Source organism: Ammospiza nelsoni, chromosome 6 (assembly GCF_027579445.1).
Source record: "Ammospiza nelsoni isolate bAmmNel1 chromosome 6, bAmmNel1.pri, whole genome shotgun sequence".
NCBI classification, from domain to species: domain Eukaryota; kingdom Metazoa; phylum Chordata; class Aves; order Passeriformes; family Passerellidae; genus Ammospiza; species Ammospiza nelsoni.
This window is the reverse complement of record NC_080638.1, coordinates 7,614,705-7,747,099: the sequence shown is the minus strand read 5'-3', so window position 1 is coordinate 7,747,099 and position 132,395 is coordinate 7,614,705. Positions and strand designations below refer to the sequence as shown.

The 132,395-nt window shown below is 38.3% G+C and overlaps 2 protein-coding genes across 2 annotated transcripts; both read right to left on the bottom strand.

Moving 5' to 3' along the window:
* Positions 1–4,356: 4,356 nt before the first annotated feature.
* SVIP (small VCP interacting protein) lies at positions 4,357–9,438 on the bottom strand. Its single transcript, XM_059474363.1, has 4 exons — positions 9,283–9,438; positions 8,139–8,189; positions 5,920–6,033; positions 4,357–5,110 (listed from the first exon to the last, which is right to left on the bottom strand). Exons 1-4 carry the CDS (start codon positions 9,343–9,345, stop codon positions 5,096–5,098), a joined length of 243 nt encoding a protein of 80 aa, XP_059330346.1. The 5' UTR covers positions 9,346–9,438; the 3' UTR covers positions 4,357–5,095.
* Positions 9,439–21,759: 12,321 nt separating this feature from the next.
* LUZP2 (leucine zipper protein 2) lies at positions 21,760–110,702 on the bottom strand. Its single transcript, XM_059474298.1, has 13 exons — positions 110,617–110,702; positions 104,530–104,929; positions 68,723–68,840; positions 66,606–66,676; positions 63,593–63,671; positions 56,710–56,772; positions 48,061–48,123; positions 44,531–44,593; positions 39,390–39,464; positions 38,189–38,356; positions 26,479–26,571; positions 22,929–23,006; positions 21,760–22,392 (listed from the first exon to the last, which is right to left on the bottom strand). Exons 2-13 carry the CDS (start codon positions 104,589–104,591, stop codon positions 22,288–22,290), a joined length of 1,038 nt encoding a protein of 345 aa, XP_059330281.1. The 5' UTR covers positions 104,592–104,929; positions 110,617–110,702; the 3' UTR covers positions 21,760–22,287.
* Between the last annotated feature and the right edge of the window lie 21,693 nt (positions 110,703–132,395).

The window sequence follows — 132,395 nt, the reverse complement described above, 5'->3', positions numbered from 1 at the left end:
AGAAATCCTTGGGAAGGTTTGTGCCTTGCTTTTCTCTATGAGGAGAAATGTGGCAGCACTTTGCTGCTACTGGCTGGATGCCTCCAATGCACAGCATTGCTTGCTGCCCTAGTAATGAGCTGCACAAAGGAGCAAACAGATAACACAAAAATACCCATATTTTTTTGAAAACTGATTTTTCTTCACAGAGAAAAAAATTCAAAAGCATCCTGTAAATATTTTTTTTTAGTCCTGACTAGTATTTTTCTCTATTTTCTGATGTTATTTTTTTTTAATGATCTGTTCCTGTGGTCTTTAACAGAAAAATGTCTGTGGGCTAGGAAGGATCAAGCCCATCTTTCATGTTCCATGCCTTATTAAGATCAGCACATTGTATCTCACTTCTGTGAAAAAGGCTTACCTCACCATCTAAAAATACCTGCTGAATACAAACAGCTCACAATTGCTTGGTGCAGCAGACAGAGCAGCACGACATCATTCCAAAGTTACAGCCTTTTATTCTTATTTTAAACGACTTTCTAGGGAGATTAAACACATATGCAGCAATAGATCTTTTGAAAAGCCATAGGAAGTCTCAGTTGTCATAGCAGTTGTCATATGTCCTCCTTAAGGGGGCAGAAAGCAGAACACAAGCAACATAATTTTATAAAAAATGTAGTATAGCAGGAAAAAAAATCATTATCTTAATATAAGCACTGAGAGATCTGTTTTCAAGTGGAAAGGGAAGGAAAAAAATCACTCGTGAAAATGTGAGATGTTTGTTTAGAAATAATGGCTAGGTTCTTAAACATAATTACCTAGATTTCACGGAATCATTGAGGTTGAAATGAGTTCCAAGATCTTCAAGTTCAATGTTTATTTCCATCATCCAATACTAAGTTTGTGTTGTTATTATGATGTTGGTTTTTTAAATATTGGAAGTTGCTTACATATTAATAAATCAGAGCAGATAATTACAAAAAAAGTTATTTGTAAATTTATTTTAATAGTAAACTTCAACAGTAAGTAAATCCAAACAGAGATTTTTAACTAAACATGAATCCCTTTATGTGCTTGGACTGTACCTGTCAAAATAGTCTCTTTTTTTTTTTTTTTTTTTTTTTTTTGTTTTGCGGTACTCAAATGTCTTTAAAAAATCATATTAAAACACTTCCTGAATTTAACTTTGCCAGTTCTGGAATGGGAGACTATAGGATTTTATTTTAAAGTATTGCCAGCGCCACCTGATGTAAAACCATGCAGGTGGGACTTGCTGCTTTTGACTGCATTTATGTGGGTGTGAATAACAGAGGAGGAAACAAAAGCATCAATAAAATAAACAACCAAAGAAATGCTGTAAGCTGGTTAGTCTGGAAGGGGGGGTTGGAGGTAAGTGTTACTAATCTGGTAATTATATTTTCATTGTGAATTAGGTCCTGTAGCAATGTAGGAATTGGAAAATTTGTTAGGAACCTATGGCTCAATTTATAAAGCTAAAGCTGAGCAGCAGAATCTTGCTCAAAGGCATACAGCCCTTGTTGCAGTGACAGGGGCAGAACAAATGGAGGTCATTTTCCATGATGTAGTGATTTTAACTGTCTTGCTGAGTAAATTGGCTGAATGTGAATATTGGGGAGGCTGAAGTCCTAGAAACTTCCAGGGATAGGAGCCTTTTCTCAAAGTCCTTGCAGACCAAACCCCACGGGAGATGCCTGTGCATAAACTGTGCCTAATCTTAAAATGGATAAATGATGTAAAATTATTTACAAAACAAATTACTATTGTATAATGTCAAATATGACTCATCATGCTGGAAGCCATTCAGAACTAGTTTGGAAATGTAACTGTGATATCTGTTATTGCTCTTTATAGACAGTGCATCCTGTCCCCTTGCTATTCATACATTACCTGGAGATTTTTTAAGCAGGATTATTTACATCACTGATTGAGGATAGGGGTTTTCACATCTTTATTACAGGGATAATTGCTTCTTCCTTTTCAGTACCACCTTTTTGTCCAACAGCAATTTAGAGACAATATGGAAAATCTCTGGCAGCTATTTAAAGGATTGTTGGTGTGGATGAGTGAAATGACAAGGCAGTATATATGTGGGAAGGTACAGCAAGTTTCTTGTAACTGAAGACTCAATCCTGAATTTATTACACACATTTATTACATCACTTTAGATCTGGAAGATGAGCTGTTTGCCCCACCACAGAGTTACAGAAGTGTTTCCTAGAGATGCTGACAAGGGTTGGGTTCTTTTTGGGCTGACACGTTGTACTGCCTCGTTGGCAGCAGCCTGAGAGTACCTGACAAGGGAAGGAGGCACAGGGCTGCTGCTTTGCTCTGCCTCCTCCTTTCTGAGCCTGTGGTGTGTCAGCTGAGGTAAGGTGGAACACGGGTGGGAACACACTGCATTTTGGAGAGCCCCTGGAGTCCCCCACATCCCTCATTCAGGCTCTTAGTGACTGACCAGAGTCCAAGCCAGCTGACTGTGGTTGGCCATTAATTACAAACAACCCCATGAGACCAATCACAGATGCACCTGTTGCATTCCACAGCAGCAGATAACCATTGTTTGCATTGTGTTCCTGAGGCCTCTCAGCTTCTCGGGAGAAAAAGATCCTAGCAAAAGGATTTTTCATACAATTATGTCTGTGACACCAGACTCTGGAAAAACTGCTGGCACCGCTTGTGCCTGATGAGCTGCCTCTCAAGTACTTTGTCTTGTCACTGTGCCAAATCCACACGCTGAAGTCATCTGTGCTCCTCAGGGCCCACTGATGCTGCCCATCCTTGTGCACACACAGCTTCTGCATCTTCCCAAATCTCAGGAATTTCCTGCTACAAGCATGCGAGCATAACCTTGTATTTTAACCATATGGAGTGGCAAATTGTTTCACTTTGTTACTGCAACAAAGATGATGCTGTCACAGTCATGGAGAGTCAGCATTTCAAGTCCAGTTTACCAGCACTGGGCTTTGGCCTGCCAGTTTTTGAAATATAAGACTGTGCTTTGAGAAGATGAAGGGAAAAAAAGAGTTGTACTGATGTAAACAAAATACCAACCATCTAGATAATCTATGTGAAAAGGTGCATTTTAACAGCCTCTGAGGTGAAGTAAACATGCAGGATTGAGGGAAATAAGGACAAAACTCTTTTTGTGGTCCACATAAACCTACTGCTGCACTAAGCAATAAGAAAGACAGGAAAGACATCTACAAGGAGAGAGAAGCTCTCATCTAACGTGGCTCCCAGCCCTGCTGTTCAGTGGCACATGGCAGGTTGCTATCAGCTGTACACTACTGATCTGCAGTAGTTTCTGCTTTCTCTGTGAACTGAAACAAAACTTAAACCAACAATTATTTACTCAAATAATTCCCACTCAGCTAAGCCTGGCCATTTGGGCAATTGGATATGTATGGTATAAGAACATCCTTTGAAACAGCTTTGTGGGTGATTTATAATCTAGAACCACACACTCCCACATCCTCTGATGTGGTTCCTTAGCCATAGAATAAATCCAACATTCAAAACCAGGTCTCTTAAGAAGCACAGACAGCTCTGGCTTTCACATAAAGGATGTAGAGAGAGAAGAATGTGATGGTTTCTCTAGGTTCTTTCAATGCCTTTAAATGAAAGTGTTCATGGCACTAATGCAAGCAGAGGCTTGGATGACAAGAGACATGGTTGCAGTTTCAAAGGAACATATGACAGAAAATGAAGAGAAAAATGTTTGAAGTTTTAAATACCCCAAGTGACCAACAAAGTGCTGCTTAAGTGTCTTGTAGGACACCTACTCTGGTGCTAGACTGAAATTCTCATTTCAAATTAATGTCTGAGATACCTTTTTATAATCTGCATTTTCACTAGACTTTAAAAGAATTATTATGAACAGTTAATACACTGAAGAGAGCAATTGCAAAGGAAACTGAAGGCAGGCTTTAGCCAAGGATACAGCTTTTTTTCAGCCCAAACACCATTATGTTAATATCCAAATTCTCCCTTCTCACCTCAATTTGAAGGCTAAGCCAGGAAACCGTGTCAAGACTGCACTCTCAGGACAGCACTGGGCAGTACTGAGATGTGAAAGACAAAATACATAGTTCAAGGGGTGGTGAAAAGCCTCTCTATCTTGAGTAGGTCAGAAATGCAGCAATTGCAGTACTGAGCCCATGCACGATGTGCATAATGCTCTCTGGGGAAAAGAAAATGTTTTTGCACTCTAAGTAGCCCACCTAAATAGATAACACAAACTTTTGGAAATGAACTGGCAAAGTGATGACATAGTAACTGTTTTCCTGTTCGTTTTTCAAAATCCTGAGGTTAGCACTGCCCTCTTGTGGAAAGAAGTGAATACAACTACTAACAGGATTTTTAATGTTTTAACTCTCAGTATTCATTATAAATACTTACAGACTCAAAAGAAACCCACATGAGAAAACAAGAACAATTATTATATGCATAATAAAATGGCATTTTTGATCTAAGTACAGAGGATTTATAAAGGTTTCTGTTTCTTCTTTTACTAGTGACAAAATTATCCCATTTGTACGGACCTGCCATGACTCTACTTTTTCTCTTTTCAAAAAGGCACTAAATTCCTAAGCAGTGCAAGTCATTAGGAAACAGAAAAATGCTGTCATCCACATGTTCAAATACATACATAGGTGAAAAAACTTTCTACATGAGGACTTGGAGAAAAGCTTAACTGTGGAGCTTGAAATAAGCATCAAAACCAACAGGTGGGCACCTGAGCTTGCTCAGGTCAGTCATACACAGACAGACAGACAGACATCAACTGACCAGACAGTACACACATTTTGGCTGACTACACATGAGGCCACTTCCAGCTGACAGGAAGTCTTGGCACGGAAGCAATAAAACATGCACGGAAAACAAACAAACGAAACTGGCAAAACCATAGTGTTCAGAATTAGTTCTTAAGTTTCTTTGTGACTGCTTCCACATCCATTGTCCCACAATGGCAAGGTACTGCTGAGTCTTCAGAGGTAAACAGCAAAAGCCACATGATGAGTAAGTGCCACCGGGCTGCAGAAACTGACAGTTACTGGCAGTAAACATCAAACATCTTCTCCTCACAAGTCCTGTGTTATCCAACCTGCCACTAAAGAAACAAACAAAACACACCACAGGTTTGTATGAAGATAAGGAAACCAAAGGAAAAAATCCCAAAGCAAACAAACACTGTAAAGTTGTCAAACTACCATAAATTCTCCATTCACCTTTAAATTCTCAATGAATCTTTTATCCCAGCAAGTGATGGCCATGCAGTGTATCAGTGGCAAATTACACAAACTCCTGCCTCCTGAATCATGTATGGTACTGAGGGCAAAGATGAAGGCTTATGAAGGCTGGGTTTCAATGATCAGACACATCTATTGTTTTGGAGAGGCTGTAATTCTTCACTAACTCTCTGCCTGTCCCTCTGAGGTAAAGTTCCCATTAGAATAGCAACATTAGTAATTTTATGCCAACACTGGATGTTTCTTTTGTAATGAGAGACACACAACCCCCAGACCACTGCCCTACTTAGTTTAGTGCAAATGTTTTCTGTAAGCTCTGAAGGAAGAGAGACAATCTCAGCTGGCACTGAAAGGGACACTGGGTACAGGGCAGCACAGTGATGAGGGCCCCAGTGCTGAAACCTGTACAACTGATGCATCATTCGTGTAGAAACTGGGAAGAGGGGAGGGGGGAAAGCAGCTCTGCCATGGCTGCTGTGCTGCTGTCTTTCTGTCCTAGTGATAAAGTCTCACTAAGAACACTGCATGGCAATGACACATCCTTCCATTTCTATTCCATCTCCCGTCCTCTTGGTTTTTCCTCAAGTTATTCATTTTTCTACATGACAAAACAGATTTTCACAGTGAACATATGGCTAGTTGAATCACATTGTTTCTTTTTTAAACTTACTCTCAGTCCTCCTTCTCCTCCAGGACGTGAAGCTGCCATTCTTCTTTCTATTTCCTCCTGTTTCTTTTTCTTCTGCTCTACAGACTGCACATTCTTAATACCTCGAGAGGAAGCCTGGGAGAAAACACATTTGAGTAAGACCAAGTTAGTGATTTTTCTGGAGAGAAACCAAACTACAAGTGTTGCCAACACTGTTTTATGAACTGTGGTTTGCATGAAAAGCCTGAAGCACTTAGTGATGCTACTATTGCATCAAGGCTGCCCTTCCAGGAAATTTCCTCATTCTGAGAACTCTTGGTCCCACAGGTAAGTGAGGGTGGTTTTGTTTCCCTTTGTTATTACATCCAGGTGAAGATATTTAATCCTCAGATGCAGAACCAGAAGTCCACAAATTTTTAGTCTGTTTTTTTCACTATCAGAGCCTACTTTTACCCTCATGAACAGGGGAGGGAAAGACCTGTGTTAGTAGTGCTAGCCCAGGCTGTGAAGAAGTTAAACTTTTCAGCTGTGATCTCTGAGAAATACCCTGCATGACAGTCCACCCTTCACAGGGTGTGTGGGCAGCAGAATGAAAAATCTGTCCTGAACTGCATGCTCCATATCCTTGTGGAACTGTTCAATGACAATCTAGACTAGATGGCAGGAGCATCAGAATTACAGTTAACACCATGAACTAGAAAAAAATAAATTTTAAAAACTGATTCTTATCTAAGTTTAGGGTTATAATAACATTGCAGAACTCATACAGAAGATGCTAAAATCTATCAAGGCAAGCCAGCAACGTTCTCACCTGAATTTCAAGGTCCTGACAACAAGCTCAATTCTCAGTGGGGTACCAAGACAAATCTTACCAGCAAATAACAACATAACAACCCACTTAGCCCATATGTTCTCTGCCTCGTAGGAAACTGGCTTTCCAAGTGAGCCAGGTCCCCAAAGTGCCTGCAGCACCCCAAAAGGAAGCACAGCTCACATGATGTCAGGAGGGATAATGAGCAGCTGAGAAGCAGAGAAGGAAGGACATCTGATCTACTCTCTTGTCCCTTCATAAGGGTGAAACTAAGTATGGCTGCTTGCAAAACATCTCCATTATCCAACATTCAGAGACTAAAATAACCTCAAAGATAGTCCTGAAAAATCCTTTATCTCTTTGTCTTCCAGGAAAATAAAAAGCAACAGAGTGATATTTGCATTTTTCTTTGTCAGCATAATGGGTCCCACAAAGCTTCAAGGACATCCACAACCCTAATTGCTTCACTTCTCACTCCTCTCAGGAAAGCTTTTCAGCCAGTTAAGAGCTTGCTATTTCCTACAGTTATGCTTAAAAACCCATTTGTGGTTGAAAACAACATGTGGGTTGCTTTTAGTACATAGAATGACACAAAATCAAGGATTTCAGGGGTCTCATGCATCACTCAGCTGTTGCTCCAATTATTTACTAAACTCCCTTCAAACCAGGTCAACATTGTCCATGCACAATGGCCAATTCATAATTCAGTATGTAATGTCACTGACATTCACACAGATAGCAATCCTTTCTCTTCACAGTTCAGCTGTGCTCTCCAAGACACACCATCCCAAATCTACAATAACAGTATATGCTGTAAGTCTTTTTAGAGCTATGTAAGGAATATAAACCAGGCTGGCTGTTCTGCTAGAACATTTGTATCCTACCTCTTCTAACTTTAAAGATATCTAAGCTTGGCAATCTTAAAAAGACAAAAGACTGAGTTAAGACTACATCTTTGCTGGAATGTGAGCTTACAAACATGTTCAAACTGTTGCCTTCTTGACAAAGAAGAATCTGCAAGTGCATGCAACTTGCAGTTTTAAGAAAAGTACAAGTGCAGTACCACTTGAAATTGCCACTGCAATTGTTTGAATACTTCTCTATCTCTTGTTTTCAAGTCTTAGAGCAAGGAAAAAATAATGTTGAAGTTGCTGTTCCAGTTCTTAGGTTGTTTTATAAACTACTGTAAAATATCTCCCGTCCAAACAAGCTCAGTTAATTTCCAATGGTCTTAGAGCACCTTCCTGTGAAATTCCTAACAGATACAAAAAAGGTACAAATGTACATTAATAATACCAGGAAAGTACTTAACAACAATTCCCACAAGCCAAACATAATACCCAGTGTCACCAGAGAAGCCACAGCCATTGTTCCCATAAACCAGTTATCTAAAAATAATTTCAACAAATGACATTTTATCAGATATTACCTCCATCTGCCTCTTTTCAGCAGCTTCTGCTAGTTGTCTTCTTTTTATTTCCTAGATAAAAATGTTAAAGACAGTGAAATTCTACTTCAATATAGTTTTTGCATTCTTTTTAAAGTCTTAATTTTTCAGTATGACTCAAATCCTGTGATACTAACTCCCACAAAATGACAACTTCAAGATAATTAGCATCATCTTTCCCTGCACTGCCAGCCTGCAAGAACAAAGTGTTTTTAGTGACTAATATGCCAGAAGAGCTGACATATATACAGTCAAACCCCACCAGAAATCACTATTCAGCTCTTCTGCACCTTCACTCAAAAAACCCAGCCTGGGGTGAAATGGCACGGAGTGTATGAAACATCCTTTTAGAGTCTGGAAAGGGGAATGCTTGCTCTCCCAACAAAGGGGGCTCCCTTCCTTCTCTCCCGCTTTTCCTAGCCCGCACAGACACGGGCTAGGAAAAATGTCATGCAGTGGAGGGCAGTTAGAAGCGAGCATCGCTATCCACCGGGAAAAAAAAGCACAGCTTTTCCTATTTCTTTTAAAAGTGGGGCTCAGTTGGCCACAGTTACGCACTAACACGCCCCACGGGAACCCCCGGTCTGCTCAGAACCACGGTGCCCACGGGTGACCGTGGGGCAGGGCAGGGCAGCAGGAGGAGGTTCCGCCCGGTCCCCACAGAACCACAGTGCCCAGCATTGTGACCGTGGGGCAGGGCAGGGCAGCAGGAGGAGGTTCCGCCCGGTCCCCACAGAACCACAGTGCCCAGCATTGTGACCGTGGGGCAGGGCAGGGCAGCAGGAGGAGGTTCCGCCCGGTCCCCACAGAACCACGGTGCCCACGGGTGACCGTGGCGCAGAGCAGCACCAGGAGGAGGTTTCGGGGCCCAGGCCCGAGCTGCGGGGTGCCCCGGGTGTCCCGGCCCCAGAGCTCTCCGCAGCCCGGCCCGGGGGCCGAGGACCGGCTCCCTTTGCCAGGCACAGCCTCCCGGGGCACCGCAGCGGCCCCGCGGCCCGGCCTCCATGTCGGGGAGGGAGGGAAGGAATGAAGGAAGGTCACCGCCCCCGCGCTCCCCGCACCGCGGCCGCCCAGGCGGTGACAAACAGCGGGGAAGGACAGGGCAGCTCCGCCGCCCCTCACTCACCGGGTCCGGCGTCTCCACCACGTCCTTGACGGGGTCCCCCATGCAGGGCAGGCACTGCCCCATGGCGAGCCCCGGCAGGCAGCGGCCCCGCGGAGGAAGCGGCGGCAGGGCCCGCCCCGGCCTGGGACCGGCGGGGGCGGAGGCTGGAACGGGGACGCGGGAGTGCCCCCGGTAGTGAATTCCGTGGAAGGTGTTCCATGGTGAATCCTGCCTGTGACGGCACGGGAGGACGGTGCCATGGGTATCGGGGCCCGCGGGCAGGCAGCGTTGCCGTGCCGGGCCCGCCCGGGCTGCCCCAGCTCAGCTGTGAGGCCCGGACCTGTCTCGGCCGGGTGATCGAAGGTGGCGCTTTCTGGCTCTTCTGCTGTTTCTTCCAGTTTTTCTTAAGAGAAAAGGAAGAAACCTTCTCTTCCAGTTATTTATAGTAGACTCCGGCATTACCGTATTTCCTGAAATTGAGTGTTTCAATTTCCTGAAATTGAGTGAACTTGATTGATGTGTTTGGTGTGTACATCAATCCCCAAGTTATGCGAGGCGCATAAAATGTGTGAAAAACGCAAACCACTTGTTTTTAAAGTTTTAAAAGTTAAATAGTAATAAAATGGTTATAAAAATAATAATACAATTAGAGTGATAATAATTTGGACAATTTGGATTAGGACAATATGAGACAATAAAAACAAAGAGTTATGGACAGTCCGGGTAACTTTTTCTGGGCAAAATAAGCCCAAAAAAGGCCCCACGTTAGCAGAGGATTAACCCTTAAAAGCAACAGCCTGTTGCATATTCATACACCTCATACACGATGCATAAATTCCATTCCAACACAGGATTCTGTCTGGGCAGTGTCAGCTTCTTCCCCTGAATCCTGATGGCATCTTCAGGGCTCAGCAAGGTGGGAAGAAGTTCATTTCTTCTGATAATGGAGCAGTAAATTCTCTTTCTCTGAAATATTCAGGTGTCCTGTGGCTGCTATCTCAGTGCAAGTCCTTTCTTTAGAAAAAGGTATCTTACATAGCACAGTTTCTATTTTAACATTTTTTATAACCTAAAACTATATTTAACACAATACTTAAGAAAATTAATACAGCATCACTTTCTAACACAACATATATAATATTCATTTTAATATTTGCAAAAAGCCAATCATAAAATATGCATTTTTTCACAAATGTATTCTTAATAAAGGATCATGCAACATCTGCCAAGATTCTTGTCTACCTCAGTAATTTTGAACAAGGTTTATCTTTTTTGTTTTCTCCTAGCATTTATTTCATGAGCTTGTGATGCCATACTTTGTTGTGAAGTACGAATTGAAGTTTTTGTATTTGTTCCATCCATCTGTAATCAGGCATAAAATCATGTGATGGTAGAATCATAGAGTGGGGTGGGTTGGAAGGGATCTTAATGATCCTTGTCTTGGTTTGAAAAGACAGATGTCCACTAAGGAAGGCAAGAATGTCTCTTAATGTAAAGGTAAAGTCCCTCCCTTCAAATTATTGTAATTTTGAAATGAGGGGCTTTCAGGCAAAGATAATTATGTTTAATGAGTTTTGAATACCTGATTTAAGAAAAAATATGTATTGAAAATGTCTGTGACCTCTCTGCAGGGTTTTGGGAGTGCGTTAGGAGATCTGAAAATTTGTTACCGATTAATTTTAACAGTTTAGTGATGCTGACATTTGTGCAAGACTACTACTGAGTTGTGCCATATTCTGACTTTTTAAAATGTTGTTTACTATCTGCCTCTTATCTTCTTGATATCCAGCAGGTGGTACTGTTGACACAAAAATATCCTGTATTTTCCAAATCGATAATCACACCTTCAATTTCTTGTTTTGGTTTGATATTACCAGCAGTTGTATTATTGCTATTGCATGTAAATCTGGAGAGAGAAGCCAGTTCTGGCTGATAGTTTATACCAGCGCTGGTGTTCAGGGCCCCGTGGCCCGGAGTGGCCGGCTGGGTGCTGAAATTCCACATTGTGCAGGATGCCTCCCAGACCCAAGCTGGCACCAGTGACAACTCAGGCAGGTTTGGCAGTGCCAAGTGGCTCCTGCACTCTGCCATCAGGAACCTGGCTCAGTTGTGTTAGCCAGGGAAAAGGGGTGGCGTTGGTGTTCAGCGCCTGTGGCCCGGAGTGGCCGGCTGGCTCCTGAAATTCTGCAATACGCAGGATGCCTCCCAGACCCAAGCTGGCACCAGCCTTAAAAAGAAAGAAAAAACCGGTTAATACAAGAAGGGAAAGCAGACTCCTCCCACAGTAACTGGTAAGAAGAGCACGGTAGTAAGGAAGAAGGAGGGGCAAGAGCAGATGAGGTTCCCCTCTTGCCACAATGAGTCGCTGATCCTCTGTGGAGGGGAGGCATGGCTGGGAGAGTGGCCTGTGCCGGACCCCCATTTGTATTGATCCTCCTGCTTATCAATACCAGGGAGGGGGGCTCTCCGCCGTGTGAGAAATGTTACTGTCCTCCACACGCAGGAGACTCTTGGACTGCCGTCCTCAGAACCCACACTAATCCCAGCCCCAGTTGTATTCAACTTTTTGTCATTAACAACCTGTATTTGGTGTCATTTTTGAATAGCCAATATGTTTTGTCAATGTTCTTTGCAAGTTCTACAGGGATATAGCAGAGGCATGATCCAAAGGAGCAGAATAACATCCAGAAACAGAGTCAGCACAATAAAACCAGCTCCATGGAAGCAGACTGGATGAAAGACCAAACCAATCATTCGACGCCTCAAGGAAATGATTGGTCGGGAATGAACGACAATAAAGACCATTAGGAACACCAGAAACAAGCCAATCACCCCGTGGATCTAAAACCATCAATACTGGACCCGAAGGGGGGTTATAAAAATGGGAGTTCAGTTGAGTTTGGGGTTCTTTTGAGGAACTCGCTTCCTGGAGAACCCAGTGTGTGTGTGAGGTAGACACATTTTATTTTCTTTTTGACTTGTTGCGTGGGGGGTCTGAGCCTATCTCAGGCCATGCATCTCCTGTACGTCTTTTTAAATAAACAAGAGCCTTTTTCTCTGAAGAAAGTCTGCCCTCATTCATCCATAACACCAGTACCTTCAAAACCATTTTCCCCAGGGACCTTGCTTAGCAGTTCCCTGCGCAGCTTGGGGTCTGCTCTCTTTATGCTCCGAGCTGAGGCTTTGCTGGCCCTTTTCCTCTTGTCAGAGGTTTGAGCCTCCATTCATTTGTGGCGGCTGTGGCCAAGAGGGCCCCAGTCCCCGCTTGGCCCAGGGCACGTGGGGCTCAGACGGCGGCCTGGCTCTAGGGGGGCTGAGCTGGAGAGTCCTGGGCTGTGGGGGCTCCTCCCTTACTGGGAGGAGGCTTCCTGGGGAGGAAGAAGGCTCCGGCATGAGCCACGAGGCCTGGTGTGCATTGCCTGCTGCCGATGGGAGGGAAAGGAAGAGGAAGAGTTCATCGGGGCTCAACCTGAAATGACCTTCTGCTGTTTCTGGTTCTTCTCAGAGCTTTGGAGAGGAGACATCTCTGTCCCTGACACCCGCCGGCCCTCGCAATGCACACAGGGACCCGTGTGTCACTTCAGGAGACATGCCAAGAAGCCCCAGTCACTTTCAAAGGGCAGCTGTTGTTTCACTGTTGCATTTCCTGGCTGTGTCAAGCTCCTCCTACCCGCACTACAGCCTGTGCTTGAAGACACAAAAGGAGCATCCTGGAGGAAAGGCATGGAAAGCTTGACAAAGGATGAAGGGAGCACTCAGATGTCCCCTTTTCCCAAGAGGTTTCTTTAGCTGAAGTTCCTGACAAGGACCAGGCTTGACTCGCCGCAATGGGCTTGTTGTTGTTTTATTTCTCGAGCCCTCAGTCCTGCGTGGGATTCTGGAAGTGGGTGCTGCAGAGGCTCCAGCAAGGCGTCAAAAACGCCTGCCCCGCACCCAAGGGTGGCACAAGATCTCCTCCAAGTGCGGCCTGTAAGCGGGGTGCTTGGCCAAGCACCAGCGGATCAGGTGCTGGCACTCTGCGGAGAGAAGGCAGACAGCGCCGGTCACTGGCAGAAGGCTCCTGCCCGGCTGCCCCCGGCGCCCGCGGGGCCCGGGCCGCGCTGCGTGAGCTCGGGGCTGCGCCGGCCTCCCGAGCGACCGTGCCCCGCGGGCAGAGAGCGGCACGGCGGGACACGGCCGCCTCCTTCGGCCGCGGGGCCGCGCTGATCCCGTGGGCACGGGCACCTCCTGCGGCCGGCCCTGGGGGCAGATGGACGGTGCCCGGAGCCGCGTGAGGGCCGCGCCGGGCCGCGCGCCGCCGGCTGCCAAAGCCGCCCGCTCGGGGCCGGACACCAACCTCGAGAGACCTGCTGCCAGAAGAAGGGCTGCCCCAGCACGATGGCACGGTCGTCCTCGAAGGGGAGGCTGCCGCAGACCATGACGTACAGCAGCACGCCCAGGGACCAGACCGTGGCCTCGTGGCCATCGTAGCAGCCAAGGCAGACCCACTCAGGCGGGCTGTAGGCGTGCGTTCCTAGGGGAGACGGGCGGCGCTGTCCAGGCGCGGGCTGCTGCCTTCCAGAGCCCAGCGCCAGGCTCCTGGCTGAGGCAGGGGCTGCACCCGCGGCCACAGCTTCCCCCCCGAGGCCACCCCGCGTCCCCCAGCCAGCTGGCCAAAGCCAAGGAACCATGCTGCCAGGCAAAGGAGGCCAGCGGAGCGGCCCAGGCCCTTGTGGGCCGGCCGAGCCGGGAGGCCCGGAGCCGGCTTTGGCCGCCCCCTCTGCGGGCAGGGCCGGCAGCCGGGTCCCGGGGCACGGCGTCTGCCCCGGGCCAAAGGGCAGCCGGCTGAAGGCCGCAGCCCGCAGCCCAGGAGGGAGCGGGGCCCTGCAGTGCCTGGCACCGGGAGCGGGGCCCGGGCCCTGGGCTCACCGGCAAACTGCGTGTAGGCCCGCTCCTGGAGGAAGGTGCCGCAACCGAAGTCGATGAGCTTCAGGTCGCCGCTCTCCGGGTCCACGAGGAGGTTCTCCGGCTTGATGTCCCGGTGCAGGACGCCGCAGGCGGTGCAGTGCCGCACGGCCTCCAGCACCTGGACGAAAAGCCAGCGTGCCATCTCCTCGCACAGGAACCCCTGCTCCCGCAGGAACTGCAGGAGATCCTGCCATGCCTCCGGACGCTCCAGCACCAGCACGAAGCTGTCAGGCAGCTCGAACCAGTCGAGAAGCTGGATGATGTTGCAGCAGCCGGAGCCCACCTTCTCCATCAGCACGACCTCCATGGGCACGCGGGTGCCGTCGGGCTGCGAGCAGGAGAAAATCAGTGCCTGCGGCAGGCCTGATGCTGCCCTGGGGCTGCTGCGCTGCGCCCTGCCTGCGATGCCCCCGTGCCCCCTGGCGCAGCCTCCCCGGTGCTGGGGCCTCCTCCCGCCCAGGGGATGCTTGGGGGGCGCCCCTGCCCGGCCCCGCCGCCGCTGTTTGGCACGGCCGGGCCCGCGATGCTGCGGCTGCACGCTGAGCCCGCGCCCGCCGCCCCCGCCGTCCCCCGGCTCCCGCTGCCAGTCGGCGCCCCGGGATTCTCCCTGCCCGCCCCGGCCCGCTCTGTCCCGCCGGCCCCGCTCCCTCACCAGCTCGTCCCACTGCAGGACGCTCTCCCGGGCCACGCGTTTGATGGCCACCTGCAAGCCACGGAGAGAGGAGGGCTGAGCTCCGGCCCTGCCCCTCCCCAGCGCTGCCCCTCGTCCCACGGCCGGCCGTCGCGGCCACTCACCGAGCTCCCGTCGGAGAGGCGGATGCCCGAGAAAACGGTGCCGAAGCCACCGCTGCCCAGCCGCGGGCCCAGCTGGTACAGCTGCTGCAGCTCCTTCCTTTGCCCTGCAAAAGGCCGAGAGCAGCCATCAGCCCTGCGCCCAGGAGCCCCCCAGTGCCCGCGGGTGCAGCGGGCCGGGCCCCGCGGGCCGCGCCGCTCTCACCTGCTCCCTGCTGCGCGCCGGGCAGCGGCCCCTGCCCCGCAGCCGCCGGGCTGGCGAGCGGCAGAGCCGGGCCCGGGCAGCGCGCACCGGCGGCTGCAGGAGCCCCGGGGCAGCGGGGCACGGCGGCACCGTCGCTGGCCCCGGCCTCGTGGGCTGGACTCTGCCATTGACCGCGGCCGGGGCTGCAGCCCGAGGCTTCTTCTCCCAGGGAGGTGCCAGGAGCAGCTGCAAAGCAAGCGGGGCTTTCTGAAGCCGTGCCGTCACAGGCACTGGAAAGAGCCAGCGACCAGGCTGCTCCCAGGGGCCCTGGCCTGGCCTGACTGTGCCCCTTAAGAGCCCTGGGGGAGCCTCAGACAGCTCCTCAGGAGATCTCACCTGCTCTTAGAGAGCCTTTTGTGGCCTTCGAGGGCTGTCTTGGGACAGCTTCCTGGAGATGGAGGAGCCTCCTTGGTGTCTCCAGGCTGGTCTCCACCACCAGGCTCGGGCTGGCACCGGCTGGCACAAGCGGCACAGCGTCCTGGGAGCTGTGGGATGACCACTGCTGGCTCCAGGACGCTTGCTGCTCGGCCAGCTTCTCCCGAGAAGGCTCCTCTGGGTCAGACTGGGCTCCCATTTGGACTTCTGGGCATTCCCCGGCCACGTCAGGGGTCAGGGTTGCGCCCATGTTGTTGAAGCCCGTGAGTCCAAGGGAGCTGTGAGACCTGTCCATGGGCTCTGCATCTTCTGCAGGCTGACAGGTCTCACTGAGCCTCTGCCAGGGATGGAGGCTGCCAGAGATAGCAGAGGCTCCTGGCAGGATGCAGGGTCTCTGACAGCCTGAAGTTCCTGCACAGATGGCTCTCCCCTGCTGTGCCATCCTTGCAGGCCTTGAGGCTCTCCCAGGGATGGAGAATCTTGCTGGGAGCAGCCTCTTGAAGGGATGGAGGCTTCGGGAGGAGCTGGAGGGGCCACAGCAGGGCAGGTGGCCTCGCTTCACCAGCTCCTCCAGCTGTTTCCACAGCGCCTGCCACATCCCCGAGTAGAGCGGCGCACGCGTCCCGCTGGGATCCCAGAGCAGCCGCATCAGCTCCTGCAGCTCCCGGGCCAGAGCCACGCAGGGGCCGCAGCTGCAGGGCCCGCCCGGGGGGCTGCCGGGAGCACGTGGCCGCTTGCGCCGAGCCGCCCGAGGCCTGGGGGCCCTGGGAGCCACAGGGGCTCCTCGGTTCCTCCGTGGGCCTCGGGGCCGCACCCCGGGGCGCTCGCTCCTCTTTGCTGTCCGTGCCCGCCGGCCCGGTGGCTGCCGGTGGCCAAGGGCCCACCAGACAGCCCCAGCGGCCAGCAGCAGGACAAGCACCGTCACCAGGACGCCGCCGTCACTCGTGGCTCCGGCACGTCCCATCGTGACTGCACTGGCGGCCGCGGGCGCTGGCCCGGCTTATCCAGCGGCAGCGCGGTGATGTCACAGTGCTGCGGCCAGCACAGCCCGGGGACATCACCGCCCTGGACATCACAGCCTTGGGGACATCACAGCCTGGGGACATCACAGCCCTGGACATTACAGCCCTGGGACATCACTGCCCAGGGACATCACAGCCCTGGACATCACAGCCCTGGGGACATCACAGCCCTGGACATCACAGCCCTGGGACATCACAGCCCCGGGACATCACAGCCCCGGGACATCACAGCCCCGGGACATCACAGCCCGGGGACATCACAGCCCCGGGACATCACAGCCCCGGGACATCACAGCCCGGGGACATCACAGCCCAGGGACATCACAGCCCAGGGACATCACAGCCCTGCCCCACGGCAGCGCTCAGCCCCTCTGTGCCCTCAGAGCCCAGCCCGCCCCGGGGGCAGCAGAACCGGCTCGTGGCTGGAGATGGACATGGCCAGAGAAAGCTGCTGGCAGGGAGAACGGGAGCTCAGCCTGTGGCCAGGTGTCGTTCCCTGGAGCCATGGGCGCACCTGGAAGGGCGCTGGTGCCAGCAGCGCCCAGCCCACGGCTCCCAGGACGTTTGTTCCCAGCTGGAATCACCCACTACTGTGTGCCTGAGAAGAGAGATCCTCCAGAGACAAAGGGAGTTGAAGTTCCTCTGTCTCTGGGGAGCTCTCCTGAACTGGCTGTGGAGGGCAGGAACAGTTTCTTGTTAGCAGCTCACTGACTTCTGCTGTGCCTCTGCTCTAAATAAACCGGGGTTTGCCAAGGAGTGCTCATTGTGCTCCCACTGCTCTAGCTTGGACTGGGATTCAGTTTCTTTCTTCCCAGTAGCTGGCAAGTGTTGGGTTTGGTCTGGGAGCCCTCCTGCACCATTCAGAATTTTAGGAGCCAGAAAGCCACTCAGGGTCACAGCCCCTGGGTGGGGCGCAAGTCCCTGGACACGAACGCTGGCCCTTTTCCATGGGAAAGAAGACTCACCCCCAGTTTCTTGATGTCAGTTTGCAGGAGGCATTTGGCACTCTCAGGGCTGCCTGAGTTGTACATGGTGGCAGGTCCAGTCTGGGAGAAATCCTGTGCCGTTGGGGATTTCAGGATGTGACAGCCCACTCAGGGCCACCTGCTCCTGGACATGAACACCAGCCCTTTTCCAAACATGTCTCACCCCCCCAATGTTTTGATGTCATTTCGGAGAAGGCCTTTGGCACTCCAAGGGCAGCCTGAGTTCTTGGTTGTGGCAGCTTTGGTCTGGGAGAAATCCTGCCCCATGGAACTTTAGGAGGCAGACACATAGGTAAAAAAAGAATTGAATGTCATCTTTAATTGCTTTAATACTTTAAATCCTGACTTAATTTTGACAAGATTTTAATCTTGCTGAAATTCCCTTAAGGAAGACTTGTGTTTAGTGCAGTTTACAGGAAAGCTGCCAGAGTCATTTGTTTTGTGTGTTAGAAAGTATGTGGTAGTACACATGGTAGGAGAGGAAAGCTCAAAACCCTGGCAGCCTGCTGTTGTTGATGTTCTTTGATGTATGTTAAACCCAAAAACTGTTTTGTCCCTGTCACCGTTTGTGGCCAGATTAAAATTACAGGGCTGGGCTCAGAGAGAGAGAAAAAAAATATAAGAGTGCACACAGCTGAAAGTAAAAAGCATAGCAACAATGTGTGTTGTGCAGTTTAAGACTGTAGGGGAAAAAGTGATGCCCAGCACTCTTTTTTGTTCTAGGACTTTTTTAATGGTGGCAGTAGTTACTGAACTGAGAAGGAATTTGCACAAACTCTTCACTGTCCATTTGAAATGCTTAATTCACACAATATTCAAGGGGCAACATGAATTCCTCTCCAATTGTATGTAATATCAACTTATTTCACTTTTGAAGACACTAGCTACAAAATTTAAAATATCACACAAAAGCCTTGTACACAAAAAGGGCAAGAGGAGAAAGCTGTTGCTGGATTCACCTTTCCCTACTCCCCTTGAACTGCACCACACACAGTGGTGTTGTGCGCTTTTCTTCTCAGCAGCATATTCTATCTTGTAGAAATTATATTTAAAATTTAAACCATCCAGCATGTGCTCCCAAAAATAAGATCCTGGAACAAAATGCCATTTGTAGGCATCTCCTTCCTTTCCCAGTCCCTAAAGTGCTCACATAACACGGCGTTATTCACTTTCAGGTTTATATACACCCACATTTCTTCTCTCTCACCAATGCAGGATCTGAAAATGAACCACCTCCTTTACTGGTCCCACACTAAGGGTGCCAGAACTTGATGGCTTTTACCTTCCCGATGCCACTGTCCGGGAGTGGCTGATCACGGAGTGAGCCGAGCTACGGCCCACGAGGGGGAGCTTCTCACCTCTTGTGACCTGCCGGAGGGTTTATTGTTTAATATCGTTCAATTTTTGTGCTGGTGAATGCTTTGCCTGTTAAATAAACAGATTTTTTTCCACTTTTCTCCAAGGAAATCTTTTCCCAAATCAGCTGGGGGAGGAGCCACTTGGATTTGCTTTCTAGAGCAATTCAGAAGTTTCCTCCAAAATGTGCCCCAAACCAGGACAGTTGCCTTTCAATAGCTCCGCTAGATGGCAGGGTGCACTTACCAAAGAAGTAAATGTATCGTGGTATTTTTAAACCACAAAATATGCAGATCCAACGTGGAAAAAGTCTTGTCACTGCTCTCAATGTTCGAGGATGGAAAGATTTCACTGACATTACTTTTATTTTCAAACATGTATTCAAACATGAAGTGGCACACACCTTTACTTCTGTCCTTCTCTCTCTTGTGTGAGAGCAATCCTTGAATACATAGTTGTAATCCAAAACCTAATTTTCGGCAGGCCTTCGAAAAATTCACAAAGTTTTTTCCCATGGGAAGGAAAGCATGCAATGCCACCTTCAGGTGGAGGTTACAGGCTGCCCAGGGAGCTGATATCAGGAGACTTTCTGTCCTACCACCTTCCATGTGGGGTCTATTTCTTTGTGAGATCTTTATTGCTAGCAGTATCTAAATGTTGGTGGTGAGCTCTTGCCAGAAAAAAGGAAGGAAGGAAAGCACTTCTCTTCAGTGTTTCTGGTGCAAGGTGCAATCTCCCAATCAAAGAAAGGCAAAACAGGGCAAGGTCAGGGTAGGCAAGGCAATGAGAGTCATGGAAGAAAGCAAGGCAAGGCAAAGACAGGAAAAAAAAGACAGGAAAGCCAAGGTGAAGTGTGACTGACTATGGCAAAGCAAGAAAATGGAGCGGTGGGAAGGGCAAGGGAAGGACATGGAGGTGTAAGTAAGGAAAGGCAAGGTTCAGATGGGAAAGGCAAGGGAAAGGAAGGGCAGACAAAGCTGAGCAAGGCCAGGGACAAAAGTTGCAAGCAAGTCAAGGCAGGAGATGGGCATGCAAGGGAGTGCAAGGGAGAGGTAAGAGGCCAAGGCAGTTCTAGGGATGGCTTTGTCAGGAAAGGAAAGGTAATAAAAGCTGACAGGGAAAACACCAGAAAATTATGTCAAAGGAGGAAAAGGGGTGTTCCTCTGGGAGGGTGACATGGCTGACAGGCAGGCTGAGGTGCCTTCAAATCAACACACGCAGCATGGGCAACAAACAGGAGGAGCTGGAAGCCACTGTGCTGCAAGAAAGTTATCACCTTGCTGCATTGCTGGAACTTGGTGGGATGGACCCCATGACTGGAGTGTCACCACTGATAGCCACAGCCTGCTCAGCAGATAAGGGGAGGAAGGAGAGGTGGAGGATTGCCCTCTACATCAAGAAGTGGATTCCATGTGAGGAGCTGTCTTTGAGGAACAGCCATGAGCAAGGCAAAGGCCTGTAGGTAACAATCAGTGCCCAAGGCAGCAAAGGAACCTTGTGGTTGGTATCTACTACAGGCTGCCTGATGAAGGGGATCCCACTGACAAAGGCTTCTTTCTAAAGCCACAGGAAGCATTGTGCTCTCAGGCTTTTGTCCTGCTGGAGAGCTGCAACCACTGTGCAGTGGAGATCCTTTCTTCACAGATGACTGGAACAGAGTTTCAGTGACCTTTGCAGTTAAGGTGTGTCATATGCAAAGAAATGTTGCTTTTGGCATCACTAGAAATTAATGCCAGCTGTAGATATGAGAAGATCACAAGACTCTTGCTCACTGAATATTCTGAAAGACAGCAGACTGTCTTCAGCAAGATTTAGGACGAGATGCAAAGAGCCACATCTCTTTTCTGGTTAATTTTGTGGCCACAATTTCACTTCTTTTGACTCTTAACATGGATATTCTTAAACCCTACTTGGTCATCCTTTGGTCAGCTCATGAGGTTTTTTTCTTTTTAAAATTGTATTTTCTCAAGGCAGAGAAAATTGCAACTATTTACCTTTGAGTAGAGGAGCATACACAGAGTGCCAGGGTGAAAGATTATTCATACCAACAAGGAAAAGGCAGGCATTGAAGGAGACTGTTGAAGGAGAGGTAAAATCTTAAATGCTAAAATTGAAGACAGAGCACCACTAAGTCAAACAAAAGATTTGTCTATTTGCTTTTAAACTGATACAAACAAGAAAAAGTAAATTATTATAACTACTTTAAATCCAGTAAAAAATGTGCTGAGCTGTGCATTAAGACAAAGGTGGAAGTTTACAAGTTACAAATGCTTAAAACACTTCTTGCTAGGGATAGCATAGCATTGCATCAGGCAGTTTACTAGTCCAACTGTTCTTGAAAGATTTGCATCTCAAAAAGATGAATTCTTAAATTTGACCTATAACGACATACACACAAACAAGCAAAACATTGTCTCCTCTCCTCCCTTTCTCTCTGCTTTCTTGTCATGGACTGTGTGACTAAGGAGAAGCTGAAAGAATCCATGAGTGACAGAGCTCACTCCCATCAATCCTCCCGGATGGAGTGATCAAACTGTAATGGAAAAAACAGGGCTTCACCCTTTAAAGTATATTTTATCCTGCTGAGATCAGCACAAATCTAGGGGATGAAACTGACTTCCCACGGCTGCCATCCAAGCTAGGAAACTGTGACTCAGTACTACCTGCAAATTTTTTGCCTTGAATCCCCAAAGTAATGATGCTCTCTATCTCCATCCCTTAAACTCCTATTCTGTCAGCTTTTCAGTGCTCAGAAATGGACTAGTCAAGATAGCAGTCAGGAAAAAAAGAACAAAATAAACATATTTTATTGTGTAAGTAAGTAGATTTGAGATGGAAATACTAAAAGGTAAGTATATATGGAGCCCCACGCACACAGTTCTCTTTTTACAGTTGCACTTAAGGATTGTACTTCAATTATGGTTACACAGCTATCTTCCCCCCACACACACTGACTGCCCCTTAATATTAGAACCTAATCTGCCACAAAATTACATGAAATAAAACAATCTGAGAAGTATACTTGAGATGACTGTTGTTTACAAAGAAGGTAATTTATAGTATACAATTACTGATAAGGTAGAACAAGAATTCAAAAACTGGACTGCATTACAAAGCATTTCTTCAAACATCCATTTTGGATTATTGCTGTAAGGTACTAATTGGTCTGTTCTAGACTAATTTACAGACATTCATAAAATAGTGAAAAATCCATGCTTTAGAAACCTGGGACATTTCATGCCTTTGTGCTAACAGAACATGAGGATGGAAGTGATTGGCAGTTTTCAATGTAGATTAGTAGCATTTAGAGTTTTTTTTCTGGTTTACTAACTGATTCTTCGTATTTTTTCTCCTTTTTCTCAGGTGATTTTTTATCTTCAGGTGTAGTCCATGGAGGGCTGTGAAACTTCTGTAGAGGTAAAAACCATGGCGTATAGAATACATATATACATAAGCAGAAATAAAAAAAAGTGTGTTAAAATTCCATGGCAATGGAATTGTCCCTAGAAAAGGGTTCTGATCGCTATTAAAGAAAGCATAATTAACAACCTTCACAGTGCAAAACCATACGAGTCTACTGCATACAGCTTCATATCACTGCATATTATATATATATACCAATCGTATATGTATTTAATATTTAATTATTTTGGAAATCTCTCCTACTCCTGCTTCCAGGGCTATAGACATCACACTATCAAATTAAGTGATTTGACTACTAATTCATTTGACTACCAGCTCTTAAAATATTTAATAGTTTGCAAATTGTTACCAGCCAGAAGACATTTGGAACAGATGAACTGCAATCAGATGCAGTCAAAGTCTGAACTAAGTAGTCTTCTCTTTTGAGGCAGAACTTGGTGAAGAATGTGTAAGTATACTTCAAGTAACTGCATTTCACAAGAGCTTTTAGTAAAACCCCACAATTGCTCTGAAAGGGAATACCTGGAAGCTTGTCCCTGTTTCTGCCGCCTTCAAACGAGATGTTGAATCATCACGATTCCCCAAACATGTCTTGGCAACCTGTCAACAGAAATGGCAGAGATAACTACTTCGTATTTTGTCCAAAAACATTCAGTTTTCCAAAAAAAAAAACCCAAAATCACCGGGTCTTCTTTTAAGCCTAGCTGATGCAATGGAACAAAGTTTTCATAGCTGAGCTTATCCCAGCCTCCCATCATCCCTGTCATAGTCTTCAACAATATTGCTGAAGTCTTGTGACAGCCAGTTTGACAGCTTGAAACTAGATACTCATCCAGCTTCTTTACTTCATGCTTAAATCTCATCACCAATAGTGCAGTTTACTTCTACAAGTGGTCCTAGGGAACAGAAAATTAACTACAAGCGTGTTTTATGGGTGAGGAAATAGTAACAAACAGTAGAAAATCAGCATTACAGTTACAACTTCTCTATTACTATTCTCTTGTCTAAACTCTAGATCTCAAAGGTATAATAATCCCTGAATAGAAATATAGAAGTCACTGAATAGAAATATAAAGTCACTGAATAGGGAAATTAGATGACTCTCAAGGTGAAAAATCTTGGTGCTTTAATTGCTGTCATTTTATTCAAGGAATAATGTTATGTTCTTTGCCAATATGCTTTTTAGTATCTGGGAAAACAGAGTTGCACAGCATAAATAAAATTAATTACAAAGTAGATTTTTGAACCAGGGAGATCTCCAGATATGAAATCAGAGATTTACTCAACACTGAAAATTCTACTGTACTTAAATCAAAGTCCCTTCAGGAGTAGGATTAAGGATGTCATAAGAAAAGGAGTTGAAACATGAAATATAGTCAAATATTCATAATACTTGTTCATTACTCTAAAAGGAGTTCATATTACAATTTCTCTACTTTTTTTTTTTTTTGCTCTTAAAAGTGATACATTTAAATGGAGTGAAAATGACAGGGTTTTTATAAAGTTTTAAGTCATCAAGACTCTTTCCAATGCAACAGTGGGGGGGTTTAGTAATGTTTAAGCTACTGAAGTCAGCCTCTGAAATGATGCAGACGGATTTGATGTGGGGAACTCTTTTTCAGATTTTCCCACTCTAGACAGTAGCAAATAAAATTTGGATTCATACAGGGAATAATCAAGGCAGTATTGATTAAAATAAAGTATATTGATAAAGCACCTACTCCTTTTATGACAAAAAAATCAAATAAAACATGTGGTTTATGTCTTAGATAAAGACTAAAAAGTCAGATGACAGAGTAGCAATTTTTAGTAGACTTTTAATACTTTAAAACTATAAGTGTGGTCCTGTCAAAAATTCCATTTAAATTATTTACTCTTAATCTAGATTCAAAAAAGATATTTCATGCTGAATCATCTTCAGAAAAAATGAGGATTTAGGTGACTTCTGGTTGTGCACCTTGAGGACAGAAGATAGTATAGGTCAAACAATCAATAGTATTGCAAAATGTGTAATGAAGAGGATAGAAATAAATACGATAATTTACATATCCAGAATTTTCTCTGACTGTACATACTAGAACATGAAATCAGGTAACCTATTTCACCAAGACAGTTTATAGGAGATAGGAAGCAAAAAATATGAATTGCATTAATAAAGCTAAAGGTCAACTTCTTGAGACATATGCAAAGGAAGAAAAAAAAAAATCAGGTCTGCTTTAGAGGAAATAACAGCAAATGATAAAACAATGCTTTTTGAGTGAGTAGTCTTGCATACTCTTTTCACAGACCAGGTAAAAAAGGCTATCTTGATAGGAAAAGAGCAATAAAGACTTATGTCTGTAGTATTTCATATTTGTTCACTCAGAGATCTTTTCTTTTTAGTAGCACACCATATGTTGGGGAAAGACGGTAGGGACTTTTTCTTAACAATGTCTTTATGATGTTAAAGCACAACATATTAATTACTGACTCCTTGTCACTGGGAATCATTGTGTATCACTACCAAACAAATTACAGACTGAAGAACAACAGCTCAACAGCCAGGATTGTAACCAGTGCCCATGGATGAGGTGTTAAACAGACAGACAGACACAGGACTGGGTTTAACAGAACCCAAACTGAATGCCATCCACATAAGACCTCAGGCTTATATATAAACACATACATACACACACCCCCATGTGTGTATCTATGTGCTTTTATGTGTATATATAAATGCATATATAAACAACATACAAATAAACACATGTATCTTTGTGTCCCTCAGCTAAAGATCAGCCTCTACTAAAAGTACTCTACATTTCATCAAGCCTTACACAACTTTTCTGAGGAATAACTAACCTCTAGTCATAATCTAAACAGAGTTCACTCCAATTTCATAATTTTACATGCTTTTCTTCCCCTCCTTCAAATTTTATTAACAACTGAAGTTTCCTTTACCTTTAGATATTAAGAAATGTGCAACAGCAAAGTAAGCACTCTTATGGTTATGTAATTTCTCCTTGTTCTGTGGAGGATGTGGCAGAAGGGAGGTAACCTATAACTGAACAAACTTTTAACACCTTTGTGATAAATGGATACTGTATAATTTTAAAAAATATATATTGTATACCAAATTATGTAAGCTTTTTTTCCCAGAATTTTCTTCACACTGTCATGATCACTTAACAGCAAATTACTCAGTTACCTCCACAGGATTTTGTTTTATCTCAATATCTAACAATATATTCAATATATATTGAATATTTTTATATATATATATATATATTTATATATTTATATATTTATATATTTCACCTGCAAATTAGTCAGAGTATCACTATACTTTTTGAACTATTGAGCAGAAAATCCTCAGCAGTCAGAGTAGACTCTCACAACAAAATTTGTCTCGCTCATTTTTTCTGGGTTTTTTTTTTTCCTGTTCTATTTGTATCTTTATAATTACAGCCACAATCCATGCATTTGAGATTTCTGTGAAGAGCTGTTTGACTGAGTGTATTGTCTCAGTAAAAGCACCAGATTTAGTTTTCTGTCAGAACTATCACAAGAAAAACACAGCTTACAGCTTTTCTAGACTGGCAGTGAACGATATCACAGCCTTTCAATTACTATGCTGTCATGTCTTGCATCTCCCCAAAGGCTTTGCCTTGTTAAACAAAGCATCTGTGAAGGCTGTGCCTGATTATTAGAAATAAATAAATTAGTATTAAAAATAATGATATGTAAACAAGGGGTTTGGATCTCACTATAATGCAGGCAACACTTCACCCAGGAACAAATAAAGTTTTGAAATGGTGAAACATCAAATGGCACCACTTTCCACCACTGCTCTTCCTGCAACAGCTCTACCAGTTCCATTAGGCAGTTTTGAACAGAAACCTTGATAATATATACGCACAGATTGGCAGCAAAGAGCATTTGCTCCTCAGCACTTTGATACAGAACACAGTGGGTGTATAAATTAATATATCTGCCATCCTGAGTAGGAAAAGTGCCACTGACAGTCACCTAAAGCATTCATGCTTTCATCCAACCTAGATTAGGCCTTATTTTTGAGGTGAGCTAATCTTACGTCTTGAGAATCGCACTCCTGGGTGCTTTGATTTTCTTCCTTTTTTGAGGCCACATGGAAATTCTCTTTCTCTGCTGAGACATTTTGCCAGACCTGAAAAATATAAAATAATAATTTAAAAAATTATTATAATTGTGATAAAATTTCAAATAAGCTAGATCTGAAAATTCAGGATAACAATGAAAAACCAAGAGGTCCGTCAAATTTAAGAATCTTATGGCAAAATATAGAAATAATTTCATCTCCAAACAAACAAGTCTTATTCAGGCCTTGAACATGAAAAATGAATGAATAAATCTTTGGCTTCCTGAGACTTTACACATCTAGAATAAAATAAAAAATGGAATAAATAACAATCAAGATGGCAAGTAAACTGTGGTTTACATTCTGCATAGGAATAGAAAAACTTTAGAAATACACTGTAATAAAATTTAAGAAATGAATAAATATCCAACTGCAAAACACAGGTTGCACATCATTTGTACAATACAAACTGTATAGCAGCAGGATAAACCTAGACAACCTGGACTTTCATTTGTATTATGTTTGCATCATAAGCTATGATATCTATCCCATTAGTATTTTACATTTCTCTAGACCTCCTTCCATTTGGGAAAAAAAAAAAGAGTTGAGAAAAAAAAAATAAACCAAGCACCAAAACTTCTTCAATAAATAATAAATACATTTTAATCTCTAAATGATGTATCTGGACACAGGCTAGATCCAAGATTAGCATGGTGATACAGTACACTAAATATACTGCAAATATCTAGGCACAGTATAATTGTCTGCAGCTGAAGGGTCACCTTGGCCAAGTTAAATTGCTGCTGGTATTTATGTAATGCTTTTACTGCCTTTCAACAGGATTTTATGCAAGTCAATACCTATTTAAAAAAGCTAGGCAATGTGCTTCTGCTATTTTTGCCTCTAAATTCACACAGAAACAATTTTATGCAACTCTACAGAGGCTAGTTTAATCTTAAAAATCATGCGTTTGTGACAATTTTTCACTTTTTCCTTCCACTTGATCTGCAGTGGGAGTTAGACTTTAAACTTTTCTGTCTACCCTTGTGATTTTCTAGGGGATGTTCTGCCATAGCCTGACAGAAATATGAAGGAAGATAAAGCATGGAAGCACAAAAATCACACTTTTTTCCTCCCAAATGTCTCATGATTCAGAGATACAACTATTGCTATTGTGACAGTCCAAACTATTGTGTTACATTCACAACTGGAAATGGTGAGGAATGTCTGTCTGTCTATCTATCTATTTATCTATCTATTTCTCTCTCTCTCTCTCTATATATATATACACATATACAATATGTTTATTTGAAAACACATTTTTCTGCTTTTCTCTGTTGGATTCAATGAGCAGCTAAGAAAATTCTGACCCAGGGAAGAGGCATCTCTAATCTAACATTCATTGCTTAAAACAGTTTCAAAATATTGGTGTTAGTGAAATGACTGAATAACTTTCCTCTTATTAATTTTTCTTCCTAAAATTAATAGCTGTGTCCAAAAATTCATGACAGGTTTGTTGTTGGTAGAGGGACAGATTTTCTTCATGCTGTGTGAGAGTCATTGCTGTTTGCTGTACAAGCACAGAGAAACTGCTATATAGAAGCAAAGCAAAACAGATTGTTGTGAAATTTCAGTGCTAATTCAAAGCCAGACTATTTGATCAGAAAGAAAATAATACAAAAATCAGTACAGATATGTAAAGATAGTAAGAATCCTAAAAACATACAGGTAACCATTGGTATTTCTCATTCTAATTGCACTTAACTGGTCATAGATCTGGGAAACAATGAATAATAATAAAAAATACCTTTCATTTAGACCAGGAGTAAAGATCTTGCAATTAAAATGCAGAATAAGCATCCTATTTGAAGCCAGAATAATTTTAATTTCACCTGGTGACTGAAATTTCAGTTACAGACATTCCTACATGACAAAATTTATGCCAAGGAGTTGAAGAAGAAATTTTGTGTTTTCAAGAAGAAACAGAATGTATATATTTAAACACATATAGACTTCACATCAGGAGCTAAAATATGGGAGAGGTGACACATAAAAATTCTAAGTCTTAAATGAACATATCATGAACTAAATGTAGCTTCACTGTAAAAGGAAGTAAAGAAACTGAAGGTATTTAGGCAAAAATCTTTTAGGTACTTCACAGATGTTTAAAGATGGGTGCAGAAATTTTAGATCCTATTATAAAACCTCAAAATCTATATTTGTATTCCCATAAATACTATTTTTTAAAAGCCATTCAACAAAATATATATATAGGCATAGTACTCCTAGGACCCCTTAAGTGATTAGTGAAATATTAAGCAAGTAGTTGTCATTATAAAATCTTAAATGAATGAGGAAAATGAAATAAAAATGTAGGACTATAATCAGAATACCTCAAGTTTTAATATCTCTAGCTTTCAAACCCTTCCCTTGTTCTTGATTCTGTGCTTAATGATTCCTCTGGTAAATATGAAAAGTGAAAGGCAGTCTAAACTCAGATTTCATTAAGATAGTGACAATTTTCATTATAAACAGCTGGCAGGGTTTACAAGAGAAAGAGGCAGCTGTTGGACATAGTGTTTACTAAGGTGTTTATTTCAACACTGTTTCTTTAATCCCATTTTTCCTAGTAACTCTGGCTGTGTTTTTTGGCTTGACACTTGATGTGTCCTTTTTCTTCAATGTTTTTGGCTGTTGCCTGGATTACATGCCAGTGCGTAATTTGCCAGGGCTGCACTGAATTCAGTGGTGATATATTGGCTTGACAGGGAAAGAAATTTCTATGCAGGCTGTAAAACATAAAAACTGCATCATTCCATGTGTTTGGAAAGAGCTTGACTCACCTGTTTAAATAATAGATAGTAATGGGGTGGACAGCAAAGTCAGGCGGCACTAAGAGTAGTCAGCAATGATGATACAGTATCAGATGATAAATTATTCCCTAAGGAAATTTACTGTCCTGTAAAATTTTATCTGTTCAGCTCTTTAATATCTAAAATCCAAAATATGCTTAAGGTTAATAGTGAATAAGGGATGGTTAGAATTCTGTCTAGCTGACTGGATTTCAGTTACCTAGTCATTTTTCTTCCATTTGTTTCTTTTTCCATAATGAATGTCCATGTACTAACAGGCAAAATCTGGACTTCTGTTACACTGGGTATCAGCATGGAAAATAGGAAAGGTCTGCACATTTATAGCTCCTTTTTTGCTGAATTTCTGCCACTGAGGTCGTGAAAGCATTATCTAGGAGTTTTTATACAAGTGGTAAAATGGTAGAATAAACTTTCAAGGTGCATACATCAAAAATTGTATAGATAATTTTTGTGGCAAATATTATGCCGGGTGAGACAAGATGTCCACAGGGGTTTCTTTTGTCCTTAATGTGTATGATGACATTAAAAATCCAGAGCATAAAACAACTATCAGGGATTCCAAATTCTGGCATCAGAGAGTGAAGGTAGAAAGCAAACCTTTTTTTAGTGGCTTGCCTATGAACACTTATGTCTAATGCCAGAATAAAGTTAGCTCATTTTATATGGATCATTTCAGATTTCTTCTAATAATCATTTGCTTAGCAGTAACTCTAGATGTCTTTTTAAAATTTATCTGTAGCTAAAACACAAAGAAAATAGAATTAGGTTTGAAATAGAATCAGGTTTGAAAACATACCATTTTGTTGAATACTCAAGCATATAATAAATATTATTACTAGATTAAAAAAAACTTGTTATTAAGTTTTTATAAGTCAATTACTTAGATTATATTTAATCCTGTAATTTCAAATTCCCTTATTAATAGCTACATTTTTAGATCATTTTTAGTTTTAGAGTGGGCAAGTTCAAATACCTAGTACTTTTTAGAGGCAAAGCTCAAGGATTGCTAGAGATATGGGTATATGCTCTTGCAAATATATGTATATATAAACTACATGTATAAATACACATATTGCTTCATTTTTCCACCACTCCTGAAGTGTTAAAAGAGGCACCCTTCATGTAGGGAAAGGAACTTTCTTTTCTATAACTATTAAGATACTTGGCATCTTCAGCTGCGTGTGGGAGGTTGATGTTATAATACTTAAGAAACTGAAACCACCAAATAAACACATTCACTCAACAACACTCTTCATTTCCTACAGCCATCATAACGGAAAAATCAATTATCCACGGGGTAATGAACACTGTGTTACATTACTGACACTCAGAGCAGCAATAATACCCACCACACCAGAATATATTCACAGGCAATTACAGCCTTCCCAAATGAATGAAACAGCTATTCAAGTTACAGACATGAACATCTCTGTTTCCAGGAAGACAAAGCCAAAGATGCTCAATCCTGGACGAGGTACAGACCCCAGGAAGAGCAGCTTGGTGAATCTGGAACCCTTCTGAACCATGACCTGAACTCCATAAATGGGGTCACTTGGAAAAGGGCTTTTCCTTTTGAGGATTGACTTTTCTTCCACAATTCTGCTTGAAAAGAGGCTTTTTATTGATTTAAGTCTGGTAAAGGAAACTTTTAAAAAAAATCCTTCTACTTGCCTGTGTGAAAAATGCCTATTTTATGATTGGCTTTTGGCAAATATTGAAATGAATATTATATGTGTTGTGTTAGAAAGTGATGCTGTACTAATTCTCTTAAGTAGTGTGTTAAATATAGTTTTAGGTTATAAAAATGTTAAAATAGAAACTGTGCTATGTAAGATACTTTTTTTAAAGAAAGGACTCGCAGTGAGACAGCAGCCACAGGACACCTGAATCTTTCAGAGAAAGAGAATTTATTGCTCCATTATCAGAAGAAATGAACTTCTTCCTGCCTTGCTCAGCCCTGAAGATGCCATCAGGATTCAGAGGAAGAAGCTGACACTGCCCAGACAGAATCCTGTGTTTGAATGGAATTTATGCATCATGGATGAGGTGTATGAATATGCAACAGGCTGTTGCTTTTAAGGGTTAATCCTCTGTTAATGTGGGTCCTTTTTCAGGCTTATTTTGCCCGAAAAGGTACCTGGACTGTCCATAACTCTTCGTTTTTATTGTCTCATATTGTCCTAATCCAAATTGTCCAAATTATTATTACTCTAACTATATTGCTATTTTTATAACCACTTTATTATTATTAAACTTTTAAAATTTTAAGAACAAGTGATTGGCGTTTTTCAGACCTGTTTATTTAAGTCCCTTCTAAACAGTTGCACTTATAAAAAATTACCTGGCAATATAATAACATGACAACAGTTCCACCAACAGAGATATGGACTATTGTCTTTCAAAAGATATGAGAGAAAAAGGCTCTCTTTTGACTTTCAAGGATTTGAACCAAAATACACTTAATGTTAGAAGTTTTTTGTTGCAAATGAATGTCTGCTTTTCTATTATATGAGAGCAAATTCCTTCATACTAAATGACATTTAATTTATTATTTTTTATGTTGTATTTTATCTATTATTGTTCTAGCATAAAATAATAAATGTAGAAAAAGGGGGAGATTTACCATTTTGGAAGATGATGGGATTCCAGGTGTAAGGCAGTAAGTAGTATTTTACATTGCTCAGGGCTAAACTGAACTTAAATGGCTTGGAGTTAATCACTAGTTCATTCCTCAATTCTTATGCCTTATGATTCAATGCAATACTTCTAATCAACTTACTAGAAAATTCCTAATAATGGCCAAAATGCTCAATGAATAGTTTCTTTACAAATATTTTCCAAACCACATCTTTGCTCAAGTCAAAGAAAAGGATCTTAACTGCTTTAACATGAAACAATTTTAACTTTCTCCAATGTTTCCCACTTGGCTGCCTATACACATATCAAGGCAAACTTTGTAAGATTAATAATATATATTTTATAAAGGATACATGCATTAATAATTTTCAAATAAATCTTCAATATATCTGTGGTTAGCAAAATTCCCTTGGGAGTACTTTCAAAATTACATTCTATTTTGTAAACCACTTAAAAATGATCTGTTAGCTCCTCTGCACATTTTCTGTGTTCATTTACGCAGAATATCCATAGAAAAAATTGCTAATATTAAACACAAAAAAAGGAAATGGGGTTACTAATGTGCAATTGCAAAGACACATAAATTCAGTCTTACTGTCATTGCTCACATGCACATATTTTTTAACAGAACATGTAACAAACACATCACCTAGGAAAGTCACAAGATGAAAAATAAATTACTATTTTTCTGCTAAATGCAACTTCAACTAAAATTAGAAATAGTGCACATTTTATCCATCATCCCCGCTGTCACCCGGCAAAAGAAAAAAAAACCCAGAAACTTTAAAAAAAATCACTTGATGTGAGTAGGTGAGGAAAGATCTATCTAAAATAATAACATCTGAAAAGTAATTAAGGGCAAGATCTTGTCTGTTCCTGATAGAGCAAAAGCTTGTCCAGAAATGTGCTGAGCATCACAGCAAGCTTGAGGCTGCTCCAGTCTGGGGTCCTGGCTTTAGACTGAAGCAAAATTAGGTAAACTGGATGGATGTATGCTGTAAATGCTAATCCACAGCTCCATGTGAGACCATTCACCATCCCTAACAATCTGGATATTGATGTTATGTAAAACATTTCTTGAGAAATTTAAATTTTGTATATACGTATACCTTTTCAACCACTATCAAGCAGTAATCCACAGTATTTTGAGACATATGTAACAGATTATGGGAGACTTTATTGAAACATCTGTGAGGTAAATAGTTAATTAAAAAAGGATATTTGGAGTGAGAATATAGAATAATTTTCATTTACAGGCAAACAGATCTGCAGTTAACAGCCACAGAACGCGCAGCAATAAACAATTAACAGTTACCTCTTTAACCCATTAGCACATTGCTAATTTCAGAGTTGAACCCTGGGGTAATGGGCTACACTTACACTCTGCAACAAAGAGGAGTGAGGTCGAATAGTTAATGAAATTAAGATAAAGATCATGCCACTAAAACTTGAAGGAAATGGAAATTGTGTGTATGTGTGTGTTGGGGTGGGCTTTTACAGACTAAATAAGAGATACCAGGTACTTATTTCCATTTCCCTTGATTGTATTCAGCTGAAGAAAAAAAAAGCCCTCTAAAGCTAATTTACTATCAATATAATGTACAAATAATGAAGACTTCTGTAGAGTAAGTAATAAACCCAAAGAGCTTTAGGTTTCAATTTCATGGTCTCTGATGTTAAACATTTTTCCAGCATGTATTAAAATTTTATTAAAAATTAGGAACAGAAGAAAAAGGGCTGTAGGAAAAGTTCTGTGCAATAAGGCAACAGCAAAAACATAATCTAATGTAAATTTCAGAAATAAAAGATATGAGCAGGAGTTGCCATAACCTAGTGAACCACCATTAACATTAATACAGGATTATAGCTGCCATCTAGATGATCATAATGAGAATAAAACTCCATTAGCCCAAAGGCAGCTATGAAAACTAGAATAGGAGAGACTTACATAAATAAATAAGTCACGCTATGCATGCATTTGGAATTAAATCAACTTCTATCCATTTAAAAACAAAATTCTTTCTCCATTAGCCTTACAGACACTCCCAGTACCTGACATTTTTGAGGTAAGTATCATAGGAGACATGTAATCCTTTCTCTTGGAAATTAAATCCTAAAACAATCGATGGCATCATTTTTCAATGCCATTTTAGTCTTCTAATGTATATGCATTAGGAAAGGCTTCTATGATTGCATGTCATTACTGCACAGTATAGAACGTGTCTGACTCTACATTCACTTATTGCCTTTTCGTTCTTTTTAATTACAGATTTCTAATCCCCTGGTCAAACACAATGATCTACAGGTCACTGAAACTGCAGGCTTTGGGGATATCATTAACTGAGGCAGAAGTAAAGTTGGAGGCAACAGAAGTTGGTAAGTTCTGAGGAACCAGCAGCTGACTCCAAATGGAGCACAAACCCACACACTGCCCTCAATGCTCCAGCTGGTCACTTACAGCTGGCCACAGACAGAAACACAGGAAAACTGAGTAGGAAAGGACCTCTAAGATCAAGTCAAACCACCACCAAACCATATCTAGATGTTTTTTATATTATATATCTAATATAAAACCACATATATAATATTTTGTGCCAGTTAGATTTTCCTTCTGATAAAGTTATGAGGTCACATGTTATTTTTACCCCCAACTGTGAGCATACAACTATTTTCAAATAATAACCCGAATTACAGAATTACTGAATCACAGAATTAACTAGGTTGGAAAAGACCTTTGGAATCATCAAGCCCCATTGCATTCAGCCTGTATTTTCTCCATTGATACAAGGAATCTGATGTGGCATCACAGGTTGTCTTTCAACCTATGCTATGTACAATATGGGAATGGGTGCTATTGTTTGCTGTTTGAAATTCAAGTGCATTTTCACTCTTAGAATAGTGCAGCTCACAAAATACACAAAGCCTGCAGTGTATTTTGGGTGTTTATAAACAAGAAATTAATTTGGGGAATACATGGAACAATGTTTTTGCATTAGGAAAATATAAAAACACAGAAAGATAAAACTCTCATGGTTAAGGATTAATGATCTGCCTTCTGGTTATGCTTGATTTTAGTTGTGTCACTGAGCTTGTATGCACAGAGCCCTAAATCCATTTGTCACTGTGTACTTTTGGCACCAGTGTTGTGTTGTGACAGGTACATGACAGGCAAAATGGCTTGGAACTGAAATATTAGTGCCAATTAACATGGTAAATTCTGTGTTTTATATTCTTATTCTGCAAATATTCGTTTATTGAAGACAGGTCAAAAAGCAGACCTCAGACTTATACTGCTTTTGATCACTTTAAGATGACTTTTCCTTGATTTAAGTGTAATAATTTCTCATTACTACACAATTTTCCAGATTAATGAACTATCTAGAACAACAACTTTATTTTGCACCAATCCAGGCACTTAATAATGCCCTGCTTTGCACACGTTTTTAAACCTAATTTATTCTTTTGCATATCATATTCTCTAGAAAAAACAAAATGCCCAAGTACTTTCTTTTCAAGAAATGTGGCAACTTTCTTTCCTAGTTATCCTTTCTACACCAGGTTCTTTTGCTTAATATCTGTAACAAACTCTCAGGTGTCACAATTACCAATGATGAATACAAATATACAACCTACTTATTTGGAACTTTTTTTTTAAATGAGGAAGCAACCCCATCCCAGGGATAAATGCCCCCACATGGTACAGCTATCATACACTCTATGATTTATCCTTCCATGGGTTTAAACTAAGTTTGCCATTTTAGAAAGTAATTTTTAGGCTGGAAGACAACAATTTTAAGATATTTACCAGAAAAATTATCATTTGTTGCCTGAAGGTGAAAGTGCTGCTTCTCAGACATGACAAGATGTGTAAGTGCTGCCCATCTTAAGTTCCCACTTTTATGTATGATAACACATTTAATTAATCACACACATTTATATTCTTCCCAAATACTAGCCTGCTGTACCAAAATATTTATGCAAATCTAATAACAAGGAAATAGAGAGCTATGCATCTTTATTTAAGAGTTAATTTGTGTTTGTCAAAGGGAAAAAAAAGCCAAGGAGAAGATATATAAGAAAGGGTGTCATAATAAAAAAACACCTATACAGCTCAACTGCAGAGGGTGACTATGATTCTTTAACAACTTTTTTCATAGTAGCAGATTTCATTATTTTTATAATCACAGATAATACACAGATCTTTAATAATGAGGTGTCAATGTGTGGAAGAAGAGGTCTGCAGACCATTATTCTTTCAGACATTTTCATGGCACATGCCAAGTGCAGAGAAATATGAGAACTGCCCATTAGGAGGCAGATTAACTTATTCAAGCACTTCTGGATACAGAGGACTAGAGGCTGGTTTCTCAAAGGCTACAGCACAGAAGTAGTGACACATTTTTCCAAGTACATTAAACACAAAATATATTATGATAATTGAAAAAAAAAAAAAAGAAGGAAGAGTTTGTCTCTATAGGACACAAAACAACACAACGCAGACTCACTGCTCTTTCCAAGGTAAAAAGGGACTTTTCATTTTCTGATTCCAACATTTATAATTTCCAAAAGTGGATTGGAGGGTGACAGTGGCACCTCTCCAATGACACTGGACAAACCAACAGTCCATTAAATTTCTCCTCCTCCATAATAGAATGCAAAACAATGAGTTATTTACATAAAGTGCACGAGAAAGTTCGTTACAAGAATGTAAACATCAGAAGGCTTAGAAAATCTTAAAAAAATCGGGGCGACAGGAGTTCTCTGTATTTCAGTCAAATATCAAAAATCTAATTCTAATCTTTATTCTGTATTCTCATGTCCCTATGTGTAACACCAAGGAGACCCCAAATTCTCCAAAGGCTCTGACCCTAGACCAATATTAAACAGATACAAATTCTCTAGCTGGCCCTTATCCTTCAGCACTTCTCTCATGACAGAGGCATGAACACTTCCAGCCTGAAGAAAAGGACAGTAACAGCAAGATAAACAATTCTACAGCCACATTAATGAGGAACAACAGGCTCCTGAGATCCCAGAGTGCTGCTCAGCTTGCACCACCTACAAAAGAAAAGTCTGCCATCCTGCAGAACACAGACCCAGGGAGCTTAATCTAAATGGACACTATCATACCCACGTGCTGCTGCTAATAATTCATACAGTGCTTTTTTCCCCACAGGTAATAATTTTTGGGAATGATGGTTTCTTCCTGCAAACCAGTTATTAATAAACCAGCAATCATAATTTTAAGCGTAGTGATGTGATATCCAGTTTTATAATTATATTCTGCTTTCTGAAATTGTACTTTAATTACACATAGAAAGATTACTAATTTTGGCTTTAGCCTATGCACTAACAGTAAATACCAACAGCTGCCATATATAAATTGCAAATGGCTCTGAGTTAGCAATTCCTATTTTTATTCCAGTTTTGTACTGAAAGGAGGACATTGAAGTGTCCTTCAGTCATTCTTCTGTACAACTTCCTTTTCACTGAAATGACAGACTTCTTCTAGATCTATCTATTCAATCAGTTGAATTCAGGAGCAAAATGCAACACTGGAGATGAAAATTACCAGGACAGTTGTTAATCAGTGTGAATCCTGACTGTACTATAATGTTTGAATTTATTGAGTCAAACCAGTTTTCATCTTTTTCTTTCCTCATGCTTTCTCTGAAACTGCCCTTTTCATCTTGCAAGACTGGAATATTCCCTATTGTCAAGTTCATTGATCCATTTCGGCAATTTTGATTTGGGTGTCCCAGATTATTTTATGGTTTTGATATAATGTTTTTTTCCACTGAAAGAAGCCATGATAAGCAATCCCATATTACTGCTTAGTGCTGTATTACCACAAACTCACTTTCAGGGCTGACAGTAAAGGATCCTATGAATCAGCACCCTCATTTATTTTAAATGCAAATCCATCTTCAGTGTAGATTTGTCATGCAGACATTATCTATTTACCAAGTGACAGAACTTTGTTACTCATTAAAATGTATCTGCTTCCCAACTACAGAACCAACTTATTGACATCAGAAACAGTCCTAGAATGATCCTCAAAATTTGTCGTTATCTTCCAATGAATTTGAAACCCTCCTTGGTTTCAGTTTGATGGTCCTACAGGACAAACTTTCAAAGATGTTCAAATAACACCCCAGCCAAGAGTGAGATCATACCTTGGTGCCTGTCACCTGAGAGGGGATTTTGGAGCCCTTTGTGCTGGAGGAAGCAGTCAGCTTCCCAGCTGGCTTGGGAGGGATCAGGCTCACGGTGGGAGGCTGGTGGCGCAGAACAGAGGACAGGCAGAGCTGCACAGTCTCCTTCAGGGCCTTCAGCTGGGACTCCTGGGCAAAACAGGAAACCATCACGTCTCTAGGATGTGCTGTGATGAACACAATGGCTTACTTTCTCCACCTCTATTAAAACAAACAGGAGTAGCTGCTGCTTTTTCTTACTGATGGAAGGAATTAAGACTGCTCAAAGCAGGATTTTTATGTGATTAGGTTAAATTAGACACATTTGACTCAGGGACCCTTTAATTTCTAACTGGCAGCAGAAGATACTAGCATGCTTCTTTTCAATGTCACATGTCTTTAATTCTAACTTTTCAAGTCAGTGACTGCACAGCCAACATAAATCCCCATTTGTTATGGATAAATGGGCAGAGGTAGCAGACTGCCTAATTTTGCATGATGATATGGACTCAGTCAATCTAGTCTGATATGCCCTTAGTGCTTCCCGCAGATTGCACCCATCTGAAATCACTCTCCTCTCATCCAGAAATTTTTCTGGATCATTTCTCATCCTCTCATTCCTTAATCCTGCCATCCAGTGGACATTCTGCCTTGGCCACAGCCATTCCAATTTTGCCAATCCAAAGGTAAAAGAAGAACAAGTAAATCTGTTTCCATCCTGTGCATAGCATAATTCAATATTGACTTTGCTGATAGGAGATCTATAAATGAACATCATGAAAGCACAGGTGAAGGAAACACTATTGGAACCAGGGATGTAATTTGACAAAGTTCTCTATAATCTTGCACAGATTACAGGTAAATAAACCTATGACAGACACTAAGTCCACTGTCAGCACAAACTATAGTTCAATAAATATCTAAATCTACTAAAAATCAGTGCAAAATATTTTTGGGCCACATTTTTTTTTCCTAATTTGACCATCCTCTTCTTAAATAACTTTGCAGATGTACTTCACTTCATGCATCATAATTAGTTCCACTGATTTCAGTAGCACCACTCTCAGGTACAATTAGTATGCATCTAAACAACTGCATGGCTTTCATTTGTTTTTGTCAAATTACATGAAAACATCCCCAGCTGACACAGGTAAACACTCTTACATTACATGACATTTCTTACTTTGTCAAGGGCTGCGTTTTCCAATTTGTCTTTTGCAACTGATAGCTTTTGCTCCAGATCTGTTAGCTGTTGTGCCTGTGGGAATCAAGAACAAGAAACTGATGCAATCTCCAATGCATTTTTTCATGTGAGAGAGCAAAGAACAGAAATTTTACAAGTAATATATGTGGGTTGGGTCAGATTTGTTTCTCCTGAGGGAAAAAAAAAAAAAAATATGGTCAAATGTGCTCCATTGATGTGAATGCAAGTTTATAATAATTCAATGTCAATAGCAAAATTAATTCCATACTATAAAAAATTTAATATTATGCCATAATATCCTTCTGGAAAGGTATTAAAATGTCTTTTAATAATTTTGTTCATTTTTCTGACTTCTGAGTGCAATTTGAACATTATTTTGTAGTTTTAAACATTGAGATGCCAACATTAAGCTACTTGGACATCAACAGACAAATCAGAAAACACCCAAGCATTCTTGCTTGCAGACACCTTATGAAATTATACTATCTACTAGTATATAGGGAGGTAACTCCATATTTTTTTTCTCCATGTCTTTTCCTGGAAATGTAAAAGGAAAATTCACAAGAATAGCTAACTGTGCAGCTACATAGCAGGAAAGCATTTTGGGAGACTTGTGTTTGAAGTCAGGATCAGGCTCCATATAATGTATATGTCATACATGGAGTGCAGGGGTTCAGAAGATGCTTTTAAATGTTCAGTAAATAAAGACAAATATTTTCTCTCTCTTTCCTTAGGAGGTGTGTAAACCCAGCCTGTTCACTTGAAGGAAATACATTCTCTGCAAGAATTTTCTGTTTCAGGGAAGCAGATGCCTGCAGTTCTCAGCCTTGTCATTAATAACACATTACTATGCAACCAAAAGGACTAAGGATTCTTTTCCTGTTGTACCTGCAGAAAAACCCAGCCTAGTCATTGTTTTCCCTGTTTGAAAAGGCAGCCATAGAGAAGGACAATGGAGTAGCCATTTATCTTTTCTCTCTGAAATTCTGATTAGGTGAGTATACATTTTGTACATGCAGAATAATTGGATAAAATTCCCATTTCAGTTTGCAAAATTACTAAGATATGATAAATTGCTAGAATTCAGTAATTTCTTGGATTTTTTCCTAAATATGGGATTCAATATCACTCACAATAAACATGGCCACAGACAATGTCTGAAAGACTGAACATTGACTCTGTGTGATGTACAGACACTTCTCATAGAGCTAGACCAAGAAATTTCTTGCATCATTAACATTTTTATATTGTTACTTATTAAATTTTTCACTACAGCTATACAAATTAATACATTCTCAATCAAAGAGAATCAAGATTTGAAACACTATGATTTCAATTGCCACTAAAAAGGGAATGACACAAAACAACAAATGACAAACGTGAGGCTAGGCTGGCACCTGTGACAGTGAGCACTGCTGAGGAGTTAGAGTCAGATGGAAGATGGTGAGGCTCACACAACAAGGCAACTCCTTCCTTCAGCACCATCAGTGTTACAGCTTCAATCACTGGAAAACCAGAGCTGCAGTTATGAATTAGGGGGTGTCTGGCTCCCTTCAATAAATGCATTAATTACACAGGCATCTGAAAGCCTGGGTAGGTGACAGAAATCAGGCAGTGCTGGCTAGAAGTGACTCTGTCTTCTTCCTTTCAGGGAATGTCTGGTGCTATAAACACATGGAACTCAATGAAACTGCTTCCACATCAAAAATCAAGTTGGAGGAACAGTACTTAAGTTCTTTAATAGATATTTTCTGTGACAAAGAATAGCTCTAGTTCACATACAGGAAAAGATTTGTGGTTTATGGTGAAAAGTTACTCATCCAAAGAACAGGTTTCAAATATATTAATGAATGTTTTCTGAATGCTTCATTTACCAAGACTTAATCTCATTTTTCATATAACTGTCCTATGGTTGATGGACTAAAATTTTCTGTAACATTCATGTATATTTATTTCATTTCACAGAATACTGAGCAAAAGGCTCAGTGATATCAACTCAACTGATACCAGGTAAGAATAACATTCTGGCATTAAAAACGCGTTTTGATGAACTATTCACTTGAAAGTAGTGACAGTTATTTACATCTCAGTACCAAATCTGCAGAATAATCTGATTTTTTTTTTTCCTGAAAGCTTTTTTCTCTCAAGGCTAAATTCATATTTCAACAGTTCCACTGCTGCTGCAATCTAGGATTTTGTTAGGGAGCCTAAATGAACTACCATGGAACTAAGATTAAATACATTGTTAGGCCAGGTGCTGTTAGTTGCTACTCACATTTGAACTTTTTCTTGTTTTTCTAGAACTGCCTATCAAGATATTTTGTCTTAGAATTTGAACAAAAGGGAAAAGAGATGAAGTGGTAGATCAAGTATGTCTGAATCTGTAGCACAAGCCTTAGAAAAAAACAAAGAAAGATACACTCAAACCATACCAATGAAGCATGGTCACCTTTCACACTTACAAGAGGAATTTCAGTAACACAAGGTACTTGTACAAACTGACATTGGAAATCATAGTTGGATTTATTTTTATTCATATCTTACTACCATCATATATACACATTTGGATTTCATGGACAAAAACTCAAACTATTTTTAATTCTTTCCTATTTTAGTAAAACATGAGACTTCTTCCAGGAAAATATAGCCTAAAAATGGGAAGACAGTTAATGAAGGAGAAGTAAGAAATAAAAGAAGTCTGAAGAAGAAGAGAAGTAAGAAATAAAAGAAATAAGAAGAAGTCTGAAATAAATTCAGACCTCAATCTAGAAGAGCACTTAAACTTAGAAGTACTTCACTGAATCAGGGGTTTAAGGATGATAATTTAAATTATCGCAACTCAGTAGTGTCATTCAGAACTATTAAGTATCTACTTACAGAGGCAGAGATAAAATTAAGAACATTCAGTGGCAATTTATTAATAACTTCTTGGTTTTCTCATTATAATACAAAGCAAATTTCAACTTGGGTCAGTTCTTTAAGGATAACGTGCTGCATGCTTTAAGGGACTAAAATGTGAAAAAGAGATAGAAACTCAAATTATATTCTCTGTAGAGATACTGACAAGCTCTATAACCTTGGGTGCATGATTTAATTTTTGTGATGCTCATTACTTATCTGTTCCATGGCTTTAGATCACATAAAGAGAGTTTAAAAATATAAACATACACAAATATATGCTCCCTAATTAATCAGGTGGATTTTAAAACACTTTGAAAACATAAGAAGTGTCAGTAAGATTTGATAAAGAAGATATCATCTACCAATTCATTGTAATGTTAAGGAGAAAACTGCCTTTTTCCCATTCCTTTTCCTCTCCCACTTAATCCCCAGAGGTCTAGCTCAGACCAGAGCCATTGACAGTAATAGGTACCAGAATTTAAGAAATAGCTTCTTGATAAGAAGTCTATTATGTAAAATAAAAATCAAGCAATCCCTCCCTATTAATTTCACACATATCTTCAGAATTGATACCTTCAGAGAAAGCATTCTTTAGATGGACATGAACTGCAGCTTTCCCTCATGCCCTTTAGAAATGGAATAGCCTGCAGATTCATCCTTGTGGTGAACTGCTCCAAGGACCTTGCAATGCTCAGATCTCTATGGAGAGCAGACTTCCCTGAAACCCTCAGTAAGCCACACAGAAAATAAAGTTTAGTGGGACGGGAAGGGAGTGGAAGGGGAAAAGGTAAAAGTCCAGCAATGTGAAAGAAGCTAGCAGCCAGGATTTTATCCCAAACATTCGTGCTGTGCCGACAGGAGGACTATCCATCCCATTTATGAGAGAGAGTAACAGCGTCATAAAACAGCCACAACAGCAGTGCTAACATTAAATCTGTTATGTTCCCAGTATCAAAGCAATTAGAAATGAAACATCAGCTGTTCTTGCCCCAACCTAGCAGCCTCTCTCTGATCTGGCAGGGTCCTGGGTTACAATATGGGCTGTAACAAGTAGGTAATAGCGCTGAGCAATCCTGTGCTTCAGCCAAAGAAAACAAACTTTCACAGCAAGGCAAGATTAGAATTTTCGATCTTTACCTCTGCTCAAGCTCTCCATTATACTGAATTTGAAGAAAGATCTGTAACTAACTTTTGTTAATGCCAGGTGGTGTTAAAATTTAAACACCTAGATCTATAACATACCTAATCTTTGTCTCTAAATCTGTTTCCCTGGTTTTGGTCTTTTGGAGACCAGAAATAAATGTCCCTGAAGAACTTTGGACTAAACCTATGCATAAAAAAAAAAAAAAAGAAAAAAAAAGCAAAAAAACCCACAGAAATCACACTGTCTTTTAAATGGCCTACATTACTCTGTATTCACCTATTTACAGCACTGTGTATATACAATAGACACACAGCAGAGGGAGTTAAACACTTCCAGGAGACAATATGGAACTCATATTAACAAGAATGACTTTGTAAGTAATTCTAGGTGAAGATGACTGCTTCATCTCCATCTTTATGCTGGGAATATATAAAAGGACCATTAAGAGCCTTCAGCCAGGTGACCTGCATCTCTCTCCTCTTCCTTTTAACAGGGATTAACTTCTCCCTGTGTTAACAAGGACTCGATGCCCTTCAGCAGTGTCTTTATGTCTTGTCTTCCCCTCCTTCATTCTAAAATGTTTTATTCATTTTTAAAATGTGCAAGCTAGAACAGACTATTCTTTTAGATTGTTTAAGCAACAGATTTTTCTTAAATCTTCAGACCTAAGGAACATTACATTGCTCAAGCTTATCATAAACACAGAGATTTGCTTTAAATGTTAACAATATTTGACTTTGCCATGGAGGAGTGCTAATTAAAGGAAAAACAAGAAGCATCTGTAGAATATTTTTACATCATTCAGTTAAAAGATTAAAGACATGTTACAGAATGTATGGAATAGGGAAACAGGTTTTATTCACCACCAGTAACCTAGAATTTTGCTTTTTGTGAGCACAAACCCATAGATATATTTCTGAAAATGCATTATGGTGTTAAGTCTGTCTTGGTATTTTGAGCTCTTTTCAGAACAAACTTAGAACTGTAATAATAAAGGCAGCTATCATATTCCTACCTCACTCCAATGCTATATTAACCCTAATACTTTAGCTAGCTATAGTGAAATACAACTTACCTTAAAAATCAAATCCTTTTTCCCATAACGAAGCTCTTTCAGCTGGGCTTGAATCTTTTTTGACTGAAAGTGAGGATAATCAAATCAGGTTTTGTTTTTTTTTTTTTAATTTTAAATATTAAACAAACATTGTAAACTGTGAGAACAGCAGAACCTAGATCAGATTTAAATAGCACTGTCCTCTGACCTGGACAATACAATTAATTGAGCTATGGAATATATTCCACATCACCTAAAAACCAATGAGAAAATGTTCACCAATTTGAATTATTCTGAGAGCTGTGTTTGATAAAATACACAGTTTCTGTGATATACAAGGTATCCAAACAGGCTGCAGAGGAATCTGAGAGTTACAATTAAGGTGTAACTCATTTGCTAAATATGAAGCCTGTGATGAAATTAAGAGTCATAAAAATACAAAATACATTCAGTGCAGGTCAAAAGCATGTGCATGACCTGCAACTCTCTGTGATAAAATCTGGTTATTTTGTGGATTTTCTGTGCTTCAAGGGAGAGGGAGGATCTCTTAGTAAAGAGTCATATAGATAAAATTACCATTAAACACAGGTTTAATGGTAAAATTACTCTTAGTAGAGTCAGACAGATAAAATTACCATTAAACACAGGTGTCTAAAATACAGTCTGGTAGTATTGCCCTGGCATGTGTCCTGGAAACCCCAACATTTGCCCCCCTCTGCCTTCCTCTTTCCAAGGCTTCTTGGAGAAGGAAATCCAGCCATGCCAGAGCTGTGCAGGATCACAAGCACGCTCCCACTGATGCAAGCAGGCAACAAGGAACCCCTCACTGTCCGTCTGCATGCAGCCTGAGCACAGCAGGAGCCTCCTGGGAGGCAATCCTTCCCACAAAGGGTATTGGATACAACACCTGAAAGGACGCTGAGTTCACACAGCTGTTATGCTTGGAGAGCCTAGTACTTAAATTAAAAACAGAAAACACACTGTGTGTTCTTCTGGCTGGCACAACTTAACTGGCAAAATGAGCACAAAAAAAGGGTGCTCCAGTAGCACCCTTCTGCTTGTTCCAATGGTAACGTGGAATAGCTGCAAATTTGCCAGGATGATTCATAAAGTAGGAGATTCTCACACTTTGAAATACACTCACAATCTGCTGTCTTGACTACTGCTTAATTTTTTTTAATTTTTCAAAGAACTCTGACTGCCAGGGCTTCTCACACTGTAATAAAATTAAATTATCCTTAGGCTTCATTCTTAGATGCAAATATTAAAAGAGATACAATCAGAGAAAACATCTTCAAGTTAATTACCAAAGGTTCAAATATTCTGCAGCTAGGTGTGGTGGTTTGACCCTGTCTGGATGCCAGGTGCCCACCAAAGCCACTCCATCACTTCCCTCCTCAACTGGCCAGGGAACAGAAAATATTTATTCATATTAATTTAGTCTGGGTTTTTTGCACACATAATTTCTTTTAAGGTCATTGCACCTTGCCAGAATGAAACCAAAGCATAAAAAATTAATCTGTACTAAAATTTTCCTAATGATTATTAAATGCATTTTCTTCGTTAGAGCCTCTACCTTTTAGCAAAAGGTTCATGAGGATAGAGAGAGGTTGCTCACCAGTTACCATCACAGGCAAAAGAGAGTTGACTTGGGGAAACTACCTGAATTTATTACCAATCAAAATCAGAGCAGGATAATAAGAAGTAATAGAACTCCTAAAAACAGCTTCCTCGCTCTACTTCCCAGCTTCTACCTCCTCCTCCTTCAGCAGCACAGGAGGCAATGAAGGTTATTCCCCCAGTTAATCACATTTCTGTTGCTGCTTCCTCCTCGGGGACGGGATTTCCCCTGCTCCATCATGGGGAAATGTATTTGCACAGGAAACAGTCCCCTAAAACTTGTTCAATGTGAGTCCCTCCCAGGGGCTGCGTTTCTGTACAAACTGCTCCAGCACCATCCTTTCCATGGGGTGCAGCCCTTCAGGAACAGGTTGCTCCAGGATGGGGTGCCAAGTCCCACCAGGAGATCTGCTCTGGGCTCCTCTCCCCATGGACCCACAGCTCCCTGCTCCAGAACTGGTGTCCCACAAGGTCACAACCCCCTTCAGGGGCATCCACTTGCTGCGACACGGGGTCCTCCACAGGCTGCAGGTGCATCTCAGCTCCTCTCCTTCCTTCTGCACTGACCTTGCTGTCTGCAGAGACGATTCTTCCACATCTTCTCACTCCCCTCTTCTCTGTCAACAATCACTACTGCGCAGCAACCCCTTTCTTTTTTAAATATATTATCACAAAGGGGCTGCTGCCATCTCTGATTGTCTCAGCCCAGGCCAGTGGCAGGTGCATAGTGGAGCTGGCTGACATTGGCAGTTCTGGAAGCTTCCCAGAATAAGCCACGCCAGTAGCTCTCCCCACTAACAAAACCTTCCCTGCAAACCCAATACACTAAGAAAAAGAAGGGTATTTGGACACACTGCTGGTTTTTAAGCAGTAAAGAAGGGAAGAAAATAACATCTGTATTCCTACTCTGTGACACGTTTGAGACCAACAATGGGAATAAAGGAAGACAACAGATTTTGAAAGACTTAAAAAAAATACTCCTAACCCTATTATTTCCTACCTTTGAGAATTTATCAGAAACTTGACCTCCTAAGTACTGTTCTCTAACTTAAAAGGCAGAGACTCTAATGAAGGAAATGCATTCAATAATCATTAGGAAAATTTTAGTACAGAGGAAACTTTTTACGCTTTGGTTTCATTCTGGCAAGGTGCAATGACCTCAAAAGAAATTATATTTGCAAAAAACCCAGACTAAAGTAATGTGAGCAAACCAGATTCACATGTAATGGATTTTTTTTTTTTTAATGTAAAGAAAAATAAAGGGAATGCTCACATGAGTGCAGGTATTGAGGAATTTGTCAAAAATATGGCTTTTGTATCACTGAATATCTACCTCACTCTTCAGTAGAGGGGAGATTTCTCTCCTTCAGTTTCACAGTGACCCTTTCTCCCTTGAAATAATGAAACATTCTGGGAATCAATAATAATAGATCTTTGCTGTCTCAATGTTAATTTCAAAACAGGCCTTTGGCAATTCCCGGCTTAGTGCAGACATGGAGTTCATGTAAATGAAATCAGTTTTATGTATGTTACAGATGTATATATCTCTAGTTATATCATAGGCACACCCAGATGATTTCATTTGTCTAAAACTTGAGTTTGCAACTTGCTTTCTAAAACATTTGAGTTGCTTCTTGTGAAGTCACAAAAATTAGTTGGAACAACAGCACTTCAGCACTCACCATGTAAACATGGCATATATTCTGTATTCTGGTCTATATACACATACATACATATATATAGATATTCTGTATTCTGGTGTGGGTATATATATACATACATACACACACACACATATATATATATAATATATATATATATATATTCATATTCTTGTGTACATGTATAATACACCAGAACCGCAGTACAAAACACTTTGATGCAAACTTTTTGGGTACATTAGATTTAGAATAGACAGGGATCTTCCTTACCTCTTCTGCATGCATCCCACAAAGCTTGTTTCCTGACAAGAGCTTGTTTTTGAGGCTTTTGTTCTGAGAGTGGGACAAAAAACCCAAAATAGTTTATTAGTAAGTGTTACTAAAATATTAAGGGACTCTTTAACTATTTGACCATACTGACTTTATTTTTTAATTGGATAACATCTTCAAGTCACCAACAAAGATATAAAGAAAACAAGAGAGATTAATCAAGGCACAGTATTCTCTTACAGAATTCTTAAAGGCATTTGCATTAGAATTTGCTTCAACAGGAACAGGACTGCCCACAGAGACCTTCCCAGAACACTGGCAACCAAAAGCAATTTAGGTTTAATAAGCTGAGGTACAAAAGGGCAGGAAAAAGCCTCTAATCCTTGCTTGGTGTCAACTCCACAGCTCAGTATCATTTTCTGCAAATCATTTTAACAAGTGAGTAATAGGGCCAAGGTCTCATCACTTGACCTTGGCGATCAAAATCAAGGGGTGTTTCTGCTAAATTTTATAATTTAAAACTGCAAGTAATAAAACCAGTAGAAAGTTAGTTACCTGACAGCATTCTGCCAACTCAATATGGTTTTTCATGCAGGAGTTTTAAATGTATTTCTTCTCATTTTCAGGGAAAATAAACCCTGAAAAATTAATTCTTCATAGTAATTATTTTTCCACTACTCACTCATATTATCCCATAACTGACAGTCAGGGGTGAAGATTTCTGTGCAGTGTGAACATCTTTTAAACTGCTCAAACCCATAAGTATTCAATAAACAGATCCACAAGTGCTGAACATAACACACTTAACATTAAAAAAATATTAAAAGAACACAAAACCCAACTATTCCCGTGTTAATGGACTGTAAATATACAAACAGAAACAAAACCCACCACATTTCAGGAATGTGTGTTTATTACTGAACAGCAATAGCTTTCCTGTACAGTGTGCACAAGAACAAGCTGTCTTTAGAGGAAAAAACATAATTCCATCCAGTTCAAATTTAGGTCCACATCCCACTGAAACATTGGATGCTTTAATTCCAGAATTGGAAGCTTTGAATTTCTCTTAAAAAAACCCAAAAAACCAAAAAAACAACAAATCGTTTTTTTTAAAACAAATGCAAAGAAACTAAAATTTCATTTGAACTCTCATTTTCACAACTCCAAAATAGTTTGACATGGATGCCCACAGTTCTCTGATACCACAGAAAGGAACTAGGATGTTATTTTGAATGAGACAATCCAACAATACAGATTCTGTCTTTCAAAATATGATGTGCAAAGAGCTGGATATTGCTCTAGTAAGTGTCACAGTCAATTACCAATTTTGGTTCTTTGTCTGAAAATTTATGTTGTAACTCACCAAAGAGCAACAGCCTATTGTACTAACCGCTACAGAAATACAGAATAAGAAAAAACTGGCTCTGAAAACTGAAAAAATGGAACTGTATAGCAGATAGAAGATGAACAATGGTAAACAAAATAAAAATCAAAGACATGAAGCACACCTGACTCATCTATTGCTCACCAGAGGTGCACCTAAAGAACCAGGCTGTACCTGTGAACACAGAGTGAATGTGTTTCACACATATCTTAATGCTTTCATATAAAGATCAGCATCATCTTTTGGGATAGTAAAACAGATGTGCCAAAGCCACTGCTTCATGAGGGACTTGCACTTAATTAACCCAGAATATCAAGCCATCCCTAACTCATTATCCTCCAGTCCCTCTACACACTGGTGATGGTTGGTTCAGTGGCGCTCTCTCCATCTTTCAGAAGCAAAGAAAGAATGAATTGTAGTCATTACGTTTTTGTTCATTTATCTTCCTTTTGCCCAGTATAAACGTTGTTGTAAGAAATAACTTCTGCTAACACATTAGTCTTTTTTAAGCAATTTCCACAGAGGCTATTTTTGAGAATACCATGCAGTAACCCAGAATGTGAGAAACTGTGTGGCAACAGGACACACAACGTACTAGACAGCTGTCACAATTTCCATATTTTGTGCTAAATAAACCTGGCAAAAGTATATAGTTATATATACACGCAGAATTTGTCCAAAAGCAAAACTTGATGAAAATATTCAAAGTTAGGAGACGGACTCAGTTTTTGAGATTTAGCTAGGTTTAACATGATTTCCCAATTCTGTCTCATTATCCACTCAGTTTGCAACAAAAACACCCAGCAGGGTTATCAGAATACAAGAAAACAGTCCTGATTTGATCTGAACTTAATAATGTTTTTACAAATGAGAGCATGCATTAAAACTTATTATCCGGAGCATAATAAGTAAGAGCTTGTTAGAAGTAGATGACAGCTTCTTGGCTACAATTTGCGTGATGTTATGTTACTTCACAAATCACATATCACAGTTGAAAATAACTCTGCATCCTGATTAATAATACTAATTTTTATAGCAGAATATGAAGCCTACCAGTAAAAACATTTGAAGTATAACAGAACTTTTTTTTTTTTTAAATTCTGAATAAAATCTTTCTTCTTTTGAAAGAAGTCTAATCAGGGACATATTCTGGAAGAATATGTCCCTTTTGCTAGAAAGAGGCTTTTCAAAGCCCCTTTCTAGCAAAATGGACATTGATTAATTAATCAATGAAATTTTAAATTTACAAAGGCCTATTGATTCAGAACAGAAGTTCTGACTTCTAAGACATACAAGGATTAAAGATTATGCTATTTTCTTATTAAACATCCCTCAAAGAGCAAGAACAAATATACTAATCAGAATTTTATGCAGTTTTAATTTCAAATGCATAATTTGTAACTAAGTACGTCAATGGAGATGATCTTGGACATTTCAATCTGTAAAATAAGGAATGAAATATCTGTAAATATATCTTTAGAAATCAATTCAAAAATTATATGGAAAAATTATTTTAATTAGCAGTGGCCTTCTTGGAGTTAAAACATCATTATATCCCTGCTGCCCACTGGGACAGACTGATTGCCATGGCTAATGGCTTAACCACTGTCAGGAAGGACTTGCTGTCCATTATGCTAAAACTGCACAAAGAATCTGCTAATACCAAAGCCCAACCCTTCCTGAACGTGCCTCCTGACTGGAACTTTGGCCTGGGAGTGAAGCTGCCTAAGGGAACCCGAGACAGGATGAAGGTGACGCTGTTTTCCAATTATCTCAGGTCTAGGTAGGAGAAAACAAGGCTGAGGGAGATCACATCCACAAGAAAGCCAGACCCAGGAGCTCTCCTGACAGTCAGCTCTGGCAGGTTCAGGGTGGGGGAGGCCACAGCCCCCAGGCTCCTCTGTGAAGTCAGGAGTAGGACCCAATTTAGAGGACCAGCTGACTTTTTTTGAGCCATCAACACTATGTCTTAATGAATCATTGACCTATCCAGGATACTGAACTTACATTTTATGCCTGAATCCCTTGTCTCGGGAAAAGGGTAAGAAAGCAGAATATTCTAATTTAAAATTAGCTATTTTTCCTTGCTTTTGAAAAGTCTTTCCCCCTATTAAAGCTCGGCACAGCAATATCAGATAAGATACTTCATATCAGGCTTCTAAGTATTATGAAAAAATAAAAAGAAGGCTCTGAGTACAGCTTAAACTTCTTTGGTTTTTGAGAGTAAATAGCATGTATTTTCAAACTAAAAATTTTCAGAAAAAAAAAAACTCAAACCAAACACACTAAGCAATATTTCAGCGGAAAACTGAGGAAGGTAAAGACTAGCATAAAAGAGAGCTGGAGACAACATTTCTTAGTACTTATAAACCAGCCTAATCTATTAAGGGACACCTAGCCCCTAAGAACATCTGGCACCTCAGGTGATCTGTTTGATCATCTCCTAATCAGTTACTAGCTCTGACATGAATATCATCCTCTCATTAATCCTGCCATGAATATGGGCTTGAATGAATATCACAAAGTCAAGGAAGCGTTCCAGTGACGTTGGGGTCATGCCTGAAAATGGTAACAGTTGCATATTGAGAAATAAACAATTTCTTAGTAATTTTTAGATGTATTTTATGTGATGTGATAATCCAAAGTTCTTTAAAATTATTCCCACAAAACCTATCCTGTTGATGTCTTGATTCACTACTTATGGTCTGCAAAGAAAAAAGGTAATTTGTTGATCATTATCTCAGACAATATATTATTAAACAACAGAGGCTGTACTATGTAACACTAAAATTAGACAGGACACCATTCTGAATTATATTAAAAAGGACAAAGCCCCAAATATCCAAAGAAAATGTGTTGGTTTCCATTCTGAGTTTCTGCCCCAATACACTGTAGCATTTGGCAAAGATACACCTCCAAAGTTTGGCAGTGAACTGTGCATAGACATGAAAAGCACAGGCTTCCATTTTCAGAAAAACGCATTACTAGTATTTTCCTCTATCTTTTAGTAACCAGGAACTGTCAAAGAAGTCCCTTCCTCTCTAACCAGACTATTAGTCTTTATTGTTATCTCCCAGCATCCTGCTTTTTGTGCTCATTCTAAATGTCACCTATTATTGATAACAATCTCTAACAGCTGCATTGATGCAAAAGCTGCAAAAAGAAATTTGGGTCCATGTACTGGAGCTATTTACTGTAGTTTAATGTAAAAAACCTAATTCTGTAATCACTGAAGGACTTAAATTTTTTCCTGCATTTTTTTTCTGCAAAAAGCAAGATTGAGACTGCTTGATACCAACATTTCCTCTAAATCTATTTTCATAAATTAGATAATAATCTCTTCAGTTCAAGTTACTGATTTATGTCAGTATGTCAGACTTTGTATGTCAGAAGCTCAGCACTGAGTCCATCTAGTTTGCAATGTGATTTGTCTGTCTGGTTATTTAAGATGACTATGCACCAGGTCCATCATTCCTGTGTAGGGCCTTGAATTAAACACTGTAATTTTAATGCAGACAGGTTGGAACTAGATGATACTTAAGGTGCCTTCCAACCCAAACCATTCTATGTATCTAAGAAATACACACACATTAAGAAAACCCACGTGCACATAGATGTGAGTGATGCCTCGTCTGCAAAAGGCACGGGGAGGCAAATGATGCAGAACAGCCCAGCTGATGCTCACTGGCTCTGTAAGAGGAAAAGGCTTACACAGAAAGCAAAAGACCAAGCATGTCAACAATGCCCTTTAGGTGCAGGTTCTGGGGTGACATGCAAACAGTAAAATTAGATAGTAAGGACGCGAAAGAACAATAAGCAAAAAACCAAAAAAAAACCCTAAAGCAATGCAAAAAAAAAAATCTTCAATATTGATCTGAATAATTGTTGTACAGTCAGGTAGCTTAGCTGAAAATAGTTAACTGAATTTCAGCAATTTAAGGCTAAGCAAGTGTTGGACAACAGGTCTTACTGGAGTTGTGTTTTTCAAAATTATATAAAATCCAAACAAGTCACACCCAACAAGTTGTAACCACTCTCAGAGATGCTTTAAATACACACATTCTAGTTCATCTTCTCTCCTCCTCTCTCTCTCTCTGTTCCCAGTCCTTCGACTGCCAGTATTTACACCCCAAATTACTAACAAGGTGCCTCTGGGCAGGTCATGCCTCAGCAGCATTCAGCAGCTCACAGGCTCCCAGAACGAGAGCTGGCATCTGGCATGACAATGAGCTTGTGCCAGATCCAAGCTTGGCTTCTTAATGAGTGCAGATTCAATACCTGCACATCTCTTTTCCAAAAGATGCTCTAGTCCTGAATTTTTTTTGTATTTCAGGGTCATGAAAGAAAAAGCACTGAGATTTTAATCCCCTCTTCCGAAGTTTTTGCCATCTTGTACAAAACAAAAGAATCATTGAAGACAATCAGTCTAACAGAATACACACAAAAATCTGTGGATTCATTTTCACCTTTTTTCATTCAACCAAATTATCTATTTCAATAGATACATTTCAACACCTATTAGATTTTTTATTTGAAATTATTCATTAATAGGTCTGGACAAGAAAGCAAATTTGACTGCCAGTAGATTTCACATTAATACTTCCTTGGAAAAGAAGGGATATAAAAATGCAATTTATCCAATCCAATTATATGAAATTGAATATTGTTCTGCCGGTCGTAGGCAGACAATCTAAGTAATGCATCTAGCTAGGAAATCTCATAACTTTCATGCTTATGTACTTTTCAGAGCCATTGTAAAGGTCTGGGTCTAGGTCATAGCAAGTGTACTTCTCATGAATGTTTCTTTAAGCTACAGCTGACTATGCATATTTAAAAGTGGTATATTTTTATCTATATTTCAAGATTTCTGAAGGCAGCTGAATTTTCAGAGAAGCAATCTTTTAATGAACTTACTGCTCAACAGCTGCATGTCTCATTATCCATAATTATTTCTCAAAATCCAAAACTCCCATTGATAATAAAGCTGTGTAATTCCAAAATCCCAGCAGTTTAAGATTTAAATAGAAACATTTACAGGCTTATATTCCTGGCAAATATGAGCAACTATCAGACCCAATACAGGCACAATTTCCCACAAACCACATGATATGCTAGAAGTGAGCTGCTCACTCCATAACAGGCCATCTACACAAGTGAAAAATCTGAAGTATCTCTTTTTATACATATTCTATTTTAGTCTACATTTTTGCAAGCTTAGTTCTACTGGTGCTTCTGCATTTCCAAACTTCTGGGTTTCTTTGTCAATAACAGAAATTGCTTGAAATAAGAGCATATCTGTTTACATGCCTATCCTTTAAGGCTAAATTAACACAATCCACATGATGTTACAGCTGGAAATCTGACACCTATTTTGTGGTATTTGCAGGAAGCACTTAAAGACCCAGATGATTTTGAGACATCTAATCCCTTTGTGCTCTACCTGGCACATTTTTGTCCTCGATAGCACAGACATTTTTTTCTGTTTATTTTTCCCCCCAAAGCCTTGAATAGGCTAAAAATTGCCTTTCTGTGCAATGTCCTCTCCTCACACACTACATGGCAGCTGCTGCATTCAGCTGGAAGGCTGCTACCATCTATTTGCATCTCCAAAAGGCAAAGCTGAATGGCACCTGGGTATGTGCTGAAAGGGCAGAACTAAAGAGGAAATTATTTTTACAGTCACAGAAGAGCCTAAGATTGCAAAATCCACAATTTGGCAAAATAAAAAGAGAGTGAATGCAATATTTGAAAGAAGAAGAGCAGCTATGAAGGAAGTATTTTCATTATCTATCTGTATATAGCTGTATGCAGATTATTGTTTCAAAACCTACACATAAAATGCTATCAATTATTTCAATATATAGCACATCCAAATTTATGAGATTTTTAAAAGCAATGTGTTCAGTGTTCAAAATCATATAATTTAAATTCAGCCAAGTTTCCAAAAAACTGATATAAGTAGCTACTTTCAGGGAACTAACAAACATTGTATAAAAATTTAATAGAAGGCCATTAGGCAGGTATAGCCTTTGGTTTCTTTTCCACACAGTAGCTGCTATTTGGTGCCAAAAGAAAAATTCCTTTCAAAGTAGATTTTCTAAAATTTGCTATAAATACAGTAAATATTGGAAAAGTCTACTGACCTACCTAAGCAAATCATTAACAGTAAGACAGTTTGAATGCTGATTAATGATGTATTTGTGTTCAGTAAGAGAACAGATTTTTTAATGACTGCTCAGTAGGATGAGACTGATATGATTTATTAGAGTTTAAAGGCTCCCAGGTCAGTCAGTACTCCAGTACCTTTGTGAGATGGTATCCAATAACATTATGGTCTGGCCATGCCCCCCTCCTGACTACTGTAAAAAAATTAATCCAAAACTAGGATAAATTTATGATTTAAAAAGCAATGTAGACATTTTTCAGATTGACCATGTATATACAATCTCATAGACCAAAGAAATCAGAGATTCCCATTTAAATTGGCAGCTTTAAAAAGATCAAGTTGTCATACACAGACTCAGAGGAGTTTAGAAAAGCAAAATAATTGAACAAAGCAGATAAAGACAAGAAGCCTGGTTGGCAAGAGAACAAGGCATCATAAGAAGAAAATATTTGCAAGTGCAATGTTCTTTGCAAAATGAAGGAATGGAAAGAGAAGCTATATCCTGATTTAGGCAAACTGTGTGCAGAGAAAGGGATAAGGGGGAAAAGAAATATAATGCTGCTCAAATATTTCATGTTTCCATTTCAAGACCAAATTTCAAAGTAAATTCAGTTTAATACCAATAAACATTATTTAAAACATGTTACATATTTCATTTGGAATTTTGGGATCAATCTAGGATTGATATTCATGGCACACAAAGCTTAAAAAAAACAATGTAGGAGCTTAAGTTTTAAAAATTTTATTAAGAATTTCAGTTCTGATGTTGCATTTCCCTTCTCCTCCTCTTGCTAAAACAAGCAATAAGAACAAAGTTTCACTGTGTGTCAACAACCTACAGAACTTCCTTTCTCAAAAAGCAGCAAAAGTAACAGAAGCGTGCTATCAAACTAAGCACCACTAGCATGGAGTCAACCACTGCATTCAATAAAAGACTATTTCTAAATGAACACAGCCATTTTTGTCTGCTTTTCTGTTCAGAGAATTTCACTAGTGCCTTTTTTGCCTACTACAGTAACATGCTTTACATATGAAGCCAAACCAGACTCTCTTCCAACATGAAACCTGAATTGAGATGACAATGAAATGTTCCCCTTACCTCGTTTTGGAGGTCTCGTATCATTTTGCTCTTCCTTTCCATTTCAGTCTTCAAAAAGTTAATCTACAATTTTAAAGAAATCTTGAGTGGGAGTTGTTGAGATGTAATTGTAAACACTAATATCTTTTTATGCTTTTAAAAGTTTTGGAAAAAAAAACAACCACCAAATCAAAAAACTTTGCTCACATACCCAACTGGTATAGGCCACAGTCAAGTATTTGATAAATCTACAAACATTTGGCATATTACCTAGAAAACTTAAAATCAAAACAAGAAAATTGCTGTATGTAAATAGGTTTACTTTTGTTCTGTACCAGTAGACAAGTAGTGCCTATCTTTCACAATAGTAGTTCAATTTGATCATCAGAGAGCTGAAGATTTTTAAAACAATATTAACTGATTTTCTAACAAAAACATTTTCCCCTCTAAGAACCTATCTATCAGAGCAGGTTTCTAACACAGTTATTTTATTTGAATGATACAGTGCTGGTCCTAATTAGATAAAGATTTTTCTTCTAGTCAGAGCCACCCGTGGAATAAAGTGTGTTATAATGAAAGCATTCAAACATGGTCTTTAGATCCTACTTAAGTCAAAGACTTGATTTGGAAAGTAGAAATTCCAGTTACGAGGCTTGAGACTGAATTTAATCAAAAACAGTTTAAAAAATTATTTCTGCAAAAGAGTTTTTTGAGGACTGAGCTTTAATCACAGCTTATGGAATACAATGGGGGAAGGAGGACATCATTATAAACAACTAGGATTAAAGGAACACATTTCTGTATTGTTTATTTAGCAAAACACTCATCCCCATTTACCCTATGTGCCATGCTGTTGATACAAAACTCTACCCAGGGTCAAGGGAAACTACAGCAGTTCTGACATTGCATCATAAAAACAAAATCCTGTAAGAAAACAGATTCAGATTATAGAGACATTGACCAAAAGGTTAATGGTTTGGGTGTCAAGGACATAAACAAATGAATACTGAATCTACATGATATGACAGCTGCTCTTGTAATCATGTCCACACTCAAGCAGACATGCCAGTTGTTTAAAAAACATCACTGAACTGACAGCACTCTCACCTGTATCAAAAGCCAAGTCAGACAATGCTATCATCACTGCACACAGAAATGCAGGCAGGGGGTCCATGAAACTAGAAATCTGGCATACAGAAGCAGAACTTCTTTTACAAAGTCTGCCAAAGTTCTGTCTAAGTGCTTTGATCGTGGAAATTTTCATTTCACATCCACCTACTGGCAGAGAATGATGCCTTATTCAGCACCTGCCTAGTAATGACATCCACAAATACTGAAATTTAGAACGCGTCTAGATAATAAATATGAACATTTTTCAGAACAAAAAAATAAAGGTCATAATCAAAATATCAGATCAAGATGAATGGGGAGGAGCAATACACAGCTATTTATTGTGGTTACTTTTGTTTTTCAGCTGTTCAAAGGAATTGCAAGCTACCTACCCTTAAATACTGGGAAAAAAAAAAATAAATATACTGACCTCCATTAAAGAGTGCTCCCTTTCTTACATCTATCTCTCAGTAACAGTAATATTCCTTCAAGGCACTTCACTTCTAGCTATGAATATATATGAAATAATTAAAGAGATGCGATACCAAAATTATTACCTCTTCATAGCTTGGATCTTCTAGGGAAGAGGCATTTAAGACAGTCCAGTACTATAAATGTATCCAGTAATCTATGTTGGTTAATTTTTGTTATTACTATTCACATCCACATGCATCCATATATCACTGATATGGACACCTTACATAGTGCAAACCTACCCTTTTAGCTTAGCTAAAAAAACAAAAATTAAAATTAACTAATTAAAACATTAAAAATATTTTTGCATCACGTCCTTTTTCAAAAATAAGAGAAGTATTATTTAGGAAATCATTAATTTTTGCCTTTAAATTCTAAAAGCATTTTAAGGGTCTTCTACTAAATCTCTAACAAATGAAGAGCCACTGAGTCACAAAGTATAGATATGGAGAGTTACATACATACATTTATATGACTTGTCTACCAGAGGCATTAAAGGGATAATTTTACTCCCCATTTAAGTGTACCCATGTATATATAGCTTCATGCTTTAAGGCAGATCAATCTGTGTCAGACCATCCGCATGATGCTTTTAGTAAATCTCAAGGACAGGACATAATACAATTTTCCAGAAGAGATGTAAAAATACTCCTTTCAGTCATCAAATCCTGATAGTATAATAAACAACAATAGACATTTATACCCAGCCCTAAATTAACAGCAAAAAAAACCAACATTCACCTCGTTCCACATGTTGTCTGCCTTTAATTGCTATCTGGCTGCAATTATGAGAGTATGTAATGAAAACAGATTGTTCTAAGGCTGAACTTTTCAGTACTAAGCAAGGACACAGCTTCCATATCCTGGAGAGAGTCATCCAAGGTACTCAGAGCTTTGTGTGTTCCAGAGCTCATTATGTTTATTAAAAACAACAGTTTCCATCCAGTGGCCTTTACTCACAGCAGTTGGTGACCTTGAAATGTTTAAATTAAATTTTCCCCCATCAAAATAGAGAATGCTTTAGCAGATGGTAGTGATCTAATTATAAGAGTCAGACAATAGTAGTTATTCATGACAGGATAGTAAAATCCCAATATAACATCATTACTGCACAGCCAAGACTCAGCTGTAATTAAATTTGCTTACTTCCAGACTTCTTGTATCTTGCTCAGGATTAAAATGAGCAGTTAAGGTTTAGCTGAAATTCATTCATTAACACCTGACTATTTTGGCCATATCTGGAAACCTTAACATATTCAGTGTTCATTTTCCTTGTCTACTTTTCAAGATATATTGTAAAAATTGACTTCAAAGCCAGAGAGAACTGTCTAGGCTATTATGTAAAACATAGAAATTATTCTTTCCTTTGGGCAAAAAAGTGTTCTACAGAGCGCTAAATACTTTTAAAAGCAAAGCTAAATAGATCTCACCTATTAGTCTTTCTAAGATGAGTGTAACTTTTAAGCTGCAAGTTATAGTTTGATTAGTAAATGAAATTTTTAACAAAGGAACATTTAGTACTTTATGAATAGTCATAAAGGCTTTTATCAGAAAAAACAAGTATGTTTTGAAGGGAAAAGAACATCACATCTTTTTACTAAAAATCTTCCATGTATGGGGATAATGCTGAATCAAATTCCCCATATTCTGTTAACATTTTTTTACTAGAAAAACCCTACTGATTTAAAAATGCCCATATTGTTTATGGTTCCTTTATGTAAGTCATAAATAAAGTGTTACCTAATTCTAATTTCTCATAATGAACACTGAGCAAAAAAGGAAATTACACAGACAAATTTTCTCCTTTATTTTGACAGACAGTACTGTAACTGTACTGCCAAACAATCCATTAGCATATCTTCTTTAAAATTGCTAGCATGATATAAAACACAAACAGAATAAAATAGAAATCATAGATTAAACTTATTCTACTTAGCCTAACTTTTTTTGAGTGTTTCCGTATTTCTTTATCTTCTCCCTCATCCAGAGCCAGCCAGCTCTTTATATAAACTTTAGCTGCAGTTAATGGGAACTAAGTTTTCAAACTTGCTAAAAATGTAAATATTTCTTCACATGCATACATTGCATGAAGTACAGCCAAGCAAAGAGTCAGTCTCCCAAAAGCCCTGAGAGCCTGTTAACCTAATGAAGACATACAGAATCAATACTTTATTTATTCAAATTCATTGAAAAACCCCAAACAAACAAAACCAGACTCAAGTTACACGTGCCACTTGCTCTGTGCCTTTTTATTAACAAAAGTGAAAATCAGTCCATGATCTCCAACTGTTTCTGGAACAAGTGGCTCCACTTCACATTTAGAGATAATAGCTTGACATTACAAATACTTTTTTCACTGCATGAAAACTTAATACAAATTGCTTAGGCATTTGATGCTAAATACAGAACAAAAAACTTTTTCGACCTTTAATGATTGTTAAAGAGGACATCAGTTATTTGGAATGATGTCATACATATTTTATATGCATATTGTATAACTGAACCCAGTATGGTCCTTCTGAAATGTTTTTAGATATAAAAGTAATTTACAGTCATAGAGTGAGATGATCTGTAGAGAAGCCTTGCCACACATTGCACAAGAAGATATGAATGTAAAGTCTAATGTAGAGCTGTTGTGACTCCTTTTTTCTTCTGCTTTGGTCAAAGTCCTTGAGTAATTTCCCAGTTATTTTTCATTCAATTTGACTTAATTCTTGTGAATTCTTACTTACACTTTTACACTGACATAACAAAGAACACCTTCAGGCAGGTGTTAGGTGTTAAATTTACACAGCCATACATACAGCAAGCATTGTATTATGCCTCCTGCACAAATGCAGAAAAATGTATTTCCACCTTTCCCTCTCCCACCAGTGCTTTATCAGTCTTTGCAAAATGTAACTCTACTTTCACTAACTCTGATGAAAATCAAGATTTATTTCACCAAGTCCTGTAATATAAATTGTGCTTAAATTGGACTAGAAACAAGTTTCACAATTAAATTAAAATTAAATTCAAGCTCCTATTCTCTCACTAGTCTTGCATTAAAGTACTTGAACCTTCTTTCACAGATTTCACATTGTTTTCAGAGAAACCAGGTATAAAATAACCTTGTGTGTCAGGAATAATATCTGTCTCCATTTCTATTGCAATTTTCATCTGAGGATCCTGAGGTACTTTTTGAATATTCATTCAGTCTCACTGTACTGCTGAGCTTCACTGTGTACATTTTACTCTGAGGCACAGAGAAGTAAATCACAAACCAAGGACACAGTTCTGATTTCCTTAGAATTATTAACAAGTTTAATATGCTGTTAGTGTCAAGTATTGCAATGCAGCTCGAGAATTCAGATTCTTTAAGCCATGACTCCAAGCCAGATTCTGTTATACACTCAGAGGAGCTTTTCCTGGTTTCTACACCAGGTGATATTTTGCTCACAGTTAATGGCAGATACTGTTTTGTGCAGAACAAATCTTGTGCTCTTCGAAGTGCTAGAGTGGGACTGAATGTACACAAGGCATTGTTGCTCAAATAAATAAAGAAAAACAACAAAACACTATATAACAAACACCAGCAAATCCATTCACTATATCTGAGGTTTATGTAATCCACACCTGAATTAGTCTTGAGTATCAAAATCTAATCAAGAGATTAGATAACAAATAACAAAATGTTTTCCACCTTCCATTTGTAGGACTAGAATTCATTGTGCTGATAAAAGTCAATAGGAACACAATCAATGCACCTGAAAAAATGTCACCTTTCAACTGATATGTTCTGAAATTGCTATACATTAGATTTTACATTCATGTCTTCTTGTGCAATGTGTGGCAAGGCTTTTCACTAGTGCTGCATGAGTGATTCATCAGAAACAGATATCAGTGTCATTATGCTCGCATATCCATTTTTTTAACTTATCAGAGATGACCAGATACTCTTTTTTTTCCTTATTTCAGAACTATATTGAAGGAGGTGATTCTGCCCCCCAGTCTGCCCTTGTGAAACCCCTCCTGGGGTACTGTGTACAGTTGTGATGTCCCCAGGTAAGAACTGCATGGAACTGTCAGAGCAAGCTCAGAGGAGAGCAACACAGCTGAGGAGAGGGCTGGAGCACATCCCCTGTGAAGACAGGCTGAAAGAGCTGTAGCTGCTCAGCCTGCAGAAAAGAAGGTTGAATGGAAATCTCACAGCAACCTTCCCTACAGGGAAGCCAATGAGAGACCCTTCATCAAGAACTGCAGTGACAGTACAAGAAGTAAATAAAGGGTGGCACCATGGAATTTTCTGAAAAATCCCTACAATAGGAACAGTTTGGTCTACAATCAAAGCTCTTTCTACTTAGAAGGTAGGAAAACATAAACTCACACATTTTGCTCACCAAGGGAACAAAGCCACATACAAATCATAATCATACGCAATAAGGCGCTGTAAATATTTGTTGAATTTAACAATTACATTTAACCCTCTGTCTTGGACAAACCCTTGCTTTGTGACCCTGGAACACAGCAAAATCTTAGTAAATAAATCAGTAGTTATCCAATTTGAAATAGAAAATAGATCTATAAACACTTCAAGCAGGTTGTTTTCAAATCCAGAGTTCAAATCATAAAACACTTAAGGTTTGAAGGAACCTCTGGAGATTATCTAGTCAACTTATGTTCAGTTGTGTCCATGTTACAGGAATATTAATAACCAACATATGAAAAATTTCCTTCTTTCATCTTAGTAAACATGATTCTACTTTTTTTTCCCCCTACAATAGCAAAATGTGTCTATTTATGCTCCAAAACATTACACTGCTACATGAAAGTCAAAACAATTGTGCAGTTTGTCCAGAAACAGAACTTCAATAAAGCATGAAATCTTAATGGGACTTAATAATACCTTCCAGACTGATAATTAGTTCTACTATGGTCAAAATTAGACACTCTACTATCCATTTTGTTGCTGAAAATCCATCGTAAGTCCTAAAAAGTCAATAGATGTATGACAGTCTATATTAGTATAGATGAGACATGAGGGTCCATAAAGGTCATCTCACCAGGGAGTGGACTTAGGCCTAAATTTCCTGTCTAAAGTCTCCAAAAGTGTATAAACATCCCTAATTCCACAGAAATAAGGGAAGACAGAAATCCTAATATTTCAGAACATTAGAACTTTTCCCAGGTCCTTTTTTCTGAAGCTTGCAGAGTACTAACACGTATGTGAAATCCATTCTTTTTTTTACAAAGTTTTTTGAGCTAATAAATTCTCAAGGCAAGATTAAGATAAAACAGGAAAGAAAACCAAAAAAAAAAGGAAAGAAAGAGAACCACTCACGGTAGCCTGCTGCTTCTCTGCTTTCTCAGCTGCCTCATTAAGCTGCTTTTGAAAAGCTTCTTGGAGAGATTTCATTTCCCTAGGTTATTGAAAACACAGAACACAAACTTCAACACAAGTGACCATTAGGAAACACTTATTCAGCTTCAAAAATGGACCTTTAATTACTCAGAGTAGCAAACAGATGTACTTGTCTAGGAGTCTCACAAATTAAATCTTAAGGATTCCATGAAGTATTGTGCCAGTGCAAAACATAAAAATTATCTATGATGCAAAGTAGCCACTCTTTATATCTGCTGAATGGCCTGCTGGGCAAAACATCTGCCAGTGCATAATTTCTAATCAAAATGACTGGCACCAAAAAAGTGAGGAAAGCAGACAAGTGAAAATCCCCTGACATCCAGACATACTATTATTAATAAGAACTAGTTTATACCTGCTTTAAAATAAACAAATAAATCATGCTCTGATAAAATTCAACCTCATATGGCACTTCCTAGGGACAAACAACAAAAACTCCTGTAGAAGATTCTGGCATAAAAAGAAAGAACAAGATAATCGCTTTATTTGAATCAAGTGGAAACCCTTTGCATTACTGATTCAGTCAGAGACTTCTCCAAACTGTGTGAGTTTTCTACCCACAGCATGTGGCACACTTTGGAGATGGAGCAAAGAGGTAAAATGACATATTTCGTGACAGCTGTAGAGCTTTTGGAGGATTGCTGCTTGCACGGATGAACTCTCAATGAAGATCAGGCCAAAACTGGATTTCCAGACAGTAACGTGTAATATTTTAGCCCTGTGAAAACTAAACTGAATGGGAACCGCATAATTTTAAAAGAACTTGCTACCTGCTGGATCATCTCTTTTTTTAGCTGATAACCCCTACTACTTTCAGCAATTTTGGCAACACTAGTACAGAACAGATTTAGCTGAAAAAGTGATTGAGCAGCATGAAAACAATATACCATCAGCACTAACACATGCCATCATTTCACAGTGTCGGTGATACACAGATAGAATAAAACTGGGGGCATCATAGTCAGTGATCAAGTTTTACTTGCAACTTGGGAATTATTGAAGAATTTGCACAAAATGAATTTTAAAAAAAATATTTTGAAGTCAGCAGAACATTTACTTACAAAAGCTGAAATTCTAGTACTCTAAACTTTACTGCATCATCCAGCATTGTAGAATATAATCAAATTCACACTCATACCAAGTTTGCAGCTCATGTTCGTTCAAAGAAAGATCATAACATTAATACTGGGATATATTTTGAATTTTGGCTTTAATGAAACACATTTAAGCATAATTCTTATCTCTTTTCTTCATTTACTGCAGATAAAAGGAAGCCTGAGGAGCCTGGCAAATAAACTGTGAATTTTCTCTAGTGAAATTCTATGAGGAAGATTCCCTGGCACATTTTTAATACCTCTTTCATACGTTGAACTTTTACACCTCTCTGGAAATTAAATCTAGTAAATCTGTAAACTGCTGGCAACAGTAGTAGCCCCAAAGCATTTCCTTGTAGTATACTGTAAAAACATTTCATTTCCTGAATGATGGAGTGGGCTGCTCAGCAGTAGATTGCACTGATCCACATTTATTTCTGGGAACTGCTCTTGTGCAGAACACTCAGTGTCTGGATGCCTCAGAAGCAAAAGTCAACATGTATTTTTGGGTGGAACTTGAGAGACTGCAAGTGGTGATTTACAGAGGAGATTAGAAAGAATATTTGAAATATGTAATAAAATTTTCTTTTAGCAGACTCAATTTTCCCACCTGCAACTAAGATCTATTTACTAAACAGTCCATTAATACTTTTAATCAATTCATGTCTCAATTTCATAAAAGAAAGCTGCACAACAATCAAACTACCACAAAACTGCATTCATGCATGATGAAGGATTTTTTCTGTGCTGAGATGTACACCTTCAGTCACATCAAAACCACATCAGTATTTAACTAGGACAGTAGCTAAAGTCTTTCCTTTATGATTTAATATATTTGTCTGGAACGCCTGAAAGATTGCTATGTATCACAGCAAAATTAAGAAATTCTACTGGTACTGTATTGCAGAGCTTATATATTGGGTATTTAAGAGATGAAGGTAATTTTCTCACAAGGTTTCTTTGTAGCAATGCAATTCCATATGTACTTCCATGGGTACTTCTACAGTGAATGTAGAGGTAAGACAGCCATGGAATTTAATTATTGCATTTTTAACAATAAAGGAAGTATGAACTTAATAATTTTTCTTACTAAACATTTTTCCTAGGGAGAAATATGAAGTATAGATGCACTCATTATATACTGTTTTTCCAGCAAAAGTGGTCACTCTATTAGTTATGTTTTCTAGTTACTGAAATTGCATTGATGTTGCTCTTTGCTGGGCTGAATTTCAAGAACTAAGAGACACAGAATGATGAGACTTAGTTGCAATGAAGCACTGGGGAAACTGAGACTAAGGACTAGGCTGGGAACTTGCATTCCCCCTGATGGGAACTAATTATTCAGGTGCTCAATGAATTTGAAATCATTAATACTTCTTTCTCTTTCTAACTCCATTCATCACAAATATCCAGTGGAAGTACTCCTGTTTGCCCATGGACTAGTGATTTTGAGTGTCTACACACAAACATTCAATTAAGATGTTTGAATAAATGTCATCATCGTCAAACTTAGGGATTTCGACACTTTAGTTATTTAATTTTCTAAAAAGCCTGAATTTATTTTTTAAGGACTACTTCATGACTAAGTCTTCCTTTAAAATTCAAAATGCCTTTCTTCACAGATATTTCACCATACATTTTCCTACTATATGTCCAATATCAGCAAATCCCTCATTTGTTTCAAAAAGAGTATTTCCTGCCCTTACTGTACTGTTACAATTAGCCAACTCTGGAATACAGCAGTGTTTATCAATCTAGTACAAGGAAAGATGGAATTTACTAGTCTGACAGCTTTTAGTCAGGAAATGGAAAGAGAAGGAAGGGAGGGAGGGTCTTACCTTTGGTTTTGGCCCAGTTCCAGAAGTTTCTGTACATCACTTTTGGTTGATGCTTCATCATTTTTTAAAGACTGATAGCAACAAAAAAACCCAAAACTGTATTAAAGAGATCCTTTTTATTAACAATCTGTGAAAATATTTAGCACTCATTCATAAAATAGTGCTGGTGAATTGCAGACATTACCCCACTTAAGAAAATTGAAAGAATACTCTGATTTTTCTTTACTGTAGCTCAAACACAGTTAACTGTACACAGCTGTGTATTTTTCAAATACTAAATGAGAGATAAATACAATAAGCAGATTTAGAAACAGACCAAAAGCATTAGAATTTTATGACCAAGTAAGTGTGTATATACAGAAGATAATACCACAGCTTTTTGCCCATTTCAAGATCTCTGTAGTGTTGAGTCTAAAATATTTCACAGTGTAATTTTGCTGAATACTACCTTCAACTGTGCTATATTCTAAAATAAATTTCCTACAAGGAGAGCATATTTCTCTAAAAAGTAGGAAAAAAGCCTACAATAATGGTGATAAAGCACTCAAAAAAAACCCCCAAATTAAACTCAAACCAAAAATCCCAAAGATCAAAGGGTTGAATAATCAAAACCAGAGAAGTCTGGAACATAAGAAAATATAACATAATACAATGATACAGCACAGCAGTGGTGCACAGACACCACTAGTATTCTCCTGTGAACAGACAGAGTGCTTCTTCTCCTTTTATTTTTCCCAGCTAGCTTACATCAATGAAGACAGATGTATTGTCAGAAAAATAATTCCCTTTAAAATGGCATGAAATACAGAGACCCATTTCAACTGATAATAGTCTAAGTGTTTTCACCAGGCCAACAGACTCTATTGGGAAAAGACAGGTGCTCCCTCAGCTGAGTATCTGGACCTCCAATCCAGGGAAGCATTTTCAATCTAGTTTTTCCTCTGAGGAGCTGATGTGAGTTCAGCATTATTTTACTGCCCTTTCAGCCTAACCACGGCATCCAGAAGTAAAAAATGGAGAAAAGCCTCAGCTCTCCCCACAGGCTCATCTAGCACAGTTTGTCAGCTGAACTTGTAAAGCAATGCCCTACAGCAAGCCCAACCAGACTTTGGAGATGGCATGTCACAAAGGTAAACTGAGCAGCTAAATTAAGTTGAGTGCATAGAATTCAGCAGCAAAGATCCAACCTGCAACAGCAAAGGCCATCGTTTGCAGCAGCTGCCAGTACAAATGTGTGTCAAGAGGCCAGCTGGAAATATAATTGGGATAGCAGAAGATTACATATTTTAGTTAAGATATTAAAATTAATTAAGAAACTAAGTTAGCTGGCAAAGATCACATAGCTTAGTTAAAGAGTAACAAATATGTTGAGAAAGAGGAGCTAGAGGTGACAAGGATAGATGAAGCAACTGTGAAGAAGCAGAGACCATAGAAATACCTTGCCTCAAGAATAATCCAACAGTTCAGAGAGGCTTGGACCATGACCAGCAAAAGGTCCTGCTAACTGGCCAAGGGTGAAGAGCTCACCATGAGGAAGATGGCTTTCTTCCTCCCATATATCCCCACTCCCCTGCTTCAAAAACCCAGTTAAGGGAGCACCACTGAGCAGCCACGATGGATTTTCAGCTGATTCCAATACGAAGTGGGCAGGTAATGACTATGTGTTAGGCCTCCTTAGAAAGCACTTGGATAGGTAAAACCTCTTCTGTATAAATAGAGGGCAGGAGTCTGGAACTCCTTGCACATGTATTTGGAAATTATTCCACATCTGTCCACTGCAATAAAATACCCTTCTTTTAAACTTCAATTAGTTGAAGGGTTGTCTGTCTGTGCTTCGAATGTGTGTCAGCTCCATTAGTACTGCATATTTCTTGTCATTCCCTTCCTTTTCCTATGTTCTATTTTCATATTTTCATTATTTTTATTGAGTTGACAAAGGCCCCAAAACATTAGTATGAAATTTTCCATGAAGCCATCAGGTTTATGCTAAGTGAAAGATCAGCAAAACAAACAATTATAATTATACACATATTTAATATTTTTTAAAAAGAAGCACACCAATAAAAAAAAGGATGAGGTAAATAAGTAATCTTCTAGGAACTGAGACAGAGTCTAACCTGGAGGTTTACTTTAATTCCCTGAAGTTCTTTAGAAGTCTTTAACAGTTGATGAAGTATGTTGCTCCTCTCCTTAAAGACTTCTTTCAGCTGTCTTTCCAGTTCTTCATAGCCCTGTCTAACACAAAGAATAAAAGCATGAGAAGATTTCAAAACATTTCTCAATGCAACTTTAAACATATCTTTCCTCATCCAAATTTAATTTATACCAAAACCCTGTAAAGATTTCAAGGGGACTATGTCCCCTTGCTCACCTGTAGAACTTATTTTTTCCTAATACAGATGAATAGAGGTTTTATGCATTGAAATGATGTCCTCATTCTGAGTGAGCAAGAACATTTACTAGCTGCCATTTTTATGAATAATAGAAGAGCTGCCACAAACCACAGAAAAGTGTAATAAAAGAATAGGAACATAATTATTACACAATATCAGATGGAGTATAGCTGATATAGCAATAAAATGTGTAATAATAAAAGCAAGCATTAGCAAAATAGGTGTGATTAATGTATTGATAAGAACAGTGTGCCATGTTTCTAACCTAAGAAAACCAAAGCAGTTAAAAAAGCTATTTTTTGTTTGTTGTTTGGTTTTCACCTATCATTTCAGTATCTGAGTTCAGCAGCTGCAATTTTTACTGATCTGCAGGCCATACCAGTGCTTATCACATTTGGTTCCTTGTTTAAATCATGATGTTTGCCAGGGCTCACTACACCCAGTCACTCAACTCTTGATCAAGACAAGGTCATGACGTTCTTGTGACATGGACAAAGGACAAACTAAAAGAAAAACAACAGTTGTATGCCATACCTGCATTTGGACGCTGATTCCATAGCTACTTCATCATTAAATGACTTGGAATAATAAATAAACATCACTGCCTTCACAAGTTCACCCTTTTCTGAGACCTTATGGGAACTACAGATAGAGGAGTTATTTTTCAAAGATCCCCAAGTAATATATAACGGAAAGCATTACCAAGTGCAAATATTAATGTTTCTGCCTCTTCCCACTATAATATTTCAAATAAATTTAAAAACATCTATTTTCTGACTATATCAGGATGCAAATTACATTGGGAGGGAAGAAACAGCTAAATTTATAACACAGCAAATGCAAATGAAGTGCTAAGCTTATCACATTTCAGTCAAATTTGTGTTTGCTGTTGAGAAAATCCTTCTGAACTGCTGAAATGCAGCTAAGCTAACAAGCAGATATAAAAAGCAAATACTGACAACAAATGCCCAGCTCACTTCCTCCAGACTTCCCTTTTTCAGACATTAACTCTTCCTGCAGCAGATGGCTCCATTGGCAGCCACATCTGCTATGTTTTCTGGATGGAGCTAAATGGAACTTCACTCCTCAGTTCTTATTTTTATCAGGTTCCCAGTGACATAAATGCTTCTTGAGCAGCACTAAGAACTATGTGAATTAAACCTGCTCAGAGAATATGTAACTTACAGAACAGCTGTGTCCATGTATTTATTTGGGTTTTTTGTCTTCTCCTTCCACATCTCCTTGGAATGACATTTCCATTGCTAGTTCAATGAAAGAAAATGCTACATAACTAAATTCTTCAGCAAGACAGCGAGATGAAGTTTCTTTGAAGGAATGGTACATGAACATGGCTGAAATTTACAATATATGTAAAGGTCATGGTTCAAGATATTATTTCTCCAGAAAAATCTCTTCCTTCACTCTGTATTCATCACATTTTTACTAGACTAATACTGAACCATCCATAACTTCATTAAATTGTCTACATGTACACTTTTTCTTAGCATGACTGTCACACATTTTTCTACACTTTGCATTGGCTTTTGTGATCTTCACTTAAGTGATCTCCAAAATAACCAAATGAAAACTGAAAAGGATGAAATGTGACATTACTGTAACAATGCCGAAGTACTCTAAATTCACTCTGAAGAAATTTCCCACATTATCAGCATTTAAGTTGTCCAACACCAGTCTGCAAGTGTTACTGTAGAATTTAAACTTTTCTAAATGCCCCAGATATCAGATTCCATAATTCTAAACTTATGATTAATTTTCATACATGAAATTAATATATAATTTAAAAGAAAAAATTCAATTCAAAAGATGTTCAGGAATTGAACTGAAATTTGAGCAACTCTAGGTATAACTTAAAAATCCTCCTAATTCCCCAAAATAAAAACAAAGATTCTGGAAATATTTACAGCAGCTAGTTTGCATATATTCTCATCTCTGCTAAAGCTGTGCTCCTGTGCAGTAAATGTAGAGATTTTCCTACACCAGGAAGAAAGGTAATGGTCAAACTGCATTTAAATATATTTAATGTAAGCAACTTATTTAAATAGCTTACATCATTTATTTTGAACCTATATTTAACTTCCCTCTGATAATGGCTTAGTCTTGAGGGAGATAAAAATGTTAATTTAAACAAAAAAACTTTGGACAACTGAGCTTTTTTTGCTGATGCTGTGTTGCAGGGTATCACATACCAAGCCCCAGGATTGACGGACAGATCTCTTATGAAGCTTGCAGGAGGCTGTAAAATACACACTCCTGTTCACTGCCACACATTCCAAGAAAGTTAGAGAACAAGTTTAACCTGTATAACTCAACAGCAATTTTAAGGGTTTATTGATTTAGCTCCCACCTGAGCTTTAGAATGCTTTTCTCAGGGGCAGCTGCAGTGTGAGATCACTCACCAAGGACAACGCCACTCTTTTTCAGTGATGTGTTTTGCCTTGTAGCATCTATACTCAGATAGATAACTGCTGTGGTTGGACACTGGCCAAATGCCAGGCACCCACAAAAGTCATTCACTGGCTCTCTGCTGCTAGAGCTGGGCAGAGGTAAGAGGAAAACAAAAACCAATAAAGAGCCCATGAGTTGAGATAAGGAGCAGGAGAAAACACTCTAAGGGGAAAACAGGTTCACATTTAATGGTATAAGGTAAATTAATTATTAAGAGAGTCAGAGGAGGAGTGTGGGAGAGAGTTTTATTTTCAACAGGACAGCTGTAAGTGGTTGATTTGTATATAAACTTTATGTGCATGCAGCCTTTGCTTTAGTGCTGTATTCAGAAATCTTTTATTTCCTTGAGAGATCTTTGAATAGTTCCCTACTCCTGGTTTCCAAAGATATAGTCAATTATCATCCATTATCAGTCACACTGGAATCTGTTTTTTGAAGTCCAGTATTAGTTTCATATAGTTAAAGTGTTTTAATGCTCCTGCTTTTAATGTAGCCCAAAACTAAAGCAATTATCATCAGGGAACCCTGGGTGTTCAAAAACTGATGTTCAGAACATCATTCATGGTTCATTTTCTACTGCACAATCTGAAACACTTCGTGAAGTTAAGACATTTCAGCACACATGATTCAGAGGGGGGAAAAAAGGCAAGAAAAGGAAACACTGCTGGTTTGTGTTTGCATTTTTTTGTTTGTTTTAGCAGAGGGAGGTGTGGAGCTACATTTTTAATTGCTTCCAGCAAAGAACAATCTACTCATCTAATGAACTGGAACTCCTCCTGATAAATGCACTATTCTCATCTATGTATTTAAGCTTGGCCCTGTAAATCCCATTTACGATTTGCACTTTAAAAAGTCTTTGGCAAAGCTATCTGTTTATGTAGTGTAGATTTTTAATTAGAACAGCATTAAAAATATTTACATTAACAGACAAAATTGAGTGGAGAAGGAGAAAATTCTGGATCTGATGGCTTCAAAGATGAATCTTAGAACAGAACATCCTTCACAGACATTATTTTTGTCCAGTGACAAACTCAAGGAGGAAGCTTTCTTTACTCTGTAGTATTTAGGTATTAAAAGCAAGACAGAACCTACCCCTGGTGCTATAATCTCTTGTTAAGATTACAATATTTTTTCCTATAAAATTTAACTTGCAGGATTTCCATTGCAATCCAAATCCAGAAGCAGCTTGTGCCAATTAAGTCCACCCACAGTGTTCCTCAGCCTCTTTTTTCCAAATGCTTTCTCTGAAAGTTGAAAACCGGAAAACAGTTGGAACAGCATCATATTTAAAATATTTGTGAGGATGACAGGTACAGGGAGCAGAACTCCACAGCCTGGAGGGCTTTTTGCAACCCCTCTTTTATCTACCAGTGGAGCAGAATTGCAAGGACATCATGGAAGAAACAGGAAAATGAAGCCTTATTTAAGAAATAAAAAAACCCCATGTCTGGCTCTCTTTTAGCAAGTATTGTCCATTTTATTTTTATGATCCCGAGCACAATACTGTTGCCAGTTAAAAAGATATTTTTAAAGACTAACAGATGATCTAGTGTTGTGTTAAGCAGGTTTTCTGCAGTTTCTTTTTGTGGCTCTCAGTTCACAAAATTCATATGCGCTGCCTACAGCCTGCCCAATTAGGCACATCACACTATCAAGGAATACATTAAAAAATTAACTGTCCTTCAGAAAATAAAAATGCACTCTATTCAGGAGCTAAGAATTTATTGTTAATTTTAAACTAAAAGGTGCAAAGGCTAATTTTTTTTAATCTGTTAAATAATGATTAAGATCCTGGTTGTCAAATAATTTGTACATAAACTCGCCTGTTCTCACCCTGTAGGTTCCAGAGGTACAGACTATTTTTATTACTGTTATAGTTAGCATTCCAGGTACACCGGACAACCATGAATTGACATCGAATATGAATTGTATGAGCAATTTACACCTCAAGGAACTGAATTTTCTGTTATATATGGCTGTTAGCTTGAAAACAGAGTACATCATGATTTCCGTGGCAGTGAAGGACACCTTCAGAGAACTATCAAACACAATGAAGGAGGCAAATATGATACCATGCAAAATATGAATCTATAAGCTTGTTTTACGTTCAAGCAATTATGGTGTGGAAAACGTAGGAAATGTAAATCAAATTCTCTCTCTTTTTTTTCAGTTAAAAAACCATGGATTGAAAACAGGACAAAATATAGGCTGTATTATTTCATTCCCTAAAAATAATTTTTATAAACAGTTTTAAGTTTAAAAAAGAAGCAAAATCCATGATAGGAAAGCAGAAGCACCACTAAGATGACAATCATATTTTGCACCTACACTGACGAAGGAAAACACAAAAGTTTCTGACATATCGATTTAAAAGGTGTACCTAAACTCTGAACTTAGGAGAGAGCAGGTTTGTCAATTACTTTGTTCTAGATCGCTAACCTGTAACAAAAAACCAGCTTCATCCCAACACTGACCTAGAAGCATTTATTTAAAATATTACTGATCTACCAATCTAATCTTTATTTTCTGTTCTGTGCTTAATACACACAGTACTAACTTGAAAGAGAAAAGAGGATCAGCATCTATCAGGTTACCAAATTAAAAAAGGCAAACTAAAAGAATGCAGAATCATAGAATCATCTGAGTTTCAAGGGATCCATAAGGACCAGTGAGTCCCCAAGAGTCACCCTCAGCTCCTGTCACTGCAGAATAAGGAGTTCAACACAAAGTTAACAGGGAAAGTGTTTCACTGCCGCCCCAAAATGTTCCAATTTATTTTGAAGTCTCCAGCTACACGATATTTTTCAAATATGCCATTATTTCTACTACTGTTCATCCTTGTATTTGAGAGAGAGAGACAGAGGAAATTCTCATTTATTTAAATACCTAAGGAGTCCCCTCTCCTTTCATAGGAAACTGTTCATTCTGCTGCCTGCTATCAGGCTTTCCTTGAACACCCTACAGTCAGTAATGAGACACTAAAATTAATATGGCAGGAATTCACATGGAGAAGAAAGAAAAGAAAATCTAAAATAAAAACAGACTGAAGGAAAAGAAACCAGCACCGAACCCCACAACATAAAGTACACAGAGGTTTAATTACTTAGCTCAAGAAATTTACTTGAATTAGATGAAGAAACCTAACTCATCAATCTTTTCAGAGCTTTGCCAGTACCACATTAAGTAGTTGCCATAAAAAACACAAGATTTCATCCATTTCTTTGAAGTAATGCCTACCATTTTTATCATTAATGAGCTGACCTGTTTATTAATGATAAGATAAACCTTGAGGAGCATCACAGGACGTATATTGATTTTGACATTCAACACCACCTTTTGCCCTGTGTGCCAACCCTCAGGAACTGCACAAGAACCATTAGAACAAAACAACAGATTTTTTGCTAGTTTCTAAATTCAATAGGTTCAGAAATTATACAGAACAGACATCTATAAACTTTGAGAATTCAAACTGAAATCCTGTTAATTTACCTCTCCCATTATCATATTTTCCCCTTTCACCTACTGATGATTTTGCTCATAAATTCTCCCCAAAACACACTAACAACTTAACATAATACTAGGATTATGCTAATTGGATCCTTATAGTACCCCAGAATTAAACTTATGCCTTGGATAATCAGAACTAGACCATGTACAAGACTAGCATCTAAATACTTTTTCTAAATACAGTAATCAAGCTGACCAAATCACCACAGGTAACCCTAAAGATATGTAAACTGGTCGATGTTTGCTCTGACAGCTAAAGCTGCTTTAAAAAAAAAGTTATATATAATATATATTACTCATCTTGTAACACCCTTCCCTACCTTTTATATTAAGAACCAGAGATATCCCAGTAATATTTCATCATCAGTAAATCACTGTATCCTCTCCTTCCATTCCCTTTGTTGAGATGTGGAATTCACTGTTAGATGTACATGAACAAAAGCTTTTTCCTACACAACCATGCTCCCAGATTTCTGCAACAGAGAGGAGGTCAGGGGTTGAACATAAGTTCAGAAGCAATTCCTTTACTGAAAAAGCTCTAAGTTTGACATGAACTTATTTTATAGGTTATTAGAGAATCCAGCTTAGAAAAAAAAAAGCAAACTGATTTTCATGCAGCACTCAGCCATTGAAAATTCAAGTATCTTTAGCTGATTCAAGAACATACTGAAGCAGAGATGTTCTCAAATTTAATAATTAAAACATCTTCAGAAGTACTTCAATTAACTGACGTTGATTCTCACCCATGAATATAACATTTGGATGGGCATTAAACACTTGAAGACCTCTGTTAATCAAATCAACAGGATATTCTACTTCTGCACATTCTGAATTTGCACAGAAGAATCTTGTTTCAAGCCCTTTGTCCTTCATTCATTTTCCTTTCTTAGAATATGCTGACATTTTAAATTCGACATGATCATCTTCTGCCAGTGTCCGGGAGTTCTGCACTATGGGAATGTTGGTATTCTGCAGCATTCAAAGAGAGAAATGCACATGATAATAAATAATTTCATAATATTTCACATAGACTCTTCATCAGAACCAGTTTTTACTATACTTGCTAACATTTTTTCGCACTGGGGGAACACAATTACTTTGTATGTATGTGTATATATACACACTCAAATACAACCACACCAATAACTACATTTATGTCAACAATTTATGGCTACAAAATAACACATTTATGTCAAAGGATTTTTATGTATTTTGGAAGTGCTGACACTGCTATCACACACTTCCCATCAACCTGCTAAATATTTTTCTTGTTTATGCAGCGATTTTCCGGTACATCACAGAATCCCTCAAAGTTGTTTTCTTCTGTTTTCATTAAATTAGTTTTTATAAAGGTGCCCATTACTACTCCTGGTACCTGTCTTGAGTGTTCTCAATTCATATTTTGCTGACAGGAATAAAAGACTTGGCTTTTAAATAGTTATTCCACATTTAGAAAAGGAGAAAAAACACTGCAATATTTGAGAAAGCGCATCATAGTCTTTAAAACAGAACCAAGTCAAAGTAGAAGTATTTTAGCTATGTGACTGCACATAACAATTAGTTTCTCTCCCCTTTTTCAGTCCTTTAAAAGTATGAATTCAAGTTAAAAAACCATTTGCCCCAAAGACATATAGAGATGGAAAAAAGGAAAATAAAGGGTCTGAAACAAGCCCAGCAAATAAACTGAGAGCACCCAAAAGGTGCTGGTGGTGATTTTGAAAGGCAAGTGGCGTGGTTTGAGAGAAAGTGGGTTTTTTGGGATGCTGTGGTCAGAACATATATATCCCTAAATATTTTTTTCCTAGGGACAGCAGTCTACATCCTCATGCACGTTTCAAAATGGCTGTCACACCTAACACCTTCCAGAAGTCACAAAAGACAGGCGATACAGGGGCACTTTTACATTATTCCAGTAATTTTTTCTGTCATTTTGGCCAGTGACAACCTTTAACAGACGAAGCCTTACAGCCCAAAACCAACAAGACAACATGATGCGGCCACTACTCCCTGCTCCTAGGGAAGCAGAGATATGCTAATTATATCTGGGGCTAAATATAAACTGTGATCCTTTCCTAGAATGCTCATCAAGCTCTGAGCCAAGGCTATCTTTAAACTGGTTGGTGTCACTTACCGTGTAAACAACCCAAGTCAATCAGAACATCCTGACATCCTGTTACAAATCAGGAAAGGATACATCTTAATATTAAAAAAAATTAAAATCTCAATATTTAGGAAGCAAAGTGAGGCATTGAGAATTTAACTCAAAAATAATCTGATTATGTTAGAGCTTGTAAATACCTAAACACACACATTCCCACATACCGGTCCCAATGCTAGGAAGCTTGTTTCTAGTTTCTAAGTCCTTTCCCTCTCCCTCTGAAAAACAGACTCTCTCTAAAATATGATTCAGATAATTCCTCAAGAAGATTTTTTTTTTTTTTTAATGATGGATGGCTCTCAATGACTTAATGACATTGCTTTCACAACTATGTCCTCCACAGTATCAAACATGCTTTTTTGCTTTTTTAACATTCTACTGAAATGCAAGAGATAAACAGTAGGACACAACTTTAGAATGGAAGTTTAATAGATTTCCTTTCCTTTCAATTTTCAGTTTGGGCTTTTTTCTTGGTTTTAAACAAATATTTCCAAATATCCTTACTCCTAAATGCTGTGATCTTCAGAGCTTCTCAAGTCCCTGTAGTTTCCACAGTTACTATGACTGCTAACATGAACTTAAACCATTGCTACTGCTCCATTTATAAAGCATTATTTTATAAATATTTAAATTTTATAAATATAAATATTTATAAAATATAATAATAAACACACTTCAGACAATGATGATGGTTGCATATTTTCATGATATTTTAAAAAGGAAATAAAATAGCATCATCAAGGAGCTTGTGCAATAGAAAGGAGCACAGTGGAGTTCAAACACTTCAATACATTTTATGAACAACTAAAGTCAAAATATCTCTGGATATACCAAACAAATAAAATTGAAACATAATGCTGTCCTGTCTTTTCCATATTGCCAATATTATTACACTTAAGACATGTAACCCTCTCTCACCAAACCAAACCAAACTCCCAATGAATCAAAGAAAGAAACCACAAAAAAAAAAAAAACTTCCCACATTGCTCTATTTTTAATTATGCATTTAACTTTTTAATTGTAACCTGAAAACTTCTTCAGAATATTTATTAAGCTCCTGTTGTAATTAATATGCACATATAGGAAAATATGAAATCACTGTCAAGTTATCACCTGGCAAAACAGAAGGGATGAAGAGATTTTTGCCATTCTTTATCCCTCAGATAAGATCTTCAATACACCAGTTGTTGTTCCATAACAAACAACAACAATATATAGGAAATTCCATTTTTTCTAGTACCACAAAATTAGAAAACTGGCAATATTTTAATATTTAACCATGCACACGCGTGAGCAGCATAATTTGCAATTAATTCACGCAAAACAAAATGCACCAACAATTAGGTGACCCAGTATCAAAAAACGTAGATCAGAAGGGTAAAGCAGCAAATGTGTGACACAAATACAAGTTAAATACTCTATAGTTAAAAAGAAAATTACAAAGGACATCGAGTCTATCAATAAAATCCTCCACCGTACAGCAAGGCAAAGAGTTCTGGAGGAGAGTAAAATCACAGATATTGTGCTCCATTTCAGAGAAAAAAATTGAGAGGGGCTGAGAACTATTTTCCTATGCAAGCCCACACGTCTCATCAGTGCAGAAACTGGAGTGTAATGCCTCATGAAACAAATATTTCCTTTGCCACCATTTGTCTCGCTCATCAGCACTTCCAGAAATTTGCAGTAGAGATGAGAACCCATAACAGATCAACCAGAGAGGGGACTTGCAAGTCCCTTTAACAGATTTCAATCATTAAATACTACAGAACTCATAAGGGATGGTTGTATAAGTACAAAACAGAGTTCAGCTCAAAAATAACTGTCTTCAAGGTTTAGCCATTCCAGAAAATACACAAGAGAGAAAGGTAGGATACATCAAGAAAGCAAATTTCCTGATTCAAGTTGAAAGACTGGAAACTATTCAATAGTGCTGTATTTTTATTTCTACTACCAGTGAACAACCTGCATCCCTGAGCTTGCTGCTGAGAAACTTTTCCCCAGAAGAGGATTAAAAAAAAAAAGCCCACTGTAAAAAAACACTAATAAAAAAATCATTTGCACACATCACTGAAAATTAGTAGATATTTTCAGTTTGTTTACAAGCTTCAGGAAAAGTGTTTTGGTTTGTAATAATTTTCTCCCACTCTGAAGGGATATGGCCAAAATGTGAACTTTAACAGAGATATACTGGCTCATACTTCTCAAAGCTTAGCAGTAGGAATTACAGAGGGCTATGCATTTTATCTCCTGAGGAGACTCAGGAAAAGTACCCTGGGAATGGGTCCAAAACTGCTTGTGTGTCTTCTGCAGACAGATCTTTCTCCTGCAGAACTGTGATGCTATAGTGGGAACAGAAAAGGTTACTAGAAAGGTCTCAGTAAATCACTAATAAATAAATAAACAAGCAGGAAAACAACCTCTACCATTCCCTCGTTTGTGCACTGTACAAGGAGATTTTCCATGCTTTTTTAGTCAGCCTGGACTTACACTTATTTGTGTTGACATACAACCCAAGAGCTGTACCTAATATTGCTATGTAAAAGCCCCATTAGTCACAGACACAAAGAAGACTTTCCCTCTTCCAAATGGTCACTTTGTCTTGAATTCTTCCTTCATTTTAATGAAGGCACTACATTGCAGCATAAAATTGAAGATTCCAGTTTTGTAAGTAACTCAGAATACAGATGTTCTGTCTCCATGGAATTCTCACCTCATGGCACCGCTAAGTCTCTTTCCTGGAGTACTGCATCTTTTTCTATAGAACTTATCTCTTACTCCTTCCACTGCTCAGCAGAAAAAAGAGAGGTGATAAGAAGTTTATTACTGAGTATGATCTTTACCTTGAATTTCTTATCTGAGCAGCTCACATCTACTGTTTTATCACAGATTAGAAACATTAAAAAAGTAATATCTGTCCAAGCATAGCAGCATTGCCTTTCTTCCAATATATGAGCTATCAACCTTACATATGACCTACAGAATTGATTTTGCTTTCTCTCTTTTTTAAAAATTCTTTTTGCATCTCAGAGGTAATAACAATACATATATTATATATATATACATATATATATATGGAATAATATTAAGAAATACACACATCAGAAACAGTGCTACTGTTTTTATGAGATAATATATTAAGGAACATGTTTTCTTAATGAGCCCTTTTCTGCTAATAAATATGCAAGAAATAGTACAATTTAGTATGGGAAAGCTAACTAAAATCTATAAATGTTACACACAACTAGACCTGAATAATTCATTAACTATTTAACACATTTCCTAAAACAGCAATGCAAATTACTGTTACCGCAGACCTAACCCTAATTTTTTGTTTTGTAAAGGGATTCCTTTTTTCCTCCCAGAATCTGAAAGTTTAATTGCCAAGTGATCAACATGGAGCTTTGGTAGCTAAATTCAGCTGAAGGATATTTAGGCTGATACCATGCTAGGGGCTCAGATGATGAAATAGTTCCATGGCACCAGATACAACACATTGTAGCAGCTGGAACAGCTGCTAATAAAGTCCAGGGTAAGGAAGCAAAAAGGGCCTTTGCAGGATACCCACAGATGTTTAATTCAGCCTGTGGTGAGATGTTCAGGGTCCAAGGGCACTCATGGGGACAGCTTTACAGTTCCCTGAACAATTAGAAGGGGTTTTAATAATGTTGGTTTTAGTTTGAGATGAAAAACATAATACTCCTCACTAGTATTTTACCTGCATGACCATGTAATTACCAAGGATGTGCATCTGTTCCTCTGCTGACAGACTGCTAGGAAGTAAGAAATCTTAGAAAAATCCATTTAAGTTTAGAAATTTTGACTACACAGCTTTAATAAAACTGGTGGTAAACTATCTAAATTAAACTTTAAATTATAATCTGGGCATTATCATCTAGATGGCGGTACTCAGTTAATGAAAAGTGCAGAATCTTTGTCTACACAGCTCCAAGTTCATTTAGCCTTCACAGTTTCTTGATACTGCTGAATGCCCACATCATTCTGCTTTCAAAGTAATCAATAAGAAGAATTATCAAGTCAGTTAATAGTACAGGTCTAGAAAGTGGACTTGGAATTCTCCAGTGGAGCTCCAAAACCCAGGAAAGGAAAAATGCTTTACCAGTACAGACTACAAAGCCCTTTACCATAACTGAGCAGAGCCACCAGAGCAGTGCATGAAATTCCTGCCATCTGAAAACCACCACAACCACAAAGGTTAGTTCTGGTGCTGTGCAAGCTGCAGCCAAGAGCCCAGAGCTGGCTCCAGACAAAGTCACCTGGGCACAGGTACACAGGGTAACTGCGAGGCCCTGCCAGCAGCAGCCACAACGCTGCTGTGCACAGAGACCCAGCTGTGAGCAAAGGAGCCTGTACAGACAGGAGACACAGCACACTTAAGTTTTCTGGCTCTCAGTCCAGCTAAAACCACAGCAGATAACACTAGAAATGTATTTGGAATTGGTTTGCCAAGTCCATACGTGGACCTTAATGTCAGAATGGTTAATGTAGCAAATGAAAGACAACATCCAGGAGCATCTTTCCCTTTCTTTTGTCCCTGTATTAAGACAGACTGTTACCAGCTGATCCCCTCTCCTTTTTCATGTCAACACCAGTGAGTATGTATAACCATCCAGAGAGAGAGAGAGGAGCAGGGTTTGGATAAAATTGCAGTAAGATTGTTCCTTGATATTCCCCGTACACAAACACATACAAAAGGAAATGTCTGCCAACAAAGAAGCATGACACTGTTTTCCTGTAAGATTTAAGTGCTGACTGCTCATGAAATTGCTGACACCAAAGAGCAGAACTCTTCCTATTTAAGTAATTTCAATCATTATAGCTGTCCTTTCACTCGAGATATCAACCTGTCCTGTCATCAAAGAAAAAAACCGGATCAGATAAAACAAGGTCAGTCAGTTTAGAGTATATAAAAAAGCTCCAATTTTGTAAATTAAAATCCGTGATCTCCTCACTTTTCTTCCAAATGACTGAAAGAAAAATACAAGCAAAGGCTAATAGTAAATATTAGTATGGATACTAATATCATACAATTAAGACTAAAAATTATTTAAGAATCTGTAGCAGAAATGAGTTGAGATACAGATACAGTATTTTCCAAGATATGTCTCATGATTAAAATCAAAAATACATTGATATGTTAAACTTCAGAGTTCATGCTTCATGAAACTTCAAGGGATGAACTGCTGCTTGCCTAGTTTTCAGGTTTAGAAATACCTACAACTATTATCCTGGTTGACTGATTTACCTTGCAATAATTAATCATTATTGTTGCTGTGCACTGGACAAGACTAAAGCCCTTCTAACTAATGAAAATATCTTCCAACCAGATCAGTCCTTCATTCCTTTCAAAGTAAACTAAATCAACATAAGATAAACTTTAAATGCACATGAAACTTTTTCTCCTACATCACCTCTACCTGACACTAGGAAATTACTAAGATTTTGTGGGCTCTTTGAAAACTTGCACAAGATGATGGTGATTCCAGCTTTCAAGTGGACCAGGCGTTGGGAAAATGTTAATAAGCTTGGAAAACATCCCAAAGCTTCCTCTTCATTTCATACCACCCACAGGAAAATTGTATCATGCATCACAGATGGCTCATAAAGGATGCTAAGCCATTTCTGTAAGAAGAGGTGTTCAAACATTACTTGAAATTAAAGAAGTTGGATCTTTGGAAGAGATTCAGCATTTACAGAGTGTTTGTTCACAAGTTCTAATTTGCTTATTCTGTAAGCTGTGTTTCACACCTGGCATGTCCAAAAGTAAGAAAAACCATCATAACATACAGAAGTGATTAAAACATTGTTGGATTTCACCCATAAAATTATGTTTTTCAGACACTAATAAACATTCACAAAAAACCAGAGCTGATGCCTTTTTCAAAGTTGATATTACATATGCTAAAACTGCCACTATGCCTATATGTAATATCTACATATATATTAGATATATATGATTCTAGATAAGTCATTCTTCTGATGGAAATTCAAGAGGAAACTTTTCCCTTCAATAAATCTGCATTCTGAGCTCCTACCTTGATCTTCTCTTTTCATTTTTCACCTCTGCGTCTCAGAGCATGGGTCAAAACTTCCAAACTTTATTGAAGCTTTCAGTGTTTCAAGATGCAAATGCAAACTTTTATTTGCAACTGCTGTTTCGGATAATCTCACTGACACTGCATCAATTTGTTAATATGATCTACTTACGTGGGGTTTTCTGAAGCTACCTATTACTATCTTCCTCATGAAAGACAAAAATCTTCAGGTTTTGCTGAATGGCTTTTGGTTTAACTAAATTCAGCTGAACTTTTCAGTCATTAAATGACAGGTAGCACAGATCTGGACTTTTCACTCTCATGGTGTAATATTTGTGTATGTATTCTTGATATGCAAGAATATCAAGAACAAAGTGACCAAAGACTGCAGTCTTGGTGTGCTTGAGCAGAAGTTGACTAATGACTGCCGAAAAAAGAGGCAATACACATCAAAGAGCATCTCAGAGTAAACAAGAACTTTCTGTCACTCACTGATAACTTTTTTGAAGGAATTTTGGTGTGCATAACTTGATGCAGGCAGTATAGAGTATGCACTAGAATGAATAGAACAAACCTTGAGTCTGAGAAGAGTTTAGAGCATAAATCTGCATTATTGTACACCTGCAAAATTACACCTATTTTGTATAATGGTTACTGACTGATATTTTACTATTTTGGGAGGAAGCATTTCCTGCAGTACTCAAACATATAGATCCTAGAAAAATAGGCGTGAAACTTAATCAGGAGAAATCCATGAAGAAGTCACATTATTATAAAAGCTACATAAAGTCTGTTCAACTTTGTTACTAATGAAGTACAACAGCTAACTACTTCCCACTAATACAATTGCATTAGTCTTACTGACTAATGAGTTTGAATTTACAACAAGCACTAGCTAAGACTCAAGAGATTTTTCAGGAAATGTATACGAAACATTTGTCTTGTCTAGTCTGTGATTTAAGACAAGAAAAGTTTATAGCTTTTCAAATACAATGAAAGTCTAACTGAAGAAAGGTGGCACAATCTTCAATGGAGTAAGGTGCCTCATTGACAAATGTATTGTTATTTCTGAGCCTAAGAGATTAAAGATATTTATTTCTGATTTTGTTTTTCCAATAACCAAGGTTTGCAGGTAAACAAAGAGAACTATTTCTAATACATACAGCAAAAGCAAGATAAAGTCTCAATTATAATTTACTGTGAAAAAACTTAGAACTCAGGTATTCTTTCCACTTTACCATCCAAAATTCTATTATTGATATTAATACTGTATTTATTTGCTCAGCAGTAGGGCCCGTAGACTGAAGTACTGACATTGCTACCTAGGCACCTGTAAGAAAGGCTCAACTCCACATACTATGAAAAGTAATTATTTCTGTCCTGCACTGTTTAACAGATAATACACACAGGTGACAAGCGGCCCAGAGAGACAAGTGCAGTAACTTGCCCAAGGTTATACAGCAGGTCTGCAGTAGAGCTGAGGATAGGAACTGGACATCTATATTTACTGAAATAAGCTGATCCAGTGTGATAAAGTAAGTGTGTCCTTTATAGAATTAAGTTTTTGATAAGTGAGGAAATATTTCCACACCATGTCCAGGATTAGCAGTCATCTTCTTTCTCCGAAAGCTGGTGGTACAATGACTGCTCCAGTTCTTACTTTCATACTCCATTTTATGAAAGTAAGAACTCTTTCATAAAGGATGTACAAAAATGACAGTTTCCTTGCATGTGAAAGGCCACTGACTTCTGAAATAATTACATTGAGGAGGATTACTTATTTATAACATTTGCCAAAAAACCCATGCACTGAGTGTCGTTCCTAAACTTTCAGGATTTATAGCTCCCTATATACTAAAATTATAGGGGAGACAGCTTTAATAAACTAACATCTCTATTGCTTTTCTTTAGAGGCTATTACCTGATTATAACAGCAGTTAAAAAAACACCTTACAAGTGCCTTCATTTTTAATTAGGCGCTAGTTTAAAAAAGAAAACAACCACTCCAAACCAACAAAAAAAAAATCCTTGCTAACCACAGCCATGAGAAAACTCTTTCAAAAAGAAACTGAATTATAAGCATCTGGAATATTTATAACTATCAAGTTCCATTTGCAGCTATTCTGTCTCTCTACCTCCAATATTGCTACTGCTGTTTATGAAAGTCCTGTATGACAAGGATCAAGGCTTCCCAAGATGCTAAATCAATATCTCAGAAAACAGCAACTTCACTGAGCAAAACAAAACAATGACATCAATGACACAGCTTTACCTACCTGAAAACTGACATTCATATTAATAATTACTGAGATTTCATGTGAGATGGGAAAATCGAGACAAATAAGGGGAAAGGAGATAAAGACAATCTGGAAAAGCTTTCTGGAATTGCAGATTACCTATATTGTAGTGGCAGATATTCAGGGGAAATTAGGTTTTGTATCTGAGTTTTCTCAGTTTAAGGTACTCAGAGAAACCCTCTACACTAGCAAAAAACTGGAATTTATATAATGCACATCCAACTTCATATTTGAGAGGACACATTTCTGTACTAGGGTAAACTGTGTCTTTACAAGCCTCAGCACCTACCCAGAAAGAAATTCTGTGGTCCAGCTTCAGTGATACTTAAGTGCTTTTTGCACAGGAGATGGTTTGAGCTTTTATGGGTAGTGGCTATATAAACTAGGAACAATGGAGTTACTGACAACTTCTTTAGAGTCATCTCAAAACAGATTTTGAAATTTTGAGCATTTCTAAGAATGCTCTTTCTAGGCCTTGCTTGATTTATAGCCCTACCTACTGCACAGTTCTGTGAATCTATTTCCTTGCAGAGATTAAAAATATAGGATGAAAAATGATTGTGCAAACATTATGAATAGGTTTTTATATTACATTCTTGTAGCTGTGATTTCTACTTGTAAAGGCATTCTTCTTGTTGCAAAATTTGGTTGATGTAAACTTTTCTTAAGAAAGGATGATTTTAGTGTTTGCTCTTTGTATACTTTTCAAGCCTCATCCACAAGAAGGGAGATTTAATCCATGGAACTGTGAGCAGCTAATACTGTGAGGGGGGTCCAGGTGCTAGAAAGGCAAATTCCTAATTTGCAGAATGACTTTATTACCATGTAGGGCTGGACATGCTTCAATTATCTCTGACCTAGAGGGAGGTTAACAAAGCTTGGCAAGAAGGGTATGCCACTGATAGTGGACACAAAGAATTCAAAATTTACAGGCCAGAAGGGCATTTGGCAGAACCCGCCAAAAAAAGAAACTAATAAGGACAACTCAGTAACTGTGCTGAATCAGCTCCAGCTGGGTAAAAGGTAATTCTAACAAAAAGATCACAAGCACTGACCCAAGAAACCAACCAACTCAAAGGAGAAAGAGCATGCAGAGAAGTGAGAGAAATACTGACCAATAGTAGAGAGAATATGAATTAACAAAAGAACTAGGTAACTTGTATCCAATGAACATTAATGTTTTTGTTTATTAAAATAAATAAACTGAGATAATAAATAAAATAAATAAATAATAAAATGTATAAACAGTGAAAAGTTTTTGTGGTTGTGCTGACTTAATGGATTTGCCACCCAGTCCCCCTTTCCATGCTGTATGGAAACTGTAAATAAACCACATACCTCAAAACTGTGTGTATGGATTGGCCTATTGCACACCAGGTGAGAGAACCTATTTTGGGACAAGACTTTCTTTGCTTCATTGAATCTGTACTAGAAAGATTGAAAGCCTTATTTTAGTGCTTCTTCACATGGTACTTCATGTCTATAATTGCAGGTACAATTAAGAGATGTAGATCCCTGTACTTAAGGACAATTCCACTGAGATCTGGAAGAGCAAAAATGAGCAAAGGACCATTTATTTCCTATTTTATTTCACCATGCAAACCTCTTTCTCTTTTACTTAATTGCAGGTTCATGTTTATTAATCACACCACACAGATTTCTCATTCTAACTGATGAAATAGCAGATTATCTCTTCCTTGGAGAATGCCTGCCAAGGAATAACAGGTTTTAAAAAACTAAATGCTATATAAGCCCAGTGCAGACTTCTTTAAAGGGAAAAACCTCCCATTCATACCAACTCATGTTTTTGCTTAAACTTACATTTTGCTTCCACAGCTCTTGTTTTGTCTGCTTCCCTAATTAGCACATCATTTAGGGACCCAGTTGATCATGCCAAATTCTAGCATTATTCATTCTTTCCTACAGAGCAGCGTTGAATAGGCAGACTGTATGGATTCCTCTGCCCTTTCCTTGGCCACTTCAGGGATATTCACTTTCCTGTGTACTGGAGAGTCATTTGAATGCAGAGCACTGTCACTTCTCTATGAAGCATTGTTAGCACCAGGATGCAATGTGATTTATTAAAGCACAGAGCACAAGTCCTGCAACCCCTAGGAGCCTCCATCAGAATAAACACCAGAAAAAACATTTAACATGTGCAAAGCAGACAAACAGGCTGGGTTTTCTTTTTTGTGTTACTGAGAAGGTATTTCCTTATAGCTGCACAATCTTACTCCATATGTGACACAAGTTCCAAGATATTCCTACTCCTCCACCTTCCTCCAGAAATAACTAACAGGGCTTCTCTTGTTCAATCATGAGACAGGCCATCAGTGCCCAGTTCTCTTCCAACAACCCTTGCTTCACTAAATTTAAAGGTAGGCAAAGATAAAACCTGTGCAGCTACTGCACAGACCTAAAATAATTCTGCTAAAAGGTCTCCTATTCTTGGATATTTTGAGTGCCTGTATTTAGCCACACAGTCTGAAGGCCTTGGTCCCCAAAACAGGGACAGAGAGGTTTGCCAGGCAATCATGTGCACATGGTTTACTTTGAAACATCCACTGTTCACTAACCCACCCTCATACAGGAAACAAAAACCCAAGCACAAGAAATTCCACAAGTAGGGAGGACCTCATGGTATTGTCCCAATGTTTTCTTCCATCAGTACATCCTTCTCAGCAGCAACTTTGTATTACCAGAAAACTCACTAACACACTGAAGACTCTCCTTATGGGCCAAGAAATATAATTACCAGTAAAATGAACCACAGACATAAAGAGCTGGAATACAATACATGTACATGCAATCAAAAACCCATTTAGTAAGCATGAAGAAATATATGTGATCCCAAGTTTGATAAGCTACAATCAGTACAGTCATGAAATCTGACATGTTCTGGGTTGGAAAAACACTTAGGTATAGAAAAGAGGCCTTTCCAAAAGATGAAGTGCTTCAAACCACCAGCCAGACCATAATATTTTTAATACTGCACTTGAAAAATAAGTTTATATCTTAAAATTGACAGGGAAATTTAATTGGCATCATAATACTTCAAGCCAGAAAAACCCAGCTTTTATTAATTCCTCTGCTTGAGTTTGATGGGATTTTTTGCCTTTGGGTTGGTTTTTGTGTATTTTTGTGTTTGTGGTAATTCTTTCCTCCCTCCTTCATAGTTTATGAACTACAATTGCTTGAATTGGTGTTTCACCTCAGACTAAACCACAAAATCCTGGCTATTTTCCAGACCCAAAACTGGCTGCAGCTTCTAGATAAGCTGGTTGAATGCTTTTCTGTAGGGGTACAGATCCATGACCAGTATGTTGCTCTGTTTGCTCCACCTAACTGAAAATTATAAATTTTTAATTGCTCATTGAGGAGAAAAGGGAAAAAGCAAAAGAAAGTGTTTGTACATCAAGCTTTCAAACTTATTTTCTCTCATTCACATCTACTTACAGGAAGTAAAAAGTGAACCTTAACATTTACCTATACTCTAAGTTAATAAAATTTATAGCTAGAAAATTTCTGCCCCAAGAGCAACAGTCAGAGTAAAAAAGGGATTTTGCATATTGATATGAATCAGATTGCTAATAAGCTTTAGCATCTCGAGTACTGTGTGCTGCTCAGTACAAGAAAGACAGGGAGGTTTGGAGAGGATGCAGCAGAGGCCACAGAGGTGATGAGGGCTGTGGAGCTGGGCCTATTTAAACTAGAGGAGACTGAGAGGGCATCTCATTAATGCTATTTATTAATGATATTAACAAATACCTCAAGGTCAGCTGCCAAGAGGACGGTGCCAGCCTCTCTGTAGTGGTGCCCAGGGACGGGACATAAACTGAAACACAGCAAGTTTCACCCCAGCACGAGGAAGAGCTTTATGCTGAAGCTAACAGAGCACTGGAACAGCTGCCCAGGGAAGCTGCGGCGTCTCCTCCCTGAAAATGTTCAGAACCCACCTGGGTGCACTCCTGAGCCAGGTGAGCCTGCCTTGGAGCGTGGGTCGGACTAGATGAGGTTCTTTCATCATCCAGAGGTTCTTTCCAATCCTAAGAATTCTGTGATTAGCTGAGATCTCAAAGTGAAGATTTGTGAATACAACTTGACACTAAGCGGGAATTCAGCAATTAAAACATATTAAATTATTTGAAGTTTGAGGAGATTGGAGTTTTGCTTTTACTTTGCATTAAATCACTTTTCTAAGTATGAACATTCAGCAAACTACTGTGCTCCACAGTACACATACTCCATATTTTCAGTCTTACGAAGTACTTAAAGCTTCATTTGTTGATTTCTTTTGTCAAGAATCTCAAGAGCATGCTGAATTTTAAACACCACTTGTTTCCTGTTTTGAAATAATAAACAAAATATCCAAGGTGAATGTCTCTAATTCAGCATTTCTCTGACCAATACATTTACATTTGTAATAATTAATATTGTTATGTAATGACTTGCAATAATGTCATTTTGCTTAATATGCTCACTAATAAATGAAAAAAATCCTTTGCAACATTGACTTTAAAGTGTTGATGAATTTTTTCCTCCCTGAAACTGACAATGCCATAACTTTCACACTTTTTATTTTTGTACTTCATGAAGAGTCATTGCTAAATATTGCCACATAAATCTTATTCTTATACTCTCCAAATACTTGCTTGACACAGTAATACAGAATTTACACTGTTCAGGCAGAATACTGAAAGCAGTCTGTTCTCTCAACAGCATCAGCTGTGCAGGAAGTCACTTCTATTTCACTGTGGTCCTTTATAATAGAGAGCCTGGTGTGGACAGCGTGCAGAACTCCAGGTAAGATAACAATAAACAAGAACCTGAAGACTGAAAGGATCCATGGGTCTCTCTTTCCTGACACAAGACCCCTCCAGGAGAGTCTCCCTCAAGAGGGGAGCCCCCTGGGAAGGCCCAGCCTGAGTCCCAGAAGTTGGCAACAGGTACCCCAACACTGAAGTCCAAGACAGATATTTAGCTGACACCCTTCCTTACCTCCCCACAACTCAAAAGCCATCATTTCAGGGGCACTGTGCCCAAGCACCACACCTCCCACCCTCCCTTCTCTTTCTGTCAACAGGAGGTCTAGCGAGGCACCACCCCAGCAGGCTCACTTGCCAGCTCAGCCCAGAATTTCCCCTCCACACACCCCAGGGACCTCCCAGACCACCTTCTCCGTGATGTGCTGCATTTCCAGCAGGCACTTGGCAAGTCAGTCTCCCAAAAGAAAAATGGCCAGGAAGCACGGAACGTTAGCCAGCTATTCACAGAATAGTTCATCTCCCTCTTCATCCTGGTTGGATGGCCCATCACACACTCCCAATCTGCCCTGCTAGCATTCCCACTGATCCTCACAGAGGCTCACTCCTACAATCCACGCACTCAAAGCACTCCCTCACGCACAGAGCCTCTCCTTGCTTGTCTGAAGGGCGTGCAGCCATCCACAGCAGGACTCCAGCCACGTAAATCATCCCAACACACCTCTCCGATGGCAACTGCACCACGTCCCACTGCACATCTTACGGCATTTCTATTCAATAACGCCAGGAGAAGAAACAAACAAAACTAAAAGTCTGCATTGAAACACCTCTAGAAAAAACTTCTAATTAAATTGATCTCAACTACAGCATATTAAATTTGTAAGTCACCTAATGACTGTACAAACAGCTTGTTACAAACTGTGATTCTGGAATTATGGTTTACAAGACATTAAAAGAACAGAAGGACAGTAATTCAGTTTCTACAAATCCTCTTACTCTCTGCTGAATTCCACATTGACTATTCAAAGCTAGGCCAAAGAAAAGAAATTAAACATCTAACTGATGTTTTATGATTAATCATTTTGTTTAATGACAATATGAATTGTCTTTTCAAAACCTGCTGGTTGCCTCTCTCTGTGGTTCTCACGTGTTTGTCCACACATAACACTGCTCCTGCCTGCACTTCTGTTCAGGGATATTATGAGCCCTTTCAATAGAGTTGGTTAAGATTCTGCTTAACTAGTGATGAATTTATAAAAATTAAAATAAAACTTTTTAGTCTCTTAAAAATACATGAAATAAATTTCTTAAAGGGAATTATAAAATACACTCCAGCATTTCCTGTAACAATGAACAAGGGAACTCTCCTGCCTCAGATCTCTTGGGATCTGCAGCAATGTCCACTTCCACAACAACAACAGCAATGCTCAGCCTCCACACTGAGTCCTGTACAATCCAAATTTCTATCACTTCCACCTGCTTATGCAGTAACAGTCCTGTCTGCTAAAGGTACAAGAAGAGAAGTTTCATAGAGGCATGAAGAGCAGTAAAATCAGGTTTGCTGTTTGTTTTGACAGTGGTCCTGATAATCAGTATAGTACAATCCTTTTAGATGATCCAATATATCTGTATCCAACAGATTATTTAGAAAAATAAATGTGAGCATTTTAAAGCTATAGAAATAATCTGTGCCAGCTTTAATTGTTTTCTATTTCCTAATTCACTGGACACCCATCTTTGTCTACTCATGCTAGATATACTTCAATATTTTGATCAGGGTAGAAAAGCCACCCACACTGTTTTAAAACATGAGTATTCATTCCAATTGGTAAAAAGAATTGTTTTCTAAATTGGAAATGCAATTTCTGAAGAGAAAACAAATCTATTTCTTATTAGTGAATAACATACGTTGTTGCAATAAATTTAGGCACACCCTTTTAAGACTCCAAGTAAAAATAACACATTATTCAGCTATGCTGAATATTCTATTAAAAAAAAATTGAAACAACAATCAAATATTTTTTCTTGGCCATTCATTTTTAACTTGAAGTCTTACCTCAATTAGACTTCAATTTTATAGTCAATCCCCTGCCCAGCTATTAGCTGGGTATCTTTCTGACAAAGTAGGTGTAGATGTAACAAGTGTGGTATGCAGTACCATGTAAGTCCACACTGAAATGGAACGCAGCAAGGAAGTCTGATTCACGTAGTCCTTTAAATAGTACCTATAAAGTTCTACTGGACTGTATAGTTACTATTATAAAATTAAATCATATAATGATTTAATCACAGAATCACAGAATTTTCAAGACTGGAAGAGACCTATAAGATCATCTAGTCCAGCCGATGTTCTATGTCATGCTATCCAAGAATATACAAATACATTTTCCCTTAATTTTTTTTTCAAGCCAAATTTAACTACTGACTGGACTTTCACTTAGAGATGAGAAATAGCTATGATATGACATTAGAATGTACAGAAGTGGGAAAAAAATTACATATTTTGTCTTTCCCTTATTTCCATTGGAGAGACACGATCCAATGTCATGATCTTAATAAGAGAATGAATTATTACACTCATTAGAAAAAACAGCCAGTTATATACACTACACTTATTATAGCCAAAGTTAATCTACTGACATCAAAGACTGCTAACCATACACAAAGTCCAAAAACAAAACGCTCCTAATTAAAACCCTGACAAAATAGGTCTGAGATACTCTTCTGTATGACAGCAGCCTGAAAATTCCCAATTCATGGTGCTGCTCTTTTCCACTTGCTTGCTGTAGAGACCATTTAATGCACACTGCTCCACACACACAATTTCAATAGCAGCTGAACCTGGCAATACATCCTTTCTGACTGCTGGGATTAAAACTAACCAGAGGAGTGGGTGGCTTAAAAATTGTCAAAGTCCTGAGTTTAAAAGGTGAACTTTTTTAAAAGCCTTACCTGTCCTCATTACTCCATGAATGCTGTGCAGGTTAAATGCATAGCACAAGTACTAGTACTAGTACTGCTCTGCTATATTTTCCCCCCTGTACTTGACACCTCTGTAGCAATTTCACAGGTCTGAATCTATACTGTTGCTGGGAAATTATACAGGCTATATGGAGAAGCTTGCCAATTGCATCTGTAGCCTTTTTTAGCATATTGGGTTTTCTCCTTGAAACAGGGATGGCTCCTTCTCCAAGCTGGTGCCCACCATAGGGCACTGACCTCAGACACTGGGCCTTGAATGGGCAGCATTTTCTTCTTTTCTTGGTGTCACAGATTCTGCCACAACCTCAACATTAAATATCCACATTCAATATTCAACAGAAACATCCTTCAGGTGTGATGTGCAACTCTTCCTATTGACATTCAATGCCCAATTACTTACAGGTACAAACCATTTTTTTGCCTTGCCTGTTGAATTCGAAGAGAAATGGAAATAGAGCCTTGCCATGGCTGCATTCTTCACTTTAGCATATTAGAAGGCACATGATTAAGCTCAGTACTGTTATGAATAAGAAGCCTGACTAGGCCAATATTCAAGCAGCAAGCAATTTATTATTTAATACTGTAAAGTATGAGCAATACAGTGCTGGGTACGGCGGGGGAAGTTTTCCCTCCAACTGCACACCAATTACAGGTATTTACAGGGGCACTCATCAGCTTTTTTAGCAGTTCCTATTTCCAATTTTTACTCATCAGCAGTTTCTATTCCCTATTTTTGCATCAGAATTCTATACACTATTGTGATTTTAATTTCTCAGGATGTATCTCAAAGGAGTATCCCCAGATGGTGATGGTCCAGTTTCCGAAAGAAGAAACACAAATCCCATCTGGTGGGGTCCAGCTCCCCAGATGTGGGTCCACCTTTTAATTGCAGAGACTCTAAATCTCATGACAGTGATGTCCAGCTTCCCTTGGTTGAAACCATAAATCCTTGAGGTGATGTTCATCTTCCTTTCTCAAGCTGTTTTTCTCTGCTTCAATAAGGCATGAGATAAGCATATTTCCTTTATATAAATTCCAAAGCTATAGTATCAAGGATATAAGTAATATTCTAAAATTATACTTCAAAAGGTTATTATTGCAGAGCTCTTTATGGATTAACTGCAAGCAAAAAGCAACATCTTTAACACTTTAATGCTCCTAAATCAACCAGGGTTAATTGCAAACAAAAGATAGGTTCAAAGGCCTTTTTCCATGCTTTATTCTCCTCAGTTATTATTAGAATTCACAGCCCTCCCATTGTCAGTCTCCACACATTTCGCACTCACAAATACACGTCACCTGTTTGTACCCGACACGAAACACAGCTTTGTATTTCACAGTACTAATTTGATGAGTGCTGGTATTTCCCCTCCTCATATTATGCAGAGGCCTAGCAATATCCTATGAACCACTCTGAACAGAAATCTGAAGAAAAACAAAACTTCTAAAACAGAGGCTTAAAATGTTAAATTAATAAATGAACTGGAGGTGCTACAGGTGCACACTAGGTGTCTTGCAACTACTATAACACCCATTCAGTACCCATTAAGGGCAAAATTAAAGTACCCATTAAGCACTAAATTCTCATAATCATCATTCAGAAAATAAAAAGAAATTTCACAAACTTGGAAGAACAATGCCTTTTATTTCCCAGGATAAGATGACTCTCAGAGAAATATAAAAGGAAGGTAAGTTAGATAGGTTTGTATACCTGGGAGCTCTTGCGTGTTTGGCGGTGGGATGCCATAAAGTGGGGACAGTCAATTCTTGTACTCCTTACACAAAAAGTTATAAAACTGCTTAAGAACAGTATCCCTGAGAACACCAAACACTAAAAGTAAAATGGGAAGAGGGCAAAGCCTGTATTTCCATAACACAAGTGACAAAATCTTGTATCAAGAATGTCCCCTTTCTCCTTATTTCCCCATAATGAAATAAACAAGATGTATGACCTTCCCCCACAGAAGTCAAGTAAATATGCTAGCTGGTTGTAAAACAAGAAACCTGTTGACCAAAAAAAGACAGATCTGTATATTATGCATGCCACAGTTACTGTTGTTCTACGAGCTTTAAAGCGAGTAGTAAATCTGATGTGCATTAAAAAAATATAAAGGCTACAAAGAAAAAAAAAACTAGAATTCACTCAATGTATCTTCAAGGATCTAAATATGAAGCAAATTTTAAAAGAATTAAAAAGCCAACTTTCACACAAGAAGCTTTAACTCTGAGATTTTCTATCTTAGAGAAATTAGAGCTAAATAGCAAAAGCTGAATTTAAAAAAAGTCTGTAACTCTCTTGTATTTAAATAAGAGAAGAATTAGATCTTTTAAAAAAACCTGAGTGTTGTCTTCATTCAGGTGTTGCTATACTGAATGCCCATTTCTTATTCTCTTTTCACACATGCTAGGAAGATGCTAGGACATTGTTCTGTCATCAGTGGGGATTCATGAACTCAGTGGATGTTACAATGACTACGAAGGGATCAAATGGGTGATTTATTGAGTAATTACTGAAGGTAATCAAATAATTGATTTAAAGCTACAGGCTGTTATTCAAGTTTTACTTTACTTTAGTGTAATCCTGCCAAGCCACTTATTATTCTCAAGGCAAACTCCCATGACCTTGTGTAGAATCCCAAAAGATGGCAAAATGTGTGTGTTTCAACACACTGTGGGAAAGAAAAAGAGGCTGCTGGAGAAAGGGGCCATGCAGAGGCAAGGCAGCACTTTTCCAGGACAAACATCCTTATTCTAGTCCTTGGAAATAAGCACCCTTCCCTTCTTTCCATCTCAACACACTCCCATGTGCTTATGTAGTAGGACAGGCAGTAACATACCAATTTCCATGCCAATTGTCTAATTTATTAATAAAACTTTAGTGAGTAATCAGCAGGTTTAATCTAGCATGCTAAAAACTTCCACTTCTGTAATTACTGAATGGTTTTGGGAAGAGTTTCCCACTACATTTAAAAGTACCATTTTAACATGTGACATTACCAGCAAGATTTAACAACAAAGAAACAGACCATGTGAGTGAACACTAAAATATTTAAACCTGACTGCAGTATCCACTTCTGTACATCCCCTGTTTGATGGGAATGGCTTAGTTACAATTATGTTTTACAGGCCAGTGATGCAGCAGTCACCTCATACAAAGGAAACAGATATTCCTTAAACCCCTAGTTCTGCTATACATGTCCTATATATCTTCCTAGCTCTTTTCAGAGGCTATTTAAATTTTGCCAGTTTTGGTACATATGCAACTGGCAACACTACACACTATGATATTAAAACAGATAGAAATGCAAGGTTTTTTTCTGAGTCAAATGGACTGACTATTATTTCTTTAAAACTGCTCTTACTATTTAATTTTTACAGCATTTTAATTCTTTCTGTAATCTGCTCTTCCAGGAACAGATAAGAGTCTGCCCTTGTGCCAAAGTATTTACTCCATCTAAGTAAAAATTAGGGAAAGAACTAGGATGTTTGAAATGGGAACAGAGTAAATTAAATACATTAAATTAAATTAAATGTCTGCTTTCGTGAACTTTCCTGAGCCAAATACAGCACACCTGCGTACTGAAGAGCAGAGAGTGGTTTTACAAGCAAACAAAAAAGCAGATGAGTTTCACAAGTAAACAAAAAAGCAGATGAGTCTCTATTTACTATCTATGCACTTGAGGACAATGGTTTTTTTCACATATGAACGCATATGTATCCATATATTCCTAAATATTTATATGTGAATGCAGTGACCTCACAGAAAGTGGAACTTGAGACTGATTTGTCACCAAATTAAATTGCACAGGCTGCACTAACTGCAACATGAAATATGCCTAAGGAAAGAGAAGGAAAGCAGCAATGCTGTAATGGGTTCCGACCCTCCCTCACTTCCCCGAGTCACCCAGGCACCATGGTTACAGATTGATTACCCAAACCTCACCCTTTGCACTGAGCCAAATCATCTTATTCCTCAGCTGAGGGCAACATGAAGACAGCTGCAAGGCCAAACCTTCCAAAAGAGGTCAGGATGGATTCCTAACAATCACAGCCATTTGGTATCCCCCCCCCCTGCCATTCAGCACCTAAAGAACAGTCTAAGTGTCAAAGAATATAGCTCTTGTCTCAGAGTTTCAAAAGGTTAGTGCAGTTAACCGGCTGCCTCCTTCTGAAATTCAGAAGTCATCAAATTGGACTCTTTCAGCACACTTAAAAGAAAATCCATTGCAGATTACAGATATTACGCCCCTCAAAAATATCAGGTCCCTCGGCAAATGTTGGCTCCCTTCACAGAAGGGGGAAGAAAACAAATCAAGACCAACAAAGAAACAACAGTATCTATTTTCAGACAAGGAGATAACATGAGCTTCTGAACTCTTCATAGAGCAGAGGGGTACAAGTACAGCAGGACTGAGGGACTATGCCAGCCATTGATAATTAGTACAAATACAGTGGCTATTTTGGAAACTTTGGCACTGAAAACAACAATTAATTATCAACTGATTCATTTCAGGACAGCATCTCAAAGGTTCAGCTGCTGAACACCTAAACATATTGCACTCCTGCTGAGTTCCACCCCATCCTGAAAAATACTTCTTAATAAAAAAATCTAAGTGAAGCAGTATAAAAATTGATTTTATTTCTCCATTTTCAAGAGAGACAGTCTTTCTTTGCACATCAAGCACTCATTTCATTACACTGCCTCAGGAGGAAGAAACTTTCTTAACAATCTAATGCTACCAGAGCACAGCTGCTGCTGCTTTTCAGTCTTGTCAGCTCAATTCCTCCACATAGTTTTCTTCTTTTCTCTTCCACATTTCAGTAAAATCTCAGTTTTTTTCCCCATGTTTATTGCCACAGACTAGCCTGAAACAAACACATGGCTGGAAAATCATCCCAACATGATGAGGATGATGCATACATGCTGAGCATAGTGTAATTGCTGGGTTTATTGCTGCTCTTGGTTCACCAAGCAATTCTGAGGTACAAAGTCACAGCTCGTACTTCTGTGGTCTTTCATACCAACAAAAACACAAATCACCTGAAGAACTGCATCAACTACGGAGCATTAAACAACAAAGCATGAATAAACTACTTTGTTTAACCAGGTACACCAGGTAATTTGCCTCCCTTCCCTCCACCAAAGTAAGTTATATAAACACCATAAAACCTACTGATGATTTGTTTATGTGTGATTTTACAATTACAGAGCCTGGGCCCTGTTTCCATAAATCCCTGTTTCCCTGTTGTTGCACAGGAGGTGTTTTGATGCTGTCAAAGCAAGGGCAGACATTTGGGTCATGGATAGAAGTGTGGTGGCCTGGAAGACTTTTAAATGGAGGCATAGAAAGATACTCTCCTGCAGTTCCATCTCCAACTACAAGGGAAAGGTTTCACTTCTGCAATTACATGTGACTCAGCAAATACATGCTCTGCTTTCTAAGTGCTTCAATCTGTCCAAAGCAGGTTTACTCTGTTCTTCCACTTCCATAGTTAACAAATGCAAAGAAAACCTTCCTGTTTCCTGCAAGGAAACTGACCACAAATTGACTAAATGTGACCATTCAAAAATAACAACAAGACTATGTCAATGGCTGGAAAAACCAGCATTTTGGGTAATGTATACTAGCTGGCAGCAAATGAGTCTTTTCTTCTTAAGACAGCACATGAAGACAAAATACACCAGAATTTTTTGACACTTCTCTACTTTTTTCCATAGAAATTATTAATCAATATCAACAAGTAAGATCTCAATAACTTCTGTACACACCTATTTCTTCAGCTTGTAAGATTCCCATGCTGATGTCTCTAATGATTGACTGAATTATTGTATCTAAAAATACAGCAGAAAAAGAGGGAACACTACAAAAAATATTGCCAAGATAAAAACCAGTAAAAGTAAACATTAAGAAAATAATGGAATTATGTAAAGGGGAAGATGAGCAAGTAAAGAAAGTGTAAAAGAATCACAGAAGCACATAAAAAATGCTATTTGATGAAATGTCATATTTATTCTTCAGTATTTCTAAAAGGTACTTGCCCTCCAATGCGTTTGAAACAGCAAATATAACAACACACATCTGAAACCTTTGCAGAATATTAATACTGAAGGATGGCATGAAAATTCTCTTCTGCTTTCCAACAAGCATATCACTTGACTTCCAAACAGAGAATATTTACACTCTGACCCTTACAAGACAGACAGCACACCCATTGTGCCAAACTAGACAATGGGAAGAAACACTGCTTTGACAAGTGGCATAAATGAGGTTTCTCTGTCTGCAGAGTATACTGTCTGTGAACAGTTTTCTATTAAATAGAGAAAATAATATTGAGCTCACCATCTCACTGAAAAAGGGATTACAATTTAGGTTAGGACGTCCTTATCTTCTGTCCTGACTCTGAAGTAATAAATGAGACACAGGAAAGTGTCAGCATTCTAATTTTTCTTAACACTAAGAACACAGTAAAATGTCAAAAGTAACTCCATGGCAAGTCTCTTGGGCAGAAATGCATTATACATAGCATAACAAGCAGAATGCCAACATCACAGAAGATTTCTTTTTCTGTTTTTTCTTTTTTTTTTTTTAGTTTTTCTGGCCAAACAGACTTTCTTTTGGATTTTCAGTTTGAGCTCATGATCTTAGATATATGGAGCACCATCAATATTGCCAATGCATTTCTCTCTGCTCCTTTGGCAGCAGGCTGCAAGCAGCTTCTAGTTAGCTTCTAGCAGTTTGCTGTGTTAGGCACTTTCTTATAAGCCATCAAAATAAAGCCATCAAGCCAAACACATTCCATGAAATTATGGAGTTGCACCACTGGTTTAAGCACCCATTATACTTAAACACAGCCTAAAACAAAAGCACATGGTTTACAGCTATAGTACAACCAGAAGTCACATCCTAAACACTACATCTGTACCTCAATTATAAATCCTTACAAGCCATCAACCAAACAAGCATCACCACCAACTGATAGAAATCAGAAATCTTTTAGGGCCCAGAAAATTTAGACAACAAAATTGTGAACTCCACACAGAAGAGAAATTATTTTTATTACCCCTGAAAGCATTTCTGAAAGAATTCAGAAAGCATGTAAAGAACCTACAGCAAAATACAGTATGTCATTTTCTCCTAAATAAGTAGCCTACCACCACTGAGCAGAATTAATCTTCAGATTTTCAACTTTCCATGCCAGAACAGTAACATCAGACAGCTGAGGTATTGACACACCTTTATCTGAAAGGAGGGAAAAATTATTTTCAAGTCCCTTAAAAATAATTACCAAACCCAACAAACGTAAAGAAAATAGCTGACCTAAAAACTATATCCAAGGAAAGCTCAACCATTCTCAAGCTTAATTAGGAAATTCATCATTTTTTTATCACTTCCAACAGTAGACATATACCAGATCAACACCTGTACATTCATTAATCAGCTTGAAATGAGCACACTACTTTTACCCCACTACAAAAACCAGAAGATGCATTATTCTTAAGCCATTCTATTACATTAGATGCATTATTCTTAAGCCATTGTATTAGATTGCTTTGTAACACCACTGCAGTAAGACTGACAACTAACTGCACTTTTAGAAAAAAACTACCACCAGCTACTTCTCCACAATTAAAAAATTCTGCCTTTTACAGCCCTGTTGTTTTGCATTCATTAAATGAGTTGCTGCAGTAGAAAGATTACAATTGCTATTGAAGTGCATCTTGTTGTGCTTATGGTCCTGTTCTCTGCTATGAAGCATTCTACTGCAATCAAACTATTCAGTGTCTTGCATCTTTGTCATATTTCACATGTGGACAGAAAGGAATGCACTGTCACAAGAAAAAAAAAAAAAGAGGAAAGCTCTGTTTCACATCAGCCTTCTTCTAAAGAATTTTATTTTGTTGTTCAGACAAAAAAAAAATTGGTATACAGCATTTCAATAGTAATGTTCAAATAATATTCAGAAAGCTGTCCTTTTAGCTAAAAGTAGGGAGGTCTCACTAGATCATCTGGACCATCATTACTGACCCCAACAACTGCCCTCATGTAAGATTCACTTCTACAAGCAGCATTCCAGTCAGACTATCCAGGTATTTGGGGCCACAAAAGCAAGCAAGTGGCCACAGAATAACAGCCTGAGCTTACTGTGCACTGTGTCTACTCCCTGAACTCACAGTGAAACTCATTTCTGATGTCACATGAAATCCTCTGTTGTCTTCAGCATCATTTGAAAAAAATCTACTTATAACATCTATCACATTAAATGTGCCAAAAGTGAAATGTCAGAAGAAATGTAAAAGTGGACAAGAAAACACCAATTTGATATTTTTACCAAGCTAAAATAATCTTTTAAAAAGTTCCTCTTTGCATTTTGAGAGACTGATTTTAGAGCAGTAATTTTTGCTTACACCATCAAAACATACATGTTTAACTGGAAAGACAAATTCAATTCAATCTTAGGACCTCTTAGGCACCACAACCAACCAGAAATATGATTAAGACTTATCATTGTGTCTCAAAGCCATACCAGAATCCAGTTTAGATAACGCAGAAAAGATAATTCATTTCAAAATCATGAACTTTCTGTAATCTTATGGCAATTTGATTGATGTGTATGATTTTAGACCAAGTTTAGAAGTTACATACAATGATGAAATAATGGTGATAGCTGTGTACTTTCCTCTTCTTAAGTGTTATCAAGTAAGAAAAGATTACAGGTTGCCTTAACATAGCTTAACTCATTAATTCATATTTGTTTGCAATGAGGCTTGAAGACATGGGAGATCTTTCACAACAATCACCATAACATGGTGCAAAAAGGATGGCATCACTGCCTGACAAGGAACAAAAACCCATGAGCTGTCCACCTCTGCAAGATGCACTGTGCTCACTCATTTCAGTACCAATGCATGAAACAGAGTACAAACTTTAACGAAAATAAATCCTCATGATGGAAAACTCTGTCCTGCAAAGTTAATATTTTGCCTAAGCTAAGCAATTTCACATGGAAAGATACTGCACTCTGATTTTTTGCAAGAAAAACCAGTCCTGCAATCCTGCCTCGTTGGGTCCAACCAACTAATGAGGCATGGGTTTGCAACAAGCATTAACTGCCTTGTGCTGAAGGAGATTGAAGCACAATTTCTTCCCAGAAAATGGCATGTTGACATCATTGCATGTTTGAAACTTCCTCTGTGTGCTGCTGAAATGCTGAACTTCTCCACAGCCAGTTTAAAACCAAGTGACTGCTGAAGAGAACAGACCAGGACTTTCATAAATCTCCAGGTCTACGAAAGAATTTCAGCCTCCTTTGTAATGGGATAACCAATCTGGTACCAAAACTCACTTTGCAACACATACCATACTAGGGTAGAACTTTAACTGGAATTTCCCTCCCACTGATCATTTTCATCTCTCATTACCTAAGAACATAAACCATCACAGGTCACAACATTGTGCTCTTACAAAAATATACACGCTCCTCAGAATTACGATTTTCATAATTAGCATCCACATGCCAATTTCAACTTCTTGATATTCTTTACAACTATTTTTTTGAAAGTTGAGGGAGGATTTGAATTTATTAGTTTTTTTTTACAACTATCCAGAATTAACTACGCTTCATTTCTCATAGTGGTAACATTTGCTCAAAAAGATAAAGACTCAATTTTAGTGCTCTACACCAAATACCTTGACTCCCTTGAATGTTCAGACAGTTTTTAACTTTCCATACCTCTTTTCTGTACAGATTAATCTGCACAAGCTCATTCAAGACACAAACCTGCATCTGCAAAAGCTGGTTTGGTGCTTCCTCTCCATTTCAACTATTCTTCCAAGGATGCATCACTCTTTAATGAGCATAAAATTATTAATCCAAATTAACTCACATGACTGCCAGTGAAACTTTCCTTAAACCTTTTATTAAATCAGAAGAATTGAACCACAATATATTCCTCCAAGGGCTATATTCCAAAGCACATCAGCATGGCTCATATGGACCAGCACTGCGGAAGCCCTAACCAGAAATGTTACCAAAAAAAAATTGTCTCCTTGTCCCAATAAAAACCCATTCTGAAGTAAGGAAGTTACTAGATAATTGAAGCAATTTCCTGATTTCTCCTGCATTCAGACATTTTCCTGTTCAGAAATTTTCAATTATTTTTTGCCTGTGTATGCAGCTCCTGCTGCTCCTTACTTGACTATGTAGCAGGCACACATTTTTTTTCTTTTCTTTTTACATCTCAGTGAATACCTTATGTTTTAAGCCTTAAAACATGCAATCGTTCTGCAAAAGGCTGCTTTGATGCCCATTTTACAGGAGACACAGTATAAAGGAGAAAGTCACATTTTCCTGGAAAATGTACACATGTATATCCTCCAAAACCATGCTTTAAATACTCATTACTATTTATTACACACTTATTTCTGTGTTACTATCCCAACACGGCAGAGAAATATCACAGTCAAAATCTCAGCTTGGTTTTCTGATGAGGAACTGGAAGTTGAGCAGTGTAAACAGCAGTATCATAACAGATCTGCTCTGTACCCAACATTAATTTCCCATCTGTGCACATCAAGATGTACAACGGGATAAGATGTCTCAGCTTTACCTTTTCTTTGCTGAACTGACAACACAGACAATATACTGTCTCTGAGCAAGTGAGCACAACACATTACCTTATCAGAACACTGCAAGCTCAGATCAGGTTTATTTCGTAGCTGCAATAAATTTTGGTCATATTTTCTCACTTTCACAGAAAGGAATTATTCTAGACTGCAACAACTTTTTATACATTTACTGGCACTGAGATAACACTACAATATCTCGCAGTAAAAAAAGTAAGTCCCCGGTCATTATTCAGATATAGAATCCTGAGATGAGATTGTTCAAGTGTTTTGCACTCCAGAAGGGAAAATGTTAGCAATTCTCAGCTTCACCTGTTTGCCTTTACAGTGAAATAGAGCCTGTCTGGTTTAACTGCTCTATACATAAAGCTTACATTTGTCACTGCCTTGTTACATCCCGCAAAGCTGTGGGTCAATTACACAGCAGCATAAAAAAAACCCCCAAAAATCGACCAACCAGCAAAAAAAAAAAAAAAAAAAAACCAAGAAAAACAAGCATCACATTCAGTCTTGAGACGCTCAAGAGCCGGAGCGAGACAGAAAAGAATCAGAGACGACCTTTGCTCTAAACTTAACACCCCAGCGAGACCTGAAATCTGTATTATTTATCTTCCAAGCACTGAACATGAGACAGGAAACAAAGCAGGAGCACTGTGAGGAAAGGAGCTGTCGGTACTCACCTAGTGCCAAGGACCAGAGCAGGGAACAGAGGCAGCACGTAACAAGCAGCGATGAATTTCATCCCGGCCCTCCTCCGCTCGCTGCTCTTTCTCACAGCGCCTCCGTCCGCGTCTCCTCCAGCCTCGCCTCGCCCGGGGCGCTGCGGACAGGCTCCGGCAGGGCGGACAGACAGACGGCGGGAGGGAGGGAGGGAGGCAGCTCGGGCAGCGGGGATGGAGCTCTTCTGGCAGCGGGGATGGAGCTCCGGCAGCGGTACGAGGGCACAGCGGCAGCCCCGAGCCCGCCCCGCCGCTCCAGCGCCGGCGGCTGCGCCAGGACGCGCCCCTGAGGGGCGGCCCGGCAGGGATTACGGCGTGAGGCCCGCAGCTCCATCCCACCGGAACGGCCGGGAAAGCCTGCCTGGAACAGAAAAAAAAAAAAAAAAAAAAAAAAAAATTAAAAAAATAATGAGAAAGGCGCAGTTAAACCAGCAGCGGTATTTTGCTGTTAGTGTCTCGATGTGATGCGACTATAACACAGGAGCTGTTCCAAGGGGGTGTCAAGCCCCAGAGCAGCCTGTCACCGCTACACGGAGCCTCGTGTCATTTCTGCAAAGCTGGAACACACCAGCTGCTGATTCAGTCAGGTGTCATTCACCCCGTGTCGAGCTGGAGGTAGGAGCAGAAAGAGCTTCCAGGATGGGATTGAGAACAATGTCATCGCTAAAATCCCAGAATGGGATTGAGAACAATGTCATCGCTAAAAGCCCTTCATCACCTGAAACAGCGGACAAGACCTTCAAAGAAATGAATACCCTTCTCCTGTTTCCTGAGTTTGTATTCTCCCAATCTTAATCGTAAATTACATAAATCAGCAAATTTGGTTAAAAGTGTTTTCAGTGTGTAGACAATTGCCTACCATAAAACAAATCCATCTGATGGCTAATCATATGAAAGTAAAAGATTTAAACAGAAGGAATCTTTCTCTGCAAGACCACAAAACCCCAATCAAACAAACTTGTCTGCAAATGAATGAATTGTATTCATTACAAGAAACTTGAAAGATATGTGGTCACCTATGGGCTTCTCTGCCCTTACAAAAGACATCCAAAAACTATATTATACATCACAAGCATGAAATAAAAATTTCCTTAAACTGGTTACTCATTGCATTCAGCTGCTTATTGCAGAGTAATTTTGTATTCCATCACAGAAAACAGAAATTTGCTGTTTGAAATGAATGGAAAACTTTTTAAAATTAGTGTTGTCCCTTAATATGATACGTACATGGTGAATGCAAACAAAATTAATAAACTACATCCTCCAATAGCAAACCAAGAATGATGGAAGGTAAAACAAAAACATAAAAAGGTGATATACACAGCCAAAAAGGAACAAAATAATTAATTTCTGTCTTTGTGTCCCAACTCTAGTATCTTTCTCAGCACACCTGGCAGCACATTCTATTCAACCACATTAATTTAAACCTTTTATTTATTGTTATTTTGATGCTACATACCAGCTTGAATGAACAGTCATGTTACCATGGATACTTATAATAGCATGGTAAAAAGGTCATAAAAAGAACTGTTAGCTAGTCATTTTCCTTCTAGAAAGAGCCAACCTTTCCAGCCTACCAGGCACTTCATAGTAATGTATCAGCAGCTAATACTTCTAATACTTGTGAAAAATGCATATTTTTTGATTGGCTTTTCACAAATATTAAAATTAATACTGTATGTGTTACATTACAAAGTTATGCTGTATTAATTTTCTTAAGTAATGTGTTAAATATAGCTTTAGGTTAAAACAATGTTAAAATAGAAACTGTGCTATGTAAGATACTTTTTCTAAAGAAAGAACTCGCAGTGAGGTAGCAGCCACAGGACACCTGAATCTTTCAGAGAAAGAGAATTTATTGCTCCATTAGCAGAAGAAATGAACTTCTTCCTGCCTCACTCAGCCCTGAAGATGCTGTGAGGATTCAGAGGAAGAAGCTGACACTGCCCAGACAGAATCCTGTGTTTGAATGGAATTTATGCATCATGTATGAGGTGTATGAATATGCAACAGGATGTTGCTTTTAAGGGTTAATCCTCTGTTAACTTGGGTCCTTTTTCGGGCTTATTTTGCACTGAAAAGGTACCCGGACTGTCCATGACTCTTTGTTTTTATTGTCTCATATTGTCCTAATCCAAATTGTCCAAATTATTATTACTCTAATTATATTGTATTTTTATAACCATTTTATCACTATTAAACATCTAAAAACAAGTGATTGGTGTTTTTCACACTTTTATGTGCATTCATACAGGGTAGATCAGAGAGGAAGGTGCTAGTGCGTCAAGTAAAAAATGCTGAGTGATCCTAAGTAACCTTATGAAATTTTGCAACTTGAGGAAGTTAATTTTTTAATTTTATTACTGCTCTGCCTCTTTCTTTGGGAAGGGGGGGTGGAATACAGAGGCCTACACAACTGCTGCTTCTTGGTTTCACCTCAAGGCCTGCATGGGAGAATTATCCCACAAGTGGTGAAGCTCTCATGCTTCCCAGCACTGCTGCTCTGAAGTGAACACCCTATAAAGACCGCCACAGCTCAGTTTGAGCCTGTAAACACCTCAAGAACTCAGCACACAGGGTTTATAGCAAGATTTCCCAACTCAGGTTGGCCCATGGGAACCCCCAATCGACTCAAGCACACATACACACAGCCAGGCTAAGCAGAGACTGCGCCCCTAAATGCTGAGCCAGACACAGGTACGATTGCAGCACTGTGCAGATAATGCTCAGCAGTGAATGCACGTGGGACCAAAGGAAAATCAGCTCTTCTAGAGGTAAATTTCTGTAATTAAGGGCTGGGCACTTAATCTTCAACGCTGTTCTTGTCAGACCTGATTGTACTCCAGCTGTTTGCCTAAAGACACAAAAAACCATCCTTTTCCTCCCTCCTATTGAGATAAATGAACTTGATCTTCACAAGTTGGAAGGGGTTTTGTGTTTTGGTTGGTTGGTCAGTTGTTTATGAGAAAAACAAGGTTCACTCTCCTGGTAAAGTTTCAATGTTTAATAAAGGAAAATAAAGCAGTTGTACTTTTTTTTTTTTTACTTTCATCCACTAGTACTTATTTTCTTATTGGCAGAAAGGGATTGTTGGAACCCTTTTATTTTTCAGACAAAATACTCATCCCAGTATGGCTTTCTTCCTAAACTTGTCTCTAAACCAGGACAGTAATTCATTTTGGAGTGTTTGCTCCCTTAACTTCTCTTAAACCAAGACATTCCCCCATTTACTTATTTTAGATAAAGTAGAATGAAAAATTATGCCCTTGTAAGTATAAAAGCTGTTATAAATGCAAAAAGAAAAAAAAAAATTAAAAAGAAGACTTCATGAGCCTGCTTTTAAGGTATCTGAAAAACGTGAAAGGCTATTGTGGATAAACACAGTGAAAAAGGTAAAGAGAAAAGCCCTCCCTTGCTTTGTGGAGGTTGCTGCAGGACTGAAGGAAAAGACACTCAGAAGTGTCAAAGGCACCACCCCACACATGCTCATTTTTCAAGGCCTTACAGAAGTAAAGTTAGCAAGATAGCAAAATGGTAGGGCTGAGACTTATTTTCCAAAACCAGAGTTGGAATTCCGAGTATTAAAAGAATGCTGAAATGAATGCAACCTAAATCCCATGATAACCAGCTAGATACATAGGTTTTTGGGTTTTTTCCCCCTAGATAAACACATTTTCCTTCCACAGGAATATTCTGCTTTTATTACTTTAATTCATAAATATGAATCTTCATTCAAATGGCCAACAACACAAGGGACTGTCAGGGCACAAGCTAGAAGTCAGCCTCCATGAAGTTACCTTATGGATAGGTGAATTGCTGCATTTCTTTCAAAAAGAAAAAGAGGATTTTTTCAATGGAGAACCTAACCTCTAACCACTATTTTTGCTGAGATATATAGTAGATATTTTTGCCCCTGATGTCCGGGAGGAATGATGAGGTAGACTCCATCTTATTAGAAGGCTAATTAATTATTTTATTATAATATATTACATTGCATCTAAACTGGATCTGCCCTGCACAGCATCTGTGACTGTCAGTGACAGTCCCACACACACCTGGATCCAACTGGTCAGTGCATGACAACACTCACCCCAGAATCCAGTCACCAATTCCCTTCAGGTAAACCATCTTCCACAAGGAGTCCCGCTTGTGAGCAACACAGGAGCAGCAAATGAGATAAGAATTGTTTTTTGTCTTTCCTTCCTCTGAGGTTCAGAGAATGTGAAACTCAGAAATATCCTGGGAAGAATTGTGCCTTGCATTTCTGTGTGAAGAGAAATGTGGCCACAGAGATACTCAGGCTACAAGGTTGGAGAGGGAATATGACTTTTTTTGTCATGGCAAGGAACTGGATCATGAAAAAGCTCACACAAAGAAGTCAGGCATTAAAGCACTGCACAGAGCATGGCATGTACACACACAACTGTGCAGCTTTCAAATTCCATTATTTAACCACAACAGGTTCTGTGGAAAAGTAATTTATTTGAACTATGCTTGAGGCAGAATGATTTAGCCCTCAGTACACTGGCATTTCTATAAAACCCTCTAGAAAATGTGCTTTTTAGTGTAATTCACTAGAAAAACTGAGCCTTCATTCTACCTGCATTGAATAGCTTTTTGTGATATAGAGCACTTCACATTTAGCACACTTGAGACATTTAATCCACCTCTGTTTAAAACAGGGACCAAACACATTCCAGCAGAATTTCAAAGGTGATAATACCTTGCTAAACCCACCAATAGTGAGTTTCCTAAAGGTCTGTCTAAAGACACATGATAAATACATATTATATCACTTTATTACATAATTTACATTTATAAAATCATGTATTCGGAACCAGCTGATCCTATCTTTTCACCTGAATTTGTGGTTATATTCACTTTCTTACATCACCTGAACTAAAAAGATAGCAAAAACGCCCAAGCTTTTCTGACACTTCTAGATCAGTCTTTCTGAAATTTTATTCTTTGTCTTTCTCACAGTAGGTAGGGTAAGTAGCTCTGAATTTAATCTGGGGTATTTTTCATATTTTACAATAAACTGTTGAAAGACTGGCAACATAACAGACCTACTTCAAAAAGGGATCATATTTTGTAGCCAAGATACCAGTGCAAGGCTGTCCTATATGAAGAAAACTGGAATAAAAATTAGGGAAAATAGGAAAAATAACCCCAAAACAAAAGCATAACATAAAATAATTTCCTATAAAGAAGAATTATTTAGACCATCACATTATCTGCAAATCTGCTCTGACACATTTTTGCTCATCTAGACTTATATTCCATCTATGTTGAAGGCATAATGGAATGTTTTGGTCTCTATATAAAGCAGCAGTTACAGTTACCATGTTACTTCAGCCTCAAAACCAAACAACGTAATTTTTGTATTCCTTTTGAATTCTCAAGTTTATAGCTAAATTGTCATCAATATTCATTTCTTTTTTCTCAGCAATATCAATTTCTGGTTTGTGGCTTGCCAAAGGATAAGTCCATTATCAAGGTAAAGCAAATCAAAGTATGGAGCAATATATTTGTATTTACTATTACCCAATGTTGTTATTATATTTCTGGAGTCCTATACCATTGTTATCATATTTCTAGAGTCCCATACCTCCTCAGTGTTTTCTTATGGCTGCAGATCTTCACAGCATGGACTCCTTTTTCTGCATGCAGCTCCTTCTTAGTCAGGGCTCCTCCCAGGCTCTCCCTGACTGGCCAAGCCCACTCCCTTTTATTACAGTTATCTTCACTGGCTACAGCTGCAGCCCATCAAGAACAGCCGGGGCTTATCAGGGCAAAGCCCATATACAGATATTGAAGTACTATATTTCCCCCTTTTCTTTTATTTACAGATATTCAAGTACAATACATACATTTCCCCATGACTCAAAAACCACGTACAACACACACAGCTCCTTGACTCAAAGGCCATATTCTTTTACAGCTCTTGGCTGCCTTATCTCTGCCATCACATTGGGGTCACCAATTGTTAGTATTTATATTTCTGGAGTCCCATACTGTTTTTATTAGATTTCTAGAGTCCCATACCTCCTCTTGATGGTTTCCTATGGCTACAGATCTTCACAGCATGGACTACTTCCTCTGCTCATTGCTGCTCCTTAGTCAAGGCTCCTTCCAGGCTCTCCCTGACCAGCCAACCCACCCCCTTTTATCCCAGTTATCTTCACTAGCCACAGCTGCTGCCCAATTAAGGACATCACAGCTGCAGCCCATCAAGAACAACTAGGACTGGGGCAAGGCCACTTATACAATACATATATTTTACTGTGACTCAAAGGCCACCTATATTTCCCCCTTTTCTTTTAATTACAGAAACATGTGCAAATAGGATTAACAATTATACATATCTTAGGATTGACAATACACGTTTCACCCCATGACTCAAAGGCCGCCTCTACTATAACCCAATAAAGGGATAAGAATTGAAGAGAGGGCTTATTTACCATTTCTGGAGTATGAAAGGATTATCAGCATGTATTGATGCTGTACAGAGACTTTATTGGCTGGTGATTTTCACCCATAACAGAACAGGTGTGATGGAAAGATTAGCTCACTCCAAACATTATTTCAGCTGAGATTTGTTATTAGTCTAGGGCAGACCATGATATTTCAAATCTTTACCCTGGCTACACTATGAAATCTATTGAGGGACTTATCAGTTTATGAAGAATTTTTTATATAATCTTTCAGCTTTTTATTAGCTAGTGAAGGCTGGAATATAAAAGCGCTGATCTTTTCAAAATCAATATTTAACCATGGAGAGTTCCATAAATGTTATGAGTAACTGTAAAAATCAGCACATATGTACAAAGTGCAAATGTATACTTAGTGTTCTTTAAGAACATTATTCATTCTCTTAAGAAACACCACAACCTACATTCCGCATTATGTAGTTAAATCCTCTCCAATCAACTTTCCTATATTTTCTTTGACCTTTACACTTTTGTACTAAGTGACCTTTAGTATTCAATGGTCCAAGACTTTCTTATTGTAATTTCTTAATTTGGCTTTGGTTCTGTCATAGCATAAAGCTTGTCATAGCTTGATTCTGTCACAACATAAAGAAGAGGCATTGGGGTCACAAATCATGTTTATAATTATCTGCTTTTCCCTACCACTCCCAGCTGTCTTGTAACTGCTTGTCACACAGAAATATTAATTGTACAGTCTGGTATAGCACTGTAAGTGACAAGTGGCAATTAACCAAAAAAGTTAGTTTTATAACATCTACATGACTGAGAACCTTAATTGGGTAGTATCATGATAGTGTCTAGGGTAGCTGGGCTCTGTTTCATTCTTTGTTGTCCTCCAGGGAAACTGTGTTCCTTTACCAAAGTCTTCCAAATACCAGTGTGCTGACCTTTAAACTCTTCAAAGCCATCATTGACTTCTCCCTGTTTGCACTCTTCCACACAAGGAACTACTGAGCTTTCTTCAGAATCAATAATTCTGAACAGAAAAGTCTTTCTATTTTTAGAGTTAGAGATTATATTCAGTACACAAAAACATTGTGTTATGATTTCTCCCCAACCTTGGGCAAACCTTCAGATCCATAACTTCAGTAGGGTAGACTGCAGAAATACTGTGAGGCAAGTAAATATTAGATAGCTTAGATGGTTTTTAAATATAACAGAAGACAGAACTGGTGTACTCACTCCATTTTTCCATTTTATCTATTTAAATATGCTCACACTAAGGATAAATATAATGTCTTTAACCAAACCTGCCCAACTCTCCTATTATGCTATTCTAATTAGAAAAGTACTTAAGTCCAATACAATTTGCTCTTAGTGCTACTGTGTTCTTGCACAATGAGACATGATAAGCAGCTTCTCTTCCAAAAACAATTGTGAAAATTATTGATGAATTTTTCTATTATTTTTTTGTGCAGTCCGTAGCAATTAAGGAACAGTCTTTCAGCTGCTCCAGTAGTTGCCAGTCCCTTGCAAAGACCAAACACAAAAGCTGATTAAGCTACCAGAAAGAACTGCCAACTTTTAATTATCCTCCAATATTCAGGACGGATATTTGGAAGATCAATTGCTTCTGAATTACTATCCTGGAAATAAATTCACATTGCTGGTTCAATTACCATGTATTCTAAACCAAATTCCCACTGCTGGTTCAATTACCATATATTCTAAACCAAAACAGACATCTCTGTGTTCTGAGTAAGCTCTTCCTCTTTTTTTACCTATGTACCCCTTTTCTGGCACCCCAGTCGTTAGGTGAAAAAAAAAAAAAAAAGAAGTAAAAATAAATAATAATAAGGCAGAAATCCCTGGACAGTATGGAAATGACAACAGTTAGAGACTTGCAGAAGCAGCTGTTTTTCAGGGTAGTTGTAGTTCAAAAGGTAGGAAATAATACAAAGGTACAAAATGGATTTGAAGTTAATTTTTCTCTTTCTAAGAAAGGGTGGGGGCCATGGGGATTTGATCAAGAGACCCTCCTTGCTAAGGGAACACTAATTACAAGTGGTAACTTCCTTAGAATTTTTGTTTCTTTGTGGGTTTTTGTTGTTGTTTTGTCATTGTTGTTTCTGTTTCTTGTTTTGTTCATTTTCAATGTCTTATTTTTTGCTAGCTGTCATTTTCAGGATCAGACTGAAGTAGTTCTAACAAAAATGCTTGGAAGCTTATGCATTTTACCTGTTAGGGGAATTAGATAAAATTATTGATGACTGCAAGCCTGTAGTACAATTTACAGTTTAATTTACGAGTGTAAACCATCTGTGACAATGCTAACTTCCTGTCCAAGTCCCATCTTTCTACACCTTAGAACTCTGTGAACTGTAATTTGAGGGTTAAATAGTCACCTTTTTCACAAGGAACAGAATGGTAAAATAAAACTGGTTTCCATGTGTTCTCTTTACCGCACAGCTTTAATCCCTTTACTATTTCTGCAGAGAAGGAGGGGAAAAGTTGAACATTTTTTCTCCAGATATGGGATTTGTATATTTTATTTCATGTAACTTGATGGCAAATCCTGAATAAAAATCCCTGCTTACTAATCCACAAAGAAGAATGAGCTTGAACTGATGTTGACATAAAACATCTTAACTTTTCCCTTATATACGTCAAGTTTTCAGGGAAAAGACTGTTCTTGATATTTCAACACTTGACATAAAAGAAGTTGTTACAAACTTATCCCCCCTCTGCTTCAAGTGATAAATACATTAATCAGCTAGACACTAGAAATGCAGCTCTGTAAGAGGTTATAAACAGTAACAGCATGAATCATCATCAGGATGCTTAGGGAATTCGGAACTTTAAAATTTTACAGCTGGAAGCATTTACAGAATTGCAGAAGTCTAGTGACATGACTAAGTCATCAAATGCATCACTCCATGTAGTGCAGGTTAGTCATCAGGTGTGTGTCTAGCTTACATAAAACAGCAATCAGACCTAATTCAAATTACTGAGCTGTACCTTGCTTTGAGTCTATCAGAATCAAGTCATCCAGAAGGTTAATTCAACAGACTCTGTAGAGGTGATTTCTTCAGATTGAAAATTTCCTTCCTGTCCATCATTGAACAAGCTTTACTTTACTTCTGTTTTCTTTCAAAACAGATTTCTTTACAGAACACTGAGATCTATACATTAAAATTGCTATAATTCTGCCACTTCAATCATCCTCTTTTATTCATACTTCTGAGAAATACTGTCGTAATGTACTTCAGTACATCTGGCTTGAAAATCAATTTCCCGTCACTAATATGATAGTAATATGTCTTTCCTTCAATTTTTTAGTCCTTGACAACAATATTCAACTAAACCAGAAAGAAGTTATACATTTTTATTGACAATTTGTCAAGAAGCTTGAATACTTTATTTTTATCTTCTATTCAGAGCTCATAAAATTAGATTTAGACAAAAACCTTACAGAGCACAAGCAAAACTTTCATATTCAAGAACATAGAAAGAAAAAGACTCCAAACCCCCTCCTATGAAAAAAAAGTCAGAAAATAGATAACAAGTATTGACTCTTTCAAAATTGCCACAGATCCCTTTATTACACTTTCTAAATAAAATATATTAGTTTCATATCTCATAAATCTGAAGACAGTTTCAGTCCTGCTTGAGTACTGCAACTCAGTCATTGGGGGCTGTGTTTTGTTTTCATTTATTATTCAACACAGTAATTCAGCAGGTGAAACAAGAATTTACTACAGGGGTGGTTTTTTGTTTTGTTTTTGGTAGTTTTTTGGGGGTTTTGGTGTGCTTTAAACTCTTTAAACTCACTTGAAATAAATATAGATGCAGGAATCATTCATTTATGAAGAGTTGCCACCATGAAATTTTACTTAGATATCTGCTGTTAAATATCTGCTATTAACTGTTATTAGCAGTTACTTAGAATTCTGAAATTCCGTTTTGAATTTAAGAATTCAGTATATTGAAATTAAATATTCAGAAATTTCAAAAAAAAATCAGGAAATTCAAAATTCAGGGTATTGAAATGCTTTCTGAGACACCAATCTGTTTTAACTGCTTCAGTAACAACCTCCAAAGTCAAACCAGAAACTTGATAGTCAGTCATTTCCATTGCTCATGTTGAGCATATTCAGATTCTTCAAAGAGAACCCATTGCAAAAGAGTAAGTGAAAAGGTTAATTTTCTGGCCATAACAGATAGAGCTGGTTACATAGAGATAGATTTGATCCATAAATCCAACTAATGATCTGATTTTCACTGTCAATGCACTGCATCAAATGAAAATGAAAATAAAATGTGGCCAGGGTTCTGAATGCAGGTTAATGCTTGAGTGTAACAGACTCATTGTAATGTAAAATGTATTAAGACTGGTGAGCAACTGTCATGGTTATCCATGTGTTAGGAACAGTGAGAAATTATGAACCAAGATGGCAAATGCATAATGAATCTGACAAATGAAAGATTTTCTTCCACTTCTCAAACTGTTGAAACAGTATAAAGTATTCTGGATCAAGAGTTTAATAGGAAATTATTTCAACATTGCATCCAAATTATTTCTTTCCCTCCAATGTCATAAGAATGACAGAAAAAAATGTACAGGGTTTTGCACATGTTTTCTCTTTTAAAAACAGTCTTTACAAAAACAGCCTCAGAGAGCTGTGCTGTTGTTCACCTGGAGCATTGCTGAATTTAGAAATTGTCAGACTCTTTACACTCTAAGCTACAGCAGACTAAAACCCATGCTATGAAATAAGGGAGGAAAGGTTCAATTCAATTCATTAACCATGCCATTTTTTTTTCTCACACAATGAATGACCTGGAAAACAGAAACCACATCATCCAGACTGCCTGGCAGTTATTGTGGCCACCGAGGGCAGCTATCAAAACCACACAGTCAGCATTATCAGAGTGAAAAGGATTCAAAATTTCTGCAAAAGTCTACTACCAAAAATTTTTGCATACTTTACAGGCAATTTAAATAGCAGGAAAGTAAAAGATGTTTCCTAGCTCCTCAGCCTTCAAACATGCACCAGCATGCACTCAAGAAATTTCACAATTTTGCTACAGAAATAAGCCCAAACAGGTTAAATCCTTCTCAGAAAATGTCACACAGTACAGTGTTGTTGCTTCCTTTTCAAACTCTCTGCAGAAAGTTACAGGTCAGAGCCCTTGACCAAGCAGTGGCTCAGTTCAAACCCTTCCTCACCTCAAAAGCTTTTGTTCTACAACTCATCCCTTTCTGGATTATAGAATGCTGAATATTGTTGGAGCATTCCTGAACAAGGCAGAGAAACTTCTTCTGAACACTTGGCATGAGTTTTTTGATTCTTTTTGAGTTTAGATTCGAGATATTGAGATGCAGAGCGTATGCTGGCAGAGGGCTCCCAGCACCTCACCTAAACAACATGCAAAAAGCAAGCACACATTTAGGAGTAAGGAGCTCTTGAGGAAGGCAGGTTTGGACAGACTTTGCATGGAGATATTCATCAGGCTAATGATGAAATCTCAACACTCCCTCTATAAAACTGGAAATACCAAATCAGAAACTTCTCAGACTATAAGAAATTTTATTCTTTTAATTAAGAGTACACTGGATCCAAGTAAAAGACAAGAAAATAAAATGAAAAAACAATGGCCCCAAAAAACAAACATAAAACAACAACAGAAGCCAAACCCCCCAATACTGAAGATGATTTAAGACCTTATTGGGGTATGTTAGCAAGCAAGAACATATTTCTGTGAGTGGCAGTATTTTACCAGTCCTGATTACAGCTGGTTTCACTAGGCTTTTTTTATTATTCATAATGTAGAGAAGAACACTGCTTTCCAATGCCTCACCGCTTGTCCTTCACTCCCATGTTTCTTGACTGTTTTAGAGACTGTTAAAATATTTGTGGAATATATATGTTCAGCACAAGTAATATATAAAACTAAGCTGGAATGGAAGTTCCCTGATCTTCTAGCCATATTTAGTAAAGTCAAGAACCAAACTATTTTTGCAACATAGTAGTGTTGCATGGCGGATAACACCTCAAAAATCAGCTTAGCTTTCTTCCAGCTTCAAACAGAGATCAAACCAAGGAGATGAGTCATTAAAGGAGATTAGCTTCTTCAGTCTAATGAAGAGGAAAGCAGCAAATGCTTCCCTCTGAATTCTGGTGATAATTTCAAAGGCTTTCATTTCAGAGAAGTAATCAACTGCAGTTATAAATCATAAGCTACCAGAAGCATTAGTCAAGTTTCTGGCATACTCATATTCACAAAAGAAAACTTATGTGAGTAAAGAGGAATATTAGTATTTTGTAACAATTTTAGCAACTACTCATACTGGGTATGTTTAAAATTCCCATGCTGCTTTGATTAATGGAGGTCAAAACTGATGTATTTGAAAAATGATATATGATGGATGGAATAGTGAGCAATGTATGAGCTAAAGATTCTTCAGTCCAGAGATTTTCCCATATATCTGTGTCTATCTACATCTATATCTATATCTATATCTATATCTATATCTATATCTATATCTATATCTATATCTTTCTAAATCTATATCTATATCATCTATATCTATATCTATGCTATATTTATATCTAATATATATCTATATCATCTGAGAACCAAGTAAAAACTCCAGAGTCCCAGTGGCTCGTTGTAGCAGATAAAGGCTTGCATGATGTACACATTCCTGTGAACACATGGAAATCAGTTTAGTTTGAAGTGCTGTTCCTATACTCTTGGTTTGCTGCCAGAATTGCCCAGGATGACTCTAGAAATGCTGGGACATTTCAAAGCTCCTGTGGATTTTCACTTGTGTTTGGAGAGAGGATGAGATAACTCCTGCTCTGAAAATGAAAGGGCACAAAGAGGTTCACAGAGAATCACTTTATTCTGCCCTAATGAAACAACTAGAGACTAGATTAACAGACTAAGTTAGCCAGTTAAATTGCCTAATGCCAAAGCAGCCCTGATCTTTTTCATAAAGTTAGAGTTTTACCACTGAGAATAGGTTTTGGTTTCCTGCACTCTACTGGCATAGAGTACCAATACCAACCCCAATACTACGTAATCACTGGCACAGTCACTTGTCTGATTTGCTCAATATTTTGGGAAATTCACGTGAGTTTCAGGTACACCCAAGGATTTCCACCATCCTTCTAGGACATGCTTCAACTACATCAAACATTTGTGCCACATCCAAGTCTTCTTATACATTAGCTATGTAAAAGAGCAGAGCTGTGTGGAACAAAAAGTCCCCAAAGAATAGCACCCTGAACAATCTGTGATACATTAGCTAGTCATTTTTACATGACATGAACACGATAAACATTATTTGTTATCATATTTTTGTTTTCAAAGTATCACATTCTGTCTCTATACTTATAGAAGAGACTGCATTTAGCTAATTAACACAGACTCAAAGGCAGGAAGTTTAATGCATAGCTCAAAATAGTTGTTCATTAATTAAACAATGTCTCCTAAGCATACTGAATTCCTAGTTATAGCTCCCTGAGGATAAGCCTGCTGGAAAAAGACTGTAAATCACAAAGATGCTGTAAGGCAGCACATTACAACTCTTAGATACCATTCTTTTACTCTGTGGGATGAATAATAATGCAATCCTTCCTTATTGCACAGTTCATAGGATTTACTGACTGGAAAAGCTCAAGACATAAAACTAAGGAAGCCCCTCAAAAAAACCCCTGCATATTGATCAAGTTTTATTTTGAATATTATGTATGCAGATTCCAGTTGAAGAAAGTGGTCTGATTTTACTGATGTACTCAGAGTTGCTTGGAGTGGTTCAAAACCTGTTTACAAAATATTCAGTAGACCAAATTCCAATTATTAGATGTAGTTCTCTAATAGATAGAGATCAAATTAGTTAGAAATAAATGCAAACAGCAAGGTTTTGGTTAAAATTAGAACTAAATCTCTATCACTCAGCAACCATCAGAATTTCATATTTACCATTGTCCTAGGTAACCTCAATTCTTATTGTATTCCATATATAACTGTGCCCAAAACTGTTGCTGCCTGTTTAAGAGGCTGTAGCTGAGGAACAGAATGGAGGAGCAGGAGGTGCCCTGGGCTTCTTAAGCTTGGAGCAGCACTCAGAGACTCCTCTCTCTCCTCTTGGATTGCCTCTTGGCCATGTCTTGGATCTTTCTTGCCTCTTGGCTTTTGCTCTAGAGCAGGGGCAGCACAGGTGGAGGGTCCCCTTTTGAGTTTTCTTTTGTTCCCAATAGCTTTCCACCACCTTTACTACTGATTTAGCTTAAAGAAGTAGCAGTCTTTCTAGTCAGATGTCATTTTTTCACTTGTATCTACTTGCATTCATTTCTCCCTGGTGGTAGAAAGGGATTGGTTAAAGCCATAAGGGGACGCCACTCGCTTTAGAGTGCCCACTTCTTAAAATTGTCCTAAACAATGACAAATTTGTTGCCCAACTAAAGGGGCATGAGAGAGAAAGTGTAAAAATAACAATTTTGTCCAAAACCTTTGTATATTGTGTACAGACCTCACTGGTCACACCATTCTGCTCAGTCTGATCACGAGGCTGCAGCACTGAATCCTGTGTGCTTGTCTGCACATGTTGGGCAATTTGCCCACAAGGTGAATCTTTTTTGGATCAGGGGCACAAGTCAAGATTGCTTTGTTGATATACTCTGTGGTACCAGCTCATATCGAGATAACATCAGAGACAATGAATATTACTTGGGATGTGTATTCATTGCTGTTTGCCTGTCCTGGTCTCAGCTGCTGCTTCCAGGGCTTTAGGAAAAATTTCACTCAGTTTCTTGGGGGAACAGTAGGGAATGATCTTCCCCAGCCATTCACCTCCTTCTCCCCTTCAGGTCTGACACGTCATCTTCTAAAAATGTTCATTCCCTCTAAATATTGAAGACACAAGACAGTGATACCCTTGGAAACTTTTGCTTCTCTTTTTTCAACCAAGTCATGTCCTTTCAGCCATAATCTGGCAGCATAAATACTGTTTTTAGACCTATTCTGTGCAAAAGCACCAACAAAATAGAGATGTCACATTTTGAGTTCTTTGAAACTCATACACACAGCTAATTCATACTAGAGGGCTTGGCCTGGTGTATTTTGAAATGTTAGCTTATTTAAGTAATTATAGGAGGAAAATAAAGTGCAGGAGACAAAAAATAGCCCTCTTCATTACTGCAAGTAATTTGGGTGAAGAAAGTCCTCCTAAAGACTATCTAGAAACAGTAGACAATTTTGATATATGGTATCTGCAAAGTTTTCTCCAGCTTCCATACCCAAGGATAGCTAAGATGAATGACCGCTAAGGGGAGAAGGTAGAGGGGAAGGACCATTTACTAAATAAATTGTTTTTTGAAAATTTTCATTAATCAAGGCTTGCTCTTTAATCGGATCCTAAAAGGAGCTGTTATGCATATGAAGTTCCAGCACAGTTCATTACTCAACAGAACCTTGCCAAATCAGCACCTCAATTTTCTTATTTTCTTGGGGATTTTTTTTTCCATCATTGATAAAAAAAGTATCTATCACCAGCTTTAAATGACTCTTTTATTGCATATATTCCCCAAGCTGGGACTTCTCCATAATACACTTTTCTTACCCATCTATCATCAAAATGCAGATTTTAGAGATAAAAGGACTTGAAGTCCCTCATAACAGAGGTAGAAAATAACATGACTGAAGAAGACTTCATATATAGGCTTAATTTTACACAATTTTTTATTATTATGCAACAGCATTTTTAACACTTCTGCAATGACTTTACTGAGAAGAAAGTTGAGATACTCTTCATGAAGTCTAAGGAAGTTACTAATGTGATTGACATCTGAATCATCAAAACTCAATTTACTATATTGATCAGGCCTCAAAGTAATTAAGCCTCACAAAAATGCTTTCAAAATTAAATGGTAGAGGTGAATTTTCTATTCCCCACTGAAGGCCTTTCAGCCTTTCTGAAAAATTTTGGAAGGACAGAAACAATGCATTGCACAAATAATACCCTACACTCCTTTTTTTATATATATATATATATATATATATATATATATATATTTAGTTATTTATTTATATATATATAAAAATATATATAAATTATATAATATATAATATATATATTATATATTATATAGTATATAGTATATAGTATATAGTATATAGTATATAGTATATGTTATATAGTATATGTTATATATGTTATATTTTTCTCTATTTATATATATTGAAATTATATAATAAATAAATAAATATATATTTATATATAAAAATAGATAAAACTTTATATATTTATAAAGTTTTAAATATGTAAACTTTAGCAATCTCTGGGTGGACCAGTTCTTTTTGTATTCATGAGATATTTACATCCCAATATCACAGATTTTGGCCACTGTTGAAGACATTTCTTCTTTTTCATTACTCAGCGCTTCAATTGTGTACTATTATGTTTGAACATCAAACATAACATATAACTCTGCAAAATTATGGCCATCCCCCTAGTTCTTCTGTTTCTGTTCAGACATATCCCATGCTTCATTTCAGATGAGTTAAGCTGCACCAATCAGTAATAAACCGAGTGTGGCAACAAACTTCACATTTGAATGAATGCTTATTCATTACCCAAGCGTGAAGCTGTTCCCTTCAGCCGGGGTTTCCTTATTTAAAAAAAAAAAACTGGCAAATGTTTTTCCTGCCCGCTTTCTTTCACTGGGGTCTCTGGTGCTGCCAAGTGGGAGCTCTGAGGAGATGATAAATGGGAAATGGCCGTGTGAGAGCTGTGAGTGATGTGCTGTGACAGTTCCTTGGGATGGGAATCCATGGCAATGCTCTGGCAATGCTGGCATTCTGTGCAGCTCAAGCTGTTTCAGGCTGCAGAATGGATAAACTGTTTGTCAGACATTAGTGTGTCCCAGGGGCAGCAGTTCCCCACACAATGCTGTGTGAAGAAAGCTGAAGCTAGAAGCTCAGTTGCCAGAATAAAAAAAAAAAAAAAAAAAAAAAAAAAAAATCAGAAAACAAAGATGGGATTAAATCTTTTTACATAAAAAAAAAATAACGTCCAAAATAACACAAATAAAAGAGTTTTTATGCATCCGTGCAGGGAAAACTGAAATATTAGAAACTGTGACCTTTCATCTGTTTTTAGGGAAAGAAATACTGCAGAATTGTCCTTCCCCTCTTGATGGACACCCAAACATTTGTTAGCTGCACACTTATCCACATGATTTAAACAGCACCTGAACCATATCAAAAATCTTCATAGCAATCTCCTTCATAGCACATATGCATCTGTGATTTTGCAGATGAAATATTGTGTTTTGTGTTGTGGTTCTTCACTCATTAAAACACCTATCTGGATGTTCCAGCCAGGAAGCAAAAGGAAGGATAAAGTCAGAAAAAAGGCATAAGGGAAGGAAAAGAAGACAGATGAAAAAAAATCAATGAAAGAGAGACAAAACAGCAAAGGAAGAAAAAACCAAATTCATTAAGAATGAGAAAAAAATACTTTTTAGTGCAACTGATAATAATTTAAAAAAAAACCCAAAGTTTTTTACTAATCTTCATCAGGTTGAGTCCTCCAAATGTATTTAGCAATTATTAAAGACTACCAAAATGAGGCAAGGTAGCCATTAGGAAAGCCTCAGTTGTAATGGCATGGTCTGCTTTGTTTCTCTTATTCCAAAGATTTTGAGAGATTCATCTTAGCTCAATGCAGACACCAATTTACAAACACCTGAAGGAAATTCCAAACCCTCCCTGTGATTGCTGCAGGCAATGAAGCTTCTACAGAGGATAAACCCATTTCACACACACCAGACAGACTGACTCAAGAAAAGAGCTTTTATTTTCTAGAGTTCCTTGTCAAGTCCAATTAACCCTGGATGACTTGCACAGAGTTCTCTGCATTTCTGGAGTCACAAGTTTAAACTTCAGCAATTTTTAAGAAAGCAGTTCAGCACCAGCAAAGCAGAATCCTGTGTTCTCACCGTATTTGTTTTTTCAACACCAGGTCAGATTTCATTCACTGAAGAGCAGTCTTTTTATTACTTCACAAAATAATAAGAATCTTAGAACCAACATTGCCCAGAGTGTTTAATCAAAGCTTGCCGCTGTTCTTGTTGCTAAAAATAACATGGGTATGTACGCATATTTTATTTTTATATATATATACATAGATAAAATATTCACACCTTGTCATCTGAATGGGTGGAAACACACAGCTTGGTTAATTTGCTGGTTGTGATGGCAAACGTGCTGATGATGCACACTGCACAATATTGCCCAGTGATGCAGTTTGAAGTGCCTGACAATGCCACGAGACTGCTCTGTTACCACCATGGAAAAACTCATCGTGAAGGACCACCCATTTTAATATGTTTTAATTAATATTAATTAATTTAATTAACATTTAATTAAGATTAATTTAACTAATATTAATAACCAGGTAAAGGTTTTGCCTGGCTATATCTTTCATTTCCAATTTTGCAATGAATTCAGAGGTCTCTTGCTAAAACCCAGAAAGTGACACCTCCTTTCCTCTCCCACCCAAATATGTTTCCTCTGTGAGTACCCTAAGCAAATAGAGATACAAGACATCAGGATCCAAACAGTAATTCCAGATTGTCTGAAAGATCTACGGAGATTTCTAATTCCATATACAGCAGATTGTAAACTGAAATTTCAGAAGAGAAGTTTTGGAAGCTCTTGAGTGCAGACAAATAATTGATAATGTTTTCACCCCTAAATGTCTTATCAAAGCATGGATAGACTTTTTTAGATCAAGCTGCATCTTCTCCAGAGACAAAACAATGAAGATTTTTTTCAAATTTATCATATTTTATCACAAGTTTCATTAGTAAATTTATATATTGTCACTAAATTGTTGGAAACAATTTAAAATTGAAGTATTTTACATTTTCTTTCACAGATAACTTACAAAATCTTCTCCACAGAAAAGAATATAAGATTAATTAGATGGCTCCATTCCTAACTACTGCTGGTGAGTGTTTTTAAATCCTTTGGTAAGTCCTGTTATGAACACCTTCAGAGCACCAGGATCTCTCCCAAGCCAGAGCAGTTCCAATTCAGCTCCCAAAGAACAAGAAGGGTGAAAACCAAAGGCAGTGAACAGCCTGTCCCAGCTTCAGCAGGAAGCTGTAACCTGTTCCAAAATCCTTCCACCTTTCCTCTGTTCCTACTTCCTCTTTCTTAAGGAAGCCAATTACCCTGCAGAACATTTTTACCCTTCCCTAAACTGAAAGTACATTTTCTACCTCTCTGAATTTCTACTTCATTCTTATTCGACCTTTCCTATTCTGTATTCAGCACACACTCATACTCCCACTTGGTTATTCATCTTCAGCTGCCCTATTTCTCTCTCAGACAAAATGCACCACATTTCCTTTGGTTCCCTGGAGACATTTCTGTTCTCTAACTGCCCAAACTGAGGGCCCACCAGGTGTGGCACAGCTACAGCAATAACATCTTCGGCACAGCTACTGTGTTAGAAAAATATCCCAACTAATTCTCTATAAAACATAAAAACCAGGTGAGGGTAAAAGTGTTCCTTCCTGCTTGGAGACAGAGGGGACCCTGCAAACCTCCCCCAGTTACCACAGTGACACTCCTCCCTCCAGGGAGGAGAAAAACAGAATTGATCAGGAGAAGGACAAAGGTTCCCCGCAGCTCTGGGTTAGTCACACGAGCTTCAGCTCTGCCATCTATCCAGGTTCAGAAATTCTAATTTCCAAAGTGCTTCTTTTGGCACAACCTGTGGTTTATTCACTGCTGTTATTCACTCTGAGGAAATTTATGACTGGTTCTGGCATTCACTCCTGTTTGCCTTTGCAAGCATTGAAACAGAATTCATTTAATTTCTTAGCACTGCAATTTATTTTGTTAGTAAATTAGTGCTGCTATTGAACAGATGCTTAGCTGTATCCATTACTAACCTTTGTTGCTCATAAGTTTCTTATTTTTACTACACCCCTTTCTGAAATCTTCCTGTCATCTTTGACCTTTGTTTTCTGCATTTTTATTCCCCCTTCAAGTCTTCTGAGTCTTCAATATTATTAAATACTCCTTACTTGCTCTTTTTTGCCATACATTTGATTTTTTGATATGTTTGTTTTAGATGCATGCTCACACATATAATTTATTACTTGCTCAACCCATCTAGAAACCCCAGAGTATGGCCATACACTGACCAAGAGTAAAGGGCAAAATATGTTTCAATCATAACTTAAATTTGATTCTGGTCAAGGAATTTTTACATTCAATAATTCTGTTGTAGTCCAACACAGCACAACTCCAGCCTATTTTAGTGCTAAAAAGAAGAAACATTCCAGTTTTATATGTAAGTTGAAACTCAATGACAAACTGAGAATTATGGTATTATGCAAAGCAAAAATAAAATTATACCATTACCATAGCCAACTGATCCTGAGCTGTGTAGATCCTGTAGCAACAGTGACCTACCTTTATAATGTGTGTTTCTTCTCTCATTCACTGCTAAATGTTTGTCTTGTGTAATTTGAATGCATTTCTGTCACAAAAAACATCATTTGCAAAACTAATTTCTTTGATGGCTATTTCTTCTTTCCACACCAATGTTTCTTTATGTCTGCTAGATCTTCTCCACAATGAAATTCAGAGATAAATCTGCTGTCGTAGTCTCTTTTTATTGACACATACTTCTCCCAGTGCTGACTGCACATGTCAGTTCCACTGCTGAGTTTTTTATTATTTTTCAATTTAAGCCTTGTTATATTCAGAATTTGTCTTGCATACAAATCACTGAACAGCTATACATGGAATATGCTCTTGGTTCACAAAGCCTGCAGAGCAATTAAGGATCAGGTTTTACTCACCTGCTGCAGATACAGAAGTTAAGCCTCAGAATTCAGAGCCAGGAGATGCATGCTTGGATTTTTCTACACCCTCAATTTCAGTAAAACAAGTTCAATCAATGCCACTGAACTTGTGGGACCTTGTGTACATTTCTTTAAATGATGAATGTTACCTATTAATGAGGAAACTGTTTTGAGCAGTGGTTACACATTTGCTGCATGTTTGTGTGTCTGGTAAATCATATCCGCATCTGACATGTTACAGAATTAATCATTGTGCACTGTGATAATTAACACCTTGCTGGATTTATTCCAACCCCTGAAATGTATAGTTAGATATATTAAATGAAAATGTTCTCTTTGGCTAAATATGCAGCACTGCTGAGACTGAGAACCACAGTAAGCTCGCAATATTATTCATAAATGTGCAAACTTATATTAGAATTTACTTACAGGTGTAAAAATGAAATGCATTTTAAAAAATCAAGAATTTACCAGAGAAAGCACTTAAGTGATGCTCATTTCCAGCTTCTCCTTAAATAATGCATTCTATCAGCTGTTTAATCTTATTTATAATTGGAATCACAGAATCGTTAAGGTTGGAAAAGAACTTTAGAGTCGTCAAATTGTCCAAATGGATTTCTTGTTTCTCAGGAAGGCTTTGTAAAAGAAAAAATAAATTATTTTTTTCTAGTCAAAACCACTCATTTCTTTATGTTCCATTAGTTTTTGTTACATGGCATGTACTAATCCAAAGGCCCTCTTCCCTGATGCTACCCACTCTTGGCAATTCATTAAGTTCTGTCCAATTAGAAAACTCTCAGGATGGTTACACAGAAAGTACAGAAAGGAGTCCACAAGTCCTTCACAAGACCTCTAAATAAATGTGCTGAATTTACAAAAACAAAAAAAAAAAAAAAAAGAGAACACAGTAAAAGGATTTACACAAAACGATGTGCAAGGAAAATTAATTTCCGTCCATTTCGTTTTGAAATGTTGCTGTTAAAATATCAAATTTATTTTCCCTTCAATTATTATTTATTACCCATAGTAACATAAGCTACATCTCATTCATAATAGATAGGAGCCTATGAAGGAGAATTTAGGTGCTTGCAGTTTCATTTTTAAAACTAAAATTATTATTAAAAAGGCATAACGACTTATTGAATGGATAATTCAAAATTATGAACTGGCATGTTACTCTAAACAAATTGGCACAGCTATTATCCTCCCTGAACACGATAATAAATAATATATAATGAGTAATATAAGCCTGAGAACTATCCAAATCTTGCAAGTGACAGCTTCCAGACAGAAACCGTTCTTGCCTGATGTAAAATGTAACTTGAAGACAATCAAGGAAAACCAGACAACTTCTAATAAAACTTTTTGGAAATTGAAAAATCCTGATAAAGAAGGATCAGAAAGATGCATTCATGGGATAAAGAAAATGCTTAAGGAATTATGGTGTGTAGAGCAGACAAATGTGGGAACATGTTGGTCTGCAAAGAGCCAGGCTTAGGAAACCAGAGCATGCTCCTAAGAATGTCGGCAGTAAACCAAGATATTTAAAGTAATAGAAAAAAAAAGCATGAAAAATGAAAAAAAAAGGGGAATACTGAAGTCTGAAAAATATAAAAATTAACAATAAATCTGAATAAAATTACCTGAAAGTTGTATTCTGAGATATAATGACCCTATTCTGCCAATATTACTATACATATATCAAAATGTATGAGAGGACTTCAGGAGGTATGGATGTGGTGCTGTCAGAAGTGTTGGAATATTTCTACTCACTGGGAAGAGTCACCCTGTCATCATAAAAGCAAACACTACCAGATATCCCCAAGTCTGGACCTGGCATACTTCAGTTCTTCTGCTGCTCATCCCTAAGCCTCTACCACACAAGGATTGCTATTAAGTTGGTTAGTGCTTCAAGAATTTAACAGAAAGGGTAATTTGCAAAAGATGAGGTTATTTTGTGCAGAAAATGTATTGGACAGAGCACTGTTTGTAGTCTGCAGTTCCTTATAAGCAGTGAAATGCTGTGTCTAGTTCACATAATATTTTCAGTCACCCTACTCAGTTAGAAGCTGAGTGATTTAGTCCCAAGGGCTTCAGGTCCAAAATGGAAACTGAAAGAACTCAGGAAATGGTACATGTAAGGGAGAGAGAGGGATGTAAGCCCAGGTCCCCTCTGTTAAATAACTAGAAACACCAAAGCACCTGGGATGTTTCAAAACACCAATGCAAAGAACATTGAATTGAGAACCAAGAAGAGAGATAAAAGCAAGAAACCTCCAGTAAATCAGCTCTTCATCTTCTTCTCCTCAGCTTTTAAACCATTTCAAGACTTGTCAACTGACTGGCATTGTGTATTCCCAAATGTATGTGCGAATTTACAAATTTATAATAAAATTCAGAGTGGAAAGGGAAATAAGCAATGCCTATGCTGATCACATAGAGATAGGCTCCTGCTTGTGAACTAGTTTTACAATTTTCTTCACAAATGGCTTAGAAACAGACCCAGTTCTGCAGAAGCATTTATTTGAAAGAATACTCTGTGGCAATGCGAATTCTATTTTAACATGCATTTCTTGACTGATGTGCCCACTTAGAAAGTAATCTGAGAAAAAAAATGCTGAGATGTTATAAAAGAAATCAAACTATTCATACAGTCATGTGGTGAAACCTGATAATGGAATGCCATTAATAAATATCAGAGCAGCAGAAGAGTGGAAATCTGAGTGTTGAACCAGTCAGAGGATGAACAAATAATGTTTTAGTTTAATCAAAACCAGAGGAGGTCCCGATATCCTTCTTCAGTTTCATTTGTGCTCTGTGAACACCACCACATCCACATTACAAAATGCAGGCCAGACGTTTTTTGGGGAATTAAATGCACTTTAGAAGATTTATGCTTTGCCCTTATTTAAAATTGGCGTTCAAAAAGCAATGTTGCAGGAATCACCTGGCTTGTTATGGAACAGCTTAAAACCAACAGCATGTGTCAGTTTCTCCTACCAACATTTAAGCAGAAGTCCCCAAATTAGATTCATCAGACTTGTAAATATCACTGCTTTGTGATCTTTATGGAAGAGAAATAAAGGCACAAATAACTCCAAAATATTTACATTATTCAAACTCCTATGATAGTCCTAACAAGAATGCCAAGAGGTGTTCCAAATTATGCAGATGGAAATATACTTAGTGTGTCAGAGTTTAGGACCCGTGGACTTGATCAGAAAGAAATGGAACATTTTACCTATAAAAAAGGAGACATTTCTTGATGTTGTCTTGAACTAAAGCACGACTACCTACACTGAAGCATCTATTATACATACAAACTCCACAAACAAGTAAATCATGGCCTGTGACCTATTCAATCCCTTTCCCTTATTCTTCATGAAAATATTACCTTATTTCCAAAATAAAAATGTAAAAAAGATATACATTGTCTGAACAAAGACATCCAAAGAATAAAGCAGCAGACCCTCTGGAAGTTAAGAGCCCAGGAGTCTTGAGATTACACTCTTCTATTGTTACTTACATTGTTCTGATGTGATTTTAAGAATGAAAAAGAAACCTTGTGAATAAAACCTTCAGTTCAGTAGGTTCTTTTGCACCAACCCTTGTATCCAGCCATGTAAACAGTGAGGATAACAAGCATATTGATTTGCATTTCTTCAGCATATAGTCCAAAACCAAAAGCAGTTTATATGGTGAATAATTCAGTACTTATGGGTTCTTCTATGACAAAAATTTAACAAAAAACTCATTTAGAACTATTTAAGAAAGTTTCCTTCTTTAGTTCAGGACGGATCACCAGTAAATTTTATCTTTTGTAATCTAACACTTCCAACTACTTTTTCCTGAACAGAAAGGTATTTGTCTTCTCTCTTTTGTTGATCAAACTCAGAACACCCGGTGTCCAAACTGGTAATTTGCCTTCATTATCCCCCCATGCATTTTCTAATGATCCACTTGCAAACCTCAGGGATTTATTTCCATCTTGCACAATTAACATGCTTTAATTTTTTCAGCTCCCTGCTGTTCAAATCTAAGCAAACCTTTTTGCTGGTGTGGAACTCCCCCTTCTTATATGTGAGTTACAGGTCACATATTTGTACATCGTTCAGACACTGTAAAACAGGAGAGGGGACATAAATCTTGTCTCTGATTAACTATAGTCATATGCTTTTTCCCATTTAGCCCATGAGTTCCCTGTTGGGGCTTTCATAAAACAAAAAACAAGATGAAGGAGCACCATCTGGAAAAGTGTAATTTCTATTTTCTGCAAAGCCGGTTTTATATATTCCTTCTCTGCCTCCTATTAAAGAAAAAATGACACTTTGAGCTGTGCTTTGTTTACAAACACTAAAAGTTCACAGCTCAAGTGATGCAAATTCAATGTACAGGAAAAGTTGTCTAATCCTTTCAGCTTCCTGGAATGTTTCTTCATTCTCTCTGCAGTAGATTTGCCCCCATTTCTTTCTCTCATTTTCTCCACTTTCCTCCCAGAAGACTCAATGTGTGCTCAGTTATTTCTTGATATGAACAGTTCTAGTTGTCATCACCATCCATCTAATGTGGATTTGTGGTCATGTGAATTACATCAGCTTATTTACTGATGTGCCCTTTTCCTATCATGGAATTCCTTCCAGACTTAAGATCTTATTTTCTGTAGTAACCTAAGCTGCCTTCTACCAAAAGGTACATAAAACCCACCTAAAATTAAAGTTGTATAGCTCCTTTCTGATTACCCTAATTTAATTTTGTTTTCAGAATTTCAGTATCTCAACTGAATGAAAAATCATCCTGGAACTTTGATGCCAAGAACTCTTAACATTTGAGAAATCAAAAACACCAGCAGAGATTTTATTCCACTGGTTAAATCATATGATAGACTCTGACCTTTAGCCTTCCCATTATACCACTCATTTCTTAACACCATAATAGGGAAGTACAAAGATTTTTTTCAAACAAATTTTGGTGATACACGCTGGTATTTTAATGTTTAAGAATATGCCTTCTGAAGTCAGCAAAAAAACCCCAAACTCCACAAAAACCACCACACCATTGATTTACAGCAGAATCAATAGCAATAAAAAGATAGGTACAAGATTCTGGCCAAAACTGGAGTATCAGGTGCTGCATTAGAAGTTGTATTCTCAGTCTGTCATTAAGCACAAGTGTTTAGCTCAATATTTTATATAACCATGGAATGGTGTGGGTTTGAAAGGACGTTAAAAGGATGTGGGTAGGTTCACCTTCCACCAGGCCAGGTTGCTCAGGGCCCCTTCCAAACCTGAACACTTTCCAGGGACGGGGCAGCCACAGCTTCTCTGGGCAGCCTGTGCCAAAACTCTCACAGCAAAGAGTTTCTTCCCAATTTACGTTCCAAATCTGCCTTCTCCCAGTTTAAAGACATTCCCTTTTGTCCTATCACCATATGGCTTGTAAAATGTCCCTTTCTGGCCCTCTTGTTGTCCCTTCAGGCACTGGAAGGTGCTAGAATATCTCCATGAGTGTTTTTAGTTTATAAAGATCAAGCCTGAGCTTTTTAGTGGCTGGAATTTTTAACTAAAAGATTCTTTTTATGATAAGTATGTATGTGGCAATTTTTATAATAATTATATTAATCACGATACCTTTCAATGTGTGCAGAGATTAATTATCAAGACCATTAAAAGAGTAATTTTGGTTAAAAGGGGGAGATGTTGGAATGTTGGGGACACAGGACAGATGGACTTTGGGCCTGGTTAACATAAGATATTTGATAACAGGATGCCTTGGCAAAAGCAAACAGAATTTTGAAAATTCGACCTGGGTTGCAGGAAGATTAAATCAAAGAGGTTTACCAGAAACAGAAAATCCCATTAAAGTCTGCAAGCAAGAGATGCTGTTATATGCATAAATTTGTGTATGTGATTTTAACCTAATCATTGCAGCACACATTACCAGTCTCCCTAAAATAAGTGCTTGTATCCCACAATAAAATGGGATTCTGATCACTGAGTCAGTCTCCCCATCTCTCTCCATCCCAACAGCTTGCTGTCATGGGAGCACCAGCTTTGGCAGAGGAGCTTCACTCCTCCAGTGAAAACATGCACTTCAAAAGCCTTGATGCAAACCACACTTCCACGGCAGCCTCAGGTCTTTTTCCCTCCCCAAAGAGCACACTTTTCTCAAGCCTTTGATGAATTTTTAACAGTTAAATAACACTGACTAAGCGTTTGTAGCTTTAGAGTTTGAGTGGAAAGTGAATATAAATCTTTCTGATAGAGTAAAAAAAAAAAAAAATAGGGCTTTTTGCTTTTATAGTCACACTAAAAATGGCCTGGATGATATAAAAAGAAGTCATACAGTGGAGCTATCCAAGCTAAATCATTTTACCAAGGCCCAGTGAAAGCATTGGTCACAGAGAACTATGCATTTACTGGTTAATGAATACAATGTATAAAAGCAAAAAATCATCATTATTTTCTAAATGCACTGGTCTAAGCAAAAGACAAAGGAA

Coding starts and splice junctions, on each gene's coding strand:
- SVIP (XM_059474363.1), bottom strand. CDS start 9,345: ATGGGGCAGTGCCTGCCCTGCATGGGGGACCCCGTCAAGGACGTGGTG. Junction 8,190..9,282: donor TGGTGGAGACGCCGGACCCG/GTGAGTGAGGGG, acceptor ATTTTTATCTAG/GAAATAAAAAGAAGACAACT. Junction 6,034..8,138: donor CTGAAAAGAGGCAGATGGAG/GTAATATCTGAT, acceptor GTTTTCTCCCAG/GCTTCCTCTCGAGGTATTAA.
- LUZP2 (XM_059474298.1), bottom strand. CDS start 104,591: ATGAAATTCATCGCTGCTTGTTACGTGCTGCCTCTGTTCCCTGCTCTG. Junction 44,594..48,060: donor GTGGGATGCATGCAGAAGAG/GTAAGGAAGATC, acceptor CCTCACTTTCAG/TCAAAAAAGATTCAAGCCCA. Junction 38,357..39,389: donor AAAACGCAGCCCTTGACAAA/GTAAGAAATGTC, acceptor TGTTTTGCCCAG/GAGTCCCAGCTGAAGGCCCT.